Below are 132,054 nucleotides of genomic sequence, written 5' to 3'. Positions count from 1 at the left end.
CCGACATGGCCCGAGCAAACCCGAAAGGGCCCGACGGAGCCTGACAGGGCCCGAGCAAACCCGACAGGGTCTGACGAAGCCTGACAGGGCTTCAGCAAACCCGACATGGCCCGAGCAAACCCGATAGGGCCCGAGCAAGCCCGACAGAGCCCGAGGAAACCAGACAGGGCCCGTCGGAGCCCGACAGGGCCCGAGCAAACCCGACAGGGCCCGAGCAAACCCGACAGGGCCCGACAAGACCCGACAGGGCCTGAGCAAACCTGACAGGACCTGACAAAGCCTGACAGGGCCCGACAGAGCCCGACAGGGCCCGAGCAAACCCGAAAGGGCCCGACGGAGCCTGACAGGGCTCGATGGAGCCCGACAGGGCCCGAGGAAACCCGACAGGGCTCGACGGAGCCCGACAGGGCCCGAGCAAACCCGACAGGGCCCGACGGAGCCCGACGGGGCCCGAGCAAACCCGAAAGGGCCCGACGGTGCCTGACAGGGCTCGATGGAGTCCGACAGGGCCCGAGGAAACCCGACAGGGCTCGACGGAGCCCGATAGGGCCCGAGCAAACCTGACAGGGCCTGACGGAGCCTGACAGGGCCCGGGAAAACCCGACAGGGCACGCTGGAGCCCGACAGAACCCGAGCAAACCCGACAGGGCCCGACAAGGCTCGACAGGGCCCGAGGAAACCCGAAAGAGCCCGATGGAGCCTTGCAGGGCTCAATGGAGTCCGACAGGGCCCGAGGAAACCCGACAGGGCCCGACGGAACTCGACAGGGCCTGAGCAAACCCGACAGGGCCCGAAGAAATCCGACAGGGCCCGACAAAGCCTAACAAGGCCCGAGCAAACCTGACAGGGCTCGACGGAGCCCGACAGGGCCCGAGCACACTGGACAGGGTCCGACGAAGTCTGACAGGGCTTCAGAAAACCCGACAGGGCCCGAGCAAACCCGACAGGGCCCGACGGAGCCCGACAGGGCCCGAGGAAACCAGAAAGGTCCCGACAGAGACCGACAGGGCCCGAGCAAACCCGACAGGGCCCGAGCAAACCAGACAGGGCCCGACAGAGCCTGACAGGGCACGATGGAGCCCGACAGGGCCCGAGCAAACCCGACAGGGCCTGACGTTTCCCGATAAGGCCCGCGTAAACCCGACAGGGCCCGACGGAGCCCGACAGGGCCCGAGGAAACCCGACAGGGCCTGACGGAGCCCGATAGGGCCCGCGTAAACCCGACAGGGACCGATGGAGCCCGACAGGGCTCGATGGAGCCCGACAGGGCCCGAGGAAACCCGACAGGGCCCCACGGAGCCCGATAGGGCCTGAGCAAACCCGACAGAGCCTGATGGAGCCTGACAGGGCCCGGGCAAACCCGACAGGGCACGCTGGAGCCCGACAGAGCCCGAGCATACCTGACAATGCCCGACAAGGCCCAACAGGGCCCGAGAAAACCTGACAGGACCTGACAAAGCCTGACAGGGCCCGACGGAGCCTGACAGGGCCTGAGCAAACCCGAAAGAGCCCGACGGAGCCTGACAGGGCTCGATAGAGTCCGACAGGGCCCGAGGAAACCCGACAGGGCCCGACGGAACCCGAGAGGGCCCGACGGAACCCGAGAGGGCCCGAGGAAATCCGACAGGGCCCGACGGAGCCTGACAGGGCCCGAGCAAACCCGACAGTGCCCGACAGAGCCCGACAGGACCCGAGCAAACCCAACAGGGCCCGAGCAAACCCGACAGGGTTCGACAAAGCCTGACAGGGCTCGATGGAGCCCGACAGAGCCCGAGGAAACCCGACAGGGCCCGAGGGAGCCTGACAGGGCCCGAGCAAACCCGACAGGGCCCGAGCAAACCTGACAGGGCTCGACGGAGCCCGACAGGGCTCGAGGAAACCAGAAAGGTCTTGACAGAGACCGACAGGGCCCGAGCAAACCCGACAGGGCCCGAGAAAACCCGACAGGGTTCGACAAAGCCTGACAGGGCTCGATGGAGCCCGACAGAGCCCGAGGAAACCCGACAGGGCCCGACGGAGCCTGACAGGGCCCGAGCAAACCCGACAGGGCCCGAGCAAACCTGACAGGGCTCGACGGAGCCCGACAGGGCCCGAGGAAACCAGAAAGGTCCCGACAGATACCGACAGGGCCCGAGCAAACCCGACAGGGCCCGAGCAAACCCGACAGGGCCCGACGGAGCCCGACAGGGCCCGAGGAAACCAGAAAGGTCCCGACAGAGACCGACAGGGCCCGAGGAAACCCGACAGGGCCCGAGCAAACCCGACAGGGTTCGACGGAGCCCGACAGGGCCCGAGCAAACCCGACAGGGCTCGACGGAGCCCGACAGGGCCCGAGCAAAGCCGACAGGGTCTGACGAAGCCTGACAGGGCTTCAGCAAACCCGACATGGCCCGAGCAAACCCGACAGGGCCCGACGGAGCCCGACAGAGCCCGAGGAAACCAGACAGGGCCCGACGGAGCCCGACAGGGCCCGAGCAAACCCGACAGGGCCCGAGTAAACTCGACAGGGCCCGACAAGACCCGACAGGGCCTGAGCAAACCTGACAGGACCTGACAAAGCCTGACAGGGCCCGACAGAGCCCGACAGGGCCCGAGCAAACCCGAAAGGGCCTGACGGAGCCTGACAGGGCTCGATGGAGCCCGACAGAGCCCGAGGAAACCCGACAGGGCCCGACGGAGCCTGACAGGGGCCGAGCAAACCCGACAGGGCCCGAGCAAACCTGACAGGGCTCGACAGAGCCTGACAGGTCCCGAGCAAACCCGACAGGGCCCGAGCAAACCTGACAGGGCACGAAGGAGTCCGACAGGGCCCGAGCAAACCCGACAGGGCCCAACGGATCCCGACAGGGCCTGAGCAAACCTGACAGGGTTCGACAAAGCCTGACAGGGCTCGATGGAGGCCGACAGGGCCCGAGGAAACCCGACAGGGCCCGACAGAGCCTGACAGGGCCCGAGCAAACCCGACAGGGCCCGAGCAAACCTGACAGGGCACGAAGGAGCCCGACAGGGTCCGAGCAAACCCGACAAGGGCCAACGGATCCCGACAGGACGCGGGCAAACCCGACAGGTCCCGAGCAAACCCGACAGGGCCTGACAAGGCCCGACAGGGCCCGAGCAAACCTGACAGGGCCTGACGGAGCCCGACAGAGCTCGATGGAGCCCAACAGGGCCCGAGCAAACCCGAAAGGACCCGATGGAGCCCGACAAAGCTCGAGCAAACCCGACAGGGCCTGAGCAAATCCGACAGGGCCCGACGGAGCCCGACAGAGCCCGAGCAAACCCGAAAGGGCCCGACGGAGCCTGACAGGGCTCGGTGGAGCCCGACAGGGCCCGAGGAAACCCGACAGGGCCCGAAAGAGCCCGATAGGGCCCGAGCAAACCCGACAGGGCCTGACGGAGCCCGACAGGGCCCGAGCAAAACCGAAAGGGCCCGACGAAGCCTGACAGGGCTCGATGGAGCCCGACAGGGCCCGAGCAAACCCGACAGGGCCCAACGGATCCCGACAGGGCCCGAGCAAACCTGACAGGGCCCGACGGAGCCCGACAGGGCACGAGCAAACCCGACAGGGCCCGAGCGAATCTGACAGGGCCCGACGGAGCCTGACAGGACGCGGGCAAACCCGACAGGTCCCGAGCAAACCCGACAGGGCCTGACAAGGCCCGACAGGGCCCGAGCAAACCTGACAGGGCCTGACGGAGCCCGACAGGGCTCGAGCAAACCCGATAGGGCCCGACGGAGCCTGACAGGGCCCGAGAGAACCTGAGAGGGCCCGAGAGAACCTGACAGGGCTTGACGGAGCCCGACAGGGCGTGAGCCAACCCGACAGGGGCTGACAAGGCCCGACAGGGCCTGAGTAAAACCCGACAGGACCCGACAAAGCCTGATAGGGTCCGATGGAGCTCGACAGGGCCCGAGCAAACCCGACAGGGCCCGAGCAAACCTGACAGGGCCCGACGGAGCTTGACAGGGCCCGAGGAAACCCAACAGGGCACGACGGAGCCTGACAGGGCCCGAGCAAACCCGACAGGGCTCGACGGAGCCCGATAGGGCCCGAGCACACCCGACAGGGTCCGACGAAGCCTGACAGGGCTTCAGCAAACCCGACAGGGCCCGAGCAAACCCGACAGAGCCCGACGGAGCCCGACAGGGCCTGAGGAAACCAGACAGGGCCCGACAGAGCCCGACAGGGCCCGAGCAAACCCGACAGGGCCCGAGCAAACCCGACAGGGCTTGACAAAGCCTGACAGGGCCCGAGCAAACCCGAAAGGGCCCGAGCAAACCCGACAGGGCTTGACAAAGCCTGACAGGGCCCGAGCAAACCCGACAGGGCCCGAGCAAACCCGACAGGGCCCGACGGAGCCCGACAGGGCCCGAGCAAACCCGAAAGGGCCCGACGGAGCCTGACAGGGCTCGATGGAGCCCGACAGGGCCCGAGGAAACCCGACAGGGCTCGACGGAGCCCGATAGGGCCCGAGCAAACCCGACAGGGCCTGATGGAGCCTGACAGGGCCCGGGTAAACCCGACAGGGCACGCTGGAGCCTGACAGAGCCCGAGCAAACCTGACAGGGCCCGACAAGGCCCGAGAGGGCCCGAGCAAACCTGACAGGACCTGACAAAGCCTGACAGGGCCCGACGGAGCCCGACAGGGCCTGAGCAAACCCGAAAGAGCCCGACGGAGCCTGACAGGGCTCGATAGAGTCCGACAGGGCCCGAGGAAACCCAACAGGGCCGGACGGAACCCGAGAGGGCCCGACGGAACCCGAGAGGGCCCGAGGAAATCCGACAGGGCCCGACAGAGCTTGACAGGGCCTGAGCAAACCCGACAGGGTTCGACGGAGCCCGACAGGGCCTGAGGAAACCAGACAGGGCCCGACGGAGCCCGACAGGGCCCTAGCAAACCCGACAGGGCCTGAGCAAACCCGACAGGGCCCGACGGAGCCCGACAGGGCCTGAGGAAACCAGACAGGGCCCGACGGAGCCCGACAGGGCCCTAGCAAACCCGACAGGGCTTGACAAAGCCTGACAGGGCCCGAGCAAACCCAACAGGGCCCGAGCAAACCCGAAAGGGCCCGACGGAGCCTGACAGGGCTCGATGGAGCCCGACAGGGCCCGAGGAAACCCGACAGGGCTCGACGGAGCCCGATAGGGCCCGAGCAAACCCGACAGGGCCTGATGGAGCCTGACAGGGCCCGGGCAAACCCGACAGGGCATGCTGGAGCCCGACAGAGCCTGAGCAAACCCGACAGGACCTGACAAAGCCTGACAGGGCCCGACGGAGCCCGACAGGGCCTGAGCAAACCCGAAAGAGCCCGACGGAGCCTGACAGGGCTCGATAGAGTCCGACAGGGCCCGAGGAAACCCGACAGGGCCGGACAGAACCCGAGAGGGCCCGACGGAACCCGAGAGGGCCCGAGGAAATCCGACAGGGCCCTACAGAGCTTGACAGGGCCCGAGCAAACCCGACAGGTTTCGACAAAGCCTGACAGGGCTCGATGGAGCCCGACAGGGCCCGAGGAAACCCGACAGGGCCCAACGGAGCCTGACAGGGCCCGAGCAAACCTGACAGGGCCCGAGCAAACCTGACAGGGCACGAAGGAGCCCGACAGGGTCCGAGTAAACCCGACAAGGCCCAACGGATCCCGACAGGGCCTGAGCAAACCTGACAGGGCCCGACGGAGCCCGACAGGGCACGAGCAAACCCGACAGGGCCTGACGGAGCCTGAAAGGGCCCGAGCAAACCCGACAGAACCCGAGCGAATCTGACAGGGCTCGACGGAGCCCGACAGGACGCGGGCAAACCCGACAGGTCCCGAGCAAACCCGACAGGGCCTGACAAGGCCCGACAGGGCCCGAGCAAACCTGACAGGGCCTGACGGAGCCCGAGAGGGCTCGAGCAAACCCGATAGGGCCTGACGGAGCCTGACAGGGCCCGAGCAAACCTGACAGGGCCCGAGAGAACCTGACAGGGCCCGACGGAGCCCGACAGGGCGCGAGCAAACCTGACAGGGGCTGACAAGGCCCGACAGGGCCTGAGCAAACCCGACAGGACCCGCCAAAGCCTGATAGGGTCCGATGGAGCCCGAGAGGGCCCGAGCAAACCCGACAGGGCCCGAGCAAACCTGACAGGGCTCGATGGAGCCCGACAGGGCCCGAGGAAACCCGACAGGGCGCGACGGAGCCTGACAGGGCCCGAGCAAACCCGACAGGGTTCGACGGAGCCCGACAGGGCCCGAGCAAACCCGACAGGGTCCGACGAAGCCTGAGAGGGCTTCAGCAAACCCGACAGGGCCCGAGCAAATCCGACAGGGCCCGACGGAGCCCGACAGGGCCCGAGGATACCAGATAGGGCCCGACAGAGCCCGACAGGGCCCGAGCAAACGCGACAGGGCCCGAGCAAACCCGACAGGGTTCGACAAAGCCTCACAGGGCCCGACGGACCCCGACAGGGCCCTAGCAAACCCGACAGGGCTTGACAAAGCCTGACAGGGCCCGAGCAAACCCGACAGGGCCCGAGCAAACCCGACAGGGCCCGACGGAGCCCGACAGGGCCCGAGCAAACCCGAAAGGGCCCGACGGAGCCTGACAGGGCTCGATGGAGCCTGACAGGGCCCGAGGAAACCCGACAGGGCTCGACGGAGCCCGATAGGGCCCGAGCAAACCCGACAGGACCCGATGGAGCCCGACAAAGCTCGAGCAAACCCGACAGGGCCTGAGCAAATCCGACAGGGCCCGACGGAGCCCGACAGAGCCCGAGCAAACCCGAAAGGGCCTGACGGAGCCTGACAGGGCTCGGTGGAGCCCGACAGGGCCCGAGGAAACCCGACAGGGCCTGACGGAGCCTGACAGGGCCCGAGCAAAACCGAAAGGGCCCGACGAAGCCTGACAGGGCTCGATGGAGCCCGACAGGGCCCGAGCAAACCCGACAGGGCCCAACAAATCCTGACAGGGCCCGAGCAAACCTGACAGGGCCCGACGGAGCCCGACAGGGCACGAGCAAACCCGACAGGGCCCGAGCGAATCTGACAGGGCCCGACGGAGCCCGACAGGACGCGGGCAAACCCGACAGGTCCCGAGCAAACCCGACAGGGCCTGACAAGGCCCGACAGGGCCCGAGCAAACCTGACAGGGCCTGACGGAGCCCGACAGGGCTCGAGCAAACCCGATAGGGCCCGACGGAGCCTGAAAGGGCCCGAGCAAACCTGACAGGGCCCGAGAGAACCTGACAGGGCTTGACGGAGCCCGACAGGGCGTGAGCAAACCCGACAGAGGCTGACAAGGCCCGACAGGGCCTGAGCAAACCCGACAGGACCGGACAAAGAGTGATAGGGTCCGATGGAGCCCGACAGGGCCCGAGCAAACCCGACAGGGCCCGAGCAAACCTGACAGGGCCCGTTGGAGCTTGACAGGGCCCGAGGAAACCCAACAGGGCACGACGGAGCCTGACAGGGCCCGAGCAAACCCGACAGGGCTCGACGGAGCCCGACAGGGCCCGAGCACACCCGACAGGGTCCGACGAAGCCTGACAGGGCTTCAGCAAACCCGACAGGGCCCGAGCAAACCCGACAGAGCCCGACGAAGCCCGACAGGGCCTGAGAAAACCAGACAGGGCCCGACAGAGCACGACAGGGCCCAAGCAAACCCGACAGGGCCCGAGCAAATGCGAAAGAGTTCGACAAAGCCTGACAGGGCTCGATGGAGCCCGACAGGGCCCGAGGAAACCCGATAGGGCCCGACGGAGCCTGACAGGGCCTGAGCAAACCTGACAGGGCTCGACGGAGCCCGACAGGGCCCGAGCAAACCCGAGAGGGCCCGACGGATCCCGACAGGGCCCAAGCAAACCTGACAGGGCCCGAGCGAAGCTGACAGGGCCCGAGCGAACCTGACAGGGCCCGACAGAGCCCGACAGGACGCGGGCAAACCCGACAGGGCCCGAGCAAACCCGACATGGCCCGAGCAAACCTGACAGGGCCCGACGGAGCCCGACAAGACGCGGGCAAACCCAACAGGGCCCGAGCAAACCCGACATGGCCCGAGCAAACCCGACAGGGCTCGATGGAGCCCGACAGGGCCCGAGGAAACCCGATAGGGCGCGACGGAGCCTGACAGGGCCCGAGCAAACCCGACAGGGCTCGACGGAGCCCGACAGGGCCCGAGCAAACCCGTCAGGGCCTGACGGAGCCTGACAGGGCCCGAGGAAACCCGACAGAGCCCGACGGAGCCCGAGAGGGCCCGAGCAAACCCGACAGGGCTTGAGCAAACCTGACAGGGCTTGTCGGAGCCTGACAGGGCCTGAGTAAAACCGAAAGGGCCCGAACAAACCCGACAAAGCTCGACGGAGCCCGACAGGGCCCGAGCAATCCCGACAGGGTCCGACAAGGCCCGACAGGGCCCGAGCAAACCCGACAGGGCCCGACAAAGCCTGACAGGGCCCGACGGAGCCCGACAGGGCCCGAGCAAACCCGACAAAGCCTCACAGAGCCTGACAGTGCTCGACGGAGCCCGACAGGGCCCGAGCAAACCCGACAGGGCCCGAGCAAACCTGATAGGGCCCGACGGAGCCCGACAGGGCCCGAGCAAACCTGACAGGGGTCGACGGAGCCTGACAGGGCCTGAGCAAACCCGACAGGGCCCGAGCATAGCTGACAGGAATCGACGGAGTCTGACAGGGCCTGAGCAAACCCGACAGGACCCGACAAAGCCTGACAGGGTTCGATGGAGCCCGACAGGGCCCGAGCAAACCCGACATGGCTCAACGGAGCCCGACAGGGCACGAGCAAACCCGACAGGGCCCGAGCGAATCTGACAGGGCCCGACGGAGCCCGATAGTGCCCGAGCAAACCCGACAGGGCCTGACGGAGCCAGACAGGGCCCGGGCAAACCCGACAGGGCATGCTAGAGCCCGACAGAGCCCGAGCAAACCCGACAGGGCCCGACAAGGCCCGACAGGGCCCGAGCAAACCCGACATGGCTCAACGGAGCCCGACAGGGCACGAGCAAACCCGACAGGTCCCGAGCAAACCCGACAGGGCCCCACGGAGCCCGATAGGGCCCGAGCAAACCCGACAGGGCCTGACGGAGACAGACAGGGCCCGGGCAAACCCGACAGGGCATGATAGAGCCCGACAGAGCCCGAGCAAACCCGACAGGGCCCGACAAGGCCCGACAGGGCCCGAGCAAACCCGCCAGGGCTTGACGGAGCCTGACAGGCCCCGAGCAAACCCGACACGGCCCGAGCAAACCTGACAGGGCTCGAAGGAGCCCGACAGGGCCCAAGGAAACCAGACAGGGCCAGACAGAGCCTGACAGGGCCCGAGCAAACCCGACATGGCCTGAGCAAACCTGACAGGGTTCGACAAAGCCTGACAGGGCCCGACGGAGCCTGACAGGGCACGAGCAAACCTGACAGGGCTCGACGGAGCCTGACAGGGCCCGAGCAAACCCGACAGGGCCCGAGCAAACCTGACAGGGCATGAAAGAGCCCTACAGGGCCTGAGCAAACCCGACAGGGCCCAACGGATCCCGACAGGGCGCAAGCAAACCTGACAGGGCCCGACGGAGCCCGACAGGGCACGAGCAAACCCGACAGGGCCTGACGGAGCCTGACAGGGCCCGAGCAAACCCGACAGGGCCCGAGCGAATCTGACAGGGCTGGACGGAGCCCGACAGGACAGGGCAAACCCGACAGGGCCCGAGCAAACCCGACAGGGCCTGACAAGGCCCGACAGGGCCTGAGCAATCCCGACAGGGCCCGACAAGGCCCGACAGGGCCCGAGCAAACCCGACAGGGCCCGACAAAGCCTGACAGGGCCCGACGGAGCCCGACAGGGCCCCAGCAAACCCGACAAAGCCTCACAGAGCCTGACAGGGCTCGATGGAGCCCGACAGGGCCCGAGGAAAACCGACAGGGCTAGACGGAGCCCGACAGGGCCCGAGCAAACCCGACAGGGCCCGACGGAGCCCGACAGGGCCCCAGCAAACCCGACAGGGCCCGAGCAAACCCGACAGGGCCTGACGGAGCCTGACAGGGCCTGAGCAAACCTGACAGGGCTCGACGGAGCCTGACAGGGCCTGAGCAAACCCGACAGGACCCGAGCAAACCTGATAGGGCCCGACGGAGCCCGACAGGGCTCGAGCAAACCTGACAGGGGTCGACGGAGCCTGACAGGGCCTGAGCAATCCCGACAGGGCCTGAGCAAACCCAACAGGGCCCGACGGAGCCCGACAGGGCCTGAGGAAACCAGACAGGGCCCGACGGAGCCCGACAGGGACCTAGCAAACCCGACAGAGCCCGAGCAAACTTGACAGGGCTTGACGGAGCCTGACAGGGCCCGAGCAAACCCGACAGGGCCCGAGCAAACCCGACAGGGCCCAATGGAACCCGACAGAGCCCGAGCAAACCCGACAGGCTCCGTCGCGCCCTGTTGGGTTTCCTTGGGCCCTGTCGGGCTCCATCGAGCCCTGTCGGGTTTGCTCGGGCCCTGTCGCGCTCCATCGGACCCTGTCAGGCTTTGTCGGGTCCTGTCGGGTTTGCTCAGACCCTGTTGGGCCTTGTCAGGCCCTGTCGGGTTTGCTCGGGCCCTGTCGGGTTTGCCCGAGTCCTGTCGGGCTCCGTCGGGCCCTGTCAGATTCGCTCGGGCCCTGTCGGGTTTGCTCGGGCCCTGTCGGGTTTGCTCGGGCCCTGTCAGGTTCGCTCGGGCCCTGTCGGGTTTGCTTGGGCCCTGTCAGGCTCCGTCGGGTCCTGTCAGGTTCGCTCGGGCCCTGTCAGGCTCCGTCGAGCCCTGTCGGGTTTGCTCGGGCCCTGTCAGGCTCCGTCGGGCCCTGTCGGGTTTCCTCGGGCCCTGTCGGGCTCCATCGAGCCCTGTCAGGCTTTGTCGAACCCTATCGGGTTTGCTCGGGCCCTGTCGGGATTGCTCGGGACCTGTCGGGCTCTGTCGGGCCCTGTCTGGTTTCCTCGAGCCGTGTCGGGCTCCGTCGGGCCCTGTCGGGTTTGCTCGGGCCCTGTCGGGTTTGCTGAAGCCCTGTCAGGCTTCGTCGGACCCTATCGAGTGTGCTCAGACCCTGTCGGGCTCCGTCGAGCCCTGTCGGGTTTGCTCGGGCCCTGTCAGGCTCCGTCGGGCCCTGTCGGATTTCCTAGTGCCCTGTCGGACTCTATCGAGCCCTGTCAGGCTCCGTCGGGCTCTTTCAGGTTTGCTCAGGCACTGTCGGGCTCCGTCGGGCCCTGTCAGGCTTTGTCTAGGTCGTGTCAGGTTTGCTCGGGCCCTGTCGGGCCTTGTCGTGCCCTGTCGGGTTTGCTCGGGCCCTGTCGGGCCTTGTCGGGCCCTGTCGGGTTTGCTCGGGCCCTATCGGGCTCCGTGGGGCCCCGTCGGGATTCCTCGGGCCCTGTCGGGCTCCATCGAGCCCTGTCAGGCTCCGTCGGGCCCTTTCGGGTTTGCCCGGGCCCTGTCGGGCTCTGTCGGGCCCTGTCGGATTTGCTCAGGCCCTGTCGGGTTTGTTCGAGCCCTGTCGGGCTCCATCGGGCCCTGTCGGGTTTGCTCGGGCCCTATCGGGCTCCGTCGGGCCCTGTCGGGTTTCCTTGGGCCCTGTCGGGCTCCATCGAGCCCTGTCAGGCTTTGTCGGGTCCTGTCGGGTTTGCTCAGGCCCTGTCGGGCCTTGTCTGGCCCTGTCGGGTTTGCTCGGGCCCTGTCGGGTTTGCCCACGTCCTGTCGGGCTCCGTCGGGCCCTGTCAGATTCGCTCGGGCCCTGTCGGGTTTGCTCGGGCCCTGTCAGGCTCCGTCAGGCCCTGTCTGGTTTGCTCGTGCCCTGTCGGGCTCCGTTGGGCCCTGTCAGGTGTGCTTGGGCCCTGTCGGGATCCGGTGGGCCCTGTCGGGTTTGCTCGGGCCCTGTCAGGCTCCGTCAGGCCCTGTCTGGTTTGCTCGTGCCCTGTCGGGCTCCGTCGGGCCCTGTCAGGTTTCCTTGGGCCCTGTCGGGCTCCATCGAGCCCTGTCAGGCTTTGTCGAACCCTGTCGAGTTTCCTCAGGCCCTGTCGGGTTTGCTCAGGCCCTGTCAGGCTCCGTTAGGCCCTGTCGGTTTGCTCGGGCCTTGTCGGGTTTTCTGAAGCCCTGTCAGGCTTCGTGGGACCCTGTCGAGTGTGCTCGGGCCCTGTCGGGCTCCGTCGAGCCCTGTCAGGTTTTCTCGGGCCTTGTTAGGCTCTGTCGGGCCCTGTCGGGTTCCGTCGAGCCCTGTCGGGTTGCCTCGGGCCCTGTGGGACTCCACTGAGCCCTGTCAGGCTCCGTCGGGCTCTTTCAAGTTTGCTCGGGCCCTGGCGGGCTCCGTCGGGCCCTGTCAGGCTTTCTCAGGACGTGTCAGGTTTGCTCGGGCCCTGTAGGGCCTTGTCGGGCCCTGTCGGGTTTGCTCGGGCTCTGTCGGGCTCCAGCGTGCCCTGTCGGGTTTGCCCGGGCCCTGTCAGGCTCCGTCAGGCCCTGTCGGGTTTGCTCCGGCCCTATCGGGCTCAATCAGGCCCTGTCGGGTTTCCTCGGGCCCTGTCGGGCTCCATCGAGCCCTGTCAGGCTCCGTCGGGCCCTTTCAGGTTTGTTCGGGCCCTGTCGACCTCTGTCGGGCCCTGTCGGGTTTGCTCGAGCTCTGTCGGGCTCCGTCGAGCCCTGTCTGGTTTCCTCGGGCTCTGTCGGGCTCCGTCGGCCCTGTCGGGTTTGCTCGGGCCATGTCGGGTTTGCTGAAGCCCTGTCAAGCTTCGTCGGACCCTGTCAGGTTTGCTCGAGCCCTGTCGGGCTCCATCGAGCCCTTTCAGGCTCCGTCGGGCCCTTTCGGGTTTGCTCGGGCCCTGTCGGGCTCCGTCGGGCCCTGTCGGGTTTGCTCGAGCCCTGTCGGGCTCCGTTGGGCCCTGTCGGGTTTCCTCGGGCTCTGTCGGGCTCCGTCGGGCCCTGTCGGGTTTGCTCGGGCCATGTCGGGTTTGCTGAAGCCCTGTCAGGCTTCGTCGGACCCTGTCGGGTTTGATCGAGCCCTGTCGGCCTCCATCGGGCCCTGTCAGGTCTGCACGGGCCCTATCGGGCTCTGTCGGGCCCTGTCGGGTTTGCTCGGGCCCTGTCGGGCTCCATCGAGCCCTGTCAGGCTTCGTCGGGCCCTTTCGGGTTTGCTCGAGCCCTGTCGGGCTCCGTCAGGCCCTGTCGGGTTTGCTCGGGCCCTATCGGGCTCCGTCGAGCCCTGTCGGGTTTGCTCGGGCTCTGTCAGGCTCCGTCGGGCCCTGTCGGGTTTCCTCGGGCCCTGTCGGGCTCCATCAAGCCCTGTCAGGCTTTGTCGAACCCTGTCGGGTTTGCTCGGGCCCTGTCGGGTTTGCTCGGGCCCTGTCGGGCTCTGTCGGGCCCTGTCGGTGTTTCCTCGGGCCCTGTCGGGCTCCCTCGGACCCTGTCGGGTTTGCTCGGGTCCTGTCGGGTTTGCTCGGGCCCTGTCGGGTTTGCTGAAGCCCTGTCAGGCTTCGTCGGACCCTGTCGGGTTTGCTCGGGCCCTGTCGGCTCCGTCGAACCCTGTCGGGTTTGCTCGGGCCATGTCAGGCTCCGTCGCGCCCTGTCGGGTTTCCTTGGACCCTGTCGGGCTCCATCGAGCCCTGTCAGGTTTGCTCGGGCCCTGTCGGTTTTGCTCGGGCCCTGTCGGGCTCCATCGGACCCTATCAGGCTTTGGCGGGTCCTGTCGGGTTTGCTCAGGCCCTATCGGGCCTTGTCAGCCCCTGTCGGGTTTGCTCGGGCCCTGTCGGGCTCCGTCGGGCCCTGTCAGGTTCTCTTGGGCCCTGTCAGGTTTTCTTGGGCCCTGTCAGGCTCCGTCAGGCCCTATCGGGTTTGCTCGAGCCCTGTCGGGCTCCGTCAGGCCCTGGCAGGTTTGCTCGGGCCCTGTCGGGCCTTGTCAGGCCCTGTCGGGTTTGCTCGGGACCTGTCGGGTTTGCCCGCGTCCTGTCGGGCTCCGTCGGGCCCTGTCAGATTCGCTCGGGCCCTGTCGGGTTTGCTCGGGCCCTGTCAGGCTCCGTCAGGCCCTGTCGGGTTTGCTCGTGCCCTGTCGGGCTCCGTCGGGCCCTGTCAGGTTTTCTCAGGCTCTGTCGGGATCCGTTGGGCCTTGTCGGGTTTGCTCGGGCCCTGTCGGGCTCCTTCGTGCCCTGTCAGGTTTGCTCGGGCCCTGTCGGGTTTGCTCGGGCCCTGTAAGGCTCCGTCGAGCCCTGTCGGGTTTGCTCGGGCCCTGTCAGGCTCCGTCGGGCCCTGTCGGGTTTCCTCGGGCCCTGTCGGGCTCCATCGAGCCCTGTTAGGCTTTGTCGAACCCTGTCGGGTTTACTCGGGCCCTGTCGGGTTTGCTCGGGCCCTGTCGGTTTTGCTCGGGCCCTGTCAGGCTCCGTCGGGCCCTGTCGGATTTCCTCGGGCCCTCTCGGGTTCCGTCGGGCCCTGTCGGGTTTCCTCGGGCCCTGTCGGACTCTATCGAGCCCTGTCAGGCTCCGTCGGGCTCTTTCGGGTTTGCTCGGGCCCTGTCGAGCTCCGTCGGGCCCTGTCAGGCTTTGTCAGGTCGTTTCAGGTTTGCTCGGGCCCTGTCGGGCCTTGTCGGGCCCTGTCGGGTTTGCTCGGGCTCTGTCGGGCTCCAGCGTGCCCTGTCGGGTTTGCTCGGGCCCTGTCGGGCTCCGTCAGGCCCTGTCGGGTTTGCTCGGGCCCTATCGGGCTCCGTGGGGCCCTGTCGGGTTTCCTCGGGCTCTGTCGGGCTCCATCGAGCCCTATCAGGCTCCGTCGGGCCCTTTCGGGTTTGCTCGGGCCCTGTCGGGCTCCGTCGGGCCCTGTCGGATTTGCTCAGGCCCTGTCGGGTTTGTTCGAGCCCTCTCGGGCTCCATCTGGCCCTGTCGGGTTTGCTCGGGCCCTATCGGGATCCGTCGGGCCCTGTCGGGTTTCCTCGGGCCCTGTCAGACTCCACTGAGCCCTGTCAGGCTCCGTCGGGCTCTTTCGGGTTTGCTCGGGCCCTGTCGGGCTCCGTGGGGCCCTGTCAGGCTTTGTCAGGACGTGTCAGGTTTGCTCGGGCCCTGTCGGGCCTTGTCGGGCCCTGTCGGGTTTGCTCGGGCTCTGTCGGGCTCCAGCGTGCCCTGTCGGGTTTGCCCGGGCCCTGTCAGGCTCCGTCAGGCCCTGTCGGGGTTGCTCGGGCCCTATCGGGCTCAATCAGGCCCTGTCGGGTTTCCTCGGCCCCTGTCGGGCTCCATCGAGCCCTGTCAGGCTCCGTCGGGCCCTTTCGGGTTTGCTCGGGCCCTGTCGGGCTCCGTCGGGCCCTGTCTGGTTTCCTCAGGCTCTGTCGGGCTCCGTCGGGCCCTGTCGGGTTTGCTCGGGCCATGTCGGGTTTGCTGAAGCCCTGTCAGGCTCTGTCCGACCCTGTCGGGTTTACTCCAGCCCTGTCGGGCTCCATCGGGCCCTGTCGGGTTTGCTCGGGCCCTATCGGGCTCCCTCCGGCCCTGTCGGGTTTCCTCAGGCCCTGTCGGGCTCCATCAAGCCCTGTCAGGATTCGTCGGGCCCTTTCGGGTTTGCTCGGGCCCTGTCGGGCTCCGTCAGGCCCTGTCGGGTTTGCTCGGGCCCTATCGGGCTCCGTCGAGCCCTGTCGGGTTTGCTCGGGCTCTGTCAGGCTCCGTCGGGCCCTGTCGGGTTCCCTCGGGCCCTGTCGGGCTCCATCAAGCCCTGTCAGGCTTCGTCGAACCCTGTCGGGTTTGCTCGGGCCCTGTTGGGTTTGCTCGGGCCCTGTCGGGCTCTGTCGGGCCCTGTCTGGTTTCCTCGGGCCCTGTCGGGCTCCGTCGGGCCCTGTCGGGTTTGCTCGGGCCCTGTCAGGCTCCGCCGCGCCCTGTCGGGTTTCCTCGGGCCCTGTCGGGCTCCATCGGACCCTATCAGGCTTTGGCGGGTCCTGTCGGGTTTGCTCAGGCCCTGTCGGGCCTTGTCAGCCCCTGTCGGGTTTGCTCGCGCCCTGTCGGGCTATGTCGGGCCCTGTCAGGTTCTCTCGGGCCCTGTCAGGTTTGCTCGGGCCCTGTCAGGCTCCGTCAGGCCCTATCGGGTTTGCTCGAGCCCTGTCGGGCCTTGTCAGGCCCTGTCGGGTTTGCTCGGGACCTGTCGGGTTTGCCCGCGTCCTGTCGGGATCCGTAGGGCCCTGTCAGATTTGCTCGGGCCCTGTCGGGTTTGCTCGGGCCCTGTCAGGCTCCGTCAGGCCCTGTCGGATTTGCTAGTGCCCTGTCGGGCTCCGTTGGGCCCTGTCAGGTTTGCTCAGGCCCTGTCGGGATCCGTTGGGCCTTGTCGGGTTTGCTCGGGCCCTGTCGGGCTCCTTCGTGCCCTGTCAGGTTTGCTCGGGCCCTGTCGGGTTTGCTCGGGCCCTGTCAGGCTCCGTCGAGCCCTGTCGGGTTTGCTCGGGCCCTGTCAGGCTCCGTCGGGCCCTGTCGGGTTTCCTCGGGCCTTGTCGGGCTCCATTGAGCCCTGTCAGGCTTTGTCGAACCCTGTCAGGTTTGCTCGGGCCCTGTCGGGTTTGCTCGGGTCCTGTCGGGCTCTGTCGGGCCCTGTCGGGTTTGCTCGGGCCCTGTCAGGCTCCGTCGGGCCCTGTCGGATTCCCTCGGGCCCTCTCGGGTTCCGTCGGGCCCTCTCGGGTTCCGTCGGGCCCTGTCGGGTTTCCTCGGGCCCTGTCGGACTCTATCGAGACCTGTCAGGCTCCGTCGGGCTCTTTCGGGTTTGCTCAGGCCCTGTCGGGCTCTGTCGGGCCCTGTCAGGCTTTGTCAGGTCCTGTCAGGTTTGCTCGGGCCCTGTCGGGCCTTGTCGGGCCCTGTCGGGTTTGCTCGGGCTCTGTCGGGCTCCAGCATGCCCTGTCGGGTTTGCCCGGGCCCTGTCAGGCTCCGTCAGGCCCTGTCGGGGTTGCTCGGGCCCTATCGGGCTCAATCAGGCCCTGTCGGGTTTCCTCGGCCCCTGTCGGGCTCCATCGAGCCCTGTCAGGCTCCGTCGGGCCCTTTCGGGTTTGCTCGGGCCCTGTCGGGCTCCGTCGGGCCCTGTCTGGTTTCCTCAGGTTCTGTCGGGCTCCGTCGGGCCCTGTCGGGTTTGCTCGGGCCATGTCGGGTTTGCTGAAGCCCTGTCAGGCTCTGTCCGACCCTGTTGGGTTTACTCCAGCCCTGTCGGGCTCCATCGGGCCCTGTCGGGTTTGCTCGGGCCCTATCGGGCTCCCTCCGGCCCTGTCGGGTTTCCTCAGGCCCTGTCGGGCTCCATCAAGCCCTGTCAGGATTCGTCGGGCCCTTTCGGGTTTGCTCGGGCCCTGTCGGGCTCCGTCAGGCCCTGTCGCGTTTGCTCGGGCCCTATCGGGCTCCGTCGAGCCCTGTCGGGTTTGCTCGGGCTCTGTCAGGCTCCGTCGGGCCCTGTCGGGTTCCCTCGGGCCCTGTCGGGCTCCATCAAGCCCTGTCAGGCTTCGTCGAACCCTGTCGGGTTTGCTCGGGCCCTGTTGGGTTTGCTCGGGCCCTGTCGGGCTCTGTCGGGCCCTGTCTGGTTTCCTCGGGCCCTGTCGGGCTCCGTCGGGCCCTCTCGGGTTCCGTCGGGCCCTCTCGGGTTCCGTCGGGCCCTGTCGGGTTTCCTCGGGCCCTGTCGGACTCTATCGAGACCTGTCAGGCTCCGTCGGGCTCTTTCGGGTTTGCTCAGGCCCTGTCGGGCTCTGTCGGGCCCTGTCAGGCTTTGTCAGGTCCTGTCAGGTTTGCTCGGGCCCTGTCGGGCCTTGTCGGGCCCTGTCGGGTTTGCTCGGGCTCTGTCGGGCTCCAGCATGCCCTGTCGGGTTTGCCCGGGCCCTGTCAGGCTCCATCAGGCCCTGTCGGGTTTGCTTGGGCCCTGTCGGACTCCACTGAGCCCTGTCAGGCTCCGTCGGGCTCTTTCGGGTTTGCTCGGGCCCTGCCGGGCTCCGTCGGGCCCTGTCAGGCTTTGTCAGGACGTGTCAGATTTGCTCGGGCCCTCTCGGGCCTTGTCGGGCCCTGTCAAGTTTGCTCGGGCTCTGTCGGGCTCCAGCGTGCCCTGTCGGGTTTGCCCGGGCCCTGTCAGGCTCCGTCAGGCCCTGTCGGGTTTGCTCGGGCCCTATCGGGCTCAATTAGGCCCTGTCGTGTTTCCTCGGGCCCTGTCTGGCTCCATCGAGCCCTGTCAGGCTCCGTCGGGCCCTTTCGGGTTTGCTCGGGCCCTGTCGGGCTCCGTCGGGCCCTGTCGGGTTTGCTCGGGCCCTGTCGGGCTCCGTCGGGCCCTGTCTGGTTTCCTCGGGCTCTGTTGGCCTCCGTCGGGCCCTGTCGGGTTTGCTCGGGCCATGTCGGGTTTGCTGAAGCCCTGTCAGGCTTCGTCGGACACTGTCGGGTTTGCTCGAGCCCTGTCGGGCTCCATTGGGCCCTGTCGGGTTTGCTCGGGCCTTATCAGGCTCCGTCGGACCCTGTCGGGTTTCCTCGGGCCCTGTCGGGCTCCATCGAGCCCTGTCAGGCTTCGTCGGGCCTTTTTGGGTTTGCTCGGGCCCTGTCGGGCTCCGTCAGGGCCTGTCGGGTTTCCTCGGGCCCTGTCGGGCTCCATCAAGCCCTGTCAGGCTTCGTCGGGCCCTTTCGGGTTTGCTCGGGCTCTGTCAGGCTCCGTCGGGCCCTGTCGGGTTTCCTCGGGCCCTGTCGGGCTCCATCAAGCCCTGTCAGGCTTTGTCGAACCCTGTCGGGTTTGCTCGGGCCCTGTCGGGTTTGCTCGGGCCCTATCGGGCTCCCTCCGGCCCTGTCGGGTTTCCTCAGGCCCTGTCGGGCTCCATCAAGCCCTGTCAGGATTCGTCGGGCCCTTTCGGGTTTGCTCGGGCCCTGTCGGGCTCCGTCAGGCCCTGTCGGGTTTGCTCGGGCCCTATCGGGCTCCGTCGAGCCCTGTCGGGTTTGCTCGGGCTCTGTCAGGCTCCGTCGGGCCCTGTCGGGTTCCCTCGGGCCCTGTCGGGCTCCATCAAGCCCTGTCAGGCTTCGTCGAACCCTGTCGGGTTTGCTCGGGCCCTGTTGGGTTTGCTCGGGCCCTGTCGGGCTCTGTCGGGCCCTGTCTGGTTTCCTCGGGCCCTGTCGGGCTCCGTCGGGCCCTGTCGGGTTTGCTCGGGCCCTGTCAGGCTCCGCCGCGCCCTGTCGGGTTTCCTCGGGCCCTGTCGGGCTCCATCGGACCCTATCAGGCTTTGGCGGGTCCTGTCGGGTTTGCTCAGGCCCTGTCGGGCCTTGTCAGCCCCTGTCGGGTTTGCTCGCGCCCTGTCGGGCTATGTCGGGCCCTGTCAGGTTCTCTCGGGCCCTGTCAGGTTTGCTCGGGCCCTGTCAGGCTCCGTCAGGCCCTATCGGGTTTGCTCGAGCCCTGTCGGGCCTTGTCAGGCCCTGTCGGGTTTGCTCGGGACCTGTCGGGTTTGCCCGCGTCCTGTCGGGATCCGTAGGGCCCTGTCAGATTTGCTCGGGCCCTGTCGGGTTTGCTCGGGCCCTGTCAGGCTCCGTCAGGCCCTGTCGGATTTGCTAGTGCCCTGTCGGGCTCCGTTGGGCCCTGTCAGGTTTGCTCAGGCCCTGTCGGGATCCGTTGGGCCTTGTCGGGTTTGCTCGGGCCCTGTCGGGCTCCTTCGTGCCCTGTCAGGTTTGCTCGGGCCCTGTCGGGTTTGCTCGGGCCCTGTCAGGCTCCGTCGAGCCCTGTCGGGTTTGCTCGGGCCCTGTCAGGCTCCGTCGGGCCCTGTCGGGTTTCCTCGGGCCTTGTCGGGCTCCATTGAGCCCTGTCAGGCTTTGTCGAACCCTGTCAGGTTTGCTCGGGCCCTGTCGGGTTTGCTCGGGTCCTGTCGGGCTCTGTCGGGCCCTGTCGGGTTTGCTCGGGCCCTGTCAGGCTCCGTCGGGCCCTGTCGGATTCCCTCGGGCCCTCTCGGGTTCCGTCGGGCCCTCTCGGGTTCCGTCGGGCCCTGTCGGGTTTCCTCGGGCCCTGTCGGACTCTATCGAGACCTGTCAGGCTCCGTCGGGCTCTTTCGGGTTTGCTCAGGCCCTGTCGGGCTCTGTCGGGCCCTGTCAGGCTTTGTCAGGTCCTGTCAGGTTTGCTCGGGCCCTGTCGGGCCTTGTCGGGCCCTGTCGGGTTTGCTCGGGCTCTGTCGGGCTCCAGCATGCCCTGTCGGGTTTGCCCGGGCCCTGTCAGGCTCCGTCAGGCCCTGTCGGGGTTGCTCGGGCCCTATCGGGCTCAATCAGGCCCTGTCGGGTTTCCTCGGCCCCTGTCGGGCTCCATCGAGCCCTGTCAGGCTCCGTCGGGCCCTTTCGGGTTTGCTCGGGCCCTGTCGGGCTCCGTCGGGCCCTGTCTGGTTTCCTCAGGCTCTGTCGGGCTCCGTCGGGCCCTGTCGGGTTTGCTCGGGCCATGTCGGGTTTGCTGAAGCCCTGTCAGGCTCTGTCCGACCCTGTTGGGTTTACTCCAGCCCTGTCGGGCTCCATCGGGCCCTGTCGGGTTTGCTCGGGCCCTATCGGGCTCCCTCCGGCCCTGTCGGGTTTCCTCAGGCCCTGTCGGGCTCCATCAAGCCCTGTCAGGATTCGTCGGGCCCTTTCGGGTTTGCTCGGGCCCTGTCGGGCTCCGTCAGGCCCTGTCGCGTTTGCTCGGGCCCTATCGGGCTCCGTCGAGCCCTGTCGGGTTTGCTCGGGCTCTGTCAGGCTCCGTCGGGCCCTGTCGGGTTCCCTCGGGCCCTGTCGGGCTCCATCAAGCCCTGTCAGGCTTCGTCGAACCCTGTCGGGTTTGCTCGGGCCCTGTTGGGTTTGCTCGGGCCCTGTCGGGCTCTGTCGGGCCCTGTCTGGTTTCCTCGGGCCCTGTCGGGCTCCGTCGGGCCCTCTCGGGTTCCGTCGGGCCCTCTCGGGTTCCGTCGGGCCCTGTCGGGTTTCCTCGGGCCCTGTCGGACTCTATCGAGACCTGTCAGGCTCCGTCGGGCTCTTTCGGGTTTGCTCAGGCCCTGTCGGGCTCTGTCGGGCCCTGTCAGGCTTTGTCAGGTCCTGTCAGGTTTGCTCGGGCCCTGTCGGGCCTTGTCGGGCCCTGTCGGGTTTGCTCGGGCTCTGTCGGGCTCCAGCATGCCCTGTCGGGTTTGCCCGGGCCCTGTCAGGCTCCATCAGGCCCTGTCGGGTTTGCTTGGGCCCTGTCGGACTCCACTGAGCCCTGTCAGGCTCCGTCGGGCTCTTTCGGGTTTGCTCGGGCCCTGCCGGGCTCCGTCGGGCCCTGTCAGGCTTTGTCAGGACGTGTCAGATTTGCTCGGGCCCTGTCGGGCCTTGTCGGGCCCTGTCAAGTTTGCTCGGGCTCTGTCGGGCTCCAGCGTGCCCTGTCGGGTTTGCCCGGGCCCTGTCAGGCTCCGTCAGGCCCTGTCGGGTTTGCTCGGGCCCTATCGGGCTCAATTAGGCCCTGTCGTGTTTCCTCGGGCCCTGTCTGGCTCCATCGAGCCCTGTCAGGCTCCGTCGGGCCCTGTCGGGTTTGCTCGGGCTCTGTCAGGCTCCGTCGGGCCCTGTCGGGTTCCCTCGGGCCCTGTCGGGCTCCATCAAGCCCTGTCAGGCTTCGTCGAACCCTGTCGGGTTTGCTCGGGCCCTGTTGGGTTTGCTCGGGCCCTGTCGGGCTCTGTCGGGCCCTGTCTGGTTTCCTCGGGCCCTGTCGGGCTCCGTCGGGCCCTGTCGGGTTTGCTCGGGCCCTGTCAGGCTCCGCCGCGCCCTGTCGGGTTTCCTCGGGCCCTGTCGGGCTCCATCGGACCCTATCAGGCTTTGGCGGGTCCTGTCGGGTTTGCTCAGGCCCTGTCGGGCCTTGTCAGCCCCTGTCGGGTTTGCTCGCGCCCTGTCGGGCTATGTCGGGCCCTGTCAGGTTCTCTCGGGCCCTGTCAGGTTTGCTCGGGCCCTGTCAGGCTCCGTCAGGCCCTATCGGGTTTGCTCGAGCCCTGTCGGGCCTTGTCAGGCCCTGTCGGGTTTGCTCGGGACCTGTCGGGTTTGCCCGCGTCCTGTCGGGATCCGTAGGGCCCTGTCAGATTTGCTCGGGCCCTGTCGGGTTTGCTCGGGCCCTGTCAGGCTCCGTCAGGCCCTGTCGGATTTGCTAGTGCCCTGTCGGGCTCCGTTGGGCCCTGTCAGGTTTGCTCAGGCCCTGTCGGGATCCGTTGGGCCTTGTCGGGTTTGCTCGGGCCCTGTCGGGCTCCTTCGTGCCCTGTCAGGTTTGCTCGGGCCCTGTCGGGTTTGCTCGGGCCCTGTCAGGCTCCGTCGAGCCCTGTCGGGTTTGCTCGGGCCCTGTCAGGCTCCGTCGGGCCCTGTCGGGTTTCCTCGGGCCTTGTCGGGCTCCATTGAGCCCTGTCAGGCTTTGTCGAACCCTGTCAGGTTTGCTCGGGCCCTGTCGGGTTTGCTCGGGTCCTGTCGGGCTCTGTCGGGCCCTGTCGGGTTTGCTCGGGCCCTGTCAGGCTCCGTCGGGCCCTGTCGGATTCCCTCGGGCCCTCTCGGGTTCCGTCGGGCCCTCTCGGGTTCCGTCGGGCCCTGTCGGGTTTCCTCGGGCCCTGTCGGACTCTATCGAGACCTGTCAGGCTCCGTCGGGCTCTTTCGGGTTTGCTCAGGCCCTGTCGGGCTCTGTCGGGCCCTGTCAGGCTTTGTCAGGTCCTGTCAGGTTTGCTCGGGCCCTGTCGGGCCTTGTCGGGCCCTGTCGGGTTTGCTCGGGCTCTGTCGGGCTCCAGCATGCCCTGTCGGGTTTGCCCGGGCCCTGTCAGGCTCCGTCAGGCCCTGTCGGGGTTGCTCGGGCCCTATCGGGCTCAATCAGGCCCTGTCGGGTTTCCTCGGCCCCTGTCGGGCTCCATCGAGCCCTGTCAGGCTCCGTCGGGCCCTTTCGGGTTTGCTCGGGCCCTGTCGGGCTCCGTCGGGCCCTGTCTGGTTTCCTCAGGCTCTGTCGGGCTCCGTCGGGCCCTGTCGGGTTTGCTCGGGCCATGTCGGGTTTGCTGAAGCCCTGTCAGGCTCTGTCCGACCCTGTTGGGTTTACTCCAGCCCTGTCGGGCTCCATCGGGCCCTGTCGGGTTTGCTCGGGCCCTATCGGGCTCCCTCCGGCCCTGTCGGGTTTCCTCAGGCCCTGTCGGGCTCCATCAAGCCCTGTCAGGATTCGTCGGGCCCTTTCGGGTTTGCTCGGGCCCTGTCGGGCTCCGTCAGGCCCTGTCGCGTTTGCTCGGGCCCTATCGGGCTCCGTCGAGCCCTGTCGGGTTTGCTCGGGCTCTGTCAGGCTCCGTCGGGCCCTGTCGGGTTCCCTCGGGCCCTGTCGGGCTCCATCAAGCCCTGTCAGGCTTCGTCGAACCCTGTCGGGTTTGCTCGGGCCCTGTTGGGTTTGCTCGGGCCCTGTCGGGCTCTGTCGGGCCCTGTCTGGTTTCCTCGGGCCCTGTCGGGCTCCGTCGGGCCCTCTCGGGTTCCGTCGGGCCCTCTCGGGTTCCGTCGGGCCCTGTCGGGTTTCCTCGGGCCCTGTCGGACTCTATCGAGACCTGTCAGGCTCCGTCGGGCTCTTTCGGGTTTGCTCAGGCCCTGTCGGGCTCTGTCGGGCCCTGTCAGGCTTTGTCAGGTCCTGTCAGGTTTGCTCGGGCCCTGTCGGGCCTTGTCGGGCCCTGTCGGGTTTGCTCGGGCTCTGTCGGGCTCCAGCATGCCCTGTCGGGTTTGCCCGGGCCCTGTCAGGCTCCATCAGGCCCTGTCGGGTTTGCTTGGGCCCTGTCGGACTCCACTGAGCCCTGTCAGGCTCCGTCGGGCTCTTTCGGGTTTGCTCGGGCCCTGCCGGGCTCCGTCGGGCCCTGTCAGGCTTTGTCAGGACGTGTCAGATTTGCTCGGGCCCTGTCGGGCCTTGTCGGGCCCTGTCAAGTTTGCTCGGGGTCTGTCGGGCTCCAGCGTGCCCTGTCGGGTTTGCCCGGGCCCTGTCAGGCTCCGTCAGGCCCTGTCGGGTTTGCTCGGGCCCTATCGGGCTCAATTAGGCCCTGTCGTGTTTCCTCGGGCCCTGTCTGGCTCCATCGAGCCCTGTCAGGCTCCGTCGGGCCCTTTCGGGTTTGCTCGGGCCCTGTCGGGCTCCGTCGGGCCCTGTCGGGTTTGCTCGGGCCCTGTCGGGCTCCGTCGGGCCCTGTCTGGTTTCCTCGGGCTCTGTTGGCCTCCGTCGGGCCCTGTCGGGTTTGCTCGGGCCATGTCGGGTTTGCTGAAGCCCTGTCAGGCTTCGTCGGACACTGTCGGGTTTGCTCGAGCCCTGTCGGGCTCCATTGGGCCCTGTCGGGTTTGCTCGGGCCTTATCAGGCTCCGTCGGACCCTGTCGGGTTTCCTCGGGCCCTGTCGGGCTCCATCGAGCCCTGTCAGGCTTCGTCGGGCCTTTTTGGGTTTGCTCGGGCCCTGTCGGGCTCCGTCAGGGCCTGTCGGGTTTCCTCGGGCCCTGTCGGGCTCCATCAAGCCCTGTCAGGCTTCGTCGGGCCCTTTCGGGTTTGCTCGGGCTCTGTCAGGCTCCGTCGGGCCCTGTCGGGTTTCCTCGGGCCCTGTCGGGCTCCATCAAGCCCTGTCAGGCTTTGTCGAACCCTGTCGGGTTTGCTCGGGCCCTGTAGGGTTTGCTCGGGCCCTGTTGGGCTCTGTCGGGCCCTGTCTGGTTTCCTCGGGCCCTGTCGGGCTCTGTCGGGCCCTGTCGGATTTGCTCGGGCCCTGTCGGGTTTGCTGAAGCCCTGTCAGCTTCGTCGGACCCTGTCGGGTTTGCTCGGGCCCTGTCGGGCTCCGTCGAACCCTGTCGGGTTTGCTCGGGCCCTGTCAGGCTCCGTCGCGCCCTGTCGGGTTTCCTCGGGCCCTGTCGGGCTCCATCGAGCCCTGTCAGGTTTGCTCGGGCCCTGTCGGGTTTGCTCGGGCCCTGTCGGGCTCCATCGGACCCTATCAGGCTTTGGCGGGTCCTGTCGGGTTTGCTCAGGCCCTGTCGGGCCTTGTCAGCCCCTGTCGGGTTTGCTCGCGCTCTGTCGGGCTCCGTCGGGCCCTGTCAGGTTCTCTCGGGCCCTGTCAGGTTTGCTCGGGCCCTGTCAGGCTCCGTCAGGCCCTATCGGGTTTGCTCGGGCCCTGTCGGGCCTTGTCAGGCCCTGTCGGGTTTGCTCGGGACCTGTCGGGTTTGCCCGCGTCCTGTCGGGCTCCGTCGGGCCCTGTCAGATTCGCTCGGGCCCTGTCGGGTTTGCTCGGGCCCTGTCAGGCTCTGTCAGGCCCTGTCGGGTTTGCTTGTGCCCTGTCGGGCTCCGTCGGGCCCTGTCAGGTTTTCTCAGGCCCTGTCGGGATCCGTTGGGCCTTGTCGGGTTTGCTCGGGCCCTGTCGGGCTCCTTCGTGCCCTGTCGGGCTCCTTCGTGCCCTGTCAGGTTTGCTCGGGCCCTGTCGGGTTTGCTCGGGCCCTGTCAGGCTCCGTCGGGCCCTGTCGGGTTTCCTCGCGCCCTGTCGGGATCCATCGAGCCCTGTCAGGCTTTGTCGAACCCTGTCGGGTTTGCTCGGGCCCTGTCGGGTTTGCTCGGGCCCTGTCGGACTCTATCGAGCCCTGTCAGGCTCCGTCGGGCTCTTTCGGGTTTGCTCAGGCCCTGTCAGGCTTTGTCAGGTCCTGTCAGGTTTGCTCGGGCCCTGTCGGGCCTTGTCGGGCCCTGTCGGGTTTGCTCGGGCTCTGTCGGGCTCCATCGAGCCCTGTCGGGCTCCGTCGGGCCCTGTCGGGTTTCCTCGGGCCCTGTCGGGCTCCATCGAGCCCTGTCAGGTTTGCTCGGGCCCTGTCGGGTTTGCTCGGGCCCTGTCGGGCTCCATCGGACCCTATCAGGCTTTGGCGGGTCCTGTCGGGTTTGCTCAGGCCCTGTCGGGCCTTGTCAGCCCCTGTCGGGTTTGCTCGCGCCCTGTCGGGCTCCGTCGGGCCCTGTCAGGTTCTCTCGGGCCCTGTCAGGTTTGCTCGGGCCCTGTCAGGCTCCGTCAGGCCCTATCGGGTTTGCTCGAGCCCTGTCGGGCTCCGTCAGGCCCTGTCAGGTTTGCTCGGGCCCTGTCGGGCCTTGTCAGGCCCTGTCGGGTTTGCTCGGGACCTGTCGGGTTTGCCCGCGTCCTGTCGGGCTCCGTCGGGCCCTGTCAGATTCGCTCGGGCCCTGTCGGGTTTGCTCGGGCCCTGTCAGGCTCTGTCAGGCCCTGTCGGGTTTGCTCGTGCCCTGTCGGGCTCCGTCGGGCCCTGTCAGGTTTTCTCAGGCCCTGTCGGGATCCGTTGGGCCTTGTCGGGTTTGCTCGGGCCCTGTCGGGCTCCTTCGTGCCCTGTCGGGCTCCTTCGTGCCCTGTCAGGTTTGCTCGGGCCCTGTCGGGTTTGCTCGGGCCCTGTCAGGCTCCGTCGGGCCCTGTCGGGTTTCCTCGGGCCCTGTCGGGCTCCATCGAGCCCTGTCAGGCTTTGTCGAACCCTGTCGGGTTTGCTCGGGCCCTGTCGGGTTTGCTCGGGCCCTGTCGGACTCTATCGAGCCCTGTCAGGCTCCGTCGGGCTCTTTCGGGTTTGCTCAGGCCCTGTCAGGCTTTGTCAGGTCCTGTCAGGTTTGCTCGGGCCCTGTCGGGCCTTGTCGGGCCTTGTCGGGTTTGCTCGGGCTCTGTCGGACTCTATCGAGCCCTGTCGGGCTCCGTCGGGCCCTGTCGGGTTTCCTCGGGCCCTGTCGGGCTCCATCGAGCCCTGTCAGGCTCCGTCGGGCCCTTTCGGGTTTGCTCGGGCCCTGTCGGGCTCCGTCGGGCCCTGTCTGGTTTCCTCGGGCTCTGTCGGGCTCCGTCGGGCCCTGTCTGGTTTGCTCGGGCCATGTCGGGTTTGCTGAAGCCCTGTCAGGCTCTGTCCGACGCTGTCGGGTTTGCTCCAGCCCTGTCGGGCTCCATCGGGCCCTGTCGGGTTTGCTCGGGCCCTATCGGGCTCCCTCCGGCCCTGTCGGGTTTCCTCAGGCCCTGTCGGGCTCCATCGAGCCCTGTCAGGCTTCGTCGGGCCCTTTCGGGTTTGCTCGGGCCCTGTCGGGCTCCGTCAGGCCCTGTCGGGTTTGCTCGGGCCCTATCGGGCTCCGTCGAGCCCTGTCGGGTTTGCTCGGGCTCTGTCAGGCTCCGTCGGGCCCTGTCGGGTTCCCTCGGGCCCTGTCGGGCTCCATCAAGCCCTGTCAGGCTTCGTCGAACCCTGTCGGGTTTGCTCGGGCCCTGTTGGGTTTGCTCGGGCCCTGTCGGGCTCTGTCGGGCCCTGTCTGGTTTCCTCGGGCCCTGTCGGGCTCCGTCGGGCCCTGTCGGGTTTGCTCGGGCCCTGTCGGGCTCCGTCGAACCCTGTCGGGTTTCCTCGGGCCCTGTCAGGCTCCGCCGCGCCCTGTCGGGTTTCCTCGGGCCCTGTCGGGCTCCATCGGACCCTATCAGGCTTTGGCGGGTCCTGTCGGGTTTGCTCAGGCCCTGTCGGGCCTTGTCAGCCCCTGTCGGGTTTGCTCGCGCCCTGTCGGGCTATGTCGGGCCCTGTCAGGTTCTCTCGGGCCCTGTCAGGTTTGCTCGGGCCCTGTCAGGCTCCGTCAGGCCCTATCGGGTTTGCTCGAGCCCTGTCGGGCCTTGTCAGGCCCTGTCGGGTTTGCTCGGGACCTGTCGGGTTTGCCCGCGTCCTGTCGGGCTCCGTCGGGCCCTGTCAGATTTGCTCGGGCCCTGTCGGGTTTGCTCAGGCCCTGTCAGGCTCCGTCAGGCCCTGTCGGATTTGCTAGTGCCCTGTCGGGCTCCGTTGGGCCCTGTCAGGTTTGCTCAGGCCCTGTCGGGATCCGTTGGGCCTTGTCGGGTTTCCTCGGGCCCTGTCGGGCTCCATCGAGCCCTGTCAGGCTCCGTCGGGCCCTTTCGGGTTTGCTCGGGCCCTGTCGGGCTCCGTCGGGCCCTGTCTGGTTTCCTCGGGCTCTGTCGGGCTCTGTCGGGCCCTGTCTGGTTTGCTCGGGCCATGTCGGGTTTGCTGAAGCCCTGTCAGGCTCTGTCCGACCCTGTCGGGTTTGCTCCAGCCCTGTCGGGCTCCATCGGGCCCTGTCGGGTTTGCTCGGGCCCTATCGGGCTCCCTCCGGCCCTGTCGGGTTTCCTCAGGCCCTGTCGGGCTCCATCGAGCCCTGTCAGGCTTCGTCGGGCCCTTTCGGGTTTGCTCGGGCCCTGTCGGGCTCCGTCAGGCCCTGTCGGGTTTGCTCGGGCCCTATCGGGCTCCGTCGAGCCCTGTCGGGTTTTCTCGGGCCCTGTCGGGTTTGCTCGGGCCCTGTCGGGCTCCATCGGACCCTATCAGGCTTTGGCGGGTCCTGTCGGGTTTGCTCAGGCCCTGTCGGGCCTTGTCAGCCCCTGTCGGGTTTGCTCGCGCCCTGTCGGGCTCCGTCGGGCCCTGTCAGGTTCTCTCGGGCCCTGTCAGGTTTGCTCGGGCCCTGTCAGGCTCCGTCAGGCCCTATCGGGTTTGCTCGGGCCCTGTCGGGCCTTGTCAGGCCCTGTCGGGTTTGCTCGGGACCTGTCGGGTTTGCCCGCGTCCTGTCGGGCTCCGTCGGGCCCTGTCAGATTCGCTCGGGCCCTGTCGGGTTTGCTCGGGCCCTGTCAGGCTCTGTCAGGCCCTGTCGGGTTTGCTCGTGCCCTGTCGGGCTCCGTCGGGCCCTGTCAGGTTTTCTCAGGCCCTGTCGGGATCCGTTGGGCCTTGTCGGGTTTGCTCGGGCCCTGTCGGGCTCCTTCGTGCCCTGTCGGGCTCCTTCGTGCCCTGTCAGGTTTGCTCGGGCCCTGTCGGGTTTGCTCGGGCCCTGTCAGGCTCCGTCGGGCCCTGTCGGGTTTCCTCGGGCCCTGTCGGGCTCCATCGAGCCCTGTCAGGCTTTGTCGAACCCTGTCGGGTTTGCTCGGGCCCTGTCGGGTTTGCTCGGGCCCTGTCGGACTCTATCGAGCCCTGTCAGGCTCCGTCGGGCTCTTTCGGGTTTGCTCAGGCCCTGTCAGGCTTTGTCAGGTCCTGTCAGGTTTGCTCGGGCCCTGTCGGGCCTTGTCGGGCCCTGTCGGGTTTGCTCGGGCTCTGTCGGACTCTATCGAGCCCTGTCGGGCTCCGTCGGGCCCTGTCGGGTTTCCTCGGGCCCTGTCGGGCTCCATCGAGCCCTGTCAGGCTCCGTCGGGCCCTTTCGGGTTTGCTCGGGCCCTGTCGGGCTCCGTCGGGCCCTGTCTGGTTTCCTCGGGCTCTGTCGGGCTCCGTCGGGCCCTGTCTGGTTTGCTCGGGCCATGTCGGGTTTGCTGAAGCCCTGTCAGGCTCTGTCCGACGCTGTCGGGTTTGCTCCAGCCCTGTCGGGCTCCATCGGGCCCTGTCGGGTTTGCTCGGGCCCTATCGGGCTCCCTCCGGCCCTGTCGGGTTTCCTCAGGCCCTGTCGGGCTCCATCGAGCCCTGTCAGGCTTCGTCGGGCCCTTTCGGGTTTGCTCGGGCCCTGTCGGGCTCCGTCAGGCCCTGTCGGGTTTGCTCGGGCCCTATCGGGCTCCGTCGAGCCCTGTCGGGTTTGCTCGGGCTCTGTCAGGCTCCGTCGGGCCCTGTCGGGTTCCCTCGGGCCCTGTCGGGCTCCATCAAGCCCTGTCAGGCTTCGTCGAACCCTGTCGGGTTTGCTCGGGCCCTGTTGGGTTTGCTCGGGCCCTGTCGGGCTCTGTCGGGCCCTGTCTGGTTTCCTCGGGCCCTGTCGGGCTCCGTCGGGCCCTGTTGGGTTTCCTCGGGCCCTGTCAGGCTCCGCCGCGCCCTGTCGGGTTTCCTCGGGCCCTGTCGGGCTCCATCGGACCCTATCAGGCTTTGGCGGGTCCTGTCGGGTTTGCTCAGGCCCTGTCGGGCCTTGTCAGCCCCTGTCGGGTTTGCTCGCGCCCTGTCGGGCTATGTCGGGCCCTGTCAGGTTCTCTCGGGCCCTGTCAGGTTTGCTCGGGCCCTGTCAGGCTCCGTCAGGCCCTATCGGGTTTGCTCGAGCCCTGTCGGGCCTTGTCAGGCCCTGTCGGGTTTGCTCGGGACCTGTCGGGTTTGCCCGCGTCCTGTCGGGCTCCGTCGGGCCCTGTCAGATTTGCTCGGGCCCTGTCGGGTTTGCTCAGGCCCTGTCAGGCTCCGTCAGGCCCTGTCGGATTTGCTAGTGCCCTGTCGGGCTCCGTTGGGCCCTGTCAGGTTTGCTCAGGCCCTGTCGGGATCCGTTGGGCCTTGTCGGGTTTCCTCGGGCCCTGTCGGGCTCCATCGAGCCCTGTCAGGCTCCGTCGGGCCCTTTCGGGTTTGCTCGGGCCCTGTCGGGCTCCGTCGGGCCCTGTCTGGTTTCCTCGGGCTCTGTCGGGCTCTGTCGGGCCCTGTCTGGTTTGCTCGGGCCATGTCGGGTTTGCTGAAGCCCTGTCAGGCTCTGTCCGACCCTGTCGGGTTTGCTCCAGCCCTGTCGGGCTCCATCGGGCCCTGTCGGGTTTGCTCGGGCCCTATCGGGCTCCCTCCGGCCCTGTCGGGTTTCCTCAGGCCCTGTCGGGCTCCATCGAGCCCTGTCAGGCTTCGTCGGGCCCTTTCGGGTTTGCTCGGGCCCTGTCGGGCTCCGTCAGGCCCTGTCGGGTTTGCTCGGGCCCTATCGGGCTCCGTCGAGCCCTGTCGGGTTTTCTCGGGCCCTGTCGGGTTTGCTCGGGCCCTGTCGGGCTCCATCGGACCCTATCAGGCTTTGGCGGGTCCTGTCGGGTTTGCTCAGGCCCTGTCGGGCCTTGTCAGCCCCTGTCGGGTTTGCTCGCGCCCTGTCGGGCTCCGTCGGGCCCTGTCAGGTTCTCTCGGGCCCTGTCAGGTTTGCTCGGGCCCTGTCAGGCTCCGTCAGGCCCTATCGGGTTTGCTCGGGCCCTGTCGGGCCTTGTCAGGCCCTGTCGGGTTTGCTCGGGACCTGTCGGGTTTGCCCGCGTCCTGTCGGGCTCCGTCGGGCCCTGTCAGATTCGCTCGGGCCCTGTCGGGTTTGCTCGGGCCCTGTCAGGCTCTGTCAGGCCCTGTCGGGTTTGCTCGTGCCCTGTCGGGCTCCGTCGGGCCCTGTCAGGTTTTCTCAGGCCCTGTCGGGATCCGTTGGGCCTTGTCGGGTTTGCTCGGGCCCTGTCGGGCTCCTTCGTGCCCTGTCGGGCTCCTTCGTGCCCTGTCAGGTTTGCTCGGGCCCTGTCGGGTTTGCTCGGGCCCTGTCAGGCTCCGTCGGGCCCTGTCGGGTTTCCTCGGGCCCTGTCGGGCTCCATCGAGCCCTGTCAGGCTTTGTCGAACCCTGTCGGGTTTGCTCGGGCCCTGTCGGGTTTGCTCGGGCCCTGTCGGACTCTATCGAGCCCTGTCAGGCTCCGTCGGGCTCTTTCGGGTTTGCTCAGGCCCTGTCAGGCTTTGTCAGGTCCTGTCAGGTTTGCTCGGGCCCTGTCGGGCCTTGTCGGGCCCTGTCGGGTTTGCTCGGGCTCTGTCGGACTCTATCGAGCCCTGTCGGGCTCCGTCGGGCCCTGTCGGGTTTCCTCGGGCCCTGTCGGGCTCCATCGAGCCCTGTCAGGCTCCGTCGGGCCCTTTCGGGTTTGCTCGGGCCCTGTCGGGCTCCGTCGGGCCCTGTCTGGTTTCCTCGGGCTCTGTCGGGCTCCGTCGGGCCCTGTCTGGTTTGCTCGGGCCATGTCGGGTTTGCTGAAGCCCTGTCAGGCTCTGTCCGACGCTGTCGGGTTTGCTCCAGCCCTGTCGGGCTCCATCGGGCCCTGTCGGGTTTGCTCGGGCCCTATCGGGCTCCCTCCGGCCCTGTCGGGTTTCCTCAGGCCCTGTCGGGCTCCATCGAGCCCTGTCAGGCTTCGTCGGGCCCTTTCGGGTTTGCTCGGGCCCTGTCGGGCTCCGTCAGGCCCTGTCGGGTTTGCTCGGGCCCTATCGGGCTCCGTCGAGCCCTGTCGGGTTTGCTCGGGCTCTGTCAGGCTCCGTCGGGCCCTGTCGGGTTCCCTCGGGCCCTGTCGGGCTCCATCAAGCCCTGTCAGGCTTCGTCGAACCCTGTCGGGTTTGCTCGGGCCCTGTTGGGTTTGCTCGGGCCCTGTCGGGCTCTGTCGGGCCCTGTCTGGTTTCCTCGGGCCCTGTCGGGCTCCGTCGGGCCCTGTTGGGTTTCCTCGGGCCCTGTCAGGCTCCGCCGCGCCCTGTCGGGTTTCCTCGGGCCCTGTCGGGCTCCATCGGACCCTATCAGGCTTTGGCGGGTCCTGTCGGGTTTGCTCAGGCCCTGTCGGGCCTTGTCAGCCCCTGTCGGGTTTGCTCGCGCCCTGTCGGGCTATGTCGGGCCCTGTCAGGTTCTCTCGGGCCCTGTCAGGTTTGCTCGGGCCCTGTCAGGCTCCGTCAGGCCCTATCGGGTTTGCTCGAGCACTGTCGGGCCTTGTCAGGCCCTGTCGGGTTTGCTCGGGACCTGTCGGGTTTGCCCGCGTCCTGTCGGGCTCCGTCGGGCCCTGTCAGATTTGCTCGGGCCCTGTCGGGTTTGCTCAGGCCCTGTCAGGCTCCGTCAGGCCCTGTCGGATTTGCTAGTGCCCTGTCGGGCTCCGTTGGGCCCTGTCAGGTTTGCTCAGGCCCTGTCGGGATCCCTTGGGCCTTGTCGGGTTTCCTCGGGCCCTGTCGGGCTCCATCGAGCCCTGTCAGGCTCCGTCGGGCCCTTTCGGGTTTGCTCGGGCCCTGTCGGGCTCCGTCGGGCCCTGTCTGGTTTCCTCGGGCTCTGTCGGGCTCTGTCGGGCCCTGTCTGGTTTGCTCGGGCCATGTCGGGTTTGCTGAAGCCCTGTCAGGCTCTGTCCGACCCTGTCGGGTTTGCTCCAGCCCTGTCGGGCTCCATCGGGCCCTGTCGGGTTTGCTCGGGCCCTATCGGGCTCCCTCCGGCCCTGTCGGGTTTCCTCAGGCCCTGTTGGGCTCCATCGAGCCCTGTCAGGCTTCGTCGGGCCCTTTCGGGTTTGCTCGGGCCCTGTCGGGCTCCGTCAGGCCCTGTCGGGTTTGCTCGGGCCCTATCGGGCTCCGTCGAGCCCTGTCGGGTTTGCTCGGGCTCTGTCAGGCTCCGTCGGGCCCTGTCGGGTTCCCTCGGGCCCTGTCGGGCTCCATCAAGCCCTGTCAGGCTTCGTCGAACCCTGTCGGGTTTGCTCGGGCCCTGTTGAGTTTGCTCGGGCCCTGTCGGGCTCTGTCGGGCCCTGTCTGGTTTCCTCGGGCACTGTCGGGCTCCGTCGGGCCCTGTCGGGTTCCGTCGGACCCTGTCGGGCTCCGTCGAACCCTGTCGGGTTTCCTCGGGCCCTGTCAGGCTCCGCCGCGCCCTGTCGGGTTTCCTCGGGCCTTGTCGGGCTCCATCGGACCCTATCAGGCTTTGGCGGGTCCTGTCGGGTTTGCTCAGGCCCTGTCGGGCCTTGTCAGCCCCTGTCGGGTTTGCTCGCGCCCTGTCGGGCTATGTCGGGCCCTGTCAGGTTCTCTCGGGCCCTGTCAGGTTTGCTCGGGCCCTGTCAGGCTCCGTCAGGCCCTATCGGGTTTGCTCGAGCACTGTCGGGCCTTGTCAGGCCCTGTCGGGTTTGCTCGGGACCTGTCGGGTTTGCCCGCGTCCTGTCGGGCTCCGTCGGGCCCTGTCAGATTTGCTCGGACCCTGTCGGGTTTGCTCGGGCCCTGTCAGGCTCCGTCAGGCCCTGTCGGATTTGCTAGTGCCCTGTCGGGCTCCGTTGGGCCCTGTCAGGTTTGCTCAGGCCCTGTCGGGATCCGTTGGGCCTTGTCGGGTTTGCTCGGGCCCTGTCGGGCTCCTTCGTGCCCTGTCAGGTTTGCTCGGGCCCTGTCGGGTTTGCTCGGGCCCTGTCAGGCTCCGTCGAGCCCTGTCGTGTTTGCTCGGGCCCTGTCAGGCTCCGTCGGGCCCTGTCGGGTTTCCTCGGGCCTTGTCGGGCTCCATCGAGCCCTGTCAGGCTTTGTCGAACCCTGTCGGGTTTGCTCGGGCCCTGTCGGGTTTGCTCGGGTCCTGTCGGGCTCTGTCGGGCCCTGTCGGGTTTGCTCGGGCCCTGTCAGGCTCCGTCGGGCCCTGTCGGATTCCCTCGGGCCCTCTCGGGTTCCGTCAGGCCCTCTCGGGTTCCGTCGGGCCCTGTCGGGTTTCCTCGGGCCCTGTCGGACTCTATCGAGCCCTGTCAGGCTCCGTCGGGCTCTTTCGGGTTTGCTCAGGCCCTGTCGGGCTCTGTCGGGCCCTGTCAGGCTTTGTCAGGTCCTGTCAGGTTTGCTCGGGCCCTGTCGGGCCTTGTCGGGCCCTGTCGGGTTTGCTCGGGCTCTGTCGGGCTCCAGCATGCCCTGTCGGGTTTGCCCGGGCCCTGTCAGGCTCCATCAGGCCCTGTCGGGTTTGCTCGGGCCCTGTCGGACTCCACTGAGCCCTGTCAGGCTCCGTCGGGCTCTTTCGGGTTTGCTCGGGCCCTGCCGGGCTCCGTCGGGCCCTGTCAGGCTTTGTCAGGACGTGTCAGGTTTGCTCGGGCCCTGTCGGGCCTTGTCGGGCCCTGTCGGGTTTGCTCGGGCTCTGTCGGGCTCCAGCGTGCCCTGTCGGTTTTGCCCGGGCCCTGTCAGGCTCCGTCAGGCCCTGTCGGGTTTGCTCGGGCCCTATCGGGCTCAATCAGGCCCTGTCGGGTTTCCTCGGGCCCTGTCTGGCTCCATCGAGCCCTGTCAGGCTCCGTCGGGCCCTTTCGGATTTGCTCGGGCCCTGTCGGGCTCCGTCGGGCCCTGTCGGGTTTGCTCGGGCCCTGTCGGGCTCCGTCGGGCCCTGTCTGGTTTCCTCGGGCTCTGTTGGGCTCCGTCGGGCCCTGTCGGGTTTGCTCGGGCCATGTCGGGTTTGCTGAAGCCCTGTCAGGCTTCGTCGGACACTGTCGGGTTTGCTCGAGCCCTGTCGGGCTCCATTGGGCCCTGTCGGGTTTGCTCGGGCCTTATCAGGCTCCGTCGGACCCTGTCGGGTTTCCTCGGGCCCTGTCGGGCTCCATCGAGCCCTGTCAGGCTTCGTCGGGCCTTTTCGGGTTTGCTCGGGCCCTGTCGAGCTCCGTCAGGGCCTGTCGGGTTTCCTCGGGCCCTGTCGGGCTCCATCGAGCCCTGTCAGGCTTCGTCGGGCCCTTTCGGGTTTGCTCGGGCTCTGTCAGGCTCCGTCGGGCCCTGTCGGGTTTCCTCGGGCCCTGTCGGGCTCCATCAAGCCCTGTCAGGCTTTGTCGAACCCTGTCGGGTTTGCTCGGGCCCTGTCGGGTTTGCTCGGGCCCTGTCGGGCTCTGTCGGGCCCTGTCTGGTTTCCTCGGGCCCTGTCGGGCTCCGTCGGGCCCTGTCGGATTTGCTCGGGCCCTGTCGGGTTTGCTGAAGCCCTGTCAGCTTCGTCGGACCCTGTCGGGTTTGCTCGGGCCCTGTCGGGCTCCGTCGAACCCTGTCGGGTTTGCTCGGGCCCTGTCAGGCTCCGTCGCGCCCTGTCGGGTTTCCTCGGGCCCTGTCGGGCTCCATCGAGCCCTGTCAGGTTTGCTCGGGCCCTGTCGGGTTTGCTCGGGCCCTGTCGGGCTCCATCGGACCCTATCAGGCTTTGGCGGGTCCTGTCGGGTTTGCTCAGGCCCTGTCGGGCCTTGTCAGCCCCTGTCGGGTTTGCTCGCGCCCTGTCGGGCTCCGTCGGGCCCTGTCAGGTTCTCTCGGGCCCTGTCAGGTTTGCTCGGGCCCTGTCAGGCTCCGTCAGGCCCTATCGGGTTTGCTCGGGCCCTGTCAGGCCTTGTCAGGCCCTGTCGGGTTTGCTCGGGACCTGTCGGGTTTGCCCGCGTCCTGTCGGGCTCCGTCGGGCCCTGTCAGATTCGCTCGGGCCCTGTCGGGTTTGCTCGGGCCCTGTCAGGCTCTGTCAGGCCCTGTCGGGTTTGCTCGTGCCCTGTCGGGCTCCGTCGGGCCCTGTCAGGTTTTCTCAGGCCCTGTCGGGATCCGTTGGGCCTTGTCGGGTTTGCTCGGGCCCTGTCGGACTCCTTCGTGCCCTGTCGGGCTCCTTCGTGCCCTGTCAGGTTTGCTCGGGCCCTGTCGGGTTTGCTCGGGCCCTGTCAGGCTCCGTCGGGCCCTGTCGGGTTTCCTCGGGCCCTGTCGGGATCCATCGAGCCCTGTCAGGCTTTGTCGAACCCTGTCGGGTTTGCTCGGGCCCTGTCGGGTTTGCTCGGGCCCTGTCGGACTCTATCGAGCCCTGTCAGGCTCCGTCAGGCTCTTTCGGGTTTGCTCAGGCCCTGTCAGGCTTTGTCAGGTCCTGTCAGGTTTGCTCGGGCCCTGTCGGGCCTTGTCGGGCCCTGTCGGGTTTGCTCGGGCTCTGTCGGACTCTATCGAGCCCTGTCGGGCTCCGTCGGGCCCTGTCGGGTTTCCTCGGGCCCTGTCGGGCTCCATCGAGCCCTGTCAGGTTTGCTCGGGCCCTGTCGGGTTTGCTCGGGCCCTGTCGGGCTCCATCGGACCCTATCAGGCTTTGGCGGGTCCTGTCGGGTTTGCTCAGGCCCTGTCGGGCCTTGTCAGCCCCTGTCGGGTTTGCTCGCGCCCTGTCGGGCTCCGTCGGGCCCTGTCAGGTTCTCTCGGGCCCTGTCAGGTTTGCTCGGGCCCTGTCAGGCTCCGTCAGGCCCTATCGGGTTTGCTCGAGCCCTGTCGGGCTCCGTCAGGCCCTGTCAGGTTTGCTCGGGCCCTGTCGGGCCTTGTCAGGCCCTGTCGGGTTTGCTCGGGACCTGTCGGGTTTGCCCGCGTCCTGTCGGGCTCCGTCGGGCCCTGTCAGATTCGCTCGGGCCCTGTCGGGTTTGCTCGGGCCCTGTCAGGCTCTGTCAGGCCCTGTCGGGTTTGCTCGTGCCCTGTCGGGCTCCGTCGGGCCCTGTCAGGTTTTCTCAGGCCCTGTCGGGATCCGTTGGGCCTTGTCGGGTTTGCTCGGGCCCTGTCGGGCTCCTTCGTGCCCTGTCGGGCTCCTTCGTGCCCTGTCAGGTTTGCTCGGGCCCTGTCGGGTTTGCTCGGGCCCTGTCAGGCTCCGTCGGGCCCTGTCGGGTTTCCTCGGGCCCTGTCGGGCTCCATCGAGCCCTGTCAGGCTTTGTCGAACCCTGTCGGGTTTGCTCGGGCCCTGTCGGGTTTGCTCGGGCCCTGTCGGACTCTATCGAGCCCTGTCAGGCTCCGTCGGGCTCTTTCGGGTTTGCTCAGGCCCTGTCAGGCTTTGTCAGGTCCTGTCGGGTTTGCTCGGGCTCTGTCGGACTCTATCGAGCCCTGTCGGGCTCCGTCGGGCCCTGTCGGGTTTCCTCGGGCCCTGTCGGGCTCCATCGAGCCCTGTCAGGCTCCGTCGGGCCCTTTCGGGTTTGCTCGGGCCCTGTCGGGCTCCGTCGGGCCCTGTCTGGTTTCCTCGGGCTCTGTCGGGCTCCGTCGGGCCCTGTCTGGTTTGCTCGGGCCATGTCGGGTTTGCTGAAGCCCTGTCAGGCTCTGTCCGACGCTGTCGGGTTTGCTCCAGCCCTGTCGGGCTCCATCGGGCCCTGTCGGGTTTGCTCGGGCCCTATCGGGCTCCCTCCGGCCCTGTCGGGTTTCCTCAGGCCCTGTCGGGCTCCATCGAGCCCTGTCAGGCTTCGTCGGGCCCTTTCGGGTTTGCTCGGGCCCTGTCGGGCTCCGTCAGGCCCTGTCGGGTTTGCTCGGGCCCTATCGGGCTCCGTCGAGCCCTGTCGGGTTTGCTCGGGCTCTGTCAGGCTCCGTCGGGCCCTGTCGGGTTCCCTCGGGCCCTGTCGGGCTCCATCAAGCCCTGTCAGGCTTCGTCGAACCCTGTCGGGTTTGCTCGGGCCCTGTTGGGTTTGCTCGGGCCCTGTCGGGCTCTGTCGGGCCCTGTCTGGTTTCCTCGGGCCCTGTCGGGCTCCGTCGGGCCCTGTCGGGTTTGCTCGGGCCCTGTCGGGCTCCGTCGAACCCTGTCGGGTTTCCTCGGGCCCTGTCAGGCTCCGCCGCGCCCTGTCGGGTTTCCTCGGGCCCTGTCGGGCTCCATCGGACCCTATCAGGCTTTGGCGGGTCCTGTCGGGTTTGCTCAGGCCCTGTCGGGCCTTGTCAGCCCCTGTCGGGTTTGCTCGCGCCCTGTCGGGCTATGTCGGGCCCTGTCAGGTTCTCTCGGGCCCTGTCAGGTTTGCTCGGGCCCTGTCAGGCTCCGTCAGGCCCTATCGGGTTTGCTCGAGCCCTGTCGGGCCTTGTCAGGCCCTGTCGGGTTTGCTCGGGACCTGTCAGGTTTGCCCGCGTCCTGTCGGGCTCCGTCGGGCCCTGTCAGATTTGCTCGGGCCCTGTCGGGTTTGCTCAGGCCCTGTCAGGCTCCGTCAGGCCCTGTCGGATTTGCTAGTGCCCTGTCGGGCTCCGTTGGGCCCTGTCAGGTTTGCTCAGGCCCTGTCGGGATCCGTTGGGCCTTGTCGGGTTTCCTCGGGCCCTGTCGGGCTCCATCGAGCCCTGTCAGGCTCCGTCGGGCCCTTTCGGGTTTGCTCGGGCCCTGTCGGGCTCCGTCGGGCCCTGTCTGGTTTCCTCGGGCTCTGTCGGGCTCTGTCGGGCCCTGTCTGGTTTGCTCGGGCCATGTCGGGTTTGCTGAAGCCCTGTCAGGCTCTGTCCGACCCTGTCGGGTTTGCTCCAGCCCTGTCGGGCTCCATCGGGCCCTGTCGGGTTTGCTCGGGCCCTATCGGGCTCCCTCCGGCCCTGTCGGGTTTCCTCAGGCCCTGTCGGGCTCCATCGAGCCCTGTCAGGCTTCGTCGGGCCCTTTCGGGTTTGCTCGGGCCCTGTCGGGCTCCGTCAGGCCCTGTCGGGTTTGCTCGGGCCCTATCGTGCTCCGTCGAGCCCTGTCGGGTTTGCTCGGGCCCTGTCGGGTTTGCTCGGGCCCTGTCGGGCTCCATCGGACCCTATCAGGCTTTGGCGGGTCCTGTCGGGTTTGCTCAGGCCCTGTCGGGCCTTGTCAGCCCCTGTCGGGTTTGCTCGCGCCCTGTCGGGCTCCGTCGGGCCCTGTCAGGTTCTCTCGGGCCCTGTCAGGTTTGCTCGGGCCCTGTCAGGCTCCGTCAGGCCCTATCGGGTTTGCTCGGGCCCTGTCGGGCCTTGTCAGGCCCTGTCGGGTTTGCTCGGGACCTGTCGGGTTTGCCCGCGTCCTGTCGGGCTCCGTCGGGCCCTGTCAGATTCGCTCGGGCCCTGTCGGGTTTGCTCGGGCCCTGTCAGGCTCTGTCAGGCCCTGTCGGGTTTGCTCGTGCCCTGTCGGGCTCCGTCGGGCCCTGTCAGGTTTTCTCAGGCCCTGTCGGGATCCGTTGGGCCTTGTCGGGTTTGCTCGGGCCCTGTCGGGCTCCTTCGTGCCCTGTCGGGCTCCTTCGTGCCCTGTCAGGCTTCGTCGGGCCCTGTCGGGTTTGCTCGGGCCCTGTCAGGCTCCGTCGGGCCCTGTCGGGTTTCCTCGGGCCCTGTCGGGCTCCATCGAGCCCTGTCAGGCTTTGTCGAACCCTGTCGGGTTTGCTCGGGCCCTGTCGGGTTTGCTCGGGCCCTGTCGGACTCTATCGAGCCCTGTCAGGCTCCGTCGGGCTCTTTCGGGTTTGCTCAGGCCCTGTCAGGCTTTGTCAGGTCCTGTCAGGTTTGCTCGGGCCCTGTCGGGCCTTGTCGGGCCCTGTCGGGTTTGCTCGGGCTCTGTCGGACTCTATCGAGCCCTGTCGGGCTCCGTCGGGCCCTGTCGGGTTTCCTCGGGCCCTGTCGGGCTCCATCGAGCCCTGTCAGGCTCCGTCGGGCCCTTTCGGGTTTGCTCGGGCCCTGTCGGGCTCCGTCGGGCCCTGTCTGGTTTCCTCGGGCTCTGTCGGGCTCCGTCGGGCCCTGTCTGGTTTGCTCGGGCCATGTCGGGTTTGCTGAAGCCCTGTCAGGCTCTGTCCGACGCTGTCGGGTTTGCTCCAGCCCTGTCGGGCTCCATCGGGCCCTGTCGGGTTTGCTCGGGCCCTATCGGGCTCCCTCCGGCCCTGTCGGGTTTCCTCAGGCCCTGTCGGGCTCCATCGAGCCCTGTCAGGCTTCGTCGGGCCCTTTCGGGTTTGCTCGGGCCCTGTCGGGCTCCGTCAGGCCCTGTCGGGTTTGCTCGGGCCCTATCGGGCTCTGTCGAGCCCTGTCGGGTTTGCTCGGGCTCTGTCAGGCTCCGTCGGGCCCTGTCGGGTTCCCTCGGGCCCTGTCGGGCTCCATCAAGCCCTGTCAGGCTTCGTCGAACCCTGTCGGGTTTGCTCGGGCCCTGTTGGGTTTGCTCGGGCCCTGTCGGGCTCTGTCGGGCCCTGTCTGGTTTCCTCGGGCCCTGTCGGGCTCCGTCGGGCCCTGTCGGGTTTCCTCGGGCCCTGTCAGGCTCCGCCGCGCCCTGTCGGGTTTCCTCGGGCCCTGTCGGGCTCCATCGGACCCTATCAGGCTTTGGCGGGTCCTGTCGGGTTTGCTCAGGCCCTGTCGGGCCTTGTCAGCCCCTGTCGGGTTTGCTCGCGCCCTGTCGGGCTATGTCGGGCCCTGTCAGGTTCTCTCGGGCCCTGTCAGGTTTGCTCGGGCCCTGTCAGGCTCCGTCAGGCCCTATCGGGTTTGCTCGAGCCCTGTCGGGCCTTGTCAGGCCCTGTCGGGTTTGCTCGGGACCTGTCGGGTTTGCCCGCGTCCTGTCGGGCTCCGTCGGGCCCTGTCAGATTTGCTCGGGCCCTGTCGGGTTTGCTCAGGCCCTGTCAGGCTCCGTCAGGCCCTGTCGGATTTGCTAGTGCCCTGTCGGGCTCCGTTGGGCCCTGTCAGGTTTGCTCAGGCCCTGTCGGGATCCCTTGGGCCTTGTCGGGTTTCCTCGGGCCCTGTCGGGCTCCATCGAGCCCTGTCAGGCTCCGTCGGGCCCTTTCGGGTTTGCTCGGGCCCTGTCGGGCTCCGTCGGGCCCTGTCTGGTTTCCTCGGGCTCTGTCGGGCTCTGTCGGGCCCTGTCTGGTTTGCTCGGGCCATGTCGGGTTTGCTGAAGCCCTGTCAGGCTCTGTCCGACCCTGTCGGGTTTGCTCCAGCCCTGTCGGGCTCCATCGGGCCCTGTCGGGTTTGCTCGGGCCCTATCGGGCTCCCTCCGGCCCTGTCGGGTTTCCTCAGGCCCTGTCGGGCTCCATCGAGCCCTGTCAGGCTTCGTCGGGCCCTTTCGGGTTTGCTCGGGCCCTGTCGGGCTCCGTCAGGCCCTGTCGGGTTTGCTCGGGCCCTATCGGGCTCCGTCGAGCCCTGTCGGGTTTGCTCGGGCTCTGTCAGGCTCCGTCGGGCCCTGTCGGGTTCCCTCGGGCCCTGTCGGGCTCCATCAAGCCCTGTCAGGCTTCGTCGAACCCTGTCGGGTTTGCTCGGGCCCTGTTGGGTTTGCTCGGGCCCTGTCGGGCTCTGTCGGGCCCTGTCTGGTTTCCTCGGCACTGTCGGGCTCCGTCGGGCCCTGTCGGGTTCCGTCGGACCCTGTCGGGCTCCGTCGAACCCTGTCGGGTTTCCTCGGGCCCTGTCAGGCTCCGCCGCGCCCTGTCGGGTTTCCTCGGGCCTTGTCGGGCTCCATCGGACCCTATCAGGCTTTGGCGGGTCCTGTCGGGTTTGCTCAGGCCCTGTCGGGCCTTGTCAGCCCCTGTCGGGTTTGCTCGCGCCCTGTCGGGCTATGTCGGGCCCTGTCAGGTTCTCTCGGGCCCTGTCAGGTTTGCTCGGGCCCTGTCAGGCTCCGTCAGGCCCTATCGGGTTTGCTCGAGCCCTGTCGGGCCTTGTCAGGCCCTGTCGGGTTTGCTCGGGACCTGTCGGGTTTGCCCGCGTCCTGTCGGGCTCCGTCGGGCCCTGTCAGATTTGCTCGGGCCCTGTCGGGTTTGCTCGGGCCCTGTCAGGCTCCGTCAGGCCCTGTCGGATTTGCTAGTGCCCTGTCGGGCTCCGTTGGGCCCTGTCAGGTTTGCTCAGGCCCTGTCGGGATCCGTTGGGCCTTGTCGGGTTTGCTCGGGCCCTGTCGGGCTCCTTCGTGCCCTGTCAGGTTTGCTCGGGCCCTGTCGGGTTTGCTCGGGCCCTGTCAGGCTCCGTCGAGCCCTGTCGTGTTTGCTCGGGCCCTGTCAGGCTCCGTCGGGCCCTGTCGGCTTTCCTCGGGCCTTGTCGGGCTCCATCGAGCCCTGTCAGGCTTTGTCGAACCCTGTCGGGTTTGCTCGGGCCCTGTCGGGTTTGCTCGGGTCCTGTCGGGCTCTGTCGGGCCCTGTCGGGTTTGCTCGGGCCCTGTCAGGCTCCGTCGGGCCCTGTCGGATTCCCTCGGGCCCTCTCGGGTTCCGTCAGGCCCTCTCGGGTTCCGTCGGGCCCTGTCGGGTTTCCTCGGGCCCTGTCGGACTCTATCGAGCCCTGTCAGGCTCCGTCGGGCTCTTTCGGGTTTGCTCAGGCCCTGTCGGGCTCTGTCGGGCCCTGTCAGGCTTTGTCAGGTCCTGTCAGGTTTGCTCGGGCCCTGTCGGGCCTTGTCGGGCCCTGTCGGGTTTGCTCGGGCTCTGTCGGGCTCCAGCATGCCCTGTCGGGTTTGCCCGGGCCCTGTCAGGCTCCATCAGGCCCTGTCGGGTTTGCTCGGGCCCTGTCGGACTCCACTGAGCCCTGTCAGGCTCCGTCGGGCTCTTTCGGGTTTGCTCGGGCCCTGCCGGGCTCCGTCGGGCCCTGTCAGGCTTTGTCAGGACGTGTCAGGTTTGCTCGGGCCCTGTCGGGCCTTGTCGGGCCCTGTCGGGTTTGCTCGGGCTCTGTCGGGCTCCAGCGTGCCCTGTCGGTTTTGCCCGGGCCCTGTCAGGCTCCGTCAGGCCCTGTCGGGTTTGCTCGGGCCCTATCGGGCTCAATCAGGCCCTGTCGGGTTTCCTCGGGCCCTGTCTGGCTCCATCGAGCCCTGTCAGGCTCCGTCGGGCCCTTTCGGATTTGCTCGGGCCCTGTCGGGCTCCGTCGGGCCCTGTCGGGTTTGCTCGGGCCCTGTCGGGCTCCGTCGGGCCCTGTCTGGTTTCCTCGGGCTCTGTTGGGCTCCGTCGGGCCCTGTCGGGTTTGCTCGGGCCATGTCGGGTTTGCTGAAGCCCTGTCAGGCTTCGTCGGACACTGTCGGGTTTGCTCGAGCCCTGTCGGGCTCCGTCGGGCCCTGTCGGGTTTGCTCGGGCCTTATCAGGCTCCGTCGGACCCTGTCGGGTTTCCTCGGGCCCTGTCGGGCTCCATCGAGCCCTGTCAGGCTTCGTCGGGCCTTTTCGGGTTTGCTCGGGCCCTGTCGAGCTCCGTCAGGGCCTGTCGGGTTTCCTCGGGCCCTGTCGGGCTCCATCGAGCCCTGTCAGGCTTCGTCGGGCCCTTTCGGGTTTGCTCGGGCTCTGTCAGGCTCCGTCGGGCCCTGTCGGGTTTCCTCGGGCCCTGTCGGGCTCCATCAAGCCCTGTCAGGCTTTGTCGAACCCTGTCGGGTTTGCTCGGGCCCTGTCGGGTTTGCTCGGGCCCTGTCGGGCTCTGTCGGGCCCTGTCTGGTTTCCTCGGGCCCTGTCGGGCTCCGTCGGGCCCTGTCGGATTTGCTCGGGCCCTGTCGGGTTTGCTGAAGCCCTGTCAGCTTCGTCGGACCCTGTCGGGTTTGCTCGGGCCCTGTCGGGCTCCGTCGAACCCTGTCGGGTTTGCTCGGGCCCTGTCAGGCTCCGTCGCGCCCTGTCGGGTTTCCTCGGGCCCTGTCGGGCTCCATCGAGCCCTGTCAGGTTTGCTCGGGCCCTGTCGGGTTTGCTCGGGCCCTGTCGGGCTCCATCGGACCCTATCAGGCTTTGGCGGGTCCTGTCGGGTTTGCTCAGGCCCTGTCGGGCCTTGTCAGCCCCTGTCGGGTTTGCTCGCGCCCTGTCGGGCTCCGTCGGGCCCTGTCAGGTTCTCTCGGGCCCTGTCAGGTTTGCTCGGGCCCTGTCAGGCTCCGTCAGGCCCTATCGGGTTTGCTCGGGCCCTGTCAGGCCTTGTCAGGCCCTGTCGGGTTTGCTCGGGACCTGTCGGGTTTGCCCGCGTCCTGTCGGGCTCCGTCGGGCCCTGTCAGATTCGCTCGGGCCCTGTCGGGTTTGCTCGGGCCCTGTCAGGCTCTGTCAGGCCCTGTCGGGTTTGCTCGTGCCCTGTCGGGCTCCGTCGGGCCCTGTCAGGTTTTCTCAGGCCCTGTCGGGATCCGTTGGGCCTTGTCGGGTTTGCTCGGGCCCTGTCGGGCTCCTTCGTGCCCTGTCGGGCTCCTTCGTGCCCTGTCAGGTTTGCTCGGGCCCTGTCGGGTTTGCTCGGGCCCTGTCAGGCTCCGTCGGGCCCTGTCGGGTTTCCTCGGGCCCTGTCGGGATCCATCGAGCCCTGTCAGGCTTTGTCGAACCCTGTCGGGTTTGCTCGGGCCCTGTCGGGTTTGCTCGGGCCCTGTCGGACTCTATCGAGCCCTGTCAGGCTCCGTCGGGCTCTTTCGGGTTTGCTCAGGCCCTGTCAGGCTTTGTCAGGTCCTGTCAGGTTTGCTCGGGCCCTGTCGGGCCTTGTCGGGCCCTGTCGGGTTTGCTCGGGCTCTGTCGGACTCTATCGAGCCCTGTCGGGCTCCGTCGGGCCCTGTCGGGTTTCCTCGGGCCCTGTCGGGCTCCATCGAGCCCTGTCAGGCTCCGTCGGGCCCTTTCGGGTTTGCTCGGGCCCTGTCGGGCTCCGTCGGGCCCTGTCTGGTTTCCTCGGGCTCTGTCGGGCTCCGTCGGGCCCTGTCTGGTTTGCTCGGGCCATGTCGGGTTTGCTGAAGCCCTGTCAGGCTCTGTCCGACGCTGTCGGGTTTGCTCCAGCCCTGTCGGGCTCCATCGGGCCCTGTCGGGTTTGCTCGGGCCCTATCGGGCTCCCTCCGGCCCTGTCGGGTTTCCTCAGGCCCTGTCGGGCTCCATCGAGCCCTGTCAGGCTTCGTCGGGCCCTTTCGGGTTTGCTCGGGCCCTGTCGGGCTCCGTCAGGCCCTGTCGGGTTTGCTCGGGCCCTATCGGGCTCCGTCGAGCCCTGTCGGGTTTGCTCGGGCTCTGTCAGGCTCCGTCGGGCCCTGTCGGGTTCCCTCGGGCCCTGTCGGGCTCCATCAAGCCCTGTCAGGCTTCGTCGAACCCTGTCGGGTTTGCTCGGGCCCTGTTGGGTTTGCTCGGGCCCTGTCGGGCTCTGTCGGGCCCTGTCTGGTTTCCTCGGGCCCTGTCGGGCTCCGTCGGGCCCTGTCGGGTTTGCTCGGGCCCTGTCGGGCTCCGTCGAACCCTGTCGGGTTTCCTCGGGCCCTGTCAGGCTCCGCCGCGCCCTGTCGGGTTTCCTCGGGCCCTGTCGGGCTCCATCGGACCCTATCAGGCTTTGGCGGGTCCTGTCGGGTTTGCTCAGGCCCTGTCGGGCCTTGTCAGCCCCTGTCGGGTTTGCTCGCGCCCTGTCGGGCTATGTCGGGCCCTGTCAGGTTCTCTCGGGCCCTGTCAGGTTTGCTCGGGCCCTGTCAGGCTCCGTCAGGCCCTATCGGGTTTGCTCGGGCCCTGTCGGGCCTTGTCAGGCCCTGTCGGGTTTGCTCGGGACCTGTCGGGTTTGCCCGCGTCCTGTCGGGCTCCGTCGGGCCCTGTCAGATTTGCTCGGGCCCTGTCGGGTTTGCTCAGGCCCTGTCAGGCTCCGTCAGGCCCTGTCGGATTTGCTAGTGCCCTGTCGGGCTCCGTTGGGCCCTGTCAGGTTTGCTCAGGCCCTGTCGGGATCCGTTGGGCCTTGTCGGGTTTCCTCGGGCCCTGTCGGGCTCCATCGAGCCCTGTCAGGCTCCGTCGGGCCCTTTCGGGTTTGCTCGGGCCCTGTCGGGCTCCGTCGGGCCCTGTCTGGTTTCCTCGGGCTCTGTCGGGCTCTGTCGGGCCCTGTCTGGTTTGCTCGGGCCATGTCGTGTTTGCTGAAGCCCTGTCAGGCTCTGTCCGACCCTGTCGGGTTTGCTCCAGCCCTGTCGGGCTCCATCGGGCCCTGTCGGGTTTGCTCGGGCCCTATCGGGCTCCCTCCGGCCCTGTCGGGTTTCCTCAGACCCTGTCGGGCTCCATCGAGCCCTGTCAGGCTTCGTCGGGCCCTTTCGGGTTTGCTCGGGCCCTGTCGGGCTCCGTCAGGCCCTGTCGGGTTTGCTCGGGCCCTATCGGGCTCCGTCGAGCCCTGTCGGGTTTGCTCGGGCCCTGTCGGGTTTGCTCGGGCCCTGTCGGGCTCCATCGGACCCTATCAGGCTTTGGCGGGTCCTGTCGGGTTTGCTCAGGCCCTGTCGGGCCTTGTCAGCCCCTGTCGGGTTTGCTCGCGCCCTGTCGGGCTCCGTCGGGCCCTGTCAGGTTCTCTCGGGCCCTGTCAGGTTTGCTCGGGCCCTGTCAGGCTCCGTCAGGCCCTATCGGGTTTGCTCGGGCCCTGTCGGGCCTTGTCAGGCCCTGTCGGGTTTGCTCGGGACCTGTCGGGTTTGCCCGCGTCCTGTCGGGCTCCGTCGGGCCCTGTCAGATTCGCTCGGGCCCTGTCGGGTTTGCTCGGGCCCTGTCAGGCTCTGTCAGGCCCTGTCGGGTTTGCTCGTGCCCTGTCGGGCTCCGTCGGGCCCTGTCAGGTTTTCTCAGGCCCTGTCGGGATCCGTTGGGCCTTGTCGGGTTTGCTCGGGCCCTGTCGGGCTCCTTCGTGCCCTGTCGGGCTCTTTCGTGCCCTGTCAGGTTTGCTCGGGCCCTGTCGGGTTTGCTCGGGCCCTGTCAGGCTCCGTCGGGCCCTGTCGGGTTTCCTCGGGCCCTGTCGGGCTCCATCGAGCCCTGTCAGGCTTTGTCGAACCCTGTCGGGTTTGCTCGGGCCCTGTCGGGTTTGCTCGGGCCCTGTCGGACTCTATCGAGCCCTGTCAGGCTCCGTCGGGCTCTTTCGGGTTTGCTCAGGCCCTGTCAGGCTTTGTCAGGTCCTGTCAGGTTTGCTCGGGCCCTGTCGGGCCTTGTCGGGCCCTGTCGGGTTTGCTCGGGCTCTGTCGGACTCTATCGAGCCCTGTCGGGCTCCGTCGGGCCCTGTCGGGTTTCCTCGGGCCCTGTCGGGCTCCATCGAGCCCTGTCAGGCTCCGTCGGGCCCTTTCGGGTTTGCTCGGGCCCTGTCGGGCTCCGTCGGGCCCTGTCTGGTTTCCTCGGGCTCTGTCGGGCTCCGTCAGGCCCTGTCTGGTTTGCTCGGGCCATGTCGGGTTTGCTGAAGCCCTGTCAGGCTCTGTCCGACGCTGTCGGGTTTGCTCCAGCCCTGTCGGGCTCCATCGGGCCCTGTCGGGTTTGCTCGGGCCCTATCGGGCTCCCTCCGGCCCTGTCGGGTTTCCTCAGGCCCTGTCGGGCTCCATCGAGCCCTGTCAGGCTTCGTCGGGCCCTTTCGGGTTTGCTCGTGCCCTGTCGGGCTCCGTCAGGCCCTGTCGGGTTTGCTCGGGCCCTATCGGGCTCCGTCGAGCCCTGTCGGGTTTGCTCGGGCTCTGTCAGGCTCCGTCGGGCCCTGTCGGGTTCCCTCGGGCCCTGTCGGGCTCCATCAAGCCCTGTCAGGCTTCGTCGAACCCTGTCGGGTTTGCTCGGGCCCTGTTGGGTTTGCTCGGGCCCTGTCGGGCTCTGTCGGGCCCTGTCTGGTTTCCTCGGGCCCTGTCGGGCTCCGTCGGGCCCTGTCGGGTTTCCTCGGGCCCTGTCAGGCTCCGCCGCGCCCTTTCGGGTTTCCTCGGGCCCTGTCGGGCTCCATCGGACCCTATCAGGCTTTGGCGGGTCCTGTCAGGTTTGCTCAGGCCCTGTCGGGCCTTGTCAGCCCCTGTCGGGTTTGCTCGCGCCCTGTCGGGCTATGTCGGGCCCTGTCAGGTTCTCTCGGGCCCTGTCAGGTTTGCTCGGGCCCTGTCTGGCTCCGTCAGGCCCTATCGGGTTTGCTCGAGCCCTGTCGGGCCTTGTCAGGCCCTGTCGGGTTTGCTCGGGACCTGTCGGGTTTGCCCGCGTCCTGTCGGGCTCCGTCGGGCCCTGTCAGATTTGCTCGGGCCCTGTCGGGTTTGCTCAGGCGCTGTCAGGCTCCGTCAGGCCCTGTCGGATTTGCTAGTGCCCTGTCGGGCTCCGTCGGGCCCTGTCAGGTTTGCTCAGGCCCTGTCGGGATCCGTTGGGCCTTGTCGGGTTTCCTCGGGCCCTGTCGGGCTCCATCGAGCCCTGTCAGGCTCCGTCGGGCCCTTTCGGGTTTGCTCGGGCCCTGTCGGGCTCCGTCGGGCCCTGTCTGGTTTCCTCGGGCTCTGTCGGGCTCTGTCGGGCCCTGTCTGGTTTGCTCGGGCCATGTCGGGTTTGCTGAAGCCCTGTCAGGCTCTGTCCGACCCTGTCGGGTTTGCTCCAGCCCTGTCGGGCTCCATCGGGCCCTGTCGGGTTTGCTCGGGCCCTATCGGGCTCCCTCCGGCCCTGTCGGGTTTCCTCAGGCCCTGTCGGGCTCCATCGAGCCCTGTCAGGCTTCGTCGGGCCCTTTCGGGTTTGCTCGGGCCCTGTCGGGCTCCGTCAGGCCCTGTCGGGTTTGCTCGGGCCCTATCGGGCTCCGTCGAGCCCTGTCGGGTTTGCTCGGGCTCTGTCAGGCTCCGTCGGGCCCTGTCGGGTTCCCTCGGGCCCTGTCGGGCTCCATCAAGCCCTGTCAGGCTTCGTCGAACCCTGTCGGGTTTGCTCGGGCCCTGTTGGGTTTGCTCGGGCCCTGTCGGGCTCTGTCGGGCCCTGTCTGGTTTCCTCGGGCCCTGTCGGGCTCCGTCGGGCCCTGTCGGGTTTGCTCGGGCCCTGTCGGGCTCCGTCGAACCCTGTCGGGTTTCCTCGGGCCCTGTCAGGCTCCGCCGCGCCCTGTCGGGTTTCCTCGGGCCCTGTCGGGCTCCATCGGACCCTATCAGGCTTTGGCGGGTCCTGTCGGGTTTGCTCAGGCCCTGTCGGGCCTTGTCAGCCCCTGTCGGGTTTGCTCGCGCCCTGTCGGGCTATGTCGGGCCCTGTCAGGTTCTCTCGGGCCCTGTCAGGTTTGCTCGGGCCCTGTCAGGCTCCGTCAGGCCCTATCGGGTTTGCTCGAGCCCTGTCGGGCCTTGTCAGGCCCTGTCGGGTTTGCTCGGGACCTGTCGGGTTTGCCCGCGTCCTGTCGGGCTCCGTCGGGCCCTGTCAGATTTGCTCGGGCCCTGTCGGGTTTGCTCGGGCCCTGTCAGGCTCCGTCAGGCCCTGTCGGATTTGCTAGTGCCCTGTCGGGCTCCGTTGGGCCCTGTCAGGTTTGCTCAGGCCCTGTCGGGATCCGTTGGGCCTTGTCGGGTTTGCTCGGGCCCTGTCGGGCTCCTTCGTGCCCTGTCAGGTTTGCTCGGGCCCTGTCGGGTTTGCTCGGGCCCTGTCAGGCTCCGTCGAGCCCTGTCGTGTTTGCTCGGGCCCTGTCAGGCTCCGTCGGGCCCTGTCGGCTTTCCTCGGGCCTTGTCGGGCTCCATCGAGCCCTGTCAGGCTTTGTTGAACCCTGTCGGGTTTGCTCGGGCCCTGTCGGGTTTGCTCGGGTCCTGTCGGGCTCTGTCGGGCCCTGTCGCGTTTGCTCGGGCCCTGTCAGGCTCCGTCGGGCCCTGTCGGATTCCCTCGGGCCCTCTTGGGTTCCGTCAGGCCCTCTCGGGTTCCGTCGGGCCCTGTCGGGTTTCCTCGGGCCCTGTCGGACTCTATCGAGCCCTGTCAGGCTCCGTCGGGCTCTTTCGGGTTTGCTCAGGCCCTGTCGGGCTCTGTCGGGCCCTGTCAGGCTTTGTCAGGTCCTGTCAGGTTTGCTCGGGCCCTGTCGGGCCTTGTCGGGCCCTGTCGGGTTTGCTCGGGCTCTGTCGGGCTCCAGCATGCCCTGTCGGGTTTGCCCGGGCCCTGTCAGGCTCCATCAGGCCCTGTCGGGTTTGCTCGGGCCCTGTCGGACTCCACTGAGCCCTGTCAGGCTCCGTCGGGCTCTTTCGGGTTTGCTCGGGCCCTGCCGGGCTCCGTCGGGCCCTGTCAGGCTTTGTCAGGACGTGTCAGGTTTGCTCGGGCCCTGTCGGGCCTTGTCGGGCCCTGTCGGGTTTGCTCGGGCTCTGTCGGGCTCCAGCGTGCCCTGTCGGTTTTGCCCGGGCCCTGTCAGGCTCCGTCAGGCCCTGTCGGGTTTGCTCGGGCCCTATCGGGCTCAATCAGGCCCTGTCGGGTTTCCTCGGGCCCTGTCTGGCTCCATCGAGCCCTGTCAGGCTCCGTCGGGCCCTTTCGGGTTTGCTCGGGCCCTGTCGGGCTCCGTCGGGCCCTGTCGGGTTTGCTCGGGCCCTGTCGGGCTCCGTCGGGCCCTGTCTGGTTTCCTCGGGCTCTGTTGGGCTCCGTCGGGCCCTGTCGGGTTTGCTCGGGCCATGTCGGGTTTGCTGAAGCCCTGTCAGGCTTCGTCGGACACTGTCGGGTTTGCTCGAGCCCTGTCGGGCTCCATTGGGCCCTGTCGGGTTTGCTCGGGCCTTATCAGGCTCCGTCGGACCCTGTCGGGTTTCCTCGGGCCCTGTCGGGCTCCATCGAGCCCTGTCAGGCTTCGTCGGGCCTTTTCGGGTTTGCTCGGGCCCTGTCGAGCTCCGTCAGGGCCTGTCGGGTTTCCTCGGGCCCTGTCGGGCTCCATCGAGCCCTGTCAGGCTTCGTCGGGCCCTTTCGGGTTTGCTCGGGCTCTGTCAGGCTCCGTCGGGCCCTGTCGGGTTTCCTCGGGCCCTGTCGGGCTCCATCAAGCCCTGTCAGGCTTTGTCGAACCCTGTCGGGTTTGCTCGGGCCCTGTCGGGTTTGCTCGGGCCCTGTCGGGCTCTGTCGGGCCCTGTCTGGTTTCCTCGGGCCCTGTCGGGCTCCGTCGGGCCCTGTCGGATTTGCTCGGGCCCTGTCGGGTTTGCTGAAGCCCTGTCAGCTTCGTCGGACCCTGTCGGGTTTGCTCGGGCCCTGTCGGGCTCCGTCGAACCCTGTCGGGTTTGCTCGGGCCCTGTCAGGCTCCGTCGCGCCCTGTCGGGTTTCCTCGGGCCCTGTCGGGCTCCATCGAGCCCTGTCAGGTTTGCTCGGGCCCTGTCGGGTTTGCTCGGGCCCTGTCGGGCTCCATCGGACCCTATCAGGCTTTGGCGGGTCCTGTCGGGTTTGCTCAGGCCCTGTCGGGCCTTGTCAGCCCCTGTCGGGTTTGCTCGCGCCCTGTCGGGCTCCGTCGGGCCCTGTCAGGTTCTCTCGGGCCCTGTCAGGTTTGCTCGGGCCCTGTCAGGCTCCGTCAGGCCCTATCGGGTTTGCTCGGGCCCTGTCAGGCCTTGTCAGGCCCTGTCGGGTTTGCTCGGGACCTGTCGGGTTTGCCCGCGTCCTGTCGGGCTCCGTCGGGCCCTGTCAAATTCGCTCGGGCCCTGTCGGGTTTGCTCGGGCCCTGTCAGGCTCTGTCAGGCCCTGTCGGGTTTGCTCGTGCCCTGTCGGGCTCCGTCGGGCCCTGTCAGGTTTTCTCAGGCCCTGTCGGGATCCGTTGGGCCTTGTCGGGTTTGCTCGGGCCCTGTCGGGCTCCTTCGTGCCCTGTCGGGCTCCTTCGTGCCCTGTCAGGTTTGCTCGGGCCCTGTCGGGTTTGCTCGGGCCCTGTCAGGCTCCGTCGGGCCCTGTCGGGTTTCCTCGGGCCCTGTCGGGATCCATCGAGCCCTGTCAGGCTTTGTCGAACCCTGTCGGGTTTGCTCGGGCCCTGTCGGGTTTGCTCGGGCCCTGTCGGACTCTATCGAGCCCTGTCAGGCTCCGTCGGGCTCTTTCGGGTTTGCTCAGGCCCTGTCAGGCTTTGTCAGGTCCTGTCAGGTTTGCTCGGGCCCTGTCGGGCCTTGTCGGGCCCTGTCGGGTTTGCTCGGGCTCTGTCGGACTCTATCGAGCCCTGTCGGGCTCCGTCGGGCCCTGTCGGGTTTCCTCGGGCCCTGTCGGGCTCCATCGAGCCCTGTCAGGCTCCGTCGGGCCCTTTCGGGTTTGCTCGGGCCCTGTCGGGCTCCGTCGGGCCCTGTCTGGTTTCCTCGGGCTCTGTCGGGCTCCGTCGGGCCCTGTCTGGTTTGCTCGGGCCATGTCGGGTTTGCTGAAGCCCTGTCAGGCTCTGTCCGACGCTGTCGGGTTTGCTCCAGCCCTGTCGGGCTCCATCGGGCCCTGTCGGGTTTGCTCGGGCCCTATCGGGCTCCCTCCGGCCCTGTCGGGTTTCCTCAGGCCCTGTCGGGCTCCATCGAGCCCTGTCAGGCTTCGTCGGGCCCTTTCGGGTTTGCTCGGGCCCTGTCGGGCTCCGTCAGGCCCTGTCGGGTTTGCTCGGGCCCTATCGGGCTCCGTCGAGCCCTGTCGGGTTTGCTCGGGCTCTGTCAGGCTCCGTCAGGCCCTGTCGGGTTCCCTCGGGCCCTGTCGGGCTCCATCAAGCCCTGTCAGGCTTCGTCGAACCCTGTCGGGTTTGCTCGGGCCCTGTTGGGTTTGCTCGGGCCCTGTCGGGCTCTGTCGGGCCCTGTCTGGTTTCCTCGGGCCCTGTCGGGCTCCGTCGGGCCCTGTCGGGTTTGCTCGGGCCCTGTCGGGCTCCGTCGAACCCTGTCGGGTTTCCTCGGGCCCTGTCAGGCTCCGCCGCGCCCTGTCGGGTTTCCTCGGGCCCTGTCGGGCTCCATCGGACCCTATCAGGCTTTGGCGGGTCCTGTCGGGTTTGCTCAGGCCCTGTCGGGCCTTGTCAGCCCCTGTCGGGTTTGCTCGCGCCCTGTCGGGCTATGTCGGGCCCTGTCAGGTTCTCTCGGGCCCTGTCAGGTTTGCTCGGGCCCTGTCAGGCTCCGTCAGGCCCTATCGGGTTTGCTCGAGCCCTGTCGGGCCTTGTCAGGCCCTGTCGGGTTTGCTCGGGACCTGTCGGGTTTGCCCGCGTCCTGTCGGGCTCCGTCGGGCCCTGTCAGATTTGCTCGGGCCCTGTCGGGTTTGCTCGGGCCCTGTCAGGCTCCGTCAGGCCCTGTCGGATTTGCTAGTGCCCTGTCGGGCTCCGTTGGGCCCTGTCAGGTTTGCTCAGGCCCTGTCGGGATCCGTTGGGCCTTGTCGGGTTTCCTCGGGCCCTGTCGGGCTCCATCGAGCCCTGTCAGGCTCCGTCGGGCCCTTTCGGGTTTGCTCGGGCCCTGTCGGGCTCCGTCGGGCCCTGTCTGGTTTCCTCGGGCTCTGTCGGGCTCCGTCGGGCCCTGTCTGGTTTGCTCGGGCCATGTCGGGTTTGCTGAAGCCCTGTCAGGCTCTGTCCGACGCTGTCGGGTTTGCTCCAGCCCTGTCGGGCTCCATCGGGCCCTGTCGGGTTTGCTCGGGCCCTATCGGGCTCCCTCCGGCCCTGTCGGGTTTCCTCAGGCCCTGTCGGGCTCCATCGAGCCCTGTCAGGCTTCGTCGGGCCCTTTCGGGTTTGCTCGGGCCCTGTCGGGCTCCGTCAAGCCCTGTCGGGTTTGCTCGGGCCCTGTCGGGCTCCGTCGGGCCCTGTCTGGTGTCCTCGGGCTCTGTCGGGCTCTGTCGGGCCCTGTCTGGTTTGCTCGGGCCATGTCGGGTTTGCTGAAGCCCTGTCAGACTCTGTCCGACCCTGTCGGGTTTGCTCCAGCCCTGTCGGGCTCCATCGGGCCCTGTCGGGTTTGCTCGGGCCCTATCGGGCTCCCTCCGGCCCTGTCGGGTTTCCTCAGGCCCTGTTGGGCTCCATCGAGCCCTGTCAGGCTTCGTCGGGCCCTTTCGGGTTTGCTCGGGCCCTGTCGGGCTCCGTCAGGCCCTGTCGGGTTTGCTCGGGCCCTATCGGGCTCCGTCGAGCCCTGTCGGGTTTGCTCGGGCTCTGTCAGGCTCCGTCGGGCCCTGTCGGGTTCCCTCGGGCCCTGTCGGGCTCCATCAAGCCCTGTCAGGCTTCGTCGAACCCTGTCGGGTTTGCTCGGGCCCTGTTGGGTTTGCTCGGGCCCTGTCGGGCTCTGTCGGGCCCTGTCTGGTTTCCTCGGGCCCTGTCGGGCTCCGTCGGGCCCTGTCGGGTTTGCTCGGGCCCTGTCGGGCTCCGTCGAACCCTGTTGGGTTTGCTCGGGCCCTGTCAGGCTCCGTCGCGCCCTGTCGGGTTTCCTCGGGCCCTGTCGGGCTCCATCGAGCCCTGTCAGGCTCCGTCGGGCCCTTTCGGGTTTGCTCGGGCCCTGTCGGGCTCCGTCGGGCCCTGTCTGGTTTCCTCGGGCTCTGTCGGGCTCTGTCGGGCCCTGTCTGGTTTGCTCGGGCCATGTCGGGTTTGCTGAAGCCCTGTCAGACTCTGTCCGACCCTGTCGGGTTTGCTCCAGCCCTGTCGGGCTCCATCGGGCCCTGTCGGGTTTGCTCGGGCCCTATCGGGCTCCCTCCGGCCCTGTCGGGTTTCCTCAGGCCCTGTCGGGCTCCATCGAGCCCTGTCAGGCTTCGTCGGGCCCTTTCGGGTTTGCTCGGGCCCTGTCGGGCTCCGTCAGGCCCTGTCGGGTTTGCTCGGGCCCTATCGGGCTCCGTCGAGCCCTGTCGGGTTTGCTCGGGCTCTGTCAGGCTCCGTCGGGCCCTGTCGGGTTCCCTCGGGCCCTGTCGGGCTCCATCGAGCCCTGTCAGGCTTCGTCGGGCCATTTCGGGTTTGCTCGGGCTCTGTCAGGCTCCGTCGGGCCCTGTCGGGTTTCCTCGGGCCCTGTCGGGCTCCATCAAGCCCTGTCAGGCTTTGTCGAACCCTGTCGGGTTTGCTCGGGCCCTGTCGGGTTTGCTCGGGCCCTGTCGGGCTCTGTCGGGCCCTGTCTGGTTTCCTCGGGCCCTGTCGGGCTCCGTCGGGCCCTGTCGGATTTGCTCGGGCCCTGTCGGGTTTGCTGAAGCCCTGTCAGCTTCGTCGGACCCTGTCGGGTTTGCTCGGGCCCTGTCGGGCTCCGTCGAACCCTGTCGGGTTTGCTCGGGCCCTGTCAGGCTCCGTCGCGCCCTGTCGGGTTTCCTCGGGCCCTGTCGGGCTCCATCGAGCCCTGTCAGGTTTGCTCGGGCCCTGTCGGGTTTGCTCGGGCCCTGTCGGGCTCCATCGGACCCTATCAGGCTTTGGCGGGTCCTGTCGGGTTTGCTCAGGCCCTGTCGGGCCTTGTCAGCCCCTGTCGGGTTTGCTCGCGCCCTGTCGGGCTCCGTCGGGCCCTGTCAGGTTCTCTCGGGCCCTGTCAGGTTTGCTCGGGCCCTGTCAGGCTCCGTCAGGCCCTATCGGGTTTGCTCGGGCCCTGTCAGGCCTTGTCAGGCCCTGTCGGGTTTGCTCGGGACCTGTCGGGTTTGCCCGCGTCCTGTCGGGCTCCGTCGGGCCCTGTCAGATTCGCTCGGGCCCTGTCGGGTTTGCTCGGGCCCTGTCAGGCTCTGTCAGGCCCTGTCGGGTTTGCTCGTGCCCTGTCGGGCTCCGTCGGGCCCTGTCAGGTTTTCTCAGGCCCTGTCGGGATCCGTTGGGCCTTGTCGGGTTTGCTCGGGCCCTGTCGGGCTCCTTCGTGCCCTGTCGGGCTCCTTTGTGCCCTGTCAGGTTTGCTCGGGCCCTGTCGGGTTTGCTCGGGCCCTGTCAGGCTCCGTCGGGCCCTGTCGGGTTTCCTCGGGCCCTGTCGGGATCCATCGAGCCCTGTCAGGCTTTGTCGAACCCTGTCGGGTTTGCTCGGGCCCTGTCGGGCTCCGTCGGGCCCTGTCTGGTTTCCTCGGGCTCTGTCGGGCTCCGTCGGGCCCTGTCTGGTTTGCTCGGGCCATGTCGGGTTTGCTGAAGCCCTGTCAGGCTCTGTCCGACGCTGTCGGGTTTGCTCCAGCCCTGTCGGGCTCCATCGGGCCCTGTCGGGTTTGCTCGGGCCCTATCGGGCTCCCTCCGGCCCTGTCGGGTTTCCTCAGGCCCTGTCGGGCTCCATCGAGCCCTGTCAGGCTTCGTCGGGCCCTTTCGGGTTTGCTCGGGCCCTGTCGGGCTCCGTCAGGCCCTGTCGGGTTTGCTCGGGCCCTATCGGGCTCCGTCGAGCCCTGTCGGGTTTGCTCGGGCTCTGTCAGGCTCCGTCGGGCCCTGTCGGGTTCCCTCGGGCCCTGTCGGGCTCCATCAAGCCCTGTCAGGCTTCGTCGAACCCTGTCGGGTTTGCTCGGGCCCTGTTGGGTTTGCTCGGGCCCTGTCGGGCTCTGTCGGGCCCTGTCTGGTTTCCTCGGGCCCTGTCGGGCTCCGTCGGGCCCTGTCGGGTTTGCTCGGGCCCTGTCGGGCTCCGTCGAACCCTGTCGGGTTTCCTCGGGCCCTGTCAGGCTCCGCCGCGCCCTGTCGGGTTTCCTCGGGCCCTGTCGGGCTCCATCGGACCCTATCAGGCTTTGGCGGGTCCTGTCGGGTTTGCTCAGGCCCTGTCGGGCCTTGTCAGCCCCTGTCGGGTTTGCTCGCGCCCTGTCGGGCTATGTTGGGCCCTGTCAGGTTCTCTCGGGCCCTGTCAGGTTTGCTCGGGCCCTGTCAGGCTCCGTCAGGCCCTATCGGGTTTGCTCGAGCCCTGTCGGGCCTTGTCAGGCCCTGTCGGGTTTGCTCGGGACCTGTCGGGTTTGCCCGCGTCCTGTCGGGCTCCGTCGGGCCCTGTCAGATTTGCTCGGGCCCTGTCGGGTTTGCTCAGGCCCTGTCAGGCTCCGTCAGGCCCTGTCGGATTTGCTAGTGCCCTGTCGGGCTCCGTTGGGCCCTGTCAGGTTTGCTCAGGCCCTGTCGGGATCCGTTGGGCCTTGTCGGGTTTCCTCGGGCCCTGTCGGGCTCCATCGAGCCCTGTCAGGCTCCGTCGGGCCCTTTCGGGTTTGCTCGGGCCCTGTCGGGCTCCGTCGGGCCCTGTCTGGTTTCCTCGGGCTCTGTCGGGCTCCGTCGGGCCCTGTCTGGTTTGCTCGGGCCATGTCGGGTTTGCTGAAGCCCTGTCAGGCTCTGTCCGACCCTGTCGGGTTTGCTCCAGCCCTGTCGGGCTCCATCGGGCCCTGTCGGGTTTGCTCGGGCCCTATCGGGCTCCCTCCGGCCCTGTCGGGTTTCCTCAGGCCCTGTCGGGCTCCATCGAGCCCTGTCAGGCTTCGTCGGGCCCTTTCGGGTTTGCTCGGGCCCTGTCGGGCTCCGTCAGGCCCTGTCGGGTTTGCTCGGGCCCTGTCGGGCTCCGTCGGGCCCTGTCTGGTTTCCTCGGGCTCTGTCGGGCTCTGTCGGGCCCTGTCTGGTTTGCTCGGGCCATGTCGGGTTTGCTGAAGCCCTGTCAGACTCTGTCCGACCCTGTCGGGTTTGCTCCAGCCCTGTCGGGCTCCATCGGGCCCTGTCGGGTTTGCTCGGGCCCTATCGGGCTCCCTCCGGCCCTGTCGGGTTTCCTCAGGCCCTGTTGGGCTCCATCGAGCCCTGTCAGGCTTCGTCGGGCCCTTTCGGGTTTGCTCGGGCCCTGTCGGGCTCCGTCAGGCCCTGTCGGGTTTGCTCGGGCCCTATCGGGCTCCGTCGAGCCCTGTCGGGTTTGCTCGGGCTCTGTCAGGCTCCGTCGGGCCCTGTCGGGTTCCCTCGGGCCCTGTCGGGCTCCATCAAGCCCTGTCAGGCTTCGTCGAACCCTGTCGGGTTTGCTCGGGCCCTGTTGGGTTTGCTCGGGCCCTGTCGGGCTCTGTCGGGCCCTGTCTGGTTTCCTCGGGCCCTGTCGGGCTCCGTCGGGCCCTGTCGGGTTTGCTCGGGCCCTGTCGGGCTCCGTCGAACCCTGTTGGGTTTGCTCGGGCCCTGTCAGGCTCCGTCGCGCCCTGTCGGGTTTCCTCGGGCCCTGTCGGGCTCCATCGAGCCCTGTCAGGCTCCGTCGGGCCCTTTCGGGTTTGCTCGGGCCCTGTCGGGCTCCGTCGGGCCCTGTCTGGTTTCCTCGGGCTCTGTCGGGCTCTGTCGGGCCCTGTCTGGTTTGCTCGGGCCATGTCGGGTTTGCTGAAGCCCTGTCAGACTCTGTCCGACCCTGTCGGGTTTGCTCCAGCCCTGTCGGGCTCCATCGGGCCCTGTCGGGTTTGCTCGGGCCCTATCGGGCTCCCTCCGGCCCTGTCGGGTTTCCTCAGGCCCTGTCGGGCTCCATCGAGCCCTGTCAGGCTTCGTCGGGCCCTTTCGGGTTTGCTCGGGCCCTGTCGGGCTCCGTCAGGCCCTGTCGGGTTTGCTCGGGCCCTATCGGGCTCCGTCGAGCCCTGTCGGGTTTGCTCGGGCTCTGTCAGGCTCCGTCGGGCCCTGTCGGGTTCCCTCGGGCCCTGTCGGGCTCCATCAAGCCCTGTCAGGCTTCGTCGAACCCTGTCGGGTTTGCTCGGGCCCTGTTGGGTTTGCTCGGGCCCTGTCGGGCTCTGTCGGGCCCTGTCTGGTTTCCTCGGGCCCTGTCGGGCTCCGTCGGGCCCTGTCGGGTTTGCTCGGGCCCTGTCGGGCTCCGTCGAACCCTGTCGGGTTTCCTCGGGCCCTGTCAGGCTCCGCCGCGCCCTGTCGGGTTTGCTCGGGCCCTGTCGGGCTCCATCGGACCCTATCAGGCTTTGGCGGGTCCTGTCGGGTTTGCTCAGGCCCTGTCGGGCCTTGTCAGCCCCTGTCGGGTTTGCTCGCGCCCTGTCGGGCTATGTTGGGCCCTGTCAGGTTCTCTCGGGCCCTGTCAGGTTTGCTCGGGCCCTGTCAGGCTCCGTCAGGCCCTATCGGGTTTGCTCGAGCCCTGTCGGGCCTTGTCAGGCCCTGTCGGGTTTGCTCGGGACCTGTCGGGTTTGCCCGCGTCCTATCGGGCTCCGTCGGGCCCTGTCAGATTTGCTCGGGCCCTGTCGGGTTTGCTCGGGCCCTGTCAGGCTCCGTCAGGCCCTGTCGGATTTGCTAGTGCCCTGTCGGGCTCCGTTGGGCCCTGTCAGGTTTGCTCAGGCCCTGTCGGGATCCGTTGGGCCTTGTCGGGTTTCCTCGGGCCCTGTCGGGCTCCATCGAGCCCTGTCAGGCTCCGTCGGGCCCTTTCGGGTTTGCTCGGGCCCTGTCGGGCTCCGTCGGGCCCTGTCTGGTTTCCTCGGGCTCTGTCGGGCTCCGTCGGGCCCTGTCTGGTTTGCTCGGGCCATGTCGGGTTTGCTGAAGCCCTGTCAGGCTCTGTCCGACCCTGTCGGGTTTGCTCCAGCCCTGTCGGGCTCCATCGGGCCCTGTCGGGTTTGCTCGGGCCCTATCGGGCTCCCTCCGGCCCTGTCGGGTTTCCTCAGGCCCTGTCGGGCTCCATCGAGCCCTGTCAGGCTTCGTCGGGCCCTTTCGGGTTTGCTCGGGCCCTGTCGGGCTCCGTCAGGCCCTGTCGGGTTTGCTCGGGCCCTATCGGGCTCCGTCGAGCCCTGTCGGGTTTGCTCGGGCTCTGTCAGGCTCCGTCGGGCCCTGTCGGGTTCCCTCGGGCCCTGTCGGGCTCCATCAAGCCCTGTCAGGCTTCGTCGAACCCTGTCGGGTTTGCTCGGGCCCTGTTGGGTTTGCTCGGGCCCTGTCGGGCTCTGTCGGGCCCTGTCTGGTTTCCTCGGGCCCTGTCGGGCTCCGTCGGGCCCTGTCGGGTTTGCTCGGGCCCTGTCGGGCTCCGTCGAACCCTGTCGGGTTTCCTCGGGCCCTGTCAGACTCCGCCGCGCCCTGTCGGGTTTCCTCGGGCCCTGTCGGGCTCCATCGGACCCTATCAGGCTTTGGCGGGTCCTGTCGGGTTTGCTCAGGCCCTGTCGGGCCTTGTCAGCCCCTGTCGGGTTTGCTCGCGCCCTGTCGGGCTATGTCGGGCCCTGTCAGGTTCTCTCGGGCCCTGTCAGGTTTGCTCGGGCCCTGTCAGGCTCCGTCAGGCCCTATCGGGTTTGCTCGAGCCCTGTCGGGCCTTGTCAGGCCCTGTCGGGTTTGCTCGGGACCTGTCGGGTTTGCCCGCGTCCTGTCGGGCTCCGTCGGGCCCTGTCAGATTTGCTCGGGCCCTGTCGGGTTTGCTCGGGCCCTGTCAGGCTCTGTCAGGCCCTGTCGGATTTGCTAGTGCCCTGTCGGGCTCCGTTGGGCCCTGTCAGGTTTGCTCAGGCCCTGTCGGGATCCGTTGGGCCTTGTCGGGTTTGCTCGGGCCCTGTCGGGCTCCTTCGTGCCCTGTCAGGTTTGCTCGGGCCCTGTCGGGTTTGCTCGGGCCCTGTCAGGCTCCGTCGAGCCCTGTCGGGTTTGCTCGGGCCCTGTCAGGCTCCGTCGGGCCCTGTCGGGTTTGCTCGGGCCCTGTCAGGCTCCGTCGGGCCCTGTCGGGTTTCCTCGGGCCCTGTCGGGCTCCATCGAGCCCTGTCAGGCTTTGTCGAACCCTGTCGGGTTTGCTCGGGCCCTGTCGGGTTTGCTCGGGTCCTGTCGGGCTCTGTCGGGCCCTGTCGCGTTTGCTCGGGACCTGTCGGGCTCCGTCGGGCCCTGTCGGATTCCCTCGGGCCCTCTCGGGTTCCGTCGGGCCCTCTCGGGTTCCGTCGGGCCCTGTCGGGTTTCCTCGGGCCCTGTCGGACTCTATCGAGCCCTGTCAGGCTCCGTCGGGCTATTTCGGGTTTGCTCAGGCCCTGTCGGGCTCTGTCGGGCCCTGTCAGGCTTTGTCAGGTCCTGTCAGGTTTGCTCGGGCCCTGTCGGGCCTTGTAGGGCCCTGTCGGGTTTGCTCGGGCTCTGTCGGGCTCCAGCATGCCCTGTCGGGTTTGCCCGGGCCCTGTCAGGCTTTATCAGGCCCTGTCGGGTTTCCTCGGGCCCTGTCTGGCTCCATCGAGCCCTGTCAGGCTCCGTCGGGCCCTTTCGGGTTTGCTCAGGCCCTGTCGGGCTCCGTCGGGCCCTGTCGGGTTTGCCCGGGCCCTGTCAGGCTCCATCAGGCCCTGTCGGGTTTGCTCGGGCCCTGTCGGACTCCACTGAGCCCTGTCAGGCTCCGTCGGGCTCTTTCGGGTTTGCTCGGGCCCTGCCGGGCTCCGTCGGGCCCTGTCAGGCTTTGTCAGGACGTGTCAGGTTTGCTCGGGCCCTGTCGGGCCTTGTCGGGCCCTGTCGGGTTTGCTCGGGCTCTGTCGGGCTCCAGCGTGCCCTGTCGGTTTTGCCCGGGCCCTGTCAGGCTCCGTCAGGCCCTGTCGGGTTTGCTCGGGCCCTTTCGGGCTCAATCAGGCCCTGTCGGGTTTCCTCGGGCCCTGTCTGGCTCCATCGAGCCCTGTCAGGCTCCGTCGGGCCCTTTCGGGTTTGCTCGGGCCCTGTCGGGCTCCGTCGGTCCCTGTCGGGTTTGCTCGGGCCCTGTCGGGCTCCGTCGGGCCCTGTCTGGTTTCCTCGGGCTCTGTTGGGCTCCGTCGGGCCCTGTCAGGTTTGCTCGGGCCATGTCGGGTTTGCTGAAGCCCTGTCAGGCTCCGTCGGACCCTGTCGGGTTTCCTCGGGCCCTGTCGGGCTCCATCGAGCCCTGTCAGGCTTCGTCGAGCCTTTTCGGGTTTGCTCGGGCCCTGTCGAGCTCCGTCAGGGCCTGTCGGGTTTCCTCGGGCCCTGTCGGGCTCCATCGAGCCCTGTCAGGCTTCATCGGGCCCTTTCGGGTTTGCTCGGGCTCTGTCAGGCTCCGTCGGGCCCTGTCGGGTTTCCTCGGGCCCTGTCGGGCTCCATCAAGCCCTGTCAGGCTTTGTCGAACCCTGTCGGGTTTGCTCGGGCCCTGTCGGGTTTGCTCGGGCCCTGTCGGGCTCTGTCGGGCCCTGTCTGGTTTCCTCGGGCCCTGTCGGGCTCCGTCGGGCCCTGTCGGATTTGCTCGGGCCCTGTCGGGTTTGCTGAAGCCCTGTCAGGCTTCGTCGGACCCTGTCGGGTTTGCTCGGGCCCTGTCGGGCTCCGTCGAACCCTGTCGGGTTTGCTCGGGCCCTGTCAGGCTCCGTCGCGCCCTGTCGGGTTTCCTCGGGCCCTGTCTGGCTCCATCGAGCCCTGTCAGGCTCCGTCGGGCCCTTTCGGGTTTGCTCAGGCCCTGTCGGGCTCCGTCGGGCCCTGTCGGGTTTGCCCGGGCCCTGTCAGGCTCCATCAGGCCCTGTCGGGTTTGCTCGGGCCCTGTCGGACTCCACTGAGCCCTGTCAGGCTCTGTCGGGCTCTTTCGGGTTTGCTCGGGCCCTGCCGGGCTCCGTCGGGCCCTGTCAGGCTTTGTCAGGACGTGTCAGGTTTGCTCGGGCCCTGTCGGGCCTTGTCGGGCCCTGTCGGGTTTGCTCGGGCTCTGTCGGGCTCCAGCGTGCCCTGTCGGTTTTGCCCGGGCCCTGTCAGGCTCCGTCAGGCCCTGTCGGGTTTGCTCGGGCCCTTTCGGGCTCAATCAGGCCCTGTCGGGTTTCCTCGGGCCCTGTCTGGCTCCATCGAGCCCTGTCAGGCTCCGTCGGGCCCTTTCGGGTTTGCTCGGGCCCTGTCGGGCTCCGTCGGTCCCTGTCGGGTTTGCTCGGGCCCTGTCGGGCTCCGTCGGGCCCTGTCTGGTTTCCTCGGGCTCTGTTGGGCTCCGTCGGGCCCTGTCAGGTTTGCTCGGGCCATGTCGGGTTTGCTGAAGCCCTGTCAGGCTCCGTCGGACCCTGTCGGGTTTCCTCGGGCCCTGTCGGGCTCCAACGAGCCCTGTCAGGCTTCGTCGAGCCTTTTCGGGTTTGCTCGGGCCCTGTCGAGCTCCGTCAGGGCCTGTCGGGTTTCCTCGGGCCCTGTCGGGCTCCATCGAGCCCTGTCAGGCTTCGTCGGGCCCTTTCGGGTTTGCTCGGGCTCTGTCAGGCTTCGTCGGGCCCTGTCGGGTTTCCTCGGGCCCTGTCGGGCTCCATCAAGCCCTGTCAGGCTTTGTCGAACCCTGTCGGGTTTGCTCGGGCCCTGTCGGGTTTGCTCGGGCCCTGTCGGGCTCTGTCGGGCCCTGTCTGGTTTCCTCGGGCCCTGTCGGGCTCCGTCGGGCCCTGTCGGATTTGCTCGGGCCCTGTCGGGTTTGCTGAAGCCCTGTCAGGCTTCGTCGGACCCTGTCGGGTTTGCTCGGGCCCTGTCGAGCTCCGTCGAACCCTGTCGGGTTTGCTCGGGCCCTGTCAGGCTCCGTCGCGCCCTGTCGGGTTTGCTCGGGCCCTGTCGGGCTCCATCGAGCCCTGTCAGGTTTGCTCGGGCCCTGTCGGGTTTGCTCGGGCCCTGTCGGGCTCCATCGGACCCTATCAGGCTTTGGCGGGTCCTGTCGGGTTTGCTCAGGCCCTGTCGGGCCTTGTCAGCCCCTGTCGGGTTTGCTCGCGCCCTGTCGGGCTATGTCGGGCCCTGTCAGGTTCTCTCGGGCCCTGTCAGGTTTGCTCGGGCCCTGTCAGGCTCCGTCAGGCCCTATCGGGTTTGCTCGAGCGCTGTCGGGCCTTGTCAGGCCCTGTCGGGTTTGCTCGGGACCTGTCGGGTTTGCCCGCGTCCTGTCGGGCTCCGTCGGGCCCTGTCAGATTTGCTCGGGCCCTGTCGGGTTTGCTCGGGCCCTGTCAGGCTCCGTCAGGCCCTGTCGGATTTGCTAGTGCCCTGTCGGGCTCCGTTGGGCCCTGTCAGGTTTGCTCAGGCCCTGTCGGGATCCGTTGGGCCTTGTCGGGTTTCCTCGGGCCCTGTCGGGCTCCATCGAGCCCTGTCAGGCTCCGTCGGGCCCTTTCGGGTTTGCTCGGGCCCTGTCGGGCTCCGTCGGGCCCTGTCTGGTTTCCTCGGGCTCTGTCGGGCTCCGTCGGGCCCTGTCTGGTTTGCTCGGGCCATGTCGGGTTTGCTGAAGCCCTGTCAGGCTCTGTCCGACCCTGTCGGGTTTGCTCCAGCCCTGTCGGGCTCCATCGGGCCCTGTCGGGTTTGCTCGGGCCCTATCGGGCTCCCTCCGGCCCTGTCGGGTTTCCTCAGGCCCTGTTGGGCTCCATCGAGCCCTGTCAGGCTTCGTCGGGCCCTTTCGGGTTTGCTCGGGCCCTGTCGGGCTCCGTCAGGCCCTGTCGGGTTTGCTCGGGCCCTATCGGGCTCCGTCGAGCCCTGTCGGGTTTGCTCGGGCCCTATCGGGCTCCGTCGAGCCCTGTCGGGTTTGCTCGGGCTCTGTCAGGCTCCGTCGGGCCCTGTCGGGTTCCCTCGGGCCCTGTCGGGCTCCATCGAGCCCTGTCAGGCTTCGTCGGGCCCTTTCGGGTTTGCTCGGGCCCTGTCGGGCTCCGTCAGGCCCTGTCGGGTTTGCTCGGGCCCTATCGGGCTCCATCGAGCCCTGTCGGGTTTGCTCGGGCTCTGTCAGGCTCCGTCGGGCCCTGTCGGGTTCCCTCGGGCCCTGTCGGGCTCCATCAAGCCCTGTCAGGCTTCGTCGAACCCTGTCGGGTTTGCTCGGGCCCTGTTGGGTTTGCTCGGGCCCTGTCGGGCTCTGTCGGGCCCTGTCTGGTTTCCTCGGGCCCTGTCGGGCTCTGTCGGGCCCTGTCGGGTTTGCTCGGGCCCTGTCGGGCTCCGTCGGGCCCTGTCGGGTTTGCCCGGGCCCTCTCGGGTTCCGTCGGGCCCTCTCGGGTTCCGTCGGGCCCTGTCGGGTTTCCTCGGGCCCTGTCGGACTCTATCGAGCCCTGTCAGGCTCCGTCGGGCTATTTCGGGTTTGCTCAGGCCCTGTCGGGCTCTGTCGGGCCCTGTCAGGCTTTGTCAGGTCCTGTCAGGTTTGCTCGGGCCCTGTCGGGCCTTGTCGGGCCCTGTCGGGTTTGCTCGGGCCCTGTCGGGCTCCAGCATGCCCTGTCGGGTTTGCCCGGGCCCTGTCAGGCTCCATCAGGCCCTGTCGGGTTTCCTCGGGCCCTGTCTGGCTCCATCGAGCCCTGTCAGGCTCCGTCGGGCCCTTTCGGGTTTGCTCGTGCCCTGTCGGGCTCCGTCGGGCCCTGTCGGGTTTGCCCGGGCCCTGTCAGGCTCCATCAGGCCCTGTCGGGTTTGCTCGGGCCCTGTCGGACTCCACTGAGCCCTGTCAGGCTCCGTCGGGCTCTTTCGGGTTTGCTCGGGCCCTGCCGGGCTCCGTCGGGCCCTGTCAGGCTTTGTCAGGACGTGTCAGGTTTGCTCGGGCCCTGTCGGGCCTTGTCGGGCCCTGTCGGGTTTGCTCGGGCTCTGTCGGGCTCCAGCGTGCCCTGTCGGTTTTGCCCGGGCCCTGTCAGGCTCCGTCAGGCCCTGTCGGGTTTGCTCGGGCCCTATCGGGCTCAATCAGGCCCTGTCGGGTTTCCTCGGGCCCTGTCTGGCTCCATCGAGCCCTGTCAGGCTCCGTCGGGCCCTTTCAGGTTTGCTCGGGCCCTGTCGGGCTCCGTCGGGCCCTGTCGGGTTTGCTCGGGCCCTGTCGGGCTCCGTCGGGCCCTGTCTGGTTTCCTCGGGCTCTGTTGGGCTCCGTCGGGCCCTGTCGGGTTTGCTCGGGCCATGTCGGGTTTGCTGAAGCCCTGTCAGGCTTCGTCGGACACTGTCGGGTTTGCTCGAGCCCTGTCGGGCTCCATTGGGCCCTGTCAGGTTTGCTCGGGCCTTATCAGGCTCCGTCGGACCCTGTCGGGTTTCCTCGGGCCCTGTCGGGCTCCATCGAGCCCTGTCAGGCTTCGTCGGGCCTTTTCGGGTTTGCTCGGGCCCTGTCGAGCTCCGTCAGGGCCTGTCGGGTTTCCTCGGGCCCTGTCGGGCTCCATCGAGCCCTGTCAGGCTTCGTCGGGCCCTTTCGGGTTTGCTCGGGCTCTGTCAGGTTCCGTCGGGCCCTGTCGGGTTTCCTCGGGCCCTGTCGGGCTCCATCAAGCCCTGTCAGCATTTGTCGAACCCTGTCGGGTTTGCTCGGGCCCTGTCGGGTTTGCTCGGGCCCTGTCGGGCTCTGTCGGGCCCTGTCTGGTTTCCTCGGGCCCTGTCGGGCTCCATCGAGCCCTGTCAGGCTCCGTCGGGCCCTTTCGGATTTGCTAGTGCCCTGTCGGGCTCCGTTGGGCCCTGTCGGGTTTGCTCAGGCCCTGTCGGGATCCGTTGGGCCTTGTCGGGTTTCCTCGGGCCCTGTCGGGCTCCATCGAGCCCTGTCAGGCTCCGTCGGGCCCTTTCGGGTTTGCTCGGGCCCTGTCGGGCTCCGTCGGGCCCTGTCTGGTTTCCTCGGGCTCTGTCGGGCTCCGTCGGGCCCTGTCTGGTTTGCTCGGGCCATGTCGGGTTTGCTGAAGCCCTGTCAGGCTCTGTCCGACCCTGTCGGGTTTGCTCCAGCCCTGTCGGGCTCCATCGGGCCCTGTCGGGTTTGCTCGGGCCCTATCGGGCTCCCTCCGGCCCTGTCGGGTTTCCTCAGGCCCTGTCGGGCTCCATCGAGCCCTGTCAGGCTTCGTCGGGCCCTTTCGGGTTTGCTCGGGCCCTGTCGGGCTCCGTCAGGCCCTGTCGGGTTTGCTCGGGCCCTATCGGGCTCCGTCGAGCCCTGTCGGGTTTGCTCGGGCTCTGTCAGGCTCCGTCGGGCCCTGTCGGGTTCCCTCGGGCCCTGTCGGGCTCCATCAAGCCCTGTCAGGCTTCGTCGAACCCTGTCGGGTTTGCTCGGGCCCTGTTGGGTTTGCTCGGGCCCTGTCGGGCTCTGTCGGGCCCTGTCTGGTTTCCTCGGGCCCTGTCGGGCTCCGTCGGGCCCTGTCGGGTTTGCTCGGGCCCTGTCGGGCTCCGTCGAACCCTGTCGGGTTTCCTCGGGCCCTGTCAGGCTCCGCCGCGCCCTGTCGGGTTTCCTCGGGCCCTGTCGGGCTCCATCGGACCCTATCAGGCTTTGGCGGGTCCTGTCGGGTTTGCTCAGGCCCTGTCGGGCCTTGTCAGCCCCTGTCGGGTTTGCTCGCGCCCTGTCGGGCTATGTCGGGCCCTGTCAGGTTCTCTCGGGCCCTGTCAGGTTTGCTCGGGCCCTGTCAGGCTCCGTCAGGCCCTATCGGGTTTGCTCGAGCCCTGTCGGGCCTTGTCAGGCCCTGTCGGGTTTGCTCGGGACCTGTCGGGTTTGCCCGCGTCCTGTTGGGCTCCGTCGGGCCCTGTCAGATTTGCTCGGGCCCTGTCGGGTTTGCTCGGGCCCTGTCAGGCTCTGTCAGGCCCTGTCGGATTTGCTAGTGCCCTGTCGGGCTCCGTTGGGCCCTGTCAGGTTTGCTCAGGCCCTGTCGGGATCCGTTGGGCCTTGTCGGGTTTGCTCGGGCCCTGTCGGGCTCCTTCGTGCCCTGTCAGGTTTGCTCGGGCCCTGTCGGGTTTGCTCGGGCCCTGTCAGGCTCCGTCGAGCCCTGTCGGGTTTGCTCGGGCCCTGTCAGGCTCCGTCGGGCCCTGTCGGGTTTGCTCGGGCCCTGTCAGGCTCCGTCGGGCCCTGTCGGGTTTCCTCGGGCCCTGTCGGGCTCCATCGAGCCCTGTCAGGCTTTGTCGAACCCTGTCGGGTTTGCTCGGGCCCTGTCGGGTTTGCTCGGGTCCTGTCGGGCTCTGTCGGGCCCTGTCGGGTTTGCTCGGGCCCTGTCGGGCTCCGTCGGGCCCTGTCGGATTCCCTCGGGCCCTCTCGGGTTCCGTCGGGCCCTCTCGGGTTCCGTCGGGCCCTTTCGGGTTTGCTCGGGCCCTGTCGGGCTACGTCGGGCCCTGTCTGGTTTCCTCGGGCTCTGTCGGGCTCCGTCGGGCCCTGTCTGGTTTGCTCGGGCCATGTCGGGTTTGCTGAAGCTTTGTCAGGCTCTGTCCGACCCTGTCGGGTTTGCTCCAGCCCTGTCGGGCTCCATCGGGCCCTGTCGGGTTTGCTCGGGCCCTATCGGGCTCCCTCCGGCCCTGTCGGGTTTCCTCAGGCCCTGTCGGGCTCCATCGAGCCCTGTCAGGCTTCGTCGGGCCCTTTCGGGTTTGCTCTGGCCCTGTCGGGCTCCGTCAGGCCCTGTCGGGTTTGCTCGGGCCCTATCGGGCTCCGTCGAGCCCTGTCGGGTTTGCTCGGGCCCTATCGGGCTCCGTCGAGCCCTGTCGGGTTTGCTCGGGCTCTGTCAGGCTCCGTCGGGCCCTGTCGGGTTCCCTCGGGCCCTGTCGGGCTCCATCGAGCCCTGTCAGGCTTCGTCGGGCCCTTTCGGGTTTGCTCGGGCCCTGTCGGGCTCCGTCAGGCCCTGTCGGGTTTGCTCGGGCCCTATCGGGCTCCATCGAGCCCTGTCGGGTTTGCTCGGGCTCTGTCAGGCTCCGTCGGGCCCTGTCGGGTTCCCTCGGGCCCTGTCGGGCTCCATCAAGCCCTGTCAGGCTTCGTCGAACCCTGTCGGGTTTGCTCGGGCCCTGTTGGGTTTGCTCGGGCCCTGTCGGGCTCTGTCGGGCCCTGTCTGGTTTCCTCGGGCCCTGTCGGGCTCTGTCGGGCCCTGTCGGGTTTGCTCGGGCCCTGTCGGGCTCCATCGGGCCCTGTCGGGTTTGCCCGGGCCCTCTCGGGTTCCGTCGGGCCCTCTCGGGTTCCGTCGGGCCCTGTCGGGTTTCCTCGGGCCCTGTCGGACTCTATCGAGCCCTGTCAGGCTCCGTCGGGCTATTTCGGGTTTGCTCAGGCCCTGTCGGGCTCTGTCGGGCCCTGTCAGGCTTTGTCAGGTCCTGTCAGGTTTGCTCGGGCCCTGTCGGGCCTTGTCGGGCCCTGTCGGGTTTGCTCGGGCTCTGTCGGGCTCCAGCATGCCCTGTCGGGTTTGCCCGGGCCCTGTCAGGCTCCATCAGGCCCTGTCGGGTTTCCTCGGGCCCTGTCTGGCTCCATCGAGCCCTGTCAGGCTCCGTCGGGCCCTTTCGGGTTTGCTCGGGCCCTGTCGGGCTCCGTCGGGCCCTGTCGGGTTTGCCCGGGCCCTGTCAGGCTCCATCAGGCCCTGTCGGGTTTGCTCGGGCCCTGTCGGACTCCACTGAGCCCTGTCAGGCTCCGTCGGGCTCTTTCGGGTTTGCTCGGGCCCTGCCGGGCTTCGTCGGGCCCTGTCAGGCTTTGTCAGGACGTGTCAGGTTTGCTCGGGCCCTGTCGGGCCTTGTCGGGCCCTGTCGGGTTTTCTCGGGCTCTGTCGGGCTCCAGCGTGCCCTGTCGGTTTTGCCCGGGCCCTGTCAGGCTCCGTCAGGCCCTGTCGGGTTTGCTCGGGCCCTATCGGGCTCAATCAGGCCCTGTCGGGTTTCCTCGGGCCCTGTCTGGCTCCATCGAGCCCTGTCAGGCTCCGTCGGGCCCTTTCAGGTTTGCTCGGGCCCTGTCGGGCTCCGTCGGGCCCTTTCGGGTTTGCTCGGGCCCTATCGGGATCCCTCCGGCCCTGTCGGGTTTCCTCAGGCCCTGTCGGGCTCCATCGAGCCCTGTCAGGCTTCGTCGGGCCCTTTCGGGTTTGCTCGGGCCCTGTCGGGCTCCGTCAGGCCCTGTCGGGTTTGCTCGGGCCCTATCGGGCTCCGTCGAGCCCTGTCGGGTTTGCTCGGGCTCTGTCAGGCTCCGTCGGGCCCTGTCGGGTTCCCTCGGGCCCTGTCGGGCTCCATCAAGCCCTGTCAGGCTTCGTCGAACCCTGTCGGGTTTGCTCGGGCCCTGTTGGGTTTGCTCGGGCCCTGTCGGGCTCTGTCGGGCCCTGTCTGGTTTCCTCGGGCCCTGTCGGGCTCCGTCGGGCCCTGTCGGGTTTGCTCGGGCCCTGTCGGGCTCCGTCGAACCCTGTCGGGTTTCCTCGGGCCCTGTCAGACTCCGCCGCGCCCTGTCGGGTTTGCTCGGGCCCTGTCGGGCTCCATCGGACCCTATCAGGCTTTGGCGGGTCCGGTCGGGTTTGCTCAGGCCCTGTCGGGCCTTGTCAGCCCCTGTCGGGTTTGCTCGCGCCCTGTCGGGCTATGTCGGGCCCTGTCAGGTTCTCTCGGGCCCTGTCAGGTTTGCTCGGGCCCTGTCAGGCTCCGTCAGGCCCTATCGGGTTTGCTCGAGCCCTGTCGGGCCTTGTCAGGCCCTGTCGGGTTTGCTCGGGACCTGTCGGGTTTGCCCGCGTCCTGTCGGGCTCCGTCGGGCCCTGTCAGATTTGCTCGGGCCCTGTCGGGTTTGCTCGGGCCCTGTCAGGCTCTGTCAGGCCCTGTCGGATTTGCTAGTGCCCTGTCGGGCTCCGTTGGGCCCTGTCAGGTTTGCTCAGGCCCTGTCGGGATCCGTTGGGCCTTGTCGGGTTTGCTCGGGCCCTGTCGGGCTCCTTCGTGCCCTGTCAGGTTTGCTCGGGCCCTGTCGGGTTTGCTCGGGCCCTGTCAGGCTCCGTCGAGCCCTGTCGGGTTTGCTCGGGCCCTGTCAGGCTCCGTCGGGCCCTGTCGGGTTTGCTCGGGCCCTGTCAGGTTCCGTCGGGCCCTGTCGGGTTTCCTCGGGCCCTGTCGGGCTCCATCGAGCCCTGTCAGGCTTTGTCGAACCCTGTCGGGTTTGCTCGGGCCCTGTCGGGTTTGCTCGGGTCCTGTCGGGCTCTGTCGGGCCCTGTCGGGTTTGCTCGGGCCCTGTCGGGCTCCGTCGGGCCCTGTCGGATTCCCTCGGGCCCTCTCGGGTTCCGTCGGGCCCTCTCGGGTTCCGTCGGGCCCTGTCGGGTTTCCTCGGGCCCTGTCGGACTCTATCGAGCCCTGTCAGGCTCCGTCGGGCTATTTCGGGTTTGCTCAGGCCCTGTCGGGCTCTGTCGGGCCCTGTCAGGCTTTGTCAGGTCCTGTCAGGTTTGCTCGGGCCCTGTCGGGCCTTGTAGGGCCCTGTCGGGTTTGCTCGGGCTCTGTCGGGCTCCAGCATGCCCTGTCGGGTTTTCCCGGGCCCTGTCAGGCTTTATCAGGCCCTGTCGGGTTTCCTCGGGCCCTGTCTGGCTCCATCGAGCCCTGTCAGGCTCCGTCGGGCCCTTTCGGGTTTGCTCAGGCCCTGTCGGGCTCCGTCGGGCCCTGTCGGGTTTGCCCGGGCCCTGTCAGGCTCCATCAGGCCCTGTCGGGTTTGCTCGGGCCCTGTCGGACTCCACTGAGCCCTGTCAGGCTCCGTCGGGCTCTTTCGGGTTTGCTCGGGCCCTGCCGGGCTCCGTCGGGCCCTGTCAGGCTTTGTCAGGACGTGTCAGGTTTGCTCGGGCCCTGTCGGGCCTTGTCGGGCCCTGTCGGGTTTGCTCGGGCTCTGTCGGGCTCCAGCGTGCCCTGTCGGTTTTGCCCGGGCCCTGTCAGGCTCCGTCAGGCCCTGTCGGGTTTGCTCGGGCCCTTTCGGGCTCAATCAGGCCCTGTCGGGTTTCCTCGGGCCCTGTCTGGCTCCATCGAGCCCTGTCAGGCTCCGTCGGGCCCTTTCGGGTTTGCTCGGGCCCTGTCGGGCTCCGTCGGGCCCTGTCGGGTTTGCTCGGGTCCTGTCGGGCTCCGTCGGGCCCTGTCTGGTTTCCTCGGGCTCTGTTGGGCTCCGTCGGGCCCTGTCAGGTTTGCTCGGGCCATGTCGGGTTTGCTGAAGCCCTGTCAGGCTTCGTCGGACACTGTCGGGTTTGCTCGAGCCCTGTCGGGCTCCATTGGGCCCTGTCGGGTTTGCTCGGGCCTTATCAGGCTCCGTCGGACCCTGTCGGGTTTCCTCGGGCCCTGTCGGGCTCCATCGAGCCCTGTCAGGCTTCGTCGGGCCTTTTCGGGTTTGCTCGGGCCCTGTCGAGCTCCGTCAGGGCCTGTCGGGTTTCCTCGGGCCCTGTCGGGCTCCATCGAGCTCTGTCAGGCTTCGTCAGGCCCTTTCGGGTTTGCTCGGGCTCTGTCAGGCTCCGTCGGGCCCTGTCGGGTTTCCTCGGGCCCTGTCGGGCTCAATCAAGCCCTGTCAGCCTTTGTCGAACCCTGTCGGGTTTGCTCGGGCCCTGTCGGGTTTGCTCGGGCCCTGTCGGGCTCTGTCGGGCCCTGTCTGGTTTCCTTGGGCCCTGTCGGGCTCCATCGAGCCCTGTCAGGCTCCGTCGGGCCCTTTCGGATTTGCTAGTGCCCTGTCGGGCTCCGTTGGGCCCTGTCGGGTTTGCTCAGGCCCTGTCGGGATCCGTTGGGCCTTGTCGGGTTTCCTCGGGCCCTGTCGGGCTCCATCGAGCCCTGTCAGGCTCCGTCGGGCCCTTTCGGGTTTGCTCGGGCCCTGTCGGGCTCCGTCGGGCCCTGTCTGGTTTCCTCGGGCTCTGTCGGGCTCCGTCGGGCCCTGTCTGGTTTGCTCGGGCCATGTCGGGTTTGCTGAAGCCCTGTCAGGCTCTGTCCGACCCTGTCGGGTTTGCTCCAGCCCTGTCGGGCTCCATCGGGCCCTGTCGGGTTTGCTCGGGCCCTGTCGGGCTCCCTCCGGCCCTGTCGGGTTTCCTCAGGCCCTGTTGGGCTCCATCGAGCCCTGTCAGGCTTCGTCGGGCCCTTTCGGGTTTGCTCGGGCCCTGTCGGGCTCCGTCAGGCCCTGTCGGGTTTGCTCGGGCCCTATCGGGCTCCGTCGAGCCCTGTCGGGTTTGCTCGGGCTCTGTCAGGCTCCGTCGGGCCCTGTCGGGTTCCCTCGGGCCCTGTCGGGTTTGCTGAAGCCCTGTCAGGCTTCGTCGGACCCTGTCGGGTTTGCTCGGGCCCTGTCGGGCTCCGTCGAACCCTGTCGGGTTTGCTCGGGCCCTGTCAGGCTCCGTCGCGCCCTGTCGGGTTTCCTCGGGCCCTGTCGGGCTCCATCGAGCCCTGTCAGGTTTGCTCGGGCCCTGTCGGGCTCCATCGGACCCTATCAGGCTTTGGCGGGTCCTGTCGGGTTTGCTCAGGCCCTGTCGGGCCTTGTCAGCCCCTGTCGGGTTTGCTCGCGCCCTGTCGGGCTATGTCGGGCCCTGTCAGGTTCTCTCGGGCCCTGTCAGGTTTGCTCGGGCCCTGTCAGGCTCCGTCAGGCCCTATCGGGTTTGCTCGAGCCCTGTCGGGCCTTGTCAGGCCCTGTCGGGTTTGCTCGGGACCTGTCGGGTTTGCCCGCGTCCTGTCGGGCTCCGTCGGGCCCTGTCAGATTTGCTCGGGCCCTGTCGGGTTTGCTCGGGCCCTGTCAGGCTCCGTCAGGCCCTGTCGGATTTGCTAGTGCCCTGTCGGGCTCCGTTGGGCCCTGTCAGGTTTGCTCAGGCCCTGTCGGGATCCGTTGGGCCTTGTCGGGTTTCCTCGGGCCCTGTCGGGCTCCATCGAGCCCTGTCAGGCTCCGTCGGGCCCTTTCGGGTTTGCTCGGGCCCTGTCGGGCTCCGTCGGGCCCTGTCTGGTTTCCTCGGGCTCTGTCGGGCTCCGTCGGGCCCTGTCTGGTTTGCTCGGGCCATGTCGGGTTTGCTGAAGCCCTGTCAGGCTCTGTCCGACCCTGTCGGGTTTTCTCCAGCCCTGTCGGGCTCCATCGGGCCCTGTCGGGTTTGCTCGGGCCCTATCGGGCTCCCTCCGGCCCTGTCGGGTTTCCTCAGGCCCTGTCGGGCTCCATCGAGCCCTGTCAGGCTTCGTCGGGCCCTTTCGGGTTTGCTCGGGCCCTGTCGGGCTCCGTCAGGCCCTGTCGGGTTTGCTCGGGCCCTATCGGGCTCCGTCGAGCCCTGTCGGGTTTGCTCGGGCCCTATCGGGCTCCGTCGAGCCCTGTCGGGTTTGCTCGGGCTCTGTCAGGCTCCGTCGGGCCCTGTCGGGTTCCCTCGGGCCCTGTCGGGCTCCATCGAGCCCTGTCAGGCTTCGTCGGGCCCTTTCGGGTTTGCTCGGGCCCTGTCGGGCTCCGTCAGGCCCTGTCGGGTTTGCTCGGGCCCTATCGGGCTCCATCGAGCCCTGTCGGGTTTTCTCGGGCTCTGTCAGGCTCCGTCGGGCCCTGTCGGGTTCCCTCGGGCCCTGTCGGGCTCCATCAAGCCCTGTCAGGCTTCGTCGAACCCTGTCGGGTTTGCTCGGGCCCTGTTGGGTTTGCTCGGGCCCTGTCGGGCTCTGTCGGGCCCTGTCTGGTTTCCTCGGGCCCTGTCGGGCTCTGTCGGGCCCTGTCGGGTTTGCTCGGGCCCTGTCGGGCTCTGTCGGGCCCTGTCGGGTTTGCCCGGGCCCTCTCGGGTTCCGTCGGGCCCTCTCGGGTTCCGTCGGGCCCTGTCGGGTTTCCTCGGGCCCTGTCGGACTCTATCGAGCCCTGTCAGGCTCCGTCGGGCTATTTCGGGTTTGCTCAGGCCCTGTCGGGCTCCGTCGGGCCCTGTCGGATTCCCTCGGGCCCTGTCGGGCTCCATCGAGCCCTGTCAGGCTTTGTCGAACCCTGTCGGGTTTGCTCGGGCCCTGTCGGGTTTGCTCGGGTCCTGTCGGGCTCTGTCGGGCCCTGTCGGGTTTGCTCGGGCCCTGTCGGGCTCCGTCGGGCCCTGTCGGATTCCCTCGGGCCCTCTCGGGTTTCGTCGGGCCCTCTCGGGTTCCTTCGGGCCCTGTCGGGTTTCCTCGGGCCCTGTCGGACTCTATCGAGCCCTGTCAGGCTCCGTCGGGCTCTTTCGGGTTTGCTCAGGCCCTGTCGGGCTCTGTCGGGCCCTGTCAGGCTTTGTCAGGTCCTGTCAGGTTTGCTCGGGCCCTGTCGGGCCTTGTCGGGCCCTGTCGGGTTTGCTCGGGCTCTGTCGGGCTCCAGCATGCCCTGTCGGGTTTGCCCGGGCCCTGTCAGGCTCCATCAGGCCCTGTCGGGTTTGCTCGGGCCCTGTCGGACTCCACTGAGCCCTGTCAGGCTCCGTCGGGCTCTTTCGGGTTTGCTCGGGCCCTGCCGGGCTCCGTCGGGCCCTGTCAGGCTTTGTCAGGACGTGTCAGGTTTGCTCGGGCCCTGTCGGGCCTTGTCGGGCCCTGTCGGGTTTGCTCGGGCTCTGTCGGGCTCCAGCGTGCCCTGTCGGTTTTGCCCGGGCCCTGTCAGGCTCCGTCAGGCCCTGTCGGGTTTGCTCGGGCCCTATCGGGCTCAATCAGGCCCTGTCGGGTTTCCTCGGGCCCTGTCTGGCTCCATCGAGCCCGGTCAGGCTCCGTCGGGCCCTTTCGGGTTTGCTCGGGCCCTGCCGGGCTCCGTCGGGCCCTGTCAGGCTTTGTCAGGACGTGTCAGGTTTGCTCGGGCCCTGTCGGGCCTTGTCGGGCCCTGTCGGGTTTGCTCGGGCTCTGTCGGGCTCCAGCGTGCCCTGTCGGTTTTGCCCGGGCCCTGTCAGGCTCCGTCAGGCCCTGTCGGGTTTGCTCGGGCCCTATCGGGCTCAATCAGGCCCTGTCGGGTTTCCTCGGGCCCTGTCTGGCTCCATCGAGCCCTGTCAGGCTCCGTCGGGCCCTTTCGGGTTTGCTCGGGCCCTGTCGGGCTCCGTCGGGCCCTGTCGGGTTTGCTCGGGCCCTGTCGGGCTCCGTCGGGCCCTGTCTGGTTTCCTCGGGCTCTGTTGGGCTCCGTCGGGCCCTGTCGGGTTTGCTCGGGCCATGTCGGGTTTGCTGAAGCCCTGTCAGGCTTCGTCGGACACTGTCGGGTTTGCTCGAGCCCTGTCGGGCTCCATTGGGCCCTGTCGGGTTTGCTCGGGCCTTATCAGGCTCCGTCGGACCCTGTCGGGTTTCCTCGGGCCCTGTCGGGCTCCATCGAGCCCTGTCAGGCTTCGTCGGGCCTTTTCGGGTTTGCTCGGGCCCTGTCGAGCTCCGTCAGGGCCTGTCGGGTTTCCTCGGGCCCTGTCGGGCTCCATCGAGCCCTGTCAGGCTTCGTCGGGCCCTTTCGGGTTTGCTCGGGCTCTGTCAGGCTCCGTCGGGCCCTGTCGGGTTTCCTCGGGCCCTGTCGGGCTCCATCAAGCCCTGTCAGGCTTTGTCGAACCCTGTCGGGTTTGCACGGGCCCTGTCGGGTTTGCTCGGGCCCTGTCGGGCTCTGTCGGGCCCTGTCTGGTTTCCTCGGGCCCTGTCGGGCTCCGTCGGGCCCTGTCGGATTTGCTCGGGCCATGTCGGGTTTGCTGAAGCCCTGTCAGGCTTCGTCGGACACTGTCGGGTTTGCTCGAGCCCTGTCGGGCTCCATTGGGCCCTGTCGGGTTTGCTCGGGCCTTATCAGGCTCCGTCGGACCCTGTCGGGTTTCCTCGGGCCCTGTCGGGCTCCATCGAGCCCTGTCAGGCTTCGTCGGGCCTTTTCGGGTTTGCTCGGGCCCTGTCGAGCTCCGTCAGGGCCTGTCGGGTTTCCTCGGGCCCTGTCGGGCTCCATCGAGCCCTGTCAGGCTTCGTCGGGCCCTTTCGGGTTTGCTCGGGCTCTGTCAGGCTCCGTCGGGCCCTGTCGGGTTTCCTCGGGCCCTGTCGGGCTCCATCAAGCCCTGTCAGGCTTTGTCGAACCCTGTCGGGTTTGCTCGGGCCCTGTCGGGTTTGCTCGGGCCCTGTCGGGCTCTGTCGGGCCCTGTCTGGTTTCCTCGGGCCCTGTCGGGCTCCATCGAGCCCTGTCAGGCTCCGTCGGGCCCTTTCGGATTTGCTAGTGCCCTGTCGGGCTCCGTTGGGCCCTGTCAGGTTTGCTCAGGCCCTGTCGGGATCCGTTGGGCCTTGTCGGGTTTCCTCGGGCCCTGTCGGGCTCCATCGAGCCCTGTCAGGCTCCGTCGGGCCCTTTCGGGTTTGCTCGGGCCCTGTCGGGCTCCGTCGGGCCCTGTCTGGTTTCCTCGGGCTCTGTCGGGCTCCGTCGGGCCCTGTCTGGTTTGCTCGGGCCATGTCGGGTTTGCTGAAGCCCTGTCAGGCTCTGTCCGACCCTGTCGGGTTTGCTCCAGCCCTGTCGGGCTCCATCGGGCCCTGTCGGGTTTGCTCGGGCCCTATCGGGCTCCCTCCGGCCCTGTCGGGTTTCCTCAGGCCCTGTCGGGCTCCATCGAGCCCTGTCAGGCTTCGTCGGGCCCTTTCGGGTTTGCTCGGGCCCTGTCGGGCTCCGTCAGGCCCTGTCGGGTTTGCTCGGGCCCTATCGGGCTCCGTCGAGCCCTGTCGGGTTTGCTCGGGCTCTGTCAGGCTCCGTCGGGCCCTGTCGGGTTCCCTCGGGCCCTGTCGGGCTCCATCAAGCCCTGTCAGGCTTCGTCGAACCCTGTCGGGTTTGCTCGGGCCCTGTTGGGTTTGCTCGGGCCCTGTCGGGCTCTGTCGGGCCCTGTCTGGTTTCCTCGGGCACTGTCGGGCTCCGTCGGGCCCTGTCGCGTTCCGTCAGACCCTGTCGGGCTCCGTCGAACCCTGTCGGGTTTCCTCGGGCCCTGTCAGGCTCCGCCGCGCCCTGTCGGGTTTCCTCGGGCCCTGTCGGGCTCCATCGGACCCTATCAGGCTTTGGCGGGTCCTGTCGGGTTTGCTCAGGCCCTGTCGGGCCTTGTCAGCCCCTGTCGGGTTTGCTCGCGCCCTGTCGGGCTCCGTCGGGCCCTGTCAGGTTCTCTCGGGCCCTGTCAGGTTTGCTCGGGCCCTGTCAGGCTCCGTCAGGCCCTATCGGGTTTGCTCGAGCCCTGTCGGGCCTTGTCAGGCCCTGTCGGGTTTGCTCGGGACCTGTCGGGTTTGCCCGCGTCCTGTCGGGCTCCGTCGGGCCCTGTCAGATTTGCTCGGGCCCTGTCGGGTTTGCTCGGGCCCTGTCAGGCTCCGTCAGGCCCTGTCGGATTTGCTAGTGCCCTGTCGGGCTCCGTTGGGCCCTGTCAGGTTTGCTCAGGCCCTGTCGGTATCCGTTGGGCCTTGTCGGGTTTGCTCGGGCCCTGTCGGGCTCCTTCGTGCCCTGTCAGGTTTGCTCGGGCCCTGTCGGGTTTGCTCGGGCCCTGTCAGGCTCCGTCGAGCCCTGTCGGGTTTGCTCGGGCCCTGTCAGGCTCCGTCGGGCCCTGTCGGGTTTGCTCGGGCCCTGTCAGGCTCCGTCGGGCCCTGTCGGGTTTCCTCGGGCCCTGTCGGGCTCCATCGAGCCCTGTCAGGCTTTGTCGAACCCTGTCGGGTTTGCTCGGGCCCTGTCGGGTTTGCTCGGGTCCTGTCGGGCTCTGTCGGGCCCTGTCGGGTTTGCTCGGGCCCTGTCGGGCTCCGTCGAACCCTGTTGGGTTTGCTCGGGCCCTGTCAGGCTCCGTCGCGCCCTGTCGGGTTTGCTCGGGCCCTGTCGGGCTCCGTCGGGCCCTGTCTGGTTTCCTCGGGCTCTGTCGGGCTCTGTCGGGCCCTGTCTGGTTTGCTCGGGCCATGTCGGGTTTGCTGAAGCCCTGTCAGACTCTGTCCGACCCTGTCGGGTTTGCTCCAGCCCTGTCGGGCTCCATCGGGCCCTGTCGGGTTTGCTCGGGCCCTATCGGGCTCCCTCCGGCCCTGTCGGGTTTCCTCAGGCCCTGTCGGGCTCCATCGAGCCCTGTCAGGCTTCGTCGGGCCCTTTCGGGTTTGCTCGGGCCCTGTCGGGCTCCGTCAGGCCCTGTCGGGTTTGCTCGGGCCCTATCGGGCTCCGTCGAGCCCTGTCGGGTTTGCTCGGGCTCTGTCAGGCTCCGTCGGGCCCTGTCGGGTTCCCTCGGGCCCTGTCGGGCTCCATCGAGCCCTGTCAGGCTTCGTCGGGCCCTTTCGGGTTTGCTCGGGCTCTGTCAGGCTCCGTCGGGCCCTGTCGGGTTTCCTCGGGCCCTGTCGGGCTCCATCAAGCCCTGTCAGGCTTTGTCGAACCCTGTCGGGTTTGCTCGGGCCCTGTCGGGTTTGCTCGGGCCCTGTCGGGCTCTGTCGGGCCCTGTCTGGTTTCCTCGGGCCCTGTCGGGCTCCGTCGGGCCCTGTCGGATTTGCTCGGGCCCTGTCGGGTTTGCTGAAGCCCTGTCAGCTTCGTCGGACCCTGTCGGGTTTGCTCGGGCCCTGTCGGGCTCCGTCGAACCCTGTCGGGTTTGCTCGGGCCCTGTCAGGCTCCGTCGCGCCCTGTCGGGTTTCCTCGGGCCCTGTCGGGCTCCATCGAGCCCTGTCAGGTTTGCTCGGGCCCTGTCGGGTTTGCTCGGGCCCTGTCGGGCTCCATCGGACCCTATCAGGCTTTGGCGGGTCCTGTCGGGTTTGCTCAGGCCCTGTCGGGCCTTGTCAGCCCCTGTCGGGTTTGCTCGCGCCCTGTCAGGCTCCGTCGGGCCCTTTCGGGTTTGCTCGGGCCCTGTCGGGCTCCGTCGGGCCCTGTCTGGTTTCCTCGGGCTCTGTCGGGCTCCGTCGGGCCCTGTCTGGTTTGCTCGGGCCATGTCGGGTTTGCTGAAGCCCTGTCAGGCTCTGTCCGACGCTGTCGGGTTTGCTCCAGCCCTGTCGGGCTCCATCGGGCCCTGTCGGGTTTGCTCGGGCCCTATCGGGCTCCCTCCGGCCCTGTCGGGTTTCCTCAGGCCCTGTCGGGCTCCATCGAGCCCTGTCAGGCTTCGTCGGGCCCTTTCGGGTTTGCTCGGGCCCTGTCGGGCTCCGTCAGGCCCTGTCGGGTTTGCTCGGGCCCTATCGGGCTCCGTCGAGCCCTGTCGGGTTTGCTCGGGCTCTGTCAGGCTCCGTCGGGCCCTGTCGGGTTCCCTCGGGCCCTGTCGGGCTCCATCAAGCCCTGTCAGGCTTCGTCGAACCCTGTCGGGTTTGCTCGGGCCCTGTTGGGTTTGCTCGGGCCCTGTCGGGCTCTGTCGGGCCCTGTCTGGTTTCCTCGGGCCCTGTCGGGCTCCGTCGGGCCCTGTCGGGTTTGCTCGGGCCCTGTCGGGCTCCGTCGAACCCTGTCGGGTTTCCTCGGGCCCTGTCAGGCTCCGCCGCGCCCTGTCGGGTTTCCTCGGGCCCTGTCGGGCTCCATCGGACCCTATCAGGCTTTGGCGGGTCCTGTCGGGTTTGCTCAGGCCCTGTCGGGCCTTGTCAGCCCCTGTCGGGTTTGCTCGCGCCCTGTCGGGCTATGTCGGGCCCTGTCAGGTTCTCTCGGGCCCTGTCAGGTTTGCTCGGGCCCTGTCAGGCTCCGTCAGGCCCTATCGGGTTTGCTCGAGCCCTGTCGGGCCTTGTCAGGCCCTGTCGGGTTTGCTCGGGACCTGTCGGGTTTGCCCGCGTCCTGTTGGGCTCCGTCGGGCCCTGTCAGATTTGCTCGGGCCCTGTCGGGTTTGCTCGGGCCCTGTCAGGCTCTGTCAGGCCCTGTCGGATTTGCTAGTGCCCTGTCGGGCTCCGTTGGGCCCTGTCAGGTTTGCTCAGGCCCTGTCGGGATCCGTTGGGCCTTGTCGGGTTTGCTCGGGCCCTGTCGGGCTCCTTCGTGCCCTGTCAGGTTTGCTCGGGCCCTGTCGGGTTTGCTCGGGCCCTGTCAGGCTCCGTCGAGCCCTGTCGGGTTTGCTCGGGCCCTGTCAGGCTCCGTCGGGCCCTGTCGGGTTTGCTCGGGCCCTGTCAGGCTCCGTCGGGCCCTTTCGGGTTTGCTCGGGCCCTGTCGGGCTCCGTCGGGCCCTGTCTGGTTTCCTCGGGCTCTGTCGGGCTCTGTCGGGCCCTGTCTGGTTTGCTCGGGCCATGTCGGGTTTGCTGAAGCCCTGTCAGACTCTGTCCGACCCTGTCGGGTTTGCTCCAGCCCTGTCGGGCTCCATCGGGCCCTGTCGGGTTTGCTCGGGCCCTATCGGGCTCCCTCCGGCCCTGTCGGGTTTCCTCAGGCCCTGTCGGGCTCCATCGAGCCCTGTCAGGCTTCGTCGGGCCCTTTCGGGTTTGCTCGGGCCCTGTCGGGCTCCGTCAGGCCCTGTCGGGTTTGCTCGGGCCCTATCGGGCTCCGTCGAGCCCTGTCGGGTTTGCTCGGGCTCTGTCAGGCTCCGTCGGGCCCTGTCGGGTTCCCTCGGGCCCTGTCGGGCTCCATCGAGCCCTGTCAGGCTTCGTCGGGCCCTTTCGGGTTTGCTCGGGCTCTGTCAGGCTCCGTCGGGCCCTGTCGGGTTTCCTCGGGCCCTGTCGGGCTCCATCAAGCCCTGTCAGGCTTTGTCGAACCCTGTCGGGTTTGCTCGGGCCCTGTCGGGTTTGCTCGGGCCCTGTCGGGCTCTGTCGGGCCCTGTCTGGTTTCCTCGGGCCCTGTCGGGCTCCGTCGGGCCCTGTCGGATTTGCTCGGGCCCTGTCGGGTTTGCTGAAGCCCTGTCAGCTTCGTCGGACCCTGTCGGGTTTGCTCGGGCCCTGTCGGGCTCCGTCGAACCCTGTCGGGTTTGCTCGGGCCCTGTCAGGCTCCGTCGCGCCCTGTCGGGTTTCCTCGGGCCCTGTCGGGCTCCATCGAGCCCTGTCAGGTTTGCTCGGGCCCTGTCGGGTTTGCTCGGGCCCTGTCGGGCTCCATCGGACCCTATCAGGCTTTGGCGGGTCCTGTCGGGTTTGCTCAGGCCCTGTCGGGCCTTGTCAGCCCCTGTCGGGTTTGCTCGCGCCCTGTCAGGCTCCGTCGGGCCCTTTCGGGTTTGCTCGGGCCCTGTCGGGCTCCGTCGGGCCCTGTCTGGTTTCCTCGGGCTCTGTCGGGCTCCGTCGGGCCCTGTCTGGTTTGCTCGGGCCATGTCGGGTTTGCTGAAGCCCTGTCAGGCTCTGTCCGACGCTGTCGGGTTTGCTCCAGCCCTGTCGGGCTCCATCGGGCCCTGTCGGGTTTGCTCGGGCCCTATCGGGCTCCCTCCGGCCCTGTCGGGTTTCCTCAGGCCCTGTCGGGCTCCATCGAGCCCTGTCAGGCTTCGTCGGGCCCTTTCGGGTTTGCTCGGGCCCTGTCGGGCTCCCTCCGGCCCTGTCGGGTTTGCTCGGGCCCTATCGGGCTCCGTCGAGCCCTGTCGGGTTTGCTCGGGCTCTGTCAGGCTCCGTCGGGCCCTGTCGGGTTCCCTCGGGCCCTGTCGGGCTCCATCAAGCCCTGTCAGGCTTCGTCGAACCCTGTCGGGTTTGCTCGGGCCCTGTTGGGTTTGCTCGGGCCCTGTCGGGCTCTGTCGGGCCCTGTCTGGTTTCCTCGGGCCCTGTCGGGCTCCGTCGGGCCCTGTCGGGTTTGCTCGGGCCCTGTCGGGCTCCGTCGAACCCTGTCGGGTTTCCTCGGGCCCTGTCAGGCTCCGCCGCGCCCTGTCGGGTTTCCTCGGGCCCTGTCGGGCTCCATCGGACCCTATCAGGCTTTGGCGGGTCCTGTCGGGTTTGCTCAGGCCCTGTCGGGCCTTGTCAGCCCCTGTCGGGTTTGCTCGCGCCCTGTCGGGCTATGTCGGGCCCTGTCAGGTTCTCTCGGGCCCTGTCAGGTTTGCTCGGGCCCTGTCAGGCTCCGTCAGGCCCTATCGGGTTTGCTCGAGCCCTGTCGGGCCTTGTCAGGCCCTGTCGGGTTTGCTCGGGACCTGTCGGGTTTGCCCGCGTCCTGTCGGGCTCCGTCGGGCCCTGTCAGATTTGCTCGGGCCCTGTCGGGTTTGCTCGGGCCCTGTCAGGCTCCGTCAGGCCCTGTCGGATTTGCTAGTGCCCTGTCGGGCTCCGTTGGGCCCTGTCAGGTTTGCTCAGGCCCTGTCGGGATCCGTTGGGCCTTGTCGGGTTTCCTCGGGCCCTGTCGGGCTCCATCGAGCCCTGTCAGGCTCCGTCGGGCCCTTTCGGGTTTGCTCGGGCCCTGTCGGGCTCCGTCGGGCCCTGTCTGGTTTCCTCGGGCTCTGTCGGGCTCCGTCGGGCCCTGTCTGGTTTGCTCGGGCCATGTCGGGTTTGCTGAAGCCCTGTCAGGCTCTGTCCGACCCTGTCGGGTTTGCTCCAGCCCTGTCGGGCTCCATCGGGCCCTGTCGGGTTTGCTCGGGCCCTATCGGGCTCCCTCCGGCCCTGTCGGGTTTCCTCAGGCCCTGTCGGGCTCCATCGAGCCCTGTCAGGCTTCGTCGGGCCCTTTCGGGTTTGCTCGGGCCCTGTCGGGCTCCGTCAGGCCCTGTCGGGTTTGCTCGGGCCCTGTCGGGCTCCGTCGGGCCCTGTCTGGTTTCCTCGGGCTCTGTCGGGCTCTGTCGGGCCCTGTCTGGTTTGCTCGGGCCATGTCGGGTTTGCTGAAGCCCTGTCAGACTCTGTCCGACCCTGTCGGGTTTGCTCCAGCCCTGTCGGGCTCCATCGGGCCCTGTCGGGTTTGCTCGGGCCCTATCGGGCTCCCTCCGGCCCTGTCGGGTTTCCTCAGGCCCTGTCGGGCTCCATCGAGCCCTGTCAGGCATCGTCGGGCCCTTTCGGGTTTGCTCGGGCCCTGTCGGGCTCCGTCAGGCCCTGTCGGGTTTGCTCGGGCCCTATCGGGCTCCGTCGAGCCCTGTCGGGTTTGCTCGGGCTCTGTCAGGCTCCGTCGGGCCCTGTCGGGTTCCCTCGGGCCCTGTCGGGCTCCATCAAGCCCTGTCAGGCTTCGTCGAACCCTGTCGGGTTTGCTCGGGCCCTGTTGGGTTTGCTCAGGCCCTGTCGGGCTCTGTCGGGCCCTGTCTGGTTTCCTCGGGCCCTGTCGGGCTCCGTCGGGCCCTGTCGGGTTTGCTCGGGCTCTGTCGGGCTCCGTCGAACCCTGTCGGGTTTCCTCGAGCCCTGTCAGGCTCCGCCGCGCCCTGTCGGGTTTCCTCGGGCCCTGTCGGGCTCCATCGGACCCTATCAGGCTTTGGCGGGTCCTGTCGGGTTTGCTCAGGCCCTGTCGGGCCTTGTCAGCCTTTGTCGGGTTTGCTCGGGCCCTGTCGGGCTCCGTCAGGCCCTGTCGGGTTTGCTCGGGCCCTATCGGGCTCCATTGAGCCCTGTCGGGTTTGCTCGGGCTCTGTCAGGCTCCGTCGGGCCCTGTCGGGTTCCCTCGGGCCCTGTCGGGCTCCATCAAGCCCTGTCAGGCTTCGTCGAACCCTGTCGGGTTTGCTCGGGCCCTGTTGGGTTTGCTCGGGCCCTGTCGGGCTCTGTCGGGCCCTGTCTGGTTTCCTCGGGCCCTGTCGGGCTCTGTCGGGCCCTGTCGGGTTTGCTCGGGCCTTGTCGGGCTCCGTCGGGCCCTGTCGGATTCCGTCGGGCCCTCTCGGGTTCCGTCGGGCCCTGTCGGGTTTCCTCGGGCCCTGTCGGACTCTATCGAGCCCTGTCAGGCTCCGTCGGGCTCTTTCGGGTTTGCTCAGGCCCTGTCGGGCTCTGTCGGGCCCTGTCGGGTTTGCTCGGGCTCTGTCGGGCTCCAGCATGCCCTGTCGGGTTTGCCCGGGCCCTGTCAGGCTCCATCAGGCCCTGTCGGGTTTCCTCGGGCCCTGTCTGGCTCCATCGAGCCCTGTCAGGCTCCGTCGGGCCCTGTCGGGTTTGCCCGGGCCCTGTCAGGCTCCATCAGGCCCTGTCGGGTTTGCTCGGGCCCTGTCGGACTCCACTGAGCCCTGTCAGGCTCCGTCGGGCTCTTTCGGGTTTGCTCGGGCCCTGCCGGGCTCCGTCGGGCCCTGTCAGGCTTTGTCAGGACGTGTCAGGTTTGCTCGGGCCCTGTCGGGCCTTGTCGGGCCCTGTCGGGTTTGCTCGGGCTCTGTCGGGCTCCAGCGTGCCCTGTCGGTTTTGCCCGGGCCCTGTCAGGCTCCGTCAGGCCCTGTCGGGTTTGCTCGGGCCCTATCGGGCTCAATCTGGCCCTGTCGGGTTTCCTCGGGCCCTGTCTGGCTCCATCGAGCCCTGTCAGGCTCCGTCGGGCCCTTTCGGGTTTGCTCGGGCCCTGTCGGGCTCCGTCGGGCCCTGTCGGGTTTGCTCGGGCCCTGTCGGGCTCCGTCGGGCCCTGTCTGGTTTCCTCGGGCTCTGTTGGGCTCCGTCGGGCCCTGTCGGGTTTGCTCGGGCCATGTCGGGTTTGCTGAAGCCCTGTCAGGCTCTGTCCGACCCTGTCGGGTTTGCTCCAGCCCTGTCGGGCTCCATCGGGCCCTGTCGGGTTTGCTCGGGCCCTATCGGGCTCCCTCCGGCCCTGTCGGGTTTCCTCAGGCCCTGTCGGGCTCCATCGAGCCCTGTCAGGCTTCGTCGGGCCCTTTCGGGTTTGCTCGGGCCCTGTCGGGCTCCGTCAGGCCCTGTCGGGTTTGCTCGGGCCCTGTCGGGCTCCGTCGGGCCCTGTCTGGTTTCCTCGGGCTCTGTCGGGCTCTGTCGGGCCCTGTCTGGTTTGCTCGGGCCATGTCGGGTTTGCTGAAGCCCTGTCAGACTCTGTCCGACCCTGTCGGGTTTGCTCCAGCCCTGTCGGGCTCCATCGGGCCCTGTCGGGTTTGCTCGGGCCCTATCGGGCTCCCTCCGGCCCTGTCGGGTTTCCTCAGGCCCTGTCGGGCTCCATCGAGCCCTGTCAGGCTTCGTCGGGCCCTTTCGGGTTTGCTCGGGCCCTGTCGGGCTCCGTCAGGCCCTGTCGGGTTTGCTCGGGCCCTATCGGGCTCCGTCGAGCCCTGTCGGGTTTGCTCGGGCTCTGTCAGGCTCCGTCGGGCCCTGTCGGGTTCCCTCGGGCCCTGTCGGGCTCCATCAAGCCCTGTCAGGCTTCGTCGAACCCTGTCGGGTTTGCTCGGGCCCTGTTGGGTTTGCTCAGGCCCTGTCGGGCTCTGTCGGGCCCTGTCTGGTTTCCTCGGGCCCTGTCGGGCTCCGTCGGGCCCTGTCGGGTTTGCTCGGGCCCTGTCGGGCTCCGTCGAACCCTGTCGGGTTTCCTCGAGCCCTGTCAGGCTCCGCCGCGCCCTGTCGGGTTTCCTCGGGCCCTGTCGGGCTCCATCGGACCCTATCAGGCTTTGGCGGGTTCTGTCGGGTTTGCTCAGGCCCTGTCGGGCCTTGTCAGCCCCTGTCGGGTTTGCTCGGGCCCTGTCGGGCTCCGTCAGGCCCTGTCGGGTTTGCTCGGGCCCTATCGGGCTCCATCGAGCCCTGTCGGGTTTGCTCGGGCCCTGTCGGGCTCCGTCGGGCCCTGTCGGGTTTGCTCGGGCCCTGTCGGGCTCCGTCGGGCCCTGTCTGGTTTCCTCGGGCTCTGTTGGGCTCCGTCGGGCCCTGTCGGGTTTGCTCGGGCCATGTCGGGTTTGCTGAAGCCCTGTCAGGCTTCGTCGGACACTGTCGGGTTTGCTCGAGCCCTGTCGGGCTCCATTGGGCCCTGTCGGGTTTGCTCGGGCCTTATCAGGCTCTGTCGGACCCTGTCGGGTTTCCTCGGGCCCTGTCGGGCTCCATCGAGCCCTGTCAGGCTTCGTCGGGCCTTTTCGGGTTTGCTCGGGCCCTGTCGAGCTCCGTCAGGGCCTGTCGGGTTTCCTCGGGCCCTGTCGGGCTCCATCGAGCCCTGTCAGGCTTCGTCGGGCCCTTTCGGGTTTGCTCGGGCTCTGTCAGGCTCCGTCGGGCCCTGTCGGGTTTCCTCGGGCCCTGTCGGGCTCCATCAAGCCCTGTCAGGCTTTGTCGAACCCTGTCGGGTTTGCTCGGGCCCTGTCGGGTTTGCTCGGGCCCTGTCGGGCTCTGTCGGGCCCTGTCTGGTTTCCTCGGGCCCTGTCGGGCTCCGTCGGGCCCTGTCGGATTTGCTCGGGCCCTGTCGGGTTTGCTGAAGCCCTGTCAGGCTTCGTCGGACCCTGTCGGGTTTGCTCGGGCCCTGTCGGGCTCCGTCGAACCCTGTCGGGTTTGCTCGGGCCCTGTCAGGCTCCGTCGCGCCCTGTCGGGTTTCCTCGGGCCCTGTCGGGCTCCATCGAGCCCTGTCAGGTTTGCTCGGGCCCTGTCGGGTTTGCTCGGGCCCTGTCGGGCTCCATCGGACCCTATCAGGCTTTGGCGGGTCCTGTCGGGTTTGCTCAGGCCCTGTCGGGCCTTGTCAGCCCCTGTCGGGTTTGCTCGCGCCCTGTCGGGCTCCGTCGGGCCCTGTCAGGTTCTCTCGGGCCCTGTCAGATTTGCTCGGGCCCTGTCAGGCTCCGTCAGGCCCTATCGGGTTTGCTCGAGCCCTGTCGGGCTCCGTCAGGCCCTGTCAGGTTTGCTCGGGCCCTGTCGGGCCTTGTCAGGCCCTGTCCGGTTTGCTCGGGACCTGTCGGGTTTGCCCGCGTCCTGTCGGGCTCCGTCGGGCCCTGTCAGATTCGCTCGGGCCCTGTCGGGTTTGCTCGGGCCCTGTCAGTCTCTGTCAGGCCCTGTCGGGTTTGTTCGTGCCCTGTCGGGCTCCGTCGGGCCCTGTCAGGTTTTCTCAGGCCCTGTCGGGCCTTGTCAGCCCCTGTCGGGTTTGCTCGGGCCCTGTCGGGCTCCGTCAGGCCCTGTCGGGTTTGCTCGGGCCCTATCGGGCTCCATCGAGCCCTGTCGGGTTTGCTCGGGCCCTGTCGGGCTCCGTCGGGCCCTGTCGGGTTTGCTCGGGCCCTGTCGGGCTCCGTCGGGCCCTGTCTGGTTTCCTCGGGCTCTGTTGGGCTCCGTCGGGCCCTGTCGGGTTTGCTCGGGCCATGTCGGGTTTGCTGAAGCCCTGTCAGGCTTCGTCGGACACTGTCGGGTTTGCTCGAGCCCTGTCGGGCTCCATTGGGCCCTGTCGGGTTTGCTCGGGCCTTATCAGGCTCTGTCGGACCCTGTCGGGTTTCCTCGGGCCCTGTCGGGCTCCATCGAGCCCTGTCAGGCTTCGTCGGGCCTTTTCGGGTTTGCTCGGGCCCTGTCGAGCTCCGTCAGGGCCTGTCGGGTTTCCTCGGGCCCTGTCGGGCTCCATCGAGCCCTGTCAGGCTTCGTCGGGCCCTTTCGGGTTTGCTCGGGCTCTGTCAGGCTCCGTCGGGCCCTGTCGGGTTTCCTCGGGCCCTGTCGGGCTCCATCAAGCCCTGTCAGGCTTTGTCGAACCCTGTCGGGTTTGCTCGGGCCCTGTCGGGTTTGCTCGGGCCCTGTCGGGCTCTGTCGGGCCCTGTCTGGTTTCCTCGGGCCCTGTCGGGCTCCGTCGGGCCCTGTCGGATTTGCTCGGGCCCTGTCGGGTTTGCTGAAGCCCTGTCAGGCTTCGTCGGACCCTGTCGGGTTTGCTCGGGCCCTGTCGGGCTCCGTCGAACCCTGTCGGGTTTGCTCGGGCCCTGTCAGGCTCCGTCGCGCCCTGTCGGGTTTCCTCGGGCCCTGTCGGGCTCCATCGAGCCCTGTCAGGTTTGCTCGGGCCCTGTCGGGTTTGCTCGGGCCCTGTCGGGCTCCATCGGACCCTATCAGGCTTTGGCGGGTCCTGTCGGGTTTGCTCAGGCCCTGTCGGGCCTTGTCAGCCCCTGTCGGGTTTGCTCGCGCCCTGTCGGGCTCCGTCGGGCCCTGTCAGGTTCTCTCGGGCCCTGTCAGATTTGCTCGGGCCCTGTCAGGCTCCGTCAGGCCCTATCGGGTTTGCTCGAGCCCTGTCGGGCTCCGTCAGGCCCTGTCAGGTTTGCTCGGGCCCTGTCGGGCCTTGTCAGGCCCTGTCCGGTTTGCTCGGGACCTGTCGGGTTTGCCCGCGTCCTGTCGGGCTCCGTCGGGCCCTGTCAGATTCGCTCGGGCCCTGTTGGGTTTGCTCGGGCCCTGTCAGTCTCTGTCAGGCCCTGTCGGGTTTGCTCGTGCCCTGTCGGGCTCCGTCGGGCCCTGTCAGGTTTTCTCAGGCCCTGTCGGGCTTCGTCGGACCCTGTCGGGTTTGCTCGGGCCCTGTCGGGCTCCGTCGAACCCTGTCGGGTTTGCTCGGGCCCTGTCAGGCTCCGTCGCGCCCTGTCGGGTTTCCTCGGGCCCTGTCGGGCTCCATCGAGCCCTGTCAGGTTTGCTCGGGCCCTGTCGGGTTTGCTCGGGCCCTGTCGGGCTCCATCGGACCCTATCAGGCTTTGGCGGGTCCTGTCGGGTTTGCTCAGGCCCTGTCGGGCCTTGTCAGCCCCTGTCGGGTTTGCTCGCGCCCTGTCGGGCTCCGTCGGGCCCTGTCAGGTTCTCTCGGGCCCTGTCAGATTTGCTCGGGCCCTGTCAGGCTCCGTCAGGCCCTATCGGGTTTGCTCGAGCCCTGTCGGGCTCCGTCAGGCCCTGTCAGGTTTGCTCGGGCCCTGTCGGGCCTTGTCAGGCCCTGTCCGGTTTGCTCGGGACCTGTCGGGTTTGCCCGCGTCCTGTCGGGCTCCGTCGGGCCCTGTCAGATTCGCTCGGGCCCTGTCGGGTTTGCTCGGGCCCTGTCAGTCTCTGTCAGGCCCTGTCGGGTTTGTTCGTGCCCTGTCGGGCTCCGTCGGGCCCTGTCAGGTTTTCTCAGGCCCTGTCGGGATCCGTTGGGCCTTGTCGGGTTTGCTCGGGCCCTGTCGGGCTCCTTCGTGCCCTGTCGGGCTCCTTCGTGCCCTGTCAGGTTTGCTCGGGCCCTGTCGGGTTTGCTCGGGCCCTGTCAGGCTCCGTCGGGCCCTGTCGGGTTTCCTCGGGCCCTGTTGGGCTCCATCGAGCCCTGTCAGGCTTTGTCGAACCCTGTCGGGTTTGCTCGGGCCCTGTCGGGTTTGCTCGGGCCCTGTCGGACTCTATCGAGCCCTGTCAGGCTCCGTCGGGCTCTTTCGGGTTTGCTCAGGCCCTGTCAGGCTTTGTCAGGTCCTGTCAGGTTTGCTCGGGCCCTGTCGGGCCTTGTCGGGCCCTGTCGGGTTTGCTCGGGCTCTGTCAAACTCTATCGAGCCCTGTCGGGCTCTGTCGGGCCCTGTCGGGTTTCCTCGGGCCCTGTCGGGCTCCATCGAGCCCTGTCAGGCTCCGTCGGGCCCTTTCGGGTTTGCTCGGGCCCTGTCGGGCTCCGTCGGGCCCTGTCTGGTTTCCTCGGGCTCTGTCGGGCTCCGTCGGGCCCTGTCTGGTTTGCTCGGGCCATGTCGGGTTTGCTGAAGCCCTGTCAGGCTCTGTCCGACCCTGTCGGGTTTGCTCCAGCCCTGTCGGGCTCCATCGGGCCCTGTCGGGTTTGACCGGGCCCTATCGGGCTCCCTCCGGCCCTGTCGGGTTTCCTCAGGCCCTGTCGGGCTCCATCGAGCCCTGTCAGGCTTCGTCGGGCCCTTTCGGGTTTGCTCGGGCCCTGTCGGGCTCCGTCAGGCCCTGTCGGGTTTGCTCGGGCCCTATCGGGCTCCGTCGAGCCCTGTCGGGTTTGCTCGGGCTCTGTCAGGCTCCGTCGGGCCCTGTCGGGTTCCCTCGGGCCCTGTCGGGCTCCATCAAGCCCTGTCAGGCTTCGTCGAACCCTGTCGGGTTTGCTCGGGCCCTGTTGGGTTTGCTCGGGCCCTGTCGGGCTCTGTCGGGCCCTGTCTGGTTTCCTCGGGCCCTGTCGGGCTCCGCCGCGCCCTGTCGGGATTGCTCGGGCCCTGTCGGGCTCCGTCGAACCCTTTCAGGCTTCGTCGAACCCTGTCGGGTTTGCTCGGGCCCTGTTGGGTTTGCTCGGGCCCTGTCGGGCTCTGTCGGGCCCTGTCTGGTTTCCTCGGGCCCTCTCGGGTTCCGTCGGGCCCTGTCGGGTTTCCTCGGGCCCTGTCGGACTCTATCGAGCCCTGTCAGGCTCCGTCGGGCTCTTTCGGGTTTGCTCAGGCCCTGTCGGGCTCTGTCGGGCCCTGTCGGGTTTGCTCGGGCTCTGTCGGGCTCCAGCATGCCCTGTCGGGTTTGCCCGGGCCCTGTCAGGCTCCATCAGGCCCTGTCGGGTTTCCTCGGGCCCTGTCTGGCTCCATCGAGCCCTGTCAGGCTCCGTCGGGCCCTTTCGGGTTTGCTCGGGCCCTGTCGGGCTCCGTCGGGCCCTGTCGGGTTTGCCCGGGCCCTGTCAGGCTCCATCAGGCCCTGTCGGGTTTGCTCGGGCCCTGTCGGACTCCACTGAGCCCTGTCAGGCTCCGTCGGGCTCTTTCGGGTTTGCTCGGGCCCTGCCGGGCTCCGTCGGGCCCTGTCAGGCTTTGTCAGGACGTGTCAGGTTTGCTCGGGCCCTGTCGGGCCTTGTCGGGCCCTGTCGGGTTTGCTCGGGCTCTGTCGGGCTCCAGCGTGCCCTGTCGGTTTTGCCCGGGCCCTGTCAGGCTCCGTCAGGCCCTGTCGGGTTTGCTCGGGCCCTATCGGGCTCAATCTGGCCCTGTCGGGTTTCCTCGGGCCCTGTCTGGCTCCATCGAGCCCTGTCAGGCTCCGTCGGGCCCTTTCGGGTTTGCTCGGGCCCTGTCGGGCTCCGTCAGGCCCTGTCGGGTTTGCTCGGGCCCTATCGGGCTCCATCGAGCCCTGTCGGGTTTGCTCGGGCCCTGTCGGGCTCCGTCGGGCCCTGTCGGGTTTGCTCGGGCCCTGTCGGGCTCCGTCGGGCCCTGTCTGGTTTCCTCGGGCTCTGTTGGGCTCCGTCGGGCCCTGTCGGGTTTGCTCGGGCCATGTCGGGTTTGCTGAAGCCCTGTCAGGCTTCGTCGGACACTGTCGGGTTTGCTCGAGCCCTGTCGGGCTCCATTGGGCCCTGTCGGGTTTGCTCGGGCCTTATCAGGCTCTGTCGGACCCTGTCGGGTTTCCTCGGGCCCTGTCGGGCTCCATCGAGCCCTGTCAGGCTTCGTCGGGCCTTTTCGGGTTTGCTCGGGCCCTGTCGAGCTCCGTCAGGGCCTGTCGGGTTTCCTCGGGCCCTGTCGGGCTCCATCGAGCCCTGTCAGGCTTCGTCGGGCCCTTTCGGGTTTGCTCGGGCTCTGTCAGGCTCCGTCGGGCCCTGTCGGGTTTCCTCGGGCCCTGTCGGGCTCCATCAAGCCCTGTCAGGCTTTGTCGAACCCTGTCGGGTTTGCTCGGGCCCTGTCGGGTTTGCTCGGGCCCTGTCGGGCTCTGTCGGGCCCTGTCTGGTTTCCTCGGGCCCTGTCGGGCTCCGTCGGGCCCTGTCGGATTTGCTCGGGCCCTGTCGGGTTTGCTGAAGCCCTGTCAGGCTTCGTCGGACCCTGTCGGGTTTGCTCGGGCCCTGTCGGGCTCCGTCGAACCCTGTCGGGTTTGCTCGGGCCCTGTCAGGCTCCGTCGCGCCCTGTCGGGTTTCCTCGGGCCCTGTCGGGCTCCATCGAGCCCTGTCAGGTTTGCTCGGGCCCTGTCGGGTTTGCTCGGGCCCTGTCGGGCTCCATCGGACCCTATCAGGCTTTGGCGGGTCCTGTCGGGTTTGCTCAGGCCCTGTCGGGCCTTGTCAGCCCCTGTCGGGTTTGCTCGCGCCCTGTCGGGCTCCGTCGGGCCCTGTCAGGTTCTCTCGGGCCCTGTCAGATTTGCTCGGGCCCTGTCAGGCTCCGTCAGACCCTATCGGGTTTGCTCGAGCCCTGTCGGGCTCCGTCAGGCCCTGTCAGGTTTGCTCGGGCCCTGTCGGGCCTTGTCAGGCCCTGTCCGGTTTGCTCGGGACCTGTCGGGTTTGCCCGCGTCCTGTCGGGCTCCGTCGGGCCCTGTCAGATTCGCTCGGGCCCTGTTGGGTTTGCTCGGGCCCTGTCAGTCTCTGTCAGGCCCTGTCGGGTTTGCTCGTGCCCTGTCGGGCTCCGTCGGGCCCTGTCAGGTTTTCTCAGGCCCTGTCGGGCTTCGTCGGACCCTGTCGGGTTTGCTCGGGCCCTGTCGGGCTCCGTCGAACCCTGTCGGGTTTGCTCGGGCCCTGTCAGGCTCCGTCGCGCCCTGTCGGGTTTCCTCGGGCCCTGTCGGGCTCCATCGAGCCCTGTCAGGTTTGCTCGGGCCCTGTCGGGTTTGCTCGGGCCCTGTCGGGCTCCATCGGACCCTATCAGGCTTTGGCGGGTCCTGTCGGGTTTGCTCAGGCCCTGTCGGGCCTTGTCAGCCCCTGTCGGGTTTGCTCGCGCCCTGTCGGGCTCCGTCGGGCCCTGTCAGGTTCTCTCGGGCCCTGTCAGATTTGCTCGGGCCCTGTCAGGCTCCGTCAGGCCCTATCGGGTTTGCTCGAGCCCTGTCGGGCTCCGTCAGGCCCTGTCAGGTTTGCTCGGGCCCTGTCGGGCCTTGTCAGGCCCTGTCCGGTTTGCTCGGGACCTGTCGGGTTTGCCCGCGTCCTGTCGGGCTCCGTCGGGCCCTGTAAGATTCGCTCGGGCCCTGTCGGGTTTGCTCGGGCCCTGTCAGTCTCTGTCAGGCCCTGTCGGGTTTGCTCGTGCCCTGTCGGGCTCCTTCGTGCCCTGTCAGGTTTGCTCGGGCCCTGTCGGGTTTGCTCGGGCCCTGTCAGGCTCCGTCGGGCCCTGTCGGGTTTCCTCGGGCCCTGTTGGGCTCCATCGAGCCCTGTCAGGCTTTGTCGAACCCTGTCGGGTTTGCTCGGGCCCTGTCGGGTTTGCTCGGGCCCTGTCGGACTCTATCGAGCCCTGTCAGGCTCCGTCGGGCTCTTTCGGGTTTGCTCAGGCCCTGTCAGGCTTTGTCAGGTCCTGTCAGGTTTGCTCGGGCCCTGTCGGGCCTTGTCGGGCCCTGTCGGGTTTGCTCGGGCTCTGTCAAACTCTATCGAGCCCTGTCGGGCTCTGTCGGGCCCTGTCGGGTTTCCTCGGGCCCTGTCGGGCTCCATCGAGCCCTGTCAGGCTCCGTCGGGCCCTTTCGGGTTTGCTCGGGCCCTGTCGGGCTCCGTCGGGCCCTGTCTGGTTTCCTCGGGCTCTGTCGGGCTCCGTCGGGCCCTGTCTGGTTTGCTCGGGCCATGTCGGGTTTGCTGAAGCCCTGTCAGGCTCTGTCCGACCCTGTCGGGTTTGCTCCAGCCCTGTCGGGCTCCATCGGGCCCTGTCGGGTTTGACCGGGCCCTATCGGGCTCCCTCCGGCCCTGTCGGGTTTCCTCAGGCCCTGTCGGGCTCCATCGAGCCCTGTCAGGCTTCGTCGGGCCCTTTCGGGTTTGCTCGGGCCCTGTCGGGCTCCGTCAGGCCCTGTCGGGTTTGCTCGGGCCCTATCGGGCTCCGTCGAGCCCTGTCGGGTTTGCTCGGGCTCTGTCAGGCTCCGTCGGGCCCTGTCGGGTTCCCTCGGGCCCTGTCGGGCTCCATCAAGCCCTGTCAGGCTTCGTCGAACCCTGTCGGGTTTGCTCGGGCCCTGTTGGGTTTGCTCAGGCCCTGTCGGGCTCTGTCGGGCCCTGTCTGGTTTCCTCGGGCCCTCTCGGGTTCCGTCGGGCCCTCTCGGGTTCCGTCGGGCCCTGTCGGGTTTCCTCGGGCCCTGTCGGACTCTATCGAGCCCTGTCAGGCTCCGTCGGGCTCTTTCGGGTTTGCTCAGGCCCTGTCGGGCTCTGTCGGGCCCTGTCGGGTTTGCTCGGGCTCTGTCGGGCTCCAGCATGCCCTGTCGGGTTTGCCCGGGCCCTGTCAGGCTCCATCAGGCCCTGTCGGGTTTCCTCGGGCCCTGTCTGGCTCCATCGAGCCCTGTCAGGCTCCGTCGGGCCCTTTCGGGTTTGCTCGGGCCCTGTCGGGCTCCGTCGGGCCCTGTCGGGTTTGCCCGGGCCCTGTCAGGCTCCATCAGGCCCTGTCGGGTTTGCTCGGGCCCTGTCGGACTCCACTGAGCCCTGTCAGGCTCCGTCGGGCTCTTTCGGGTTTGCTCGGGCCCTGCCGGGCTCCGTCGGGCCCTGTCAGGCTTTGTCAGGACGTGTCAGGTTTGCTCGGGCCCTGTCGGGCCTTGTCGGGCCCTGTCGGGTTTGCTCGGGCTCTGTCGGGCTCCAGCGTGCCCTGTCGGTTTTGCCCGGGCCCTGTCAGGCTCCGTCAGGCCCTGTCGGGTTTGCTCGGGCCCTATCGGGCTCAATCTGGCCCTGTCGGGTTTCCTCGGGCCCTGTCTGGCTCCATCGAGCCCTGTCAGGCTCCGTCGGGCCCTTTCGGGTTTGCTCGGGCCCTGTCGGGCTCCGTCGGGCCCTGTCGGGTTTGCTCGGGCCCTGTCGGGCTCCGTCGGGCCCTGTCTGGTTTCCTCGGGCTCTGTTGGGCTCCGTCGGGCCCTGTCGGGTTTGCTCGGGCCATGTCGGGTTTGCTGAAGCCCTGTCAGGCTCTGTCCGACCCTGTCGGGTTTGCTCCAGCCCTGTCGGGCTCCATCGGGCCCTGTCGGGTTTGCTCGGGCCCTATCGGGCTCCCTCCGGCCCTGTCGGGTTTCCTCAGGCCCTGTCGGGCTCCATCGAGCCCTGTCAGGCTTCGTCGGGCCCTTTCGGGTTTGCTCGGGCCCTGTCGGGCTCCGTCAGGCCCTGTCGGGTTTGCTCGGGCCCTGTCGGGCTCCGTCGGGCCCTGTCTGGTTTCCTCGGGCTCTGTCGGGCTCTGTCGGGCCCTGTCTGGTTTGCTCGGGCCATGTCGGGTTTGCTGAAGCCCTGTCAGACTCTGTCCGACCCTGTCGTGTTTGCTCCAGCCCTGTCGGGCTCCATCGGGCCCTGTCGGGTTTGCTCGGGCCCTATCGGGCTCCCTCCGGCCCTGTCGGGTTTCCTCAGGCCCTGTCGGGCTCCATCGAGCCCTGTCAGGCTTCGTCGGGCCCTTTCGGGTTTGCTCGGGCCCTGTCGGGCTCCGTCAGGCCCTGTCGGGTTTGCTCGGGCCCTATCGGGCTCCGTCGAGCCCTGTCGGGTTTGCTCGGGCTCTGTCAGGCTCCGTCGGGCCCTGTCGGGTTCCCTCGGGCCCTGTCGGGCTCCATCAAGCCCTGTCAGGCTTCGTCGAACCCTGTCGGGTTTGCTCGGGCCCTGTTGGGTTTGCTCAGGCCCTGTCGGGCTCTGTCGGGCCCTGTCTGGTTTCCTCGGGCCCTGTCGGGCTCCGTCGGGCCCTGTCGGGTTTGCTCGGGCCCTGTCGGGCTCCGTCGAACCCTGTCGGGTTTCCTCGAGCCCTGTCAGGCTCCGCCGCGCCCTGTCGGGTTTCCTCGGGCCCTGTCGGGCTCCATCGGACCCTATCAGGCTTTGGCGGGTCCTGTCGGGTTTGCTCAGGCCCTGTCGGGCCTTGTCAGCCCCTGTCGGGTTTGCTCGGGCCCTGTCGGGCTCCGTCAGGCCCTGTCGGGTTTGCTCGGGCCCTATCGGGCTCCATCGAGCCCTGTCGGGTTTGCTCGGGCCCTGTCGGGCTCTGTCGGGCCCTGTCGGGTTTGCTCGGGCCCTGTCGGGCTCCGTCGGGCCCTGTCTGGTTTCCTCGGGCTCTGTTGGGCTCCGTCGGGCCCTGTCGGGTTTGCTCGGGCCATGTCGGGTTTGCTGAAGCCCTGTCAGGCTTCGTCGGACACTGTCGGGTTTGCTCGAGCCCTGTCGGGCTCCATTGGGCCCTGTCGGGTTTGCTCGGGCCTTATCAGGCTCTGTCGGACCCTGTCGGGTTTCCTCGGGCCCTGTCGGGCTCCATCGAGCCCTGTCAGGCTTCGTCGGGCCTTTTCGGGTTTGCTCGGGCCCTGTCGAGCTCCGTCAGGGCCTGTCGGGTTTCCTCGGGCCCTGTCGGGCTCCATCGAGCCCTGTCAGGCTTCGTCGGGCCCTTTCGGGTTTGCTCGGGCTCTGTCAGGCTCCGTCGGGCCCTGTCGGGTTTCCTCGGGCCCTGTCGGGCTCCATCAAGCCCTGTCAGGCTTTGTCGAACCCTGTCGGGTTTGCTCGGGCCCTGTCGGGTTTGCTCGGGCCCTGTCGGGCTCTGTCGGGCCCTGTCTGGTTTCCTCGGGCCCTGTCGGGCTCCGTCGGGCCCTGTCGGATTTGCTCGGGCCCTGTCGGGTTTGCTGAAGCCCTGTCAGGCTTCGTCGGACCCTGTCGGGTTTGCTCGGGCCCTGTCGGGCTCCGTCGAACCCTGTCGGGTTTGCTCGGGCCCTGTCAGGCTCCGTCGCGCCCTGTCGGGTTTCCTCGGGCCCTGTCGGGCTCCATCGAGCCCTGTCAGGTTTGCTCGGGCCCTGTCGGGTTTGCTCGGGCCCTGTCGGGCTCCATCGGACCCTATCAGGCTTTGGCGGGTCCTGTCGGGTTTGCTCAGGCCCTGTCGGGCCTTGTCAGCCCCTGTCGGGTTTGCTCGCGCCCTGTCGGGCTCCGTCGGGCCCTGTCAGGTTCTCTCGGGCCCTGTCAGATTTGCTCGGGCCCTGTCAGGCTCCGTCAGGCCCTATCGGGTTTGCTCGAGCCCTGTCGGGCTCCGTCAGGCCCTGTCAGGTTTGCTCGGGCCCTGTCGGGCCTTGTCAGGCCCTGTCCGGTTTGCTCGGGACCTGTCGGGTTTGCCCGCGTCCTGTCGGGCTCCGTCGGGCCCTGTCAGATTCGCTCGGGCCCTGTCGGGTTTGCTCGGGCCCTGTCAGTCTCTGTCAGGCCCTGTCGGGTTTGCTCGTGCCCTGTCGGGCTCCGTCGGGCCCTGTCAGGTTTTCTCAGGCCCTGTCGGGCTTCGTCGGGCCCTGTCTGGTTTCCTCGGGCTCTGTTGGGCTCCGTCGGGCCCTGTCGGGTTTGCTCGGGCCATGTCGGGTTTGCTGAAGCCCTGTCAGGCTCTGTCCGACCCTGTCGGGTTTGCTCCAGCCCTGTCGGGCTCCATCGGGCCCTGTCGGGTTTGCTCGGGCCCTATCGGGCTCCCTCCGGCCCTGTCGGGTTTCCTCAGGCCCTGTCGGGCTCCATCGAGCCCTGTCAGGCTTCGTCGGGCCCTTTCGGGTTTGCTCGGGCCCTGTCGGGCTCCGTCAGGCCCTGTCGGGTTTGCTCGGGCCCTGTCGGGCTCCGTCGGGCCCTGTCTGGTTTCCTCGGGCTCTGTCGGGCTCTGTCGGGCCCTGTCTGGTTTGCTCGGGCCATGTCGGGTTTGCTGAAGCCCTGTCAGACTCTGTCCGACCCTGTCGGGTTTGCTCCAGCCCTGTCGGGCTCCATCGGGCCCTGTCGGGTTTGCTCGGGCCCTATCGGGCTCCCTCCGGCCCTGTCGGGTTTCCTCAGGCCCTGTCGGGCTCCATCGAGCCCTGTCAGGCTTCGTCGGGCCCTTTCGGGTTTGCTCGGGCCCTGTCGGGCTCCGTCAGGCCCTGTCGGGTTTGCTCGGGCCCTATCGGGCTCCGTCGAGCCCTGTCGGGTTTGCTCGGGCTCTGTCAGGCTCCGTCGGGCCCTGTCGGGTTCCCTCGGGCCCTGTCGGGCTCCATCAAGCCCTGTCAGGCTTCGTCGAACCCTGTCGGGTTTGCTCGGGCCCTGTTGGGTTTGCTCAGGCCCTGTCGGGCTCTGTCGGGCCCTGTCTGGTTTCCTCGGGCCCTGTCGGGCTCCGTCGGGCCCTGTCGGGTTTGCTCGGGCCCTGTCGGGCTCCGTCGAACCCTGTCGGGTTTCCTCGAGCCCTGTCAGGCTCCGCCGCGCCCTGTCGGGTTTCCTCGGGCCCTGTCGGGCTCCATCGGACCCTATCAGGCTTTGGCGGGTCCTGTCGGGTTTGCTCAGGCCCTGTCGGGCCTTGTCAGCCCCTGTCGGGTTTGCTCGGGCCCTGTCGGGCTCCGTCAGGCCCTGTCGGGTTTGCTCGGGCCCTATCGGGCTCCATCGAGCCCTGTCGGGTTTGCTCGGGCCCTGTCGGGCTCTGTCGGGCCCTGTCGGGTTTGCTCGGGCCCTGTCGGGCTCCGTCGGGCCCTGTCTGGTTTCCTCGGGCTCTGTTGGGCTCCGTCGGGCCCTGTCGGGTTTGCTCGGGCCATGTCGGGTTTGCTGAAGCCCTGTCAGGCTTCGTCGGACACTGTCGGGTTTGCTCGAGCCCTGTCGGGCTCCATTGGGCCCTGTCGGGTTTGCTCGGGCCTTATCAGGCTCTGTCGGACCCTGTCGGGTTTCCTCGGGCCCTGTCGGGCTCCATCGAGCCCTGTCAGGCTTCGTCGGGCCTTTTCGGGTTTGCTCGGGCCCTGTCGAGCTCCGTCAGGGCCTGTCGGGTTTCCTCGGGCCCTGTCGGGCTCCATCGAGCCCTGTCAGGCTTCGTCGGGCCCTTTCGGGTTTGCTCGGGCTCTGTCAGGCTCCGTCGGGCCCTGTCGGGTTTCCTCGGGCCCTGTCGGGCTCCATCAAGCCCTGTCAGGCTTTGTCGAACCCTGTCGGGTTTGCTCGGGCCCTGTCGGGTTTGCTCGGGCCCTGTCGGGCTCTGTCGGGCCCTGTCTGGTTTCCTCGGGCCCTGTCGGGCTCCGTCGGGCCCTGTCGGATTTGCTCGGGCCCTGTCGGGTTTGCTGAAGCCCTGTCAGGCTTCGTCGGACCCTGTCGGGTTTGCTCGGGCCCTGTCGGGCTCCGTCGAACCCTGTCGGGTTTGCTCGGGCCCTGTCAGGCTCCGTCGCGCCCTGTCGGGTTTCCTCGGGCCCTGTCGGGCTCCATCGAGCCCTGTCAGGTTTGCTCGGGCCCTGTCGGGTTTGCTCGGGCCCTGTCGGGCTCCATCGGACCCTATCAGGCTTTGGCGGGTCCTGTCGGGTTTGCTCAGGCCCTGTCGGGCCTTGTCAGCCCCTGTCGGGTTTGCTCGCGCCCTGTCGGGCTCCGTCGGGCCCTGTCAGGTTCTCTCGGGCCCTGTCAGATTTGCTCGGGCCCTGTCAGGCTCCGTCAGGCCCTATTGGGTTTGCTCGAGCCCTGTCGGGCTCCGTCAGGCCCTGTCAGGTTTGCTCGGGCCCTGTCGGGCCTTGTCAGGCCCTGTCCGGTTTGCTCGGGACCTGTCGGGTTTGCCCGCGTCCTGTCGGGCTCCGTCGGGCCCTGTCAGATTCGCTCGGGCCCTGTCGGGTTTGCTCGGGCCCTGTCAGTCTCTGTCAGGCCCTGTCGGGTTTGCTCGTGCCCTGTCGGGCTCCGTCGGGCCCTGTCAGGTTTTCTCAGGCCCTGTCGGGCTTCGTCGGACCCTGTCGGGTTTGCTCGGGCCCTGTCGGGCTCGGTCGAACCCTGTCGGGTTTGCTCGGGCCCTGTCAGGCTCCGTCGCGCCCTGTCGGGTTTCCTCGGGCCCTGTCGGGCTCCATCGAGCCCTGTCAGGTTTGCTCGGGCCCTGTCGGGTTTGCTCGGGCCCTGTCGGGCTCCATCGGACCCTATCAGGCTTTGGCGGGTCCTGTCGGGTTTGCTCAGGCCCTGTCGGGCCTTGTCAGCCCCTGTCGGGTTTGCTCGCGCCCTGTCGGGCTCCGTCGGGCCCTGTCAGGTTCTCTCGGGCCCTGTCAGATTTGCTCGGGCCCTGTCAGGCTCCGTCAGGCCCTATCGGGTTTGCTCGAGCCCTGTCGGGCTCCGTCAGGCCCTGTCAGGTTTGCTCGGGCCCTGTCGGGCCTTGTCAGGCCCTGTCCGGTTTGCTCGGGACCTGTCGGGTTTGCCCGCGTCCTGTCGGGCTCCGTCGGGCCCTGTCAGATTCGCTCGGGCCCTGTCGGGTTTGCTCGGGCCCTGTCAGTCTCTGTCAGGCCCTGTCGGGTTTGTTCGTGCCCTGTCGGGCTCCTTCGTGCCCTGTCAGGTTTGCTCGGGCCCTGTCGGGTTTGCTCGGGCCCTGTCAGGCTCCGTCGGGCCCTGTCGGGTTTCCTCGGGCCCTGTTGGGCTCCATCGAGCCCTGTCAGGCTTTGTCGAACCCTGTCGGGTTTGCTCGGGCCCTGTCGGGTTTGCTCGGGCCCTGTCGGACTCTATCGAGCCCTGTCAGGCTCCGTCGGGCTCTTTCGGGTTTGCTCAGGCCCTGTCAGGCTTTGTCAGGTCCTGTCAGGTTTGCTCGGGCCCTGTCGGGCCTTGTCGGGCCCTGTCGGGTTTGCTCGGGCTCTGTCAAACTCTATCGAGCCCTGTCGGGCTCTGTCGGGCCCTGTCGGGTTTCCTCGGGCCCTGTCGGGCTCCATCGAGCCCTGTCAGGCTCCGTCGGGCCCTTTCGGGTTTGCTCGGGCCCTGTCGGGCTCCGTCGGGCCCTGTCTGGTTTCCTCGGGCTCTGTCGGGCTCCGTCGGGCCCTGTCTGGTTTGCTCGGGCCATGTCGGGTTTGCTGAAGCCCTGTCAGGCTCTGTCCGACCCTGTCGGGTTTGCTCCAGCCCTGTCGGGCTCCATCGGGCCCTGTCGGGTTTGACCGGGCCCTATCGGGCTCCCTCCGGCCCTGTCGGGTTTCCTCAGGCCCTGTCGGGCTCCATCGAGCCCTGTCAGGCTTCGTCGGGCCCTTTCGGGTTTGCTCGGGCCCTGTCGGGCTCCGTCAGGCCCTGTCGGGTTTGCTCGGGCCCTATCGGGCTCCGTCGAGCCCTGTCGGGTTTGCTCGGGCTCTGTCAGGCTCCGTCGGGCCCTGTCGGGTTCCCTCGGGCCCTGTCGGGCTCCATCAAGCCCTGTCAGGCTTCGTCGAACCCTGTCGGGTTTGCTCGGGCCCTGTTGGGTTTGCTCGGGCCCTGTCGGGCTCTGTCGGGCCCTGTCTGGTTTCCTCGGGCCCTGTCGGGCTCCGCCGCGCCCTGTCGGGATTGCTCGGGCCCTGTCGGGCTCCGTCGAACCCTGTCGGGTTTCCTCGGGCCCTGTCAGGCTCCGCCGCGCCCTGTCGGGTTTCCTCGGGCCCTGTCGGGCTCCATCGGACCCTATCAGGCTTTGGCGGGTCCTGTCGGGTTTGCTCAGGCCCTGTCGGGCCTTGTCAGCCCCTGTCGGGTTTGCCTGCGCCCTGTCGAGCTATGTCGGGCCCTGTCAGGTTCTCTCGGGCCCTGTCAGGTTTGCTCGGGCCCTGTCAGGCTCCGTCAGGCCCTATCGGGTTTGCTCGAGCCCTGTCGGGCCTTGTCAGGCCCTGTCGGGTTTGCTCGGGACCTGTCGGGTTTGCCCGCGTCCTGTCGGGCTCCGTCAGGCCCTGTCAGATTTGCTCGGGCCCTGTCGGGTTTGCTCGGGCCCTGTCAGGCTCCGTCAGGCCCTGTCGGATTTGCTAGTGCCCTGTCGGGCTCCGTTGGGCCCTGTCAGGTTTGCTCAGGCCCTGTCGGGATCCGTTGGGCCTTGTCGGGTTTCCTCGGGCCCTGTCGGGCTCCATCGAGCCCTGTCAGGCTCCGTCGGGCCCTTTCGGGTTTGCTCGGGCCCTGTCGGGCTCCGTCGGGCCCTGTCTGGTTTCCTCGGGCTCTGTCGGGCTCCGTCGGGCCCTGTCTGGTTTGCTCGGGCCATGTCGGGTTTGCTGAAGCCCTGTCAGGCTCTGTCCGACCCTGTCGGGTTTGCTCCAGCCCTGTCGGGCTCCATCGGGCCCTGTCGGGTTTGCTCGGGCCCTATCGGGCTCCCTCCGGCCCTGTCGGGTTTCCTCAGGCCCTGTCGGGCTCCATCGAGCCCTGTCAGGCTTCGTCGGGCCCTTTCGGGTTTGCTCGGGCCCTGTCGGGCTCCGTCAGGCCCTGTCGGGTTTGCTCGGGCCCTATCGGGCTCCGTCGAGCCCTGTCGGGTTTGCTCGGGCTCTGTCAGGCTCCGTCGGGCCCTGTCGGGTTCCCTCGGGCCCTGTTGGGCTCCATCAAGCCCTGTCAGGCTTCGTCGAACCCTGTCGGGTTTGCTCGGGCCCTGTTGGGTTTGCTCGGGCCCTGTCGGGCTCTGTCGGGCCCTGTCTGGTTTCCTCGGGCCCTGTCGGGCTCCGTCGGGCCCTGTCGGGTTTGCTCGGGCCCTGTCGGGCTCCGTCGAACCCTGTCGGGTTTCATCGGGCCCTGTCAGACTCCGCCGCGCCCTGTCGGGTTTCCTCGGGCCCTGTCGGGCTCCATCGGACCCTATCAGGCTTTGGCGGGTCCTGTCGGGTTTGCTCAGGCCCTGTCGGGCCTTGTCAGCCCCTGTCGGGTTTGCTCGCGCCCTGTCGGGCTATGTCGGGCCCTGTCAGGTTCTCTCGGGCCCTGTCAGGTTTGCTCGGGCCCTGTCAGGCTCCGTCAGGCCCTATCGGGTTTGCTCGAGCCCTGTCGGGCCTTGTCAGGCCCTGTCGGGTTTGCTCGGGACCTGTCGGGTTTGCCCGCGTCCTGTCGGGCTCCGTCGGGCCCTGTCAGATTTGCTCGGGCCCTGTCGGGTTTGCTCGGGCCCTGTCAGGCTCTGTCAGGCCCTGTCGGATTTGCTAGTGCCCTGTCGGGCTCCGTTGGGCCCTGTCAGGTTTGCTCAGGCCCTGTCGGGATCCGTTGGGCCTTGTCGGGTTTGCTCGGGCCCTGTCGGGCTCCTTCGTGCCCTGTCAGGTTTGCTCGGGCCCTGTCGGGTTTGCTCGGGCCCTGTCAGGCTCCGTCGAGCCCTGTCGGGTTTGCTCGGGCCCTGTCAGGCTCCGTCGGGCCCTGTCGGGTTTCCTCGGGCCCTGTCGGGCTCCGCCGCGCCCTGTCGGGATTGCTCGGGCCCTGTCGGGCTCCGTCGAACCCTGTCGGGTTTCCTCGGGCCCTGTCAGGCTCCGCCGCGCCCTGTCGGGTTTCCTCGGGCCCTGTCGGGCTCCATCGGACCCTATCAGGCTTTGGCGGGTCCTGTCGGGTTTGCTCAGGCCCTGTCGGGCCTTGTCAGCCCCTGTCGGGTTTGCCTGCGCCCTGTCGGGCTATGTCGGGCCCTGTCAGGTTCTCTCGGGCCCTGTCAGGTTTGCTCGGGCCCTGTCAGGCTCCGTCAGGCCCTATCGGGTTTGCTCGAGCCCTGTCGGGCCTTGTCAGGCCCTGTCGGGTTTGCTCGGGACCTGTCGGGTTTGCCCGCGTCCTGTCGGGCTCCGTCAGGCCCTGTCAGATTTGCTTGGGCCCTGTCGGGTTTGCTCGGGCCCTGTCAGGCTCCGTCAGGCCCTGTCGGATTTGCTAGTGCCCTGTCGGGCTCCGTTGGGCCCTGTCAGGTTTGCTCAGGCCCTGTCGGGATCCGTTGGGCCTTGTCGGGTTTCCTCGGGCCCTGTCGGGCTCCATCGAGCCCTGTCAGGCTCCGTCGGGCCCTTTCGGGTTTGCTCGGGCCCTGTCGGGCTCCGTCGGGCCCTGTCTGGTTTCCTCGGGCTCTGTCGGGCTCCGTCGGGCCCTGTCTGGTTTGCTCGGGCCATGTCGGGTTTGCTGAAGCCCTGTCAGGCTCTGTCCGACCCTGTCGGGTTTGCTCCAGCCCTGTCGGGCTCCATCGGGCCCTGTCGGGTTTGCTCGGGCCCTATCGGGCTCCCTCCGGCCCTGTCGGGTTTCCTCAGGCCCTGTCGGGCTCCATCGAGCCCTGTCAGGCTTCGTCGGGCCCTTTCGGGTTTGCTCGGGCCCTGTCGGGCTCCGTCAGGCCCTGTCGGGTTTGCTCGGGCCCTATCGGGCTCCGTCGAGCCCTGTCGGGTTTGCTCGGGCTCTGTCAGGCTCCGTCGGGCCCTGTCGGGTTCCCTCGGGCCCTGTTGGGCTCCATCAAGCCCTGTCAGGCTTCGTCGAACCCTGTCGGGTTTGCTCGGGCCCTGTTGGGTTTGCTCGGGCCCTGTCGGGCTCTGTCGGGCCCTGTCTGGTTTCCTCGGGCCCTGTCGGGCTCCGTCGGGCCCTGTCGGGTTTGCTCGGGCCCTGTCGGGCTCCGTCGAACCCTGTCGGGTTTCATCAGGCCCTGTCAGACTCCGCCGCGCCCTGTCGGGTTTCCTCGGGCCCTGTCGGGCTCCATCGGACCCTATCAGGCTTTGGCGGGTCCTGTCGGGTTTGCTCAGGCCCTGTCGGGCCTTGTCAGCCCCTGTCGGGTTTGCTCGCGCCCTGTCGGGCTATGTCGGGCCCTGTCAGGTTCTCTCGGGCCCTGTCAGGTTTGCTCGGGCCCTGTCAGGCTCCGTCAGGCCCTATCGGGTTTGCTCGAGCCCTGTCGGGCCTTGTCAGGCCCTGTCGGGTTTGCTCGGGACCTGTCGGGTTTGCCCGCGTCCTGTCGGGCTCCGTCGGGCCCTGTCAGATTTGCTCGGGCCCTGTCGGGTTTGCTCGGGCCCTGTCAGGCTCTGTCAGGCCCTGTCGGATTTGCTAGTGCCCTGTCGGGCTCCGTTGGGCCCTGTCAGGTTTGCTCAGGCCCTGTCGGGATCCGTTGGGCCTTGTCGGGTTTGCTCGGGCCCTGTCGGGCTCCTTCGTGCCCTGTCAGGTTTGCTCGGGCCCTGTCGGGTTTGCTCGGGCCCTGTCAGGCTCCGTCGAGCCCTGTCGGGTTTGCTCGGGCCCTGTCAGGCTCCGTCGGGCCCTGTCGGGTTTGCTCGGGCCCTGTCAGGCTCCGTCGGGCCCTGTCGGGTTTCCTCGGGCCCTGTCGGGCTCCATCGAGCCCTGTCAGGCTTTGTCGAACCCTGTCGGGTTTGCTCGGGCCCTGTCGGGTTTGCTCGGGTCCTGTCGGGCTCTGTCGGGCCCTGTCGCGTTTGCTCGGGACCTGTCGGGCTCCGTCGGGCCCTGTCGGATTCCCTCGGGCCCTCTCGGGTTCCGTCGGGCCCTCTCGGGTTCCGTCGGGCCCTGTCGGGTTTCCTCGGGCCCTGTCGGACTCTATCGAGCCCTGTCAGGCTCCGTCGGGCTATTTCGGGTTTGCTCAGGCCCTGTCGGGCTCTGTCGGGCCCTGTCAGGCTTTGTCAGGTCCTGTCAGGTTTGCTCGGGCCCTGTCGGGCCTTGTAGGGCCCTGTCGGGTTTGCTCGGGCTCTGTCGGGCTCCAGCATGCCCTGTCGGGTTTGCCCGGGCCCTGTCAGGCTTTATCAGGCCCTGTCGGGTTTCCTCGGGCCCTGTCTGGCTCCATCGAGCCCTGTCAGGCTCCGTCGGGCCCTTTCGGGTTTGCTCAGGCCCTGTCGGGCTCCGTCGGGCCCTGTCGGGTTTGCCCGGGCCCTGTCAGGCTCCATCAGGCCCTGTCGGGTTTGCTCGGGCCCTGTCGGACTCCACTGAGCCCTGTCAGGCTCCGTCGGGCTCTTTCGGGTTTGCTCGGGCCCTGCCGGGCTCCGTCGGGCCCTGTCAGGCTTTGTCAGGACGTGTCAGGTTTGCTCGGGCCCTGTCGGGCCTTGTCGGGCCCTGTCGGGTTTGCTCGGGCTCTGTCGGGCTCCAGCGTGCCCTGTCGGTTTTGCCCGGGCCCTGTCAGGCTCCGTCAGGCCCTGTCGGGTTTGCTCGGGCCCTTTCGGGCTCAATCAGGCCCTGTCGGGTTTCCTCGGGCCCTGTCTGGCTCCATCGAGCCCTGTCAGGCTCCGTCGGGCCCTTTCGGGTTTGCTCGGGCCCTGTCGGGCTCCGTCGGTCCCTGTCGGGTTTGCTCGGGCCCTGTCGGGCTCCGTCGGGCCCTGTCTGGTTTCCTCGGGCTCTGTTGGGCTCCGTCGGGCCCTGTCAGGTTTGCTCGGGCCATGTCGGGTTTGCTGAAGCCCTGTCAGGCTTCGTCGGACACTGTCGGGTTTGCTCGAGCCCTGTCGGGCTCCATTGGGCCCTGTCGGGTTTGCTCGGGCCTTATCAGGCTCCGTCGGACCCTGTCGGGTTTCCTCGGGCCCTGTCGGGCTCCATCGAGCCCTGTCAGGCTTCGTCGAGCCTTTTCGGGTTTGCTCGGGCCCTGTCGAGCTCCGTCAGGGCCTGTCGGGTTTCCTCGGGCCCTGTCGGGCTCCATCGAGCCCTGTCAGGCTTCGTCGGGCCCTTTCGGGTTTGCTCGGGCTCTGTCAGGCTCCGTCGGGCCCTGTCGGGTTTCCTCGGGCCCTGTCGGGCTCCATCAAGCCCTGTCAGGCTTTGTCGAACCCTGTCGGGTTTGCTCGGGCCCTGTCGGGTTTGCTCGGGCCCTGTCGGGCTCTGTCGGGCCCTGTCTGGTTTCCTCGGGCCCTGTCGGGCTCCGTCGGGCCCTGTCGGATTTGCTCGGGCCCTGTCGGGTTTGCTGAAGCCCTGTCAGGCTTCGTCGGACCCTGTCGGGTTTGCTCGGGCCCTGTCGGGCTCCGTCGAACCCTGTCGGGTTTGCTCGGGCCCTGTCAGGCTCCGTCGCGCCCTGTCGGGTTTCCTCGGGCCCTGTCGGGCTCCATCGAGCCCTGTCAGGTTTGCTCGGGCCCTGTCGGGTTTGCTCGGGCCCTGTCGGGCTCCATCGGACCCTATCAGGCTTTGGCGGGTCCTGTCGGGTTTGCTCAGGCCCTGTCGGGCCTTGTCAGCCCCTGTCGGGTTTGCTCGCGCCCTGTCGGGCTATGTCGGGCCCTGTCAGGTTCTCTCGGGCCCTGTCAGGTTTGCTCGGGCCCTGTCAGGCTCCGTCAGGCCCTATCGGGTTTGCTCGAGCGCTGTCGGGCCTTGTCAGGCCCTGTCGGGTTTGCTCGGGACCTGTCGGGTTTGCCCGCGTCCTGTCGGGCTCCGTCGGGCCCTGTCAGATTTGCTCGGGCCCTGTCGGGTTTGCTCGGGCCCTGTCAGGCTCCGTCAGGCCCTGTCGGATTTGCTAGTGCCCTGTCGGGCTCCGTTGGGCCCTGTCAGGTTTGCTCAGGCCCTGTCGGGATCCGTTGGGCCTTGTCGGGTTTCCTCGGGCCCTGTCGGGCTCCATCGAGCCCTGTCAGGCTCCGTCGGGCCCTTTCGGGTTTGCTCGGGCCCTGTCGGGCTCCGTCGGGCCCTGTCTGGTTTCCTCGGGCTCTGTCGGGCTCCGTCGGGCCCTGTCTGGTTTGCTCGGGCCATGTCGGGTTTGCTGAAGCCCTGTCAGGCTCTGTCCGACCCTGTCGGGTTTGCTCCAGCCCTGTCGGGCTCCATCGGGCCCTGTTGGGTTTGCTCGGGCCCTATCGGGCTCCCTCCGGCCCTGTCGGGTTTCCTCAGGCCCTGTCGGGCTCCATCGAGCCCTGTCAGGCTTCGTCGGGCCCTTTCGGGTTTGCTCGGGCCCTGTCGGGCTCCGTCAGGCCCTGTCGGGTTTGCTCGGGCCCTATCGGGCTCCGTCGAGCCCTGTCGGGTTTGCTCGGGCCCTATCGGGCTCCATCGAGCCCTGTCGGGTTTGCTCGGGCTCGGTCAGGCTCCGTCGGGCCCTGTCGGGTTCCCTCGGGCCCTGTCGGGCTCCATCGAGCCCTGTCAGGCTTCGTCGGGCCCTTTCGGGTTTGCTCGGGCCCTGTCGGGCTCCGTCAGGCCCTGTCGGGTTTGCTCGGGCCCTATCGGGCTCCATCGAGCCCTGTCGGGTTTGCTCGGGCTCTGTCAGGCTCCGTCGGGCCCTGTCGGGTTCCCTCGGGCCCTGTCGGGCTCCATCAAGCCCTGTCAGGCTTCGTCGAACCCTGTCGGGTTTGCTCGGGCCCTGTTGGGTTTGCTCGGGCCCTGTCGGGCTCTGTCGGGCCCTGTCTGGTTTCCTCGGGCCCTGTCGGGCTCTGTCGGGCCCTGTCGGGTTTGCTCGGTCCCTGTCGGGCTCCGTCGGGCCCTGTCGGGTTTGCCCGGGCCCTCTCGGGTTCCGTCGGGCCCTCTCGGGTTCCGTCGGGCCCTGTCGGGTTTCCTCGGGCCCTGTCGGACTCTATCGAGCCCTGTCAGGCTCCGTCGGGCTATTTCGGGTTTGCTCAGGCCCTGTCGGGCTCTGTCGGGCCCTGTCAGGCTTTGTCAGGTCCTGTCAGGTTTGCTCGGGCCCTGTCGGGCCTTGTCGGGCCCTGTCGGGTTTGCTCGGGCTCTGTCGGGCTCCAGCATGCCCTGTCGGGTTTGCCCGGGCCCTGTCAGGCTCCATCAGGCCCTGTCGGGTTTCCTCGGGCCCTGTCTGGCTCCATCGAGCCCTGTCAGGCTCCGTCGGGCCCTTTCGGGTTTGCTCGGGCCCTGTCGGGCTCCGTCGGGCCCTGTCGGGTTTGCCCGGGCCCTGTCAGGCTCCATCAGGCCCTGTCGGGTTTGCTCGGGCCCTGTCGGACTCCACTGAGCCCTGTCAGGCTCTGTCGGGCTCTTTCGGGTTTGCTCGGGCCCTGCCGGGCTCCGTCAGGCCCTGTCAGGCTTTGTCAGGACGTGTCAGGTTTGCTCGGGCCCTGTCGGGCCTTGTCGGGCCCTGTCGGGTTTGCTCGGGCTCTGTCGGGCTCCAGCGTGCCCTGTCGGTTTTGCCCGGGCCCTGTCAGGCTCCGTCAGGCCCTGTCGGGTTTGCTCGGGCCCTATCGGGCTCAATCAGGCCCTGTCGGGTTTCCTCGGGCCCTGTCTGGCTCCATCGAGCCCTGTCAGGCTCCGTCGGGCCCTTTCAGGTTTGCTCGGGCCCTGTCGGGCTCCGTCGGGCCCTGTCGGGTTTGCTCGGGCCCTGTCGGGCTCCGTCGGGCCCTGTCTGGTTTCCTCGGGCTCTGTTGGGCTCCGTCGGGCCCTGTCGGGTTTGCTCGGGCCATGTCGGGTTTGCTGAAGCCCTGTCAGGCTTCGTCGGACACTGTCGGGTTTGCTCGAGCCCTGTCGGGCTCCATTGGGCCCTGTCGGGTTTGCTCGGGCCTTATCAGGCTCCGTCGGACCCTGTCGGGTTTCCTCGGGCCCTGTCGGGCTCCATCGAGCCCTGTCAGGCTTCGTCGGGCCTTTTCGGGTTTGCTCGGGCCCTGTCGAGCTCCGTCAGGGCCTGTCGGGTTTCCTCGGGCCCTGTCGGGCTCCATCGAGCCCTGTCAGGCTTCGTCAGGCCCTTTCGGGTTTGCTCGGGCTCTGTCAGGCTCCGTCGGGCCCTGTCGGGTTTCCTCGGGCCCTGTCGGGCTCCATCAAGCCCTGTCAGCCTTTGTCGAACCCTGTCGGGTTTGCTCGGGCCCTGTCGGGTTTGCTCGGGCCCTGTCGGGCTCTGTCGGGCCCTGTCTGGTTTCCTCGGGCCCTGTCAGGCTCCATCGAGCCCTGTCAGGCTCCGTCGGGCCCTTTCGGATTTGCTAGTGCCCTGTCGGGCTCCGTTGGGCCCTGTCGGGTTTGCTCAGGCCCTGTCGGGATCCGTTGGGCCTTGTCGGGTTTCCTCGGGCCCTGTCGGGCTCCATCGAGCCCTGTCAGGCTCCGTCGGGCCCTTTCGGGTTTGCTCGGGCCCTGTCGGGCTCCGTCGGGCCCTGTCTGGTTTCCTCGGGCTCTGTCGGGCTCCGTCGGGCCCTGTCTGGTTTGCTCGGGCCATGTCGGGTTTGCTGAAGCCCTGTCAGGCTCTGTCCGACCCTGTCGGGTTTGCTCCAACCCTGTCGGGCTCCATCGGGCCCTGTCGGGTTTGCTCGGGCCCTATCGGGCTCCCTCCGGCCCTGTCGGGTTTCCTCAGGCCCTGTCGGGCTCCATCGAGCCCTGTCAGGCTTCGTCGGGCCCTTTCGGGTTTGCTCGGGCCCTGTCGGGCTCCGTCAGGCCCTGTCGGGTTTGCTCGGGCCCTATCGGGCTCCGTCGAGCCCTGTCGGGTTTGCTCGGGCTCTGTCAGGCTCCGTCGGGCCCTGTCGGGTTCCCTCGGGCCCTGTCGGGCTCCATCAAGCCCTGTCAGGCTTCGTCGAACCCTGTCGGGTTTGCTCGGGCCCTGTTGGGTTTGCTCGGGCCCTGTCGGGCTCTGTCGGGCCCTGTCTGGTTTCCTCGGGCCCTGTCGGGCTTTGTCGGGCCCTGTCGGGTTTGCTCGGGCCCTGTCGGGCTCCGTCGAACCCTGTCGGGTTTCCTCGGGCCCTGTCAGGCTCCGCCGCGCCCTGTCGGGTTTCCTCGGGCCCTGTCGGGCTCCATCGGACCCTATCAGGCTTTGGCGGGTCCTGTCGGGTTTGCTCAGGCCCTGTCGGGCCTTGTCAGCCCCTGTCGGGTTTGCTCGCGCCCTGTCGGGCTATGTCGGGCCCTGTCAGGTTCTCTCGGGCCCTGTCAGGTTTGCTCGGGCCCTGTCAGGCTCCGTCAGGCCCTATCGGGTTTGCTCGAGCCCTGTCGGGCCTTGTCAGGCCCTGTCGGGTTTGCTCGGGCCCTGTCGGGTTTGCCCGCGTCCTGTTGGGCTCCGTCGGGCCCTGTCAGATTTGCTCGGGCCCTGTCGGGTTTGCTCGGGCCCTGTCAGGCTCTGTCAGGCCCTGTCGGATTTGCTAGTGCCCTGTCGGGCTCCGTTGGGCCCTGTCAGGTTTGCTCGGGCCCTGTCGGGATCCGTTGGGCCTTGTCGGGTTTGCTCGGGCCCTGTCGGGCTCCTTCGTGCCCTGTCAGGTTTGCTCGGGCCCTGTCGGGTTTGCTCGGGCCCTGTCAGGCTCCGTCGAGGCCTGTCGGGTTTGCTCGGGCCCTGTCAGGCTCCGTCGGGCCCTGTCGGGTTTGCTCGGGCCCTGTCAGGCTCCGTCGGGCCCTGTCGGGTTTCCTCGGGCCCTGTCGGGCTCCATCGAGCCCTGTCAGGCTTCGTCGAGCCTTTTCGGGTTTGCTCGGGCCCTGTCGAGCTCCGTCAGGGCCTGTCGGGTTTCCTCGGGCCCTGTCGGGCTCCATCGAGCCCTGTCAGGCTTCGTCGGGCCCTTTCGGGTTTGCTCGGGCTCTGTCAGGCTCCGTCGGGCCCTGTCGGGTTTCCTCGGGCCCTGTCGGGCTCCATCAAGCCCTGTCAGGCTTTGTCGAACCCTGTCGGGTTTGCTCGGGCCCTGTCGGGTTTGCTCGGGCCCTGTCGGGCTCTGTCGGGCCCTGTCTGGTTTCCTCGGGCCCTGTCGGTCTCCGTCGGGCCCTGTCGGATTTGCTCGGGCCCTGTCGGGTTTGCTGAAGCCCTGTCAGGCTTCGTCGGACCCTGTCGGGTTTGCTCGGGCCCTGTCGGGCTCCGTCGAACCCTGTCGGGTTTGCTCGGGCCCTGTCAGGCTCCGTCGCGCCCTGTCGGGTTTCCTCGGGCCCTGTCGGGCTCCATCGAGCCCTGTCAGGTTTGCTCGGGCCCTGTCGGGTTTGCTCGGGCCCTGTCGGGCTCCATCGGACCCTATCAGGCTTTGGCGGGTCCTGTCGGGTTTGCTCAGGCCCTGTCGGGCCTTGTCAGCCCCTGTCGGGTTTGCTCGCGCCCTGTCGGGCTATGTCGGGCCCTGTCAGGTTCTCTCGGGCCCTGTCAGGTTTGCTCGGGCCCTGTCAGGCTCCGTCAGGCCCTATCGGGTTTGCTCGAGCGCTGTCGGGCCTTGTCAGGCCCTGTCGGGTTTGCTCGGGACCTGTCGGGTTTGCCCGCGTCCTGTCGGGCTCCGTCGGGCCCTGTCAGATTTGCTCGGGCCCTGTCGGGTTTGCTCGGGCCCTGTCAGGCTCCGTCAGGCCCTGTCGGATTTGCTAGTGCCCTGTCGGGCTCCGTTGGGCCCTGTCAGGTTTGCTCAGGCCCTGTCGGGATCCGTTGGGCCTTGTCGGGTTTCCTCGGGCCCTGTCGGGCTCCATCGAGCCCTGTCAGGCTCCGTCGGGCCCTTTCGGGTTTGCTCGGGCCCTGTCGGGCTCCGTCGGGCCCTGTCTGGTTTCCTCGGGCTCTGTCGGGCTCCGTCGGGCCCTGTCTGGTTTGCTCGGGCCATGTCGGGTTTGCTGAAGCCCTGTCAGGCTCTGTCCGACCCTGTCGGGTTTGCTCCAGCCCTGTCGGGCTCCATCGGGCCCTGTCGGGTTTGCTCGGGCCCTATCGGGCTCCCTCCGGCCCTGTCGGGTTTCCTCAGGCCCTGTCGGGCTCCATCGAGCCCTGTCAGGCTTCGTCGGGCCCTTTCGGGTTTGCTCGGGCCCTGTCGGGCTCCGTCAGGCCCTGTCGGGTTTGCTCGGGCCCTATCGGGCTCCGTCGAGCCCTGTCGGGTTTGCTCGGGCCCTATCGGGCTCCATCGAGCCCTGTCGGGTTTGCTCGGGCTCGGTCAGGCTCCGTCGGGCCCTGTCGGGTTCCCTCGGGCCCTGTCGGGCTCCATCGAGCCCTGTCAGGCTTCGTCGGGCCCTTTCGGGTTTGCTCGGGCCCTGTCGGGCTCCGTCAGGCCCTGTCGGGTTTGCTCGGGCCCTATCGGGCTCCGTCGGGCCCTGTCTGGTTTCCTCGGGCTCTGTTGGGCTCCGTCGGGCCCTGTCAGGCTTTGTCAGGACGTGTCAGGTTTGCTCGGGCCCTGTCGGGCCTTGTCGGGCCCTGTCGGGTTTGCTCGGGCTCTGTCGGGCTCCAGCGTGCCCTGTCGGTTTTGCCCGGGCCCTGTCAGGCTCCGTCAGGCCCTGTCGGGTTTGCTCGGGCCCTATCGGGCTCAATCAGGCCCTGTCGGGTTTCCTCGGGCCCTGTCTGGCTCCATCGAGCCCTGTCAGGCTCCGTCGGGCCCTTTCGGGTTTGCTCGGGCCCTGTCGGGCTCCGTCGGGCCCTGTCGGGTTTGCTCGGGCCCTGTCGGGCTCCGTCGGGCCCTGTCTGGTTTCCTCGGGCTCTGTTGGGCTCCGTCGGGCCCTGTCGGGTTTGCTCGGGCCATGTCGGGTTTGCTGAAGCCCTGTCAGGCTTCGTCGGACACTGTCGGGTTTGCTCGAGCCCTGTCGGGCTCCATTGGGCCCTGTCGGGTTTGCTCGGGCCTTATCAGGCTCCGTCGGACCCTGTCGGGTTTCCTCGGGCCCTGTCGGGCTCCATCGAGCCCTGTCAGGCTTCGTCGGGCCTTTTCGGGTTTGCTCGGGCCCTGTCGAGCTCCGTCAGGGCCTGTCGGGTTTCCTCGGGCCCTGTCGGGCTCCATCGAGCCCTGTCAGGCTTCGTCGGGCCCTTTCGGGTTTGCTCGGGCTCTGTCAGGCTCCGTCGGGCCCTGTCGGGTTTCCTCGGGCCCTGTCGGGCTCCATCAAGCCCTGTCAGGCTTTGTCGAACCCTGTCGGGTTTGCTCGGGCCCTGTCGGGTTTGCTCGGGCCCTGTCGGGCTCTGTCGGGCCCTGTCTGGTTTCCTCGGGCCCTGTCGGGCTCCATCGAGCCCTGTCAGGCTCCTTCGGGCCCTTTCGGATTTGCTAGTGCCCTGTCGGGCTCCGTTGGGCCCTGTCAGGTTTGCTCAGGCCCTGTCGGGATCCGTTGGGCCTTGTCGGGTTTCCTCGGGCCCTGTCGGGCTCCATCGAGCCCTGTCAGGCTCCGTCGGGCCCTTTCGGGTTTGCTCGGGCCCTGTCGGGCTCCGTCGGGCCCTGTCTGGTTTCCTCGGGCTCTGTCGGGCTCCGTCGGGCCCTGTCTGGTTTGCTCGGGCCATGTCGGGTTTGCTGAAGCCCTGTCAGGCTCTGTCCGACCCTGTCGGGTTTGCTCCAGCCCTGTCGGGCTCCATTGGGCCCTGTCGGGTTTGCTCGGGCCTTATCAGGCTCCGTCGGACCCTGTCGGGTTTCCTCGGGCCCTGTCGGGCTCCATCGAGCCCTGTCAGGCTTCGTCGAGCCTTTTCGGGTTTGCTCGGGCCCTGTCGAGCTCCGTCAGGGCCTGTCGGGTTTCCTCGGGCCCTGTCGGGCTCCATCGAGCCCTGTCAGGCTTCGTCGGGCCCTTTCAGGTTTGCTCGGGCTCTGTCAGGCTCCGTCGGGCCCTGTCGGGTTTCCTCGGGCCCTGTCGGGCTCCATCAAGCCCTGTCAGGCTTTGTCGAACCCTGTCGGGTTTGCTCGGGCCCTGTCGGGTTTGCTCGGGCCCTGTCGGGCTCTGTCGGGCCCTGTCTGGTTTCCTCGGGCCCTGTCGGGCTCCGTCGGGCCCTGTCGGATTTGCTCGGGCCCTGTCGGGTTTGCTGAAGCCCTGTCAGGCTTCGTCGGACCCTGTCGGGTTTGCTCGGGCCCTGTCGGGCTCCGTCGAACCCTGTCGGGTTTGCTCGGGCCCTGTCAGGCTCCGTCGCGCCCTGTCGGGTTTCCTCGGGCCCTGTCGGGCACCATCGAGCCCTGTCAGGTTTGCTCGGGCCCTGTCGGGTTTGCTCGGGCCCTGTCGGGCTCCATCGGACCCTATCAGGCTTTGGCGGGTCCTGTCGGGTTTGCTCAGGCCCTGTCGGGCCTTGTCAGCCCCTGTCGGGTTTGCTCGCGCCCTGTCGGGCTATGTCGGGCCCTGTCAGGTTCTCTCGGGCCCTGTCAGGTTTGCTCGGGCCCTGTCAGGCTCCGTCAGGCCCTATCGGGTTTGCTCGAGCGCTGTCGGGCCTTGTCAGGCCCTGTCGGGTTTGCTCGGGACCTGTCGGGTTTGCCCGCGTCCTGTCGGGCTCCGTCGGGCCCTGTCAGATTTGCTCGGGCCCTGTCGGGTTTGCTCGGGCCCTGTCAGGCTCCGTCAGGCCCTGTCGGATTTGCTAGTGCCCTGTCGGGCTCCGTTGGGCCCTGTCAGGTTTGCTCAGGCCCTGTCGGGATCCGTTGGGCCTTGTCGGGTTTCCTCGGGCCCTGTCGGGCTCCATCGAGCCCTGTCAGGCTCCGTCGGGCCCTTTCGGGTTTGCTCGGGCCCTGTCGGGCTCCGTCGGGCCCTGTCTGGTTTCCTCGGGCTCTGTCGGGCTCCGTCGGGCCCTGTCTGGTTTGCTCGGGCCATGTCGGGTTTGCTGAAGCCCTGTCAGGCTCTGTCCGACCCTGTCGGGTTTTCTCCAGCCCTGTCGGGCTCCATCGGGCCCTGTCGGGTTTGCTCGGGCCCTATCGGGCTCCCTCCGGCCCTGTCGGGTTTCCTCAGGCCCTGTCGGGCTCCATCGAGCCCTGTCAGGCTTCGTCGGGCCCTTTCGGGTTTGCTCGGGCCCTGTCGGGCTCCGTCAGGCCCTGTCGGGTTTGCTCGGGCCCTATCGGGCTCCGTCGAGCCCTGTCGGGTTTGCTCGGGCCCTGTCGAGCTCCGTCAGGGCCTGTCGGGTTTCCTCGGGCCCTGTCGGGCTCCATCGAGCCCTGTCAGGCTTCGTCGGGCCCTTTCGGGTTTGCTCGGGCTCTGTCAGGCTCCGTCGGGCCCTGTCGGGTTTCCTCGGGCCCTGTCGGGCTCCATCAAGCCCTGTCAGGCTTTGTCGAACCCTGTCGGGTTTGCTCGGGCCCTGTCGGGTTTGCTCGGGCCCTGTCGGGCTCTGTCGGGCCCTGTCTGGTTTCCTCGGGCCCTGTCGGGCTCCATCGAGCCCTGTCAGGCTCCTTCGGGCCCTTTCGGATTTGCTAGTGCCCTGTCGGGCTCCGTTGGGCCCTGTCAGGTTTGCTCAGGCCCTGTCGGGATCCGTTGGGCCTTGTCGGGTTTCCTCGGGCCCTGTCGGGCTCCATCGAGCCCTGTCAGGCTCCGTCGGGCCCTTTCGGGTTTGCTCGGGCCCTGTCGGGCTCCGTCGGGCCCTGTCTGGTTTCCTCGGGCTCTGTCGGGCTCCGTCGGGCCCTGTCTGGTTTGCTCGGGCCATGTCGGGTTTGCTGAAGCCCTGTCAGGCTCTGTCCGACCCTGTCGGGTTTGCTCCAGCCCTGTCGGGCTCCATTGGGCCCTGTCGGGTTTGCTCGGGCCTTATCAGGCTCCGTCGGACCCTGTCGGGTTTCCTCGGGCCCTGTCGGGCTCCATCGAGCCCTGTCAGGCTTCGTCGAGCCTTTTCGGGTTTGCTCGGGCCCTGTCGAGCTCCGTCAGGGCCTGTCGGGTTTCCTCGGGCCCTGTCGGGCTCCATCGAGCCCTGTCAGGCTTCGTCGGGCCCTTTCAGGTTTGCTCGGGCTCTGTCAGGCTCCGTCGGGCCCTGTCGGGTTTCCTCGGGCCCTGTCGGGCTCCATCAAGCCCTGTCAGGCTTTGTCGAACCCTGTCGGGTTTGCTCGGGCCCTGTCGGGTTTGCTCGGGCCCTGTCGGGCTCTGTCGGGCCCTGTCTGGTTTCCTCGGGCCCTGTCGGGCTCCGTCGGGCCCTGTCGGATTTGCTCGGGCCCTGTCGGGTTTGCTGAAGCCCTGTCAGGCTTCGTCGGACCCTGTCGGGTTTGCTCGGGCCCTGTCGGGCTCCGTCGAACCCTGTCGGGTTTGCTCGGGCCCTGTCAGGCTCCGTCGCGCCCTGTCGGGTTTCCTCGGGCCCTGTCGGGCACCATCGAGCCCTGTCAGGTTTGCTCGGGCCCTGTCGGGTTTGCTCGGGCCCTGTCGGGCTCCATCGGACCCTATCAGGCTTTGGCGGGTCCTGTCGGGTTTGCTCAGGCCCTGTCGGGCCTTGTCAGCCCCTGTCGGGTTTGCTCGCGCCCTGTCGGGCTATGTCGGGCCCTGTCAGGTTCTCTCGGGCCCTGTCAGGTTTGCTCGGGCCCTGTCAGGCTCCGTCAGGCCCTATCGGGTTTGCTCGAGCGCTGTCGGGCCTTGTCAGGCCCTGTCGGGTTTGCTCGGGACCTGTCGGGTTTGCCCGCGTCCTGTCGGGCTCCGTCGGGCCCTGTCAGATTTGCTCGGGCCCTGTCGGGTTTGCTCGGGCCCTGTCAGGCTCCGTCAGGCCCTGTCGGATTTGCTAGTGCCCTGTCGGGCTCCGTTGGGCCCTGTCAGGTTTGCTCAGGCCCTGTCGGGATCCGTTGGGCCTTGTCGGGTTTCCTCGGGCCCTGTCGGGCTCCATCGAGCCCTGTCAGGCTCCGTCGGGCCCTTTCGGGTTTGCTCGGGCCCTGTCGGGCTCCGTCGGGCCCTGTCTGGTTTCCTCGGGCTCTGTCGGGCTCCGTCGGGCCCTGTCTGGTTTGCTCGGGCCATGTCGGGTTTGCTGAAGCCCTGTCAGGCTCTGTCCGACCCTGTCGGGTTTTCTCCAGCCCTGTCGGGCTCCATCGGGCCCTGTCGGGTTTGCTCGGGCCCTATCGGGCTCCCTCCGGCCCTGTCGGGTTTCCTCAGGCCCTGTCGGGCTCCATCGAGCCCTGTCAGGCTTCGTCGGGCCCTTTCGGGTTTGCTCGGGCCCTGTCGGGCTCCGTCAGGCCCTGTCGGGTTTGCTCGGGCCCTATCGGGCTCCGTCGAGCCCTGTCGGGTTTGCTCGGGCCCTATCGGGCTCCGTCGAGCCCTGTCGGGTTTGCTCGGGCTCTGTCAGGCTCCGTCGGGCCCTGTCGGGTTCCCTCGGGCCCTGTCGGGCTCCATCGAGCCCTGTCAGGCTTCGTCGGGCCCTTTCGGGTTTGCTCGGGCCCTGTCGGGCTCCGTCAGGCCCTGTCGGGTTTGCTCGGGCCCTATCGGGCTCCATCGAGCCCTGTCGGGTTTGCTCGGGCTCTGTCAGGCTCCGTCGGGCCCTGTCGGGTTCCCTCGGGCCCTGTCGGGCTCCATCAAGCCCTGTCAGGCTTCGTCGAACCCTGTCGGGTTTGCTCGGGCCCTGTTGGGTTTGCTCGGGCCCTGTCGGGCTCTGTCGGGCCCTGTCTGGTTTCCTCGGGCCCTGTCGGGCTCTGTCGGGCCCTGTCGGGTTTGCTCGGGCCCTGTCGGGCTCCGTCGGGCCCTGTCGGGTTTGCCCGGGCCCTCTCGGGTTCCGTCGGGCCCTGTCGGGTTTCCTCGGGCCCTGTCGGACTCTATCGAGCCCTGTCAGGCTCCGTCGGGCTATTTCGGATTTGCTCAGGCCCTGTCGGGCTCCGTCGGGCCCTGTCGGATTCCCTCGGGCCCTGTCGGGCTCCATCGAGCCCTGTCAGGCTTTGTCGAACCCTGTCGGGTTTGCTCGGGCCCTGTCGGGTTTGCTCGGGTCCTGTCGGGCTCTGTCGGGCCCTGTCGGGTTTGCTCGGGCCCTGTCGGGCTCCGTCGGGCCCTGTCGGGTTTGCTCGGGCCCTGTCGGACTCCACTGAGCCCTGTCAGGCTCCGTCGGGCTCTTTCGGGTTTGCTCGGGCCCTGCCGGGCTCCGTCGGGCCCTGTCAGGCTTTGTCAGGACGTGTCAGGTTTGCCCGGGCCCTGTCAGGCTCCATCAGGCCCTGTCGGGTTTGCTCGGGCCCTGTCGGACTCCACTGAGCCCTGTCAGGCTCCGTCGGGCTCTTTCGGGTTTGCTCGGGCCCTGCCGGGCTCCGTCGGGCCCTGTCAGGCTTTGTCAGGACGTGTCAGGTTTGCTCGGGCCCTGTCGGGCCTTGTCGGGCCCTGTCGGGTTTGCTCGGGCTCTGTCGGGCTCCAGCGTGCCCTGTCGGTTTTGCCCGGGCCCTGTCAGGCTCCGTCAGGCCCTGTCGGGTTTGCTCGGGCCCTATCGGGCTCAATCAGGCCCTGTCGGGTTTCCTCGGGCCCTGTCTGGCTCCATCGAGCCCTGTCAGGCTCCGTCGGGCCCTTTCAGGTTTGCTCGGGCCCTGTCGGGCTCCGTCGGGCCCTGTCGGGTTTGCTCGGGCCCTGTCGGGCTCCGTCGGGCCCTGTCTGGTTTCCTCGGGCTCTGTTGGGCTCCGTCGGGCCCTGTCGGGTTTGCTCGGGCCATGTCGGGTTTGCTGAAGCCCTGTCAGGCTTCGTCGGACACTGTCGGGTTTGCTCGAGCCCTGTCGGGCTCCATTGGGCCCTGTCGGGTTTGCTCGGGCCTTATCAGGCTCCGTCGGACCCTGTCGGGTTTCCTCGGGCCCTGTCGGGCTCCATCGAGCCCTGTCAGGCTTCGTCGGGCCTTTTCGGGTTTGCTCGGGCCCTGTCGAGCTCCGTCAGGGCCTGTCGGGTTTCCTCGGGCCCTGTCGGGCTCCATCGAGCCCTGTCAGGCTTCGTCAGGCCCTTTCGGGTTACTCGGGCTCTGTCAGGCTCCGTCGGGCCCTGTCGGGTTTCCTCGGGCCCTGTCGGGCTCCATCAAGCCCTGTCAGCCTTTGTCGAACCCTGTCGGGTTTGCTCGGGCCCTGTCGGGTTTGCTCGGGCCCTGTCGGGCTCTGTCGGGCCCTGTCTGGTTTCCTCGGGCCCTGTCAGGCTCCATCGAGCCCTGTCAGGCTCCGTCGGGCCCTTTCGGATTTGCTAGTGCCCTGTCGGGCTCCGTTGGGCCCTGTCGGGTTTGCTCAGGCCCTGTCGGGATCCGTTGGGCCTTGTCGGGTTTCCTCGGGCCCTGTCGGGCTCCATCGAGCCCTGTCAGGCTCCGTCGGGCCCTTTCGGGTTTGCTCGGGCCCTGTCGGGCTCCGTCGGGCCCTGTCTGGTTTCCTCGGGCTCTGTCGGGCTCCGTCGGGCCCTGTCTGGTTTGCTCGGGCCATGTCGGGTTTGCTGAAGCCCTGTCAGGCTCTGTCCGACCCTGTCGGGTTTGCTCCAGCCCTGTCGGGCTCCATCGGGCCCTGTCGGGTTTGCTCGGGCCCTATCGGGCTCCCTCCGGCCCTGTCGGGTTTCCTCAGGCCCTGTCGGGCTCCATCGAGCCCTGTCAGGCTTCGTCGGGCCCTTTCGGGTTTGCTCGGGCCCTGTCGGGCTCCGTCAGGCCCTGTCGGGTTTGCTCGGGCCCTATCGGGCTCCGTCGAGCCCTGTCGGGTTTGCTCGGGCTCTGTCAGGCTCCGTCGGGCCCTGTCGGGTTCCCTCGGGCCCTGTCGGGCTCCATCAAGCCCTGTCAGGCTTCGTCGAACCCTGTCGGGTTTGCTCGGGCCCTGTTGGGTTTGCTCGGGCCCTGTCGGGCTCTGTCGGGCCCTGTCTGGTTTCCTCGGGCCCTGTCGGGCTTTGTCGGGCCCTGTCGGGTTTGCTCGGGCCCTGTCGGGCTCCGTCGAACCCTGTCGGGTTTCCTCGGGCCCTGTCAGGCTCCGCCGCGCCCTGTCGGGTTTCCTCGGGCCCTGTCGGGCTCCATCGGACCCTATCAGGCTTTGGCGGGTCCTGTCGGGTTTGCTCAGGCCCTGTCGGGCCTTGTCAGCCCCTGTCGGGTTTGCTCGCGCCCTGTCGGGCTATGTCGGGCCCTGTCAGGTTCTCTCGGGCCCTGTCAGGTTTGCTCGGGCCCTGTCAGGCTCCGTCAGGCCCTATCGGGTTTGCTCGAGCCCTGTCGGGCCTTGTCAGGCCCTGTCGGGTTTGCTCGGGCCCTGTCGGGTTTGCCCGCGTCCTGTTGGGCTCCGTCGGGCCCTGTCAGATTTGCTCGGGCCCTGTCGGGTTTGCTCGGGCCCTGTCAGGCTCTGTCAGGCCCTGTCGGATTTGCTAGTGCCCTGTCGGGCTCCGTTGGGCCCTGTCAGGTTTGCTCAGGCCCTGTCGGGATCCGTTGGGCCTTGTCGGGTTTGCTCGGGCCCTGTCGGGCTCCTTCGTGCCCTGTCAGGTTTGCTCGGGCCCTGTCGGGTTTGCTCGGGCCCTGTCAGGCTCCGTCGAGGCCTGTCGGGTTTGCTCGGGCCCTGTCAGGCTCCGTCGGGCCCTGTCGGGTTTGCTCGGGCCCTGTCAGGCTCCGTCGGGCCCTGTCGGGTTTCCTCGGGCCCTGTCGGGCTCCATCGAGCCCTGTCAGGCTTCGTCGAGCCTTTTCGGGTTTGCTCGGGCCCTGTCGAGCTCCGTCAGGGCCTGTCGGGTTTCCTCGGGCCCTGTCGGGCTCCATCGAGCCCTGTCAGGCTTCGTCGGGCCCTTTCGGGTTTGCTCGGGCTCTGTCAGGCTCCGTCGGGCCCTGTCGGGTTTCCTCGGGCCCTGTCGGGCTCCATCAAGCCCTGTCAGGCTTTGTCGAACCCTGTCGGGTTTGCTCGGGCCCTGTCGGGTTTGCTCGGGCCCTGTCGGGCTCTGTCGGGCCCTGTCTGGTTTCCTCGGGCCCTGTCGGGCTCCGTCGGGCCCTGTCGGATTTGCTCGGGCCCTGTCGGGTTTGCTGAAGCCCTGTCAGGCTTCGTCGGACCCTGTCGGGTTTGCTCGGGCCCTGTCGGGCTCCGTCGAACCCTGTCGGGTTTGCTCGGGCCCTGTCAGGCTCCGTCGCGCCCTGTCGGGTTTCCTCGGGCCCTGTCGGGCTCCATCGAGCCCTGTCAGGTTTGCTCGGGCCCTGTCGGGTTTGCTCGGGCCCTGTCGGGCTCCATCGGACCCTATCAGGCTTTGGCGGGTCCTGTCGGGTTTGCTCAGGCCCTGTCGGGCCTTGTGAGCCCCTGTCGGGCCTTGTCAGCCCCTGTCGGGTTTGCTCGCGCCCTGTCGGGCTATGTCGGGCCCTGTCAGGTTCTCTCGGGCCCTGTCAGGTTTGCTCGGGCCCTGTCAGGCTCCGTCAGGCCCTATCGGGTTTGCTCGAGCGCTGTCGGGCCTTGTCAGGCCCTGTCGGGTTTGCTCGGGACCTGTCGGGTTTGCCCGCGTCCTGTCGGGCTCCGTCGGGCCCTGTCAGATTTGCTCGGGCCCTGTCGGGTTTGCTCGGGCCCTGTCAGGCTCCGTCAGGCCCTGTCGGATTTGCTAGTGCCCTGTCGGGCTCCGTTGGGCCCTGTCAGGTTTGCTCAGGCCCTGTCGGGATCCGTTGGGCCTTGTCGGGTTTCCTCGGGCCCTGTCGGGCTCCATCGAGCCCTGTCAGGCTCCGTCGGGCCCTTTCGGGTTTGCTCGGGCCCTGTCGGGCTCCGTCGGGCCCTGTCTGGTTTCCTCGGGCTCTGTCGGGCTCCGTCGGGCCCTGTCTGGTTTGCTCGGGCCATGTCGGGTTTGCTGAAGCCCTGTCAGGCTCTGTCCGACCCTGTCAGGTTTGCTCCAGCCCTGTCGGGCTCCATCGGGCCCTGTCGGGTTTGCTCGGGCCCTATCGGGCTCCCTCCGGCCCTGTCGGGTTTCCTCAGGCCCTGTCGGGCTCCATCGAGCCCTGTCAGGCTTCGTCGGGCCCTTTCGGGTTTGCTCGGGCCCTGTCGGGCTCCGTCAGGCCCTGTCGGGTTTGCTCGGGCCCTATCGGGCTCCGTCGAGCCCTGTCGGGTTTGCTCGGGCCCTATCGGGCTCCATCGAGCCCTGTCGGGTTTGCTCGGGCTCGGTCAGGCTCCGTCGGGCCCTGTCGGGTTCCCTCGGGCCCTGTCGGGCTCCATCGAGCCCTGTCAGGCTTCGTCGGGCCCTTTCGGGTTTGCTCGGGCCCTGTCGGACTCCGTCAGGCCCTGTCGGGTTTGCTCGGGCCCTATCGGGCTCCGTCGGGCCCTGTCTGGTTTCCTCGGGCTCTGTTGGGCTCCGTCGGGCCCTGTCAGGCTTTGTCAGGACGTGTCAGGTTTGCTCGGGCCCTGTCGGGCCTTGTCGGGCCCTGTCGGGTTTGCTCGGGCTCTGTCGGGCTCCAGCGTGCCCTGTCGGTTTTGCCCGGGCCCTGTCAGGCTCCGTCAGGCCCTGTCGGGTTTGCTCGGGCCCTATCGGGCTCAATCAGGCCCTGTCGGGTTTCCTCGGGCCCTGTCTGGCTCCATCGAGCCCTGTCAGGCTCCGTCGGGCCCTTTCGGGTTTGCTCGGGCCCTGTCGGGCTCCGTCGGGCCCTGTCGGGTTTGCTCGGGCCCTGTCGGGCTCCGTCGGGCCCTGTCTGGTTTCCTCGGGCTCTGTTGGGCTCCGTCGGGCCCTGTCGGGTTTGCTCGGGCCATGTCGGGTTTGCTGAAGCCCTGTCAGGCTTCGTCGGACACTGTCGGGTTTGCTCGAGCCCTGTCGGGCTCCATTGGGCCCTGTCGGGTTTGCTCGGGCCTTATCAGGCTCCGTCGGACCCTGTCGGGTTTCCTCGGGCCCTGTCGGGCTCCATCGAGCCCTGTCAGGCTTCGTCGGGCCTTTTCGGGTTTGCTCGGGCCCTGTCGAGCTCCGTCAGGGCCTGTCGGGTTTCCTCGGGCCCTGTCGGGCTCCATCGAGCCCTGTCAGGCTTCGTCGGGCCCTTTCGGGTTTGCTCGGGCTCTGTCAGGCTCCGTCGGGCCCTGTCGGGTTTCCTCGGGCCCTGTCGGGCTCCATCAAGCCCTGTCAGGCTTTGTCGAACCCTGTCGGGTTTGCTCGGGCCCTGTCGGGTTTGCTCGGGCCCTGTCGGGCTCTGTCGGGCCCTGTCTGGTTTCCTCGGGCCCTGTCGGGCTCCATCGAGCCCTGTCAGGCTCCTTCGGGCCCTTTCGGATTTGCTAGTGCCCTGTCGGGCTCCGTTGGGCCCTGTCAGGTTTGCTCAGGCCCTGTCGGGATCCGTTGGGCCTTGTCGGGTTTCCTCGGGCCCTGTCGGGCTCCATCGAGCCCTGTCAGGCTCCGTCGGGCCCTTTCGGGTTTGCTCGGGCCCTGTCGGGCTCCGTCGGGCCCTGTCTGGTTTCCTCGGGCTCTGTCGGGCTCCGTCGGGCCCTGTCTGGTTTGCTCGGGCCATGTCGGGTTTGCTGAAGCCCTGTCAGGCTCTGTCCGACCCTGTCGGGTTTGCTCCAGCCCTGTCGGGCTCCATTGGGCCCTGTCGGGTTTGCTCGGGCCTTATCAGGCTCCGTCGGACCCTGTCGGGTTTCCTCGGGCCCTGTCGGGCTCCATCGAGCCCTGTCAGGCTTCGTCGAGCCTTTTCGGGTTTGCTCGGGCCCTGTCGAGCTCCGTCAGGGCCTGTCGGGTTTCCTCGGGCCCTGTCGGGCTCCATCGAGCCCTGTCAGGCTTCGTCGGGCACTTTCAGGTTTGCTCGGGCTCTGTCAGGCTCCGTCGGGCCCTGTCGGGTTTCCTCGGGCCCTGTCGGGCTCCATCAAGCCCTGTCAGGCTTTGTCGAACCCTGTCGGGTTTGCTCGGGCCCTGTCGGGTTTGCTCGGGCCCTGTCGGGCTCTGTCGGGCCCTGTCTGGTTTCCTCGGGCCCTGTCGGGCTCCGTCGGGCCCTGTCGGATTTGCTCGGGCCCTGTCGGGTTTGCTGAAGCCCTGTCAGGCTTCGTCGGACCCTGTCGGGTTTGCTCGGGCCCTGTCGGGCTCCGTCGAACCCTGTCGGGTTTGCTCGGGCCCTGTCAGGCTCCGTCGCGCCCTGTCGGGTTTCCTCGGGCCCTGTCGGGCACCATCGAGCCCTGTCAGGTTTGCTCGGGCCCTGTCGGGTTTGCTCGGGCCCTGTCGGGCTCCATCGGACCCTATCAGGCTTTGGCGGGTCCTGTCGGGTTTGCTCAGGCCCTGTCGGGCCTTGTCAGCCCCTGTCGGGTTTGCTCGCGCCCTGTCGGGCTATGTCGGGCCCTGTCAGGTTCTCTCGGGCCCTGTCAGGTTTGCTCGGGCCCTGTCAGGCTCCGTCAGGCCCTATCGGGTTTGCTCGAGCGCTGTCGGGCCTTGTCAGGCCCTGTCGGGTTTGCTCGGGACCTGTCGGGTTTGCCCGCGTCCTGTCGGGCTCCGTCGGGCCCTGTCAGATTTGCTCGGGCCCTGTCGGGTTTGCTCGGGCCCTGTCAGGCTCCGTCAGGCCCTGTCGGATTTGCTAGTGCCCTGTCGGGCTCCGTTGGGCCCTGTCAGGTTTGCTCAGGCCCTGTCGGGATCCGTTGGGCCTTGTCGGGTTTCCTCGGGCCCTGTCGGGCTCCATCGAGCCCTGTCAGGCTCCGTCGGGCCCTTTCGGGTTTGCTCGGGCCCTGTCGGGCTCCGTCGGGCCCTGTCTGGTTTCCTCGGGCTCTGTCGGGCTCCGTCGGGCCCTGTCTGGTTTGCTCGGGCCATGTCGGGTTTGCTCAGGCCCTGTCGGGCCTTGTCAGCCCCTGTCGGGTTTGCTCGCGCCCTGTCGGGCTATGTCGGGCCCTGTCAGGTTCTCTCGGGCCCTGTCAGGTTTGCTCGGGCCCTGTCAGGCTCTGTCCGACCCTGTCGGGTTTTCTCCAGCCCTGTCGGGCTCCATCGGGCCCTGTCGGGTTTGCTCGGGCCCTATCGGGCTCCCTCCGGCCCTGTCGGGTTTCCTCAGGCCCTGTCGGGCTCCATCGAGCCCTGTCAGGCTTCGTCGGGCCCTTTCGGGTTTGCTCGGGCCCTGTCGGGCTCCGTCAGGCCCTGTCGGGTTTGCTCGGGCCCTATCGAGCTCCGTCGAGCCCTGTCGGGTTTGCTCGGGCCCTATCGGGCTCCGTCGAGCCCTGTCGGGTTTGCTCGGGCTCTGTCAGGCTCCGTCGGGCCCTGTCGGGTTCCCTCGGGCCCTGTCGGGCTCCATCGAGCCCTGTCAGGCTTCGTCGGGCCCTTTCGGGTTTGCTCGGGCCCTGTCGGGCTCCGTCAGGCCCTGTCGGGTTTGCTCGGGCCCTATCGGGCTCCATCGAGCCCTGTCGGGTTTGCTCGGGCTCTGTCAGGCTCCGTCGGGCCCTGTCGGGTTCCCTCGGGCCCTGTCGGGCTCCATCAAGCCCTGTCAGGCTTCGTCGAACCCTGTCGGGTTTGCTCGGGCCCTGTTGGGTTTGCTCGGGCCCTGTCGGGCTCTGTCGGGCCCTGTCTGGTTTCCTCGGGCCCTGTCGGGCTCTGTCGGGCCCTGTCGGGTTTGCTCGGGCCCTGTCGGGCTCCGTCGGGCCCTGTCGGGTTTGCCCGGGCCCTCTCGGGTTCCGTCGGGCCCTGTCGGGTTTCCTCGGGCCCTGTCGGACTCTATCGAGCCCTGTCAGGCTCCGTCGGGCTATTTCGGATTTGCTCAGGCCCTGTCGGGCTCCGTCGGGCCCTGTCGGATTCCCTCGGGCCCTGTCGGGCTCCATCGAGCCCTGTCAGGCTTTGTCGAACCCTGTCGGGTTTGCTCGGGCCCTGTCGGGTTTGCTCGGGTCCTGTCGGGCTCTGTCGGGCCCTGTCGGGTTTGCTCGGGCCCTGTCGGGCTCCGTCGGGCCCTGTCGGATTCCCTCGGGCCCTCTCGGGTTTCGTCGGGCCCTCTCGGGTTCCTTCGGGCCCTGTCGGGTTTCCTCGGGCCCTGTCGGACTCTATCGAGCCCTGTCAGGCTCCGTCGGGCTCTTTCGGGTTTGCTCAGGCCCTGTCGGGCTCTGTCGGGCCCTGTCAGGCTTTGTCAGGTCCTGTCAGGTTTGCTCGGGCCCTGTCGGGCCTTGTCGGGCCCTGTCGGGTTTGCTCGGGCTCTGTCGGGCTCCAGCATGCCCTGTCGGGTTTGCCCGGGCCCTGTCAGGCTCCATCAGGCCCTGTCGGGTTTCCTCGGGCCCTGTCTGGCTCCATCGAGCCCTGTCAGGCTCCGTCGGGCCCTTTCGGGTTTGCTCGGGCCCTGTCGGGCTCCGTCGGGCCCTGTCGGGTTTGCCCGGGCCCTGTCAGGCTCCATCAGGCCCTGTCGGGTTTGCTCGGGCCCTGTCGGACTCCACTGAGCCCTGTCAGGCTCCGTCGGGCTCTTTCGGGTTTGCTCGGGCCCTGCCGGGCTCCGTCGGGCCCTGTCAGGCTTTGTCAGGACGTGTCAGGTTTGCTCGGGCCCTGTCGGGCCTTGTCGGGCCCTGTCGGGTTTGCTCGGGCTCTGTCGGGCTCCAGCGTGCCCTGTCGGTTTTGCCCGGGCCCTGTCAGGCTCCGTCAGGCCCTGTCGGGTTTGCTCGGGCCCTATCGGGCTCAATCAGGCCCTGTCGGGTTTCCTCGGGCCCTGTCTGGCTCCATCGAGCCCGGTCAGGCTCCGTCGGGCCCTTTCGGGTTTGCTCGGGCCCTGCCGGGCTCCGTCGGGCCCTGTCAGGCTTTGTCAGGACGTGTCAGGTTTGCTCGGGCCCTGTCGGGCCTTGTCGGGCCCTGTCGGGTTTGCTCGGGCTCTGTCGGGCTCCAGCGTGCCCTGTCGGTTTTGCCCGGGCCCTGTCAGGCTCCGTCAGGCCCTGTCGGGTTTGCTCGGGCCCTATCGGGCTCAATCAGGCCCTGTCGGGTTTCCTCGGGCCCTGTCTGGCTCCATCGAGCCCTGTCAGGCTCCGTCGGGCCCTTTCGGGTTTGCTCGGGCCCTGTCGGGCTCCGTCGGGCCCTGTCTGGTTTCCTCGGGCTCTGTTGGGCTCCGTCGGGCCCTGTCGGGTTTGCTCGGGCCATGTCGGGTTTGCTGAAGCCCTGTCAGGCTTCGTCGGACACTGTCGGGTTTGCTCGAGCCCTGTCGGGCTCCATTGGGCCCTGTCGGGTTTGCTCGGGCCTTATCAGGCTCCGTCGGACCCTGTCGGGTTTCCTCGGGCCCTGTCGGGCTCCATCGAGCCCTGTCAGGCTTCGTCGGGCCTTTTCGGGTTTGCTCGGGCCCTGTCGAGCTCCGTCAGGGCCTGTCGGGTTTCCTCGGGCCCTGTCTGGCTCCATCGAGCCCTGTCAGGCTCCGTCGGGCCCTTTCGGGTTTGCTCGGGCTCTGTCGGGCTCCGTCGGGCCCTGTCGGGTTTCCTCGGGCCCTGTCGGGCTCCATCAAGCCCTGTCAGGCTTTGTCGAACCCTGTCGGGTTTGCTCGGGCCCTGTCGGGTTTGCTCGGGCCCTGTCGGGCTCTGTCGGGCCCTGTCTGGTTTCCTCGGGCCCTGTCGGGCTCCATCGAGCCCTGTCAGGCTCCTTCGGGCCCTTTCGGATTTGCTAGTGCCCTGTCGGGCTCCGTTGGGCCCTGTCAGGTTTGCTCAGGCCCTGTCGGGATCCGTTGGGCCTTGTCGGGTTTCCTCGGGCCCTGTCGGGCTCCATCGAGCCCTGTCAGGCTCCGTCGGGCCCTTTCGGGTTTGCTCGGGCCCTGTCGGGCTCCGTCGGGCCCTGTCTGGTTTCCTCGGGCTCTGTCGGGCTCCGTCGGGCCCTGTCTGGTTTGCTCGGGCCATGTCGGGTTTGCTGAAGCCCTGTCAGGCTCTGTCCGACCCTGTCGGGTTTGCTCCAGCCCTGTCGGGCTCCATCGGGCCCTGTCGGGTTTGCTCGGGCCCTATCGGGCTCCCTCCGGCCCTGTCGGGTTTCCTCAGGCCCTGTCGGGCTCCATCGAGCCCTGTCAGGCTTCGTCGGGCCCTTTCGGGTTTGCTCGGGCCCTGTCGGGCTCCGTCAGGCCCTGTCGGGTTTGCTCGGGCCCTATCGGGCTCCGTCGAGCCCTGTCGGGTTTGCTCGGGCTCTGTCAGGCTCCGTCGGGCCCTGTCGGGTTCCCTCGGGCCCTGTCGGGCTCCATCAAGCCCTGTCAGGCTTCGTCGAACCCTGTCGGGTTTGCTCGGGCCCTGTTGGGTTTGCTCGGGCCCTGTCGGGCTCTGTCGGGCCCTGTCTGGTTTCCTCGGGCACTGTCGGGCTCCGTCGGGCCCTGTCGCGTTCCGTCAGACCCTGTCGGGCTCCGTCGAACCCTGTCGGGTTTCCTCGGGCCCTGTCAGGCTCCGCCGCGCCCTGTCGGGTTTCCTCGGGCCCTGTCGGGCTCCATCGGACCCTATCAGGCTTTGGCGGGTCCTGTCGGGTTTGCTCAGGCCCTGTCGGGCCTTGTCAGCCCCTGTCGGGTTTGCTCGCGCCCTGTCGGGCTATGTCGGGCCCTGTCAGGTTCTCTCGGGCCCTGTCAGGTTTGCTCGGGCCCTGTCAGGCTCCGTCAGGCCCTATCGGGTTTGCTCGAGCCCTGTCGGGCCTTGTCAGGCCCTGTCGGGTTTGCTCGGGACCTGTCGGGTTTGCCCGCGTCCTGTCGGGCTCCGTCGGGCCCTGTCAGATTTGCTCGGGCCCTGTCGGGTTTGCTCGGGCCCTGTCAGGCTCCGTCAGGCCCTGTCGGATTTGCTAGTGCCCTGTCGGGCTCCGTTGGGCCCTGTCAGGTTTGCTCAGGCCCTGTCCGGATCCGTTGGGCCTTGTCGGGTTTGCTCGGGCCCTGTCGGGCTCCTTCGTGCCCTGTCAGGTTTGCTCGGGCCCTGTCGGGTTTGCTCGGGCCCTGTCAGGCTCCGTCGAGCCCTGTCGGGTTTGCTCGGGCCCTGTCAGGCTCCGTCGGGCCCTGTCGGGTTTGCTCGGGCCCTGTCAGGCTCCGTCGGGCCCTGTCGGGTTTCCTCGGGCCCTGTCGGGCTCCATCGAGCCCTGTCAGGCTTTGTCGAACCCTGTCGGGTTTGCTCGGGCCCTGTCGGGTTTGCTCGGGTCCTGTCGGGCTCTGTCGGGCCCTGTCGGGTTTGCTCGGGCCCTGTCGGGCTCCGTCGGGCCCTGTCGGATTCCCTCGGGCCCTCTCGGGTTTCGTCGGGCCCTCTCGGGTTCCTTCGGGCCCTGTCGGGTTTCCTCGGGCCCTGTCGGACTCTATCGAGCCCTGTCAGGCTCCGTCGGCTCTTTCGGGTTTGCTCAGGCCCTGTCGAGCTCTGTCGGGCCCTGTCAGGCTTTGTCAGGTCCTGTCAGGTTTGCTCGGGCCCTGTCGGGCCTTGTCGGGCCCTGTCGGGTTTGCTCGGGCTCTGTCGGGCTCCAGCATGCCCTGTCGGGTTTGCCCGGGCCCTGTCAGGCTCCATCAGGCCCTGTCGGGTTTCCTCGGGCCCTGTCTGGCTCCATCGAGCCCTGTCAGGCTCCGTCGGGCCCTTTCGGGTTTGCTCGGGCCCTGTCGGGCTCCGTCGGGCCCTGTCGGGTTTGCCCGGGCCCTGTCAGGCTCCATCAGGCCCTGTCGGGTTTGCTCGGGCCCTGTCGGACTCCACTGAGCCCTGTCAGGCTCCGTCGGGCTCTTTCGGGTTTGCTCGGGCCCTGCCGGGCTCCGTCGGGCCCTGTCAGGCTTTGTCAGGACGTGTCAGGTTTGCTCGGGCCCTGTCGGGCCTTGTCGGGCCCTGTCGGGTTTGCTCGGGCTCTGTCGGGCTCCAGCGTGCCCTGTCGGTTTTGCCCGGGCCCTGTCAGGCTCCGTCAGGCCCTGTCGGGTTTGCTAGGGCCCTATCGGGCTCAATCAGGCCCTGTCGGGTTTCCTCGGGCCCTGTCTGGCTCCATCGAGCCCGGTCAGGCTCCGTCGGGCCCTTTCGGGTTTGCTCGGGCCCTGTCGGGCTCCGTCGGGCCCTGTCGGGTTTGCTCGGGCCCTGTCGGGCTCCGTCGGGCCCTGTCTGGTTTCCTCGGGCTCTGTTGGGCTCTGTCGGGCCCTGTCGGGTTTGCTCGGGCCATGTCGGGTTTGCTGAAGCCCTGTCAGGCTTCGTCGGACACTGTCGGGTTTGCTCGAGCCCTGTCGGGCTCCATTGGGCCCTGTCGGGTTTGCTCGGGCCTTATCAGGCTCCGTCGGACCCTGTCGGGTTTCCTCGGGCCCTGTCGGGCTCCATCGAGCCCTGTCAGGCTTCGTCGGGCCTTTTCGGGTTTGCTCGGGCCCTGTCGAGCTCCGTCAGGGCCTGTCAAGTTTCCTCGGGCCCTGACGGGCTCCATCGAGCCCTGTCAGGCTTCGTCGGGCCCTTTCGGGTTTGCTCGGGCTCTGTCAGGCTCCGTCGGGCCCTGTCGGGTTTCCTCGGGCCCTGTCGGGCTCCATCAAGCCCTGTCAGGCTTTGTCGAACCCTGTCGGGTTTGCTCGGGCCCTGTCGGGTTTGCTCGGGCCCTGTCGGGCTCTGTCGGGCCCTGTCTGGTTATGTCGGGCCCTGTCGGGCTCCGTCAAGCCCTGTCGGATTTGCTCGGGCCCTGTCGGGTTTGCTGAAGCCCTGTCAGGCTTCGTCGGACCCTGTCGGGTTTGCTCGGGCCCTGTCGGGCTCCGTCGAACCCTGTCGGGTTTGCTCGGGCCCTGTCGGGTTTCCTCGGGCCCTGTCGGGCTCCATCGAGCCCTGTCAGGTTTGCTCGGGCCCTGTCGGGTTTGCTCGGGCCCTGTCGGGCTCCATCGGACCCTATCAGGCTTTGGCGGGTCCTGTCGGGTTTGCTCAGGCCCTGTCGGGCCTTGTCAGCCCCTGTCGGGTTTGCTCGCGCCCTGTCGGGCTATGTCGGGCCCTGTCAGGTTCTCTCGGGCCCTGTCAGGTTTGCTCGGGCCCTGTCAGGCTCCGTCAGGCCCTATCGGGTTTGCTCGAGCCCTGTCGGGCCTTGTCAGGCCCTGTCGGGTTTGCTCGGGACCTGTCGGGTTTGCCCGCGTCCTGTCGGGCTCCGTCGGGCCCTGTCAGATTTGCTCGGGCCCTGTCGGGTTTGCTCGGGCCCTGTCAGGCTCCGTCAGGCCCTGTCGGATTTGCTAGTGCCCTGTCGGGCTCCGTTGGGCCCTGTCAGGTTTGCTCAGGCCCTGTCGGGATCCGTTGGGCCTTGTCGGGTTTCCTCGGGCCCTGTCGGGCTCCATCGAGCCCTGCCAGGCTCCGTCGGGCCCTTTCGGGTTTGCTCGGGCCCTGTCGGACTCCGTCGGGCCCTGTCTGGTTTCCTCGGGCTCTGTCGGGCTCCGTCGGGCCCTGTCTGGTTTGCTCGGGCCATGTCGGGTTTGCTGAAGCCCTGTCAGGCTCTGTCCGACCCTGTCGGGTTTGCTCCAGCCCTGTCGGGCTCCATCGGGCCCTGTCGGGTTTGCTCGGGCCCTATCGGGCTCCGTCGAGCCCTGTCGCGTTTGCTCGGGCTCTGTCAGGCTCCGTCGGGCCCTGTCAGGTTTGCTCGGGCCCTGTCAGGCTCCGTCAGGCCCTATCGCGTTTGCTCGAGCCCTGTCGGGCCTTGTCAGGCCCTGTCGGGTTTGCTCGGGACCTGTCGGGTTTGCCCGCGTCCTGTCGGGCTCCGTCGGGCCCTGTCAGATTTGCTCGGGCCCTGTCGGGTTTGCTCGGGCCCTGTCAGGCTCCGTCAGGCCCTGTCGGATTTGCTAGTGCCCTGTCGGGCTCCGTTGGGCCCTGTCAGGTTTGCTCAGGCCCTGTCGGGATCCGTTGGGCCTTGTCGGGTTTGCTCGGGCCCTGTCGGGCTCCTTCGTGCCCTGTCAGGTTTGCTCGGGCCCTGTCGGGTTTGCTCGGGCCCTGTCAGGCTCCGTCGAGCCCTCTCGGGTTTGCTCGGGCCCTGTCAGGCTCCGTCGGGCCCTGTCGGGTTTGCTCGGGCCCTGTCAGGCTCCGTCGAGCCCTCTCGGGTTTGCTCGGGCCCTGCCGGGCTCCGTCGGGCCCTGTCAGGCTTTGTCAGGACGTGTCAGGTTTGCTCGGGCCCTGTCGGGCCTTGTCGGGCCCTGTCGGGTTTGCTCGGGCTCTGTCGGGCTCCAGCGTGCCCTGTCGGTTTTGCCCGGGCCCTGTCAGGCTCCGTCAGGCCCTGTCGGGTTTGCTAGGGCCCTATCGGGCTCAATCAGGCCCTGTCGGGTTTCCTCGGGCCCTGTCTGGCTCCATCGAGCCCGGTCAGGCTCCGTCGGGCCCTTTCGGGTTTGCTCGGGCCCTGTCGGGCTCCGTCGGGCCCTGTCGGGTTTGCTCGGGCCCTGTCGGGCTCCGTCGGGCCCTGTCTGGTTTCCTCGGGCTCTGTTGGGCTCTGTCGGGCCCTGTCGGGTTTGCTCGGGCCATGTCGGGTTTGCTGAAGCCCTGTCAGGCTTCGTCGGACACTGTCGGGTTTGCTCGAGCCCTGTCGGGCTCCATTGGGCCCTGTCGGGTTTGCTCGGGCCTTATCAGGCTCCGTCGGACCCTGTCGGGTTTCCTCGGGCCCTGTCGGGCTCCATCGAGCCCTGTCAGGCTTCGTCGGGCCTTTTCGGGTTTGCTCGGGCCCTGTCGAGCTCCGTCAGGGCCTGTCAAGTTTCCTCGGGCCCTGACGGGCTCCATCGAGCCCTGTCAGGCTTCGTCGGGCCCTTTCGGGTTTGCTCGGGCTCTGTCAGGCTCCGTCGGGCCCTGTCGGGTTTCCTCGGGCCCTGTCGGGCTCCATCAAGCCCTGTCAGGCTTTGTCGAACCCTGTCGGGTTTGCTCGGGCCCTGTCGGGTTTGCTCGGGCCCTGTCGGGCTCTGTCGGGCCCTGTCTGGTTATGTCGGGCCCTGTCGGGCTCCGTCAAGCCCTGTCGGATTTGCTCGGGCCCTGTCGGGTTTGCTGAAGCCCTGTCAGGCTTCGTCGGACCCTGTCGGGTTTGCTCGGGCCCTGTCGGGCTCCGTCGAACCCTGTCGGGTTTGCTCGGGCCCTGTCGGGTTTCCTCGGGCCCTGTCGGGCTCCATCGAGCCCTGTCAGGTTTGCTCGGGCCCTGTCGGGTTTGCTCGGGCCCTGTCGGGCTCCATCGGACCCTATCAGGCTTTGGCGGGTCCTGTCGGGTTTGCTCAGGCCCTGTCGGGCCTTGTCAGCCCCTGTCGGGTTTGCTCGCGCCCTGTCGGGCTATGTCGGGCCCTGTCAGGTTCTCTCGGGCCCTGTCAGGTTTGCTCGGGCCCTGTCAGGCTCCGTCAGGCCCTATC

Source organism: Patagioenas fasciata, chromosome 11, assembly GCF_037038585.1.
Source record: "Patagioenas fasciata isolate bPatFas1 chromosome 11, bPatFas1.hap1, whole genome shotgun sequence".
NCBI classification, from domain to species: domain Eukaryota; kingdom Metazoa; phylum Chordata; class Aves; order Columbiformes; family Columbidae; genus Patagioenas; species Patagioenas fasciata.
This window is presented reverse-complemented; position numbering follows the sequence as displayed.